The sequence below is a fragment of the Nasonia vitripennis genome, chromosome 2, assembly GCF_009193385.2.
Source record: "Nasonia vitripennis strain AsymCx chromosome 2, Nvit_psr_1.1, whole genome shotgun sequence".
Taxonomy (NCBI): Eukaryota; Metazoa; Arthropoda; class Insecta; order Hymenoptera; family Pteromalidae; genus Nasonia; species Nasonia vitripennis.
The window spans coordinates 8360936-8501460 of NC_045758.1; the positions used below are offsets into that span (position 1 = coordinate 8360936).

General features: G+C 45.7%; 7 protein-coding genes across 12 annotated transcripts in view; 3 read left to right on the plus strand and 4 right to left on the minus strand.

Moving 5' to 3' along the window:
• The window catches only part of LOC100119453 (zwei Ig domain protein zig-8), a 236268-nt gene extending 229011 nt beyond the window's left edge, over positions 1-7257 (minus strand). The window contains exon 1 of the mRNA XM_016982255.2: positions 6385-7257. Coding sequence (XP_016837744.1) covers positions 6385-6442 — 58 coding nt within the window. The 5' untranslated portion in view covers positions 6443-7257. The remainder of the gene's footprint in view (positions 1-6384) is intronic.
• Positions 7258-15005: 7748 nt separating this feature from the next.
• Positions 15006-94914, minus strand: LOC100119414 (nicotinic acetylcholine receptor alpha 7 subunit). 2 transcript variants are annotated; one of them, XM_001603148.6, is made up of 12 exons: positions 93564-94914; positions 79778-79920; positions 51192-51236; positions 48441-48550; positions 27601-27781; positions 27303-27378; positions 26605-26799; positions 26426-26512; positions 26238-26347; positions 26052-26160; positions 24658-25064; positions 15006-22290 (listed from the first exon to the last, which is right to left on the minus strand). In XM_001603148.6, exons 1-12 carry the CDS (start codon positions 93610-93612, stop codon positions 22123-22125), a joined length of 1680 nt encoding a protein of 559 aa, XP_001603198.2. In that variant the 5' UTR covers positions 93613-94914; the 3' UTR covers positions 15006-22122. The 2 variants fall into 2 exon arrangements, with proteins under 2 accessions (XP_001603198.2, XP_031778428.1); XM_031922568.2 differs by lacking the exon at positions 79778-79920.
• Positions 94915-104807: 9893 nt separating this feature from the next.
• Positions 104808-106798, plus strand: LOC100115023 (26S proteasome regulatory subunit 6A-B). Its single transcript, XM_001604836.6, has 3 exons — positions 104808-105017; positions 105302-106435; positions 106583-106798. The coding sequence occupies exons 1-3, from the start codon at positions 104976-104978 to the stop codon at positions 106691-106693; spliced, it is 1287 nt and encodes a 428-aa protein (XP_001604886.1). The 5' UTR covers positions 104808-104975; the 3' UTR covers positions 106694-106798.
• On the minus strand, positions 106799-107998 carry LOC100115053 (RNA-binding protein 8A). The gene is made up of 4 exons (XM_001604813.6): positions 107726-107998; positions 107448-107591; positions 107099-107360; positions 106799-107019 (listed from the first exon to the last, which is right to left on the minus strand). The coding sequence occupies exons 1-4, from the start codon at positions 107784-107786 to the stop codon at positions 106989-106991; spliced, it is 498 nt and encodes a 165-aa protein (XP_001604863.1). The 5' UTR covers positions 107787-107998; the 3' UTR covers positions 106799-106988.
• Positions 107999-108306: 308 nt separating this feature from the next.
• On the plus strand, positions 108307-110930 carry LOC100119379 (testis-specific serine/threonine-protein kinase 4-like). Its single transcript, XM_001603116.6, has 7 exons — positions 108307-108755; positions 108827-108983; positions 109165-109334; positions 109411-109560; positions 109631-109904; positions 110341-110520; positions 110693-110930. Exons 2-7 carry the CDS (start codon positions 108828-108830, stop codon positions 110804-110806), a joined length of 1044 nt encoding a protein of 347 aa, XP_001603166.1. The 5' UTR covers positions 108307-108755; position 108827; the 3' UTR covers positions 110807-110930.
• LOC100119344 (glycerol kinase-like) lies at positions 110693-114715 on the minus strand. Of its 3 annotated transcripts, none has more exons than XM_001603084.6 (10): positions 114381-114715; positions 113954-114212; positions 113662-113879; positions 113372-113584; positions 113172-113282; positions 112840-113096; positions 112453-112658; positions 112051-112188; positions 111887-111961; positions 110693-111819 (listed from the first exon to the last, which is right to left on the minus strand). In XM_001603084.6, the coding sequence occupies exons 1-10, from the start codon at positions 114471-114473 to the stop codon at positions 111728-111730; spliced, it is 1662 nt and encodes a 553-aa protein (XP_001603134.1). In that variant the 5' UTR covers positions 114474-114715; the 3' UTR covers positions 110693-111727. The 3 variants fall into 3 exon arrangements, with proteins under 3 accessions (XP_001603134.1, XP_032452536.1, XP_031779656.1); XM_032596645.1 differs by having other exon boundaries at positions 110923-111819; positions 114299-114441; XM_031923796.2 differs by lacking the exon at positions 114381-114715 and adding an exon at positions 114305-114321 and having other exon boundaries at positions 110923-111819.
• Positions 114716-114836: 121 nt separating this feature from the next.
• Positions 114837-119424, plus strand: LOC100119315 (zinc finger protein 502). Of its 3 annotated transcripts, XM_001603054.6 has the most exons (12): positions 114837-114875; positions 115038-115408; positions 116121-116353; positions 116432-116665; positions 116736-116963; positions 117039-117609; positions 117697-117877; positions 117958-118195; positions 118281-118421; positions 118510-118620; positions 118694-118834; positions 118918-119424. In XM_001603054.6, exons 3-12 carry the CDS (start codon positions 116132-116134, stop codon positions 119173-119175), a joined length of 2325 nt encoding a protein of 774 aa, XP_001603104.1. In that variant the 5' UTR covers positions 114837-114875; positions 115038-115408; positions 116121-116131; the 3' UTR covers positions 119176-119424. The 3 variants fall into 3 exon arrangements, with proteins under 3 accessions (XP_001603104.1, XP_016838347.1, XP_032452535.1); XM_016982858.3 differs by lacking the exons at positions 114837-114875; positions 115038-115408 and adding an exon at positions 115450-115765; XM_032596644.1 differs by lacking the exons at positions 114837-114875; positions 115038-115408 and adding an exon at positions 115457-115539.
• The last annotated feature ends 21101 nt before the right edge of the window (positions 119425-140525 follow it).

Consider the following 140525-nt stretch of genomic DNA (forward strand, 5'->3'; position numbering starts at 1 on the left):
GTACCATCATAATCATGATAATGGAGTTTACTAGCTCGTTTCCTAATTGCGTTCTATCACACAAAGTCCGTGACGGATTCACAATTATGACTTAAACAATTGTAGTCGCACTACAGTACACGCGGTGCCGAATAGAGGTTAATGACTATTTTAGTGCACAAAAGCAATGCATCATTAGATCTTAGTAAACACCGTATATGCCATTATCCGTATTTCCAAAGCTAATCAATAGCGCGAGTCGTCTCCTACGGATGCAAAATGCGTTTTTCAATTCCCAGAAGCTCAACGTGTAGGAGATATGAAAGGCTACGTGTAATACTCGCGCACAGCGCAGGGGTATGGATGCGCTCAGGCGAGCCCCGATTATCGGAAAAGCCGGACACGCGATTGCGCTAATTGAAACGTAATAACGACCTATTCAGTATTCGTATTCCGTTGTACACTCGCGGAATAACAATAATTATAGTTCGAGAGCTTGAGCGCGCGCGGAAAATGTCCGGGCCGGAAATCATCCTGGTTGTCCGGCGAGCTAGCGCTGCCGCCAAGATCGTTAAGTGAAATTCAAAATGAAGAATGGGATTTGCACGATTGGTTCGCGGCGCGTTGCGCTCTCTGTGCGTATATACCAGGCTCATCTAGCTCGATGTGCAGTTTTTTTTCGAGAGAGCTGAGAGAGCGAAAATAATTAGTTACGTGCGCGATCGATTGAAAAAAAGGAAGCGTAATCGTTTTGCGTGATTTGAGGGATGAATTATTGGTTGCTGATGCTGCGGCGCGGTAAAGCCGATTTTGAAACATTGGTTTATCAAACGTTTATTATTGTTGCTGTTCTTTTTCGGAGTAATGGCGTTATCCCGCGAGAAAATGGATCAGGATGAAACGTTTTTCTACGTAACAATGCTGCATTGTCATTTGAAGAAATAATCAGCTTTATTTTGCAAAACACAAAAATTTCTTTTTTATAATTCTAATTATTTCTATCACCATCCAGAGCACAATAATGGAGCGCAATTCGATTAGGCGATCGATATGCACAATACAAACACTTCGCTCGGACCAGGAGTGCCAATCAGCGATCGCCACAAAGCTAAAAACCCAACATGCATACAACTGGTACCTCCAACGATCGTGTGCAGAGCATGATAACGAGGAGAAGTCGCACGCGAGAGAGAAAGAGAAGGAGTAGTTCGAGAGGTGCGCACGACTGTCTGCGAATAAAAAAGCACCATGAAATCGAGACGATGGCAAACCGCGACTTAAAGAGGAAGGCGGAAAGAGATGCTCTTTCTAATTAATACAAATCCTCGGCATTTTGGTCGCGTAAAACGAGCCTAAGAGGATTACACATGGCAATGTAAACGTAAGCCAGGTACACTTGCTGCCGTCGCTGCATCGCGCCCCTGCGCTGCTGCCGTCGCCGTTGGGTAATTTCTCGACTCTCTCTCTCTCTCTCTCTCTCTCTCTCTCTCTCTCTCTCACTCTCTCTCTCTCTCTTTCTTTCTACTTCTATTACATGAGCGTATACAGAAAGCAATTACTCGCGCCGTTTGAATCAATTTTCTGTTTACGTTAACTTCGATCGTTACCACTTTATAGAGCCATAAAAAATTATTCAGAAGCCACGGTACTTTTACCCCCTCCCCTGAACGGGGACAGCAGCTATATTATGCATGTGATAGCCCTCGCGGTGTTATGAGGGGGTAGAATTGAATTTATCGGCGTCAACGCGGGCACTAATTTATTCGGGCCCTGTAATGCAGACGTTATGTTCCGGGCGCAATTATTGCGTTATAAATGTGCGCGAGCGCAGAGTTGATGGTAGCGGCGGTCGGGATAAGTGCGCGCCTGATTATTGTCATGTAAATTAAGAGCTCGAGCGCGAGGGTTCATCGGGGGCGACGAGTAGACGAGTTTCGAGCCTGTAGAGAGTTTACCTCGATTAATTTTATCTTGCTGTGCATACTTATCGATTTTTACCAAAATTGTTCGATGGAGTAGCAGGGCTACTGAACATTCCTCGTGTACGTCAATATGTTAAAAAAATTATTCTGTGCAGCTTTACTCTCTCCCAGACTTCGATTCGCTCGCTAGTTTGTCTCGACGAGTGTGGATGTATATGCACTAGGCGGTAGTATCTAACTTTCGTATGATAAACTAAAAACTTCGTAGTAGTTAAAGTACCGCGAGTAGATAAAGTACCGCGTATGCAAGAAACATTGCAATAACTACTTTCTGCGTACAATATTTTCCGTGCAAATATTCATCTCTCTCTCTCGCACTCTCTCTTATTCGCTTCTCTGCATCCACCCTCGAAGGCAAACACAGTGCGAAATCCCAAAGAAAAGCGCGATAAATCAAACTTGCCGTGCGTGTGCACTTCTGCCACTTTCATTTTTTACTCTTTTGTTTCGACTAAGTACACACATGCGCGCGCAGAGATCCGCTATTTCCACAACGAAAAAGTAAGTAATGCCGCCGAGTGTACACGCACGCGCGTATATGCACAGGAGGATGCATGCGGGCAGAAAAAGCTTATTAAAAGGTAAAAGCTTGCTCTAGCAAACAGTCGGGTAAAATGGCGCCATAATGACGCTGTGGCTGTTCTTTTGTAAAAAAATAAAGATTCAGGAATTGTAATTTTTTTTTAGAATTTAATGACTCACTTGACGGCTTAACTAAAAGCTTTTTTATCCTGTGTGAAATATCAGGAAGTTAACAAAATATTAAAACGTCTATACAGTTAAACCAAACGTTTCTCCAGAATTCAAGCATAAACAAACGAATAAGTAAATAAATAAATACAAATACACCCTCGAAATTCAACCGCTCGAAATTTCTCATTTTCACTTCATTATTCAGAATCCTAATTCCCTCCCATCCTTCTCTCGGCACTGGCGGCAGCTCGGGTATAGCCCCCTGAATACATCCAATTCCATCTCCCCCCTTTGTCCTTCCATCGGCTCGTTTTATCGAGCCTCGAACTCGGCGCGCTTCTATTCGTCGTCGTCGTCGTCGTTCTTTTTTCTCGTACCGTGTTGTCGCTCTGCAAGAGAGCTTGCGGTAACTAATTGCTTCGGCGCGCGCTCGGATTCTCTCTCCCTCCCTCCCAGGCTCGGTTTTATACGAAATCCTCGGGCTTCGAGAATCGCATCGGGTTACCATCGAGGCGTGTCGAGGCGCTCGACTCTCTCTCTCTCTCTCTCTCTCTCTCTCTCTCTCTCTCTCTCTCTCTCCCTGCGCCAGCTCTGTGTTTGCGTGTTGCGTAATCGCAGGAACGCAACGATGTAATATAGCAGCCCTTCTACGCTTCCCCTCCGCAGATTCGACGGTGCAAGCAGTGAGCGTGTCAACGATGAATTCATAAAACGTCTTAAAAGCTCGCCGGATCCGCCCGGATAAATCGGTAGCCGTGGTTCTACGGCAGAAGCGGTGAAACGAGAGAGAGCGAGAGAGAGAGAGAGAGAGAGAGAGAGAGAGAGAGAGAGAGAGAGTGTGTTTTATGGGTTGCGCGGACGGTAGTGGCGGCAGTGGTGGTGGTCGCGGAAATAACGGAGCGGCGATAGACACAGCTAATGGAGTGCTTTAATTATTATTGTGCGGAAGCACGCGACGAATTTATTCGTCTTTTTTCAAGGGGGGATGTACGATTGCTCCGTGCTTTTTCCACCCTCGGAGGGAGCTTCTTTGTTTTTATCTCAGAGGGGAGGATGGCGTGCGCTACTTTTTTTTACTACGACTGAATTTAAATTGTTCTCGTTCCCGTGAAATTGCAGCGTTTGTTGTTTTTTACTTTTAGCCGTTTTTCTCGGGCTTATAAGCAAAATTTCGTGATTTTATGATAAGTTTCTAAAAATATATTACGTGATAATGTGCGTTAAAGTGGCGTTTTATTAAAATTTTATTTTTAGAAACAGGCTATACTTCCTGAGAATTTCACGAATAGTTTCGACGACGACGATGAGTTTATTTACACAAAATATTTGCTCTGATAATAGTCTTAGCACGGAATCTGAATTTTATTCAAGGATAATAATTATTCAAACACGACGGCGTTTATTTAAAAAAATTATGAGATGAACATATTATCTGGATTTCGTCCCATTTTCAGTATGACGAAATGATATTTATTTTATTTCATATCTCTGTACTTCGCGAGATGATTTATTATTATTTATGCAATTACGACAGAGATTAACGTGAATGCGAATGTAATATAATAAAATTATAACTTATAATTATATAAAATATGGATTCCGGACTAATTAGTCAATTAATATGTATCACATATTTACTCGTTAAAAATATTATTTTAGTAGCAAAAAATAAAAACACTTATTTTTTGAAATACAAAGCCACTATGTTATCACTCTCTACGAAATACCCACGTTTCTCTCGGAGAAAATAAGGATAGACTATACCGTTGATGCGGCATCTTCGGTTGAAACGAAATGCTCGCCTTGACAAGTCATGCATTTGTGTCAGCGCATGGGTACGTATACGATTCTCATATACCTAAGTATCAGCAGGTCGTCTCTTTTCAAAGTCTTCTGATTCTTGTTCTCCGTCTCGTTGTGTTCCGGCGCAATTTCAAAGTGTGTACGCCTTTGTATGTGTTTGTTTGTTTTTCCCTTTATGACGCGTCCACAGAGTCGCTTCAACGCGCCGCGCGACGCTTTATTTTCTCCCCGACTCTTTTTGTTTATACGCCCCTCATAACCACGTTTCATTTTCGGGGACAATGACATTCGCTGCTCCGAGGACATGACGGACGTGACATTTTTTCGCATTTAAACGGCCGAGCGGTAGCCGCGGGGGCAATTAATTTTAAATTACCGCCACTCCTTTTTCAGGTCAATTTGCTTAATTTATGGTCACAGAGAAAGAGGGTATTGTCGAGCGGCGCGCGATGCTGCAGCGGCAGACTAGACATGCGAGGCGATGCTGGGAAAAATCGCCCAGCATCGCGTATTAATGGAAATATTATCTTTTCATTAAATAAAAATGCCACTCTTTTCCCTGTTGGCGCTGAAAAATTCAGAGCTAGCAGGCGTCTGTGTCGGTTTAACCTACTTTTTCACGACTGCATTATGAAGAGCTGATTTATGCAGGGAATTATTTATTTTGAAAATTTCGTGCCTGCTCTCTTCCTCTTTTTAACATGGGATTTTTGGATACGAAATTTAATTAGCATCTTTTGTCTCCGCGTTGCAAATTTTTGAAAGCAGGTAATTCGACTCTTGTACGATCAAAAAATTACAACGTACACGTTTTACATGTTGCGAAAAGAATCCGAGATATGATTTTGAAATAATTCCGATTACGGATGTAGAAGCTTATTTCCATTTTCGCTGCGATGTTTTTTTGTTCCAAGACTCGAACAAAGGGAAAACTTCATTTTCTCTTCGGTGTCTCCCCGAAATGTTCTCTATGCATACAAAGCTGACCGAAGGATCTCAAATTGGGTCAACATGTCGGGGGTACATCCACTGTTGTAAAGCAGCCCCCCTCAACCCTCGATATTACCATATAATAGTTTACCAAACATTGTAGAACAATAATGCTCAAGATTACTTGCTACAATTAGTGTTGTCTTGCTGCCAAGACGTAACAACATTAAATCATTTACAGCACTATCCGAAAGTGATAATTGATCCGAGACAGTCGGCACAACGGCTTTGTATATATATATATATATATATATATATATATATATATATATATATATATATGTCAACGGGTTGAAATCGCAGACGAGCGAGACTCGACAAAGTAAAATGGCTGAAATATAGACAAAGCGGCAGTGATTTTTCCAAATTGCGCACTTAACAAGAATAATAGAGACCGCGTGCTGCGCTAAAGCTCCACTTAGCAGGAGTGCGAGATAGGGAGACCATAAAATTTTAACGCCCTTGTCTCTTACCGAGATTAAAACTTTCGCTCTTTCTCGGAAAAATTCCGAGCGACTCGCGCAATTCGTCGAATTCGTTACATAGGTACATACAAATATACAAGGATAACGCGCGAAGAGGGCTAGTCGATCCGGCGCGTCGAGAATTCCGAAAAAAGCAGCGGCGGAAATCGCATTGAAATGGAAATCCCCGGTAATACATCTCAATCAGTATAGGCCATAAAAAAGGCCCGCCCCGCGAGCAGAAAGCGCTCGAAAAGCCCCGAGAATCCAAAGGGGCTCAATAATAATTCAGCCGCGTCGAATTCGCCGACCGAATAGCCCTCTCCCTCGGTTACAAAGCCCCGGCCAGCAGCATCGCTCGCACCCAACACGCAGAGGACGAGAGAGAGAGAGAGAGAGAGAGAGAGAGAGAGAGAGAGAGAGAGAGAGAGAGAGAGAGCAGCGGCGCGGCATGTATAATGCAGAAAATTCACCTTGAGCCGAGCTGTTATCGAGGAGCGTCAGGAGGGCGACGAACAATTGAACCAGCATTGTCTCTCTCTGGATCTGCGACTATCACAATCGGCGCACACTTTGTTCACAGTTGCGAAAATTCCATCACTCGCCCCGGCGCGCGCGTATGCGTGTGTGTATATGCGTGTATATACGTGTTCTCTCACTCACTCTCCAACACTGCTGCTATACTGCACAAAGAAAATCAGCACTCCTCGGGGCTGGCGCGTCCCGCGATCAACATAATCGCTATTAATACTCGGCGGCGCGTGTGTCCGCGGGCTCGGGTTCGTTATCGGTTCTGACTTTGCTCTGCGAATCGTCGTATATAGCTATATCTCGTTGGGCGCGCTTTCACGGCCGTTGGCTACTGAGGCGAGGCCGCGCTGCGGTAGAATTCGAGCGCATGATGCGGCCCCCTCTCTCGCGGGCCCTCTGACTTCTCGGAACTGGCGGCGCGCGAGTTCGCACAGGTCACTGGCGGTTGGCCAGCCTTGTTGACGTTTTCTCGTTCGTCGCGTTCATGCAGCGCCGCCTCATGGCTGAGCTTGTTTTCTATGTATTCGTTTTTTCTTCACAAAACTTGTTTATACACACTCGATTTTATGCAAGTCACTCGCTGCTGGCACGCACTAATAGGTGTCACTCGTGCACACCCGATTTCAACGTCACTGAACCAACTAACCAATTCACTCTGCTGCTGCTGCTGTAAGTACGACGAGACGAGTATATCCGTTGTCGAACGATATACGGAAGAACGTGGTGGACCGTTGACCGGTGCGACGGCGGCGGCGGCGGCGGCTCCCGAGAGGAACGAACGAGCGCTGACTCGGCGCGGCGCGAAGTGACACACTGCGGCTGCCGCTGGCTTGCCGCGCGCGTGCAGGAGCCTGCGCAGCAACGCGGGAGGGATGGAGCGCGAGCTGCTGCTTCTCTCCGGCAGCGCCACCATCTCCCCTTCCCTCCTCCTCCTGCCCGACGATCTCTCTCTTTCTGCGCGCGGGCATAACGTCGTGTAAACGGCTCCATTCACGTGCCGCGCTCTCTTTTTGCCCGTGCAGTGCAGCGCAGAGATATTTCGAGGCACTTGACACGTTTTTTCGCAGGTGCGATGCTCTGTGACGAGCTTTGGCTCTGCGCTGTGTCGGGGGCCGCTGAATGAAATGCTACTTCTGCCAATGGCTTTTTGAGTCGCCTCGAGAGGGAGAGAAGAGAGTCGAGAGCGGAAGGTGCGGTATACGACGGTGTATCCTATTGCGGAGAGAGGAAGGCTTTTTATAGCTGTGTTACGCGCAGGTGGCAGCTATGACACTGCGTACTATATGTGTTTACGCACAACGGGCCGGCTTCGACTGATGTATAGATAGCATTTGATTTCTGCTAAGCTGGCTGATCGGCTACGACGCTGGTGTATATCGTATACTCCTGATGGCGGCCAGTAATGTTGCAGGTTATGCGTCGCGTGAATCGAGCAATTAGACGGGTATGTACGTGTACATACAGGTATATTGTCGCCATTAGTAATATTGCTATTAGAGAATTCCGTTAAAAAAAAGGTTATAAAAGTTAATAAAATTCGAACCTGTAAGAACAATGGAATGGCATTTATGAGATTTCTTTCTCCCATATCGCGCGGAGTGTACCGAATACGACAACGTAAAAAGAGCCGTTAAAGGGTCTGCTATTCCGGGTATCGCTTTGTGTTTACATTACAACGCGCTGATCAAATTTTCTCGTTATATGTGCGCGGCGCACGAGTACATTCGATTGATGTGTATACAAAACGACTTACGTTAATTCTTAGTACCGAGCACAGTTCGTTATACTCGGAAATCTATAACACCGCATATGAAAGTTAGTATCATTTTTATCCATCAGTTCAATAAATCGAAGTAATTTTATTTTCAATACCCATTTCCAGTCAATTTTCATTACGATCGCTCAATATAACGTCGCTTTTTAATTCATACGCCCTTTTTTAGTAGAAAGCAATTAAATGTTTTTGTTCGAAGACATCCAATTAGAAAGCAATTAATTTTCATATCGAAATCAATTTTCAAACAGAGCACACGGAAAAATCCTATAAAGAATATTATACATTTTTTCAATTAAATCCCATCGCACTTCGGAAATCAGATCGCTTCGCGCGCGTTCTGGATGACATTGATAAAATGAATTAATTTTATGCAACGAGAATATTGGCGCAGCGCGATATGAGTTATTCATACATGGATTTTAATGACGTCCACGCATATTTTATGTATTACACGCTGAAAGAGTGTTATCAAAAATGGATAAGCGAATTATCTTTACAATGTTAATTCCGCAGTAGAGAAAGCTCCCTTTCGCGTGTCGTTGATGGTAGGGAGGATTAGCGTTTGAAAAATTCTACCGATGACGCGTTATTCCAAGTGAATTTCATACAATAATCATCACTTGGCGATGATGAACTTTTCCCCTCATATCCATTATTTTTAAAAACGATCGAATTTTTCTTGACTACACGGAAATTTGTTCAACATACAAGGCAGACCGCATATCAGATGCCATTAAAACATAGAAACGCGCATCTACATCCACGCGAAATTCTGACAAATGCGGTGGCTAGAGCCGTATGTACAGAATTCCACGCGATAAACCGAAAAAGAATCAGACCGAAAAAGCGCCGCTATCTCGAAAGCAACGTCTGCGCTCGCATACCGCACGTATACACGGCATCTGCTAAACCTCAAAACTAAGATCTCCCCTTACCCGCTTTGCTATCGCAACATTCCCTTCTTTCCCTCTCTCTCTCTCTCTCTCTCTCTCTCTCTCTTCTCGACCTTCCCTCCGTAATTTCGTTCGCGTTATCTGCGTTTTCTCGCCTCCTTCCCACGCAACCTCTACACATAGCACTGTATACGCACGTATAAAGCGCGCAACGATGTCGCGGAATCGGCTCTGCTTATGTAGCTTGAGGTGCAACCTATACTTTGCTCACAACACGCGCTTTCGAGGAAGTACACGGAATGCGCTCTCGACAATTATCGTCGCGTGTCGCGTACCTATGTATGCTCGGCGATCTTGTTGTCGGTGCAAGCGGCTCGAAACTTTGTGCCGGGAGCTAGCGCGAGGTTGGAATTTTTATTGCGCGAATTATGGAAATGATGTATACGTAGTGCCAGATGCAGTAGATTCCTCGAGACTGCTTACGCGATGTAGGTGCGCGTTTTTCATTTCTCTATCTTTTCTTCGCTGGAGCTACGTCTTTTTGGCCGGTTGTATACGAAGCTGCTACTGCTGCACTTCTCCACTTTGGAAGTGCAGTTCCAGCCGATAAAATCTATTCAAGGGGCCAAGTTTCTTTTTTGCCGGCCCGCCCCGAGTTATGCCCGCTGTCGTGTATCGTGAAAATCTCTGCGTTATGACGGGTTCTTTGATCTTATTTTTGCTTTAGCGCCAAGGCTAGCAGTGGGTATAATTTTGGAGTATTTTCGCCACGTTGATTTCACTCAGCGTATTTCACTCTCGTGTGTGCGACAGCTTATTTGCATAATAAAATACCGGACACGGAGGATATTTTTCCCGAAATTTAATTTTCTTGCGAAATAAATAAATTTTTTTTAAACAGTTAGGCTTCGGCAACGCAGTAAGCCCAACCTTCCTTAATACACGTAACACTGCAGCAATAGTAGCCTGTGCCGCACCGACGACGCCATTATTTCCCATCCGAACTAATATTGAGCCGGCTTTGTTTCGAAACTGTAAGTTGTGTGGAGAGTACGAGAGCAAGAGGAAGACTGCAAAAAAATCAAATTTACCGAACAAAGGACTTTTTCATAGAGACCAAATTGGACTTGTTCTCGTTTATAGATTTGAAATACCATTCGAACAAGGGCGCGCGCGTATACGAAATACTCTCAAAAGGATTGCAAGCATTGTCTTGCCGACTGCGTATTTTTTAACCAACGACCACACGTAGATTTCAATTCGAGAACAATGAGAGAGGTAGTAGGTATTGAAAAATACGCAACAAACAGGTAAATTGAATATTTTTCAGCGATAGAAAATGAAATCCAACAGACAACAGGACTTGAGCTTAACAACAAAACAAGAGACTAACGAGTCGGACAAGATAGACAAATTAGCAAACGGAAACGCGCGCAATTGCATAAGAGGGGAAGTAGTAGTAGCTCGCGCGATTTTCCCCTTCGTATGATTTCATTTGACTCTCGGGCCTACGCTCTCGACTATACACTTATAGCCGCTGCATTCGCGAACTTGAAAGCTTCGCGCTCTAATTCAATACGACTGGCTTATATATATTATAAACAGCTCGAGCTCGTTATACACACGCACAGCTACTTTACCTAATACCGATTTGCATTGCCAATCCGTTGAGCTGCGCCGAAGCTTGGCTGGGCGTGAAGTTTGCTTTATTAAGAAAGCCGCGGCATAAAGTATTTGAATTTGAATGTTATGTGGCTCATGGTGTGCTGCAGAGAGCAGCGCTTCTTAGGCGCGGCAGAAGTTGGACCTTATTATTCTAAAAGTTTGCGGCAAACGAGATTTCTCGAGGCAAATTAAGGCTTGTGCAGAGATGTGTGACACGCTCGTTTTCGGAGAGAACCGTGGCGCTCTCCCCCCCCCCCCCCCCTCCTTCTGACTCTACTCTGCGAACGAGAGGAGACGACGACGAGGATGAAGACGAGAGAAGAATGAAGTTTCCTCGAATTAAACTTTCGCGCGCTAGCTGCAGCGGGGCAAAGTCAGGAGGCGCGGCTGACGACTCGTTGCTGGCGCTTATAATCCGAGAGAGCTGCGCGTGCTAAGTACAGCCGCCCCGAAATATGCATGCATATCTCGCGCGCGTCGGGCTCTATTCGAATTTCAAACGGCAGTCGCCCGAGATTGCGGCAAGAATTCTTCAATAATTAATAACTTGTTCTCCGCCCGCGACTCTTTTGCCTTCGTAATTTAGCGACCCCACCACCGCCAGCACCACCTCGCGGCTGCTTGATAATGATTGTTGACCGCGGAGAGAACTACTTCGGCCCTGGTAGTAAACTTCCTTAATGGCCAGACTTGACCCATTTGCATTTGCGGATGGAGCTACGCCTGCTACTGCACTCGTTTTACCCCTCGTCGCTCGCAAAATTATACCGAGAGTGAGCCGCTTATACGTGTATAAGTTCTCTCCAACTTTCTCTCTCTCTCTCTCTCCAACTTTCTCTCTCTCTCTCTCTCCAACTTTCTCTCTCTCTCTCTCTCTCTCTCTCTCTCTCTCTCTCTCTCTCTCTCTCTCTCTCTCTCTCTCTCTCTCTCTCTCTCTACTTCTTTCTCCTCGCTGAATTTCCCTTCTTCGCTTTTTTTCGACCTTTTCGCCTGCGGATCTCCCGCTGGCTGCGCAGCTCTCATTTTCGCTCTTAATTTTCAGCGATTACACGGGGCAAGGCTAACTATGAGCGACTGACTGCTCTCTCTCTCTCTCTCTCTCTCTCTCTCTCTCTCTCTCTCTCTCTCTCTCTCTCTCTCGTTTTCTTGCTTGACCTGTCATTCGAGTGCGAGGCGTATGGGTATAGCTATATCGTTGCGCGTGATTGATCGAGTGTACGCAGCGAGATTGGTCATTTGAACTCGGACAATGCGTATACGAGTCGTTGACTTTTACTCCCTGAAGATCGTTTATGGGCGGCTTGTGCGGTTGCCGTATGCACACACTGAATTTCCGAAATTCCTCAACATTTTCGCTTATTGGATTGTATTATAGCTTATTATTTAAAAATAATATTAATATTCGATAGAATTATCCGAACTGAATTTAGTTCACCAGTAAAACAAAATCAAAGTTTTGTTTCCCATTCTGAGAAAAATGAATCGTCTCATGCGATTCGTTCTTCCTGATTGGCCACAAACGGTCAGCAGTTCCATCGATTTTTGTAAACTGGCAAATTGCGTACATACCCGAGAGTTTCCGCTCTGCTGACGAAAGTAAAAAGATTTCCACCCATAGCAAACAATACTTTCGCATATCTGTACGAACAAAGATTAGATTAACTATTTGTACGTTACAACGATCTGATTCGCTAGAATCCACGACTATCCGGAAACTATTCAGTTCCCGGTAAAGGTCGAGCAAAGTTTTTCGAAGACAGCCGCAGCCCTGATTTCTACTCGTCCGAGCTTATCCTATAGCAATAACCAACCTCTCCAACTATACCTAATTAAAGTTCTCCTTAAACGCCCCATTTGGCATCGATAGCGAATACGATTCCTGCGACGAAAGTCAAACCTAATCCCAACTTTGCAGCTCTCGTTCTCGCGCACACGTACATATATAGTGTGCAGCGAAAGAGCTCTATTTGCCCTCTTGTCTGTTTTGAGGCATGAGAGGCTGATTTGCGCTTGCGCAACGTAGTTAGCGGAAAAATTTAAGGGTATACAGAAAAGCTCGGGCCGAGAGAATAAGAAAATTAACTACAGCCAGAGCGAGAAAGGTAAAACCTATCAGGGGTCGCGCTTCTTTATTGGCCGCACGGAAGAGACGGCCGAGAAAGAATTAGGTGGACAAGCGTTTTCCGTCGATAACAAAGTTTTAACCAACAAAGCCGTATCGTCGACGAAGCAATGATTAAAAGAGGTGCCAGAAGTAATTAGCTGAAAGACTCGCCTCGCGACCGTCGCGCAGTCTGCTTTATCGCTGCCCATATACCGTGTTCTCTCTCTCTCTCTCTTTCTCTCTCTCTCTCTCTCTCTCTCTCTCCCTCTCTCGCTGTATACTATACGCGCAGCTCGACGACGTTATTTTTCCCGTTGCTATACCGCCGCGCTCTTTATTTATCAAGCAGCCTCGCGTGTCGGGGATATTTGAACTATTTCCCTATGTACGCGCGACGAAACTTTTCGCCGGTGCGCTGCTTTCTCCGAGGAAGAAAACACTTGCGCTTCGATAGAAACTTCCTCCCCGACTCATACGCGGACTGTTATTTGATTTGAATCTTGACTCCTTCGGCTCTTTTTTTTATCATTATTTGCTTTGCACCGAAGGCGATCGTAGACGAGCTTCTGATCGCTATGTGTGTATGTGTGTGTACGAAGTCGAGCTGCAGATTACCGCACACCGGCAGCGGAGCTTTCGAGAGTGAGAATTCCAGGATCGTCGCGCGTTTCTTGTTTATTAGACTGAGCGATAATTGAATTTTATCGGACGCGAGGAACTGCGCGAGAAAAGTTTTTGCCCGGGGGCCGGGTTATGGTAGAGAACGCGGGGCTGAAAGTTGGCGGCGATGATGAGTCTTGAAAGTGCATTTAAACTGGCGTGGATTACCGTTATTATGACGCGCAGCTCTTCTTCTCGCGCGAGCGGGATTGAAAATGAGAACGTACTTCTCTCGCTCTCGCTGCAGCGCACGCTGTAGTGGCCGATTATCTCGCGGATGATTCGATTGTGAAAGAGCGATTATTTTGCGTGGCGGCGCTATTGCTTTGCTCGAGAGTCATTCGGTATTCCGCCGCGCTGTTAAAAAGTTTGATGGCTTTTGTTATAGATTTAATAGGCATGAGATAACTGAGAGTTGGTATGGACTCTGACGAAGCAATGACATTGCAGTCTGATGACGCGCGGATTGATTTCTGAATAGTTTTAGAAAGGTTTAGAAAGGCAATGTCTGTTGTCAGTATTGACTTGTAGCTTGTGGTGAGGAACTGAAAAGTTTATTAATGCAATTTTAACACCACTTGGGAAAAGTCAAGTGGAAGTGTACTCTACGATATTCGAGTGGAAATATCCGTGTATGGTCAGACACCTGCAGTCGGTAACTCCTTATCATAGAAAAATAAAACTGATATCACAATTCGCAAAAGAAGATTTATGCTGGTAAAAGGTAATTCGTATTTCCTCGGAAGAAACTGCTTTATTTACAACCGATTTCAAAATACCGACGATATTGATTTTTTCCCCGACTCTTGGACTGTACCCCAGTTGTTCCAGCTTCCAACCCTCCGTAACAGATAGTAGCACACGTTAGGCTCTTGAGCTTGACAAATCCTTGTCAATCTCAATTTAACATATCAAGGCAGAACTTTAAGAATCGCCTACACCACGTATTAATCGATTAATTACCAATTTAATCAACAAGGCAATACACGTCTCGAAATGATTACGAGGAATTAGTAAGGTCAACGTAAACACGGAATTAACGAAGCAGCATTAATTTGAATGTTAACTTTGTACTCTACGAATTTAGTGTACAGACAAAACTATATTGATACTGCTGAGCAAGTATCATAACAAATTTACCCTCTGCAAAGCAATGTATCCGTACACACACTTCCACCACGCGAATAGCTCCCAAGAGCGCGCATGATGTAGCTTGACCCACTTTCATCCCGGCTAATCGATTGTAACATAAAACTTTTATACATTATATATAAACAAACAATGTCTCTGCCACGACTCGTTAAGGTACACTTTGTACGTAAATGTATATTCTTTCACTTTTTTCCCGATAAATACATTGTACGTTACGTTGAACCTTCTTTTTTTTTGTCAGTCATTTCAATATGTTTACGATGTAGAAACTAAAAATAATAAAATAAAGGGGAATAATCAACACAGTACACAATTTTTGTCGTTCCGTTTATTTCAACAATTTCATAATAACGTAATAATTGTTTAATAATAATATAATAATAATAATAATATTACAATGCGGCGATTGTGTTCTCACCAGTTATAACAGGGGATCATCATTCTCGTATATCAATCAACACGCTTTTATTATATGATAATGCCTCGAACAAGAGCCCAGCGTAGAAATATAACAAACGTGCTTTTTAATTATTTATTTTATTTCCTTTCCTTCAATATGAATTTACTATTATTAAACTAGGCTGTTCATCGAGGCGCTACGATTTTTTTATTAATGTTATTTTTTTATTATTATTTTCATCATCATTTAAAAGTCAAGTGAGATCGTGGCCCGCAGTCGACGAAAATCGCCGTCGTTTCCTTCAAACAGCGTCGACCAATAAGAGTTATACGAAAACGAAAAGGACAGTATTAACTGACGAACTCAACGTGCATACCGATATTATCGCCTAATAATGCAAACGAAATTTTGGCACTATATGTATTTATTTATATATATATAATATATATATATATATATATATATTTTTATATATTTATATTTCTCATCATTGTTTCCGCTCTTTTGTTTTTTGTTTATTTTTCTTTTCAGCTTGCTTTTTTTCTTCGTTTAATCGCTATCAAGTGACGAGTCGCATACTTGAAAAATTATCTTCCCTATTCACGTACACGCTATAAGACTACTATCATCAATGTATACAATATCTACCTTGACGATGAATTGACGCAATCTGCCGATACGACGCTCGATATTTCGTCGTCCGAAGGTGATTTTTTGTTTGTTTGTTTGTTCTTGCATTATCTTTAGGAAATAGAAGTTTTGGAAGAGTTTATTGTTTATTATATATTTTCATGTACAGCAGAAACTAGCATTTCCCATTTGCCTCACTCATCCCCTGACCTTCTCTCCCTCGTACGTATTAATTCGCTATTATTCCTGTTTCTCGAAATTCGTAGGTAAGTTCGGAGATATTACACACGGGTTCAGCGTTATTATTATTATTTGTTTTTCTTCCGAGATTAGGAGACAGAGAAAGAGAGTGAGAATGTGTGTCTGTAATACAAGTTGGGGCTCATTGTTTTTTTTTTGGTTCGCCTTTATCACACCGTTTTCTTGCAAATCTGAATTCTGCGAGTGGGTGTATGGATGTAAGATGTATCGTGTGTTCTGTCGATTATGGAGGATCAGCATTGCTTTATTTCCGGCACGAAAAAGTTGTCAATCCTTGCTTACAACTATATTTATGCATAAGGAAAAATATGAAGTCGATCAAAGAACTCGGAAACGCATATATCGTATTATTATGAAAAAATCTCTTAGGCTTGCTTCGCTAAAGTCTACTTTGAAAAATGATACATTAAAAAAGACACCAATACATAATATTATCGTTTTAAAGCTATTTTGAGATTTACACTGTTCCGAGCACGCGCTGTTCTCTCTCTCTATCTCTCTCCATTTGCTCGAATACAATGCTCCCATGGAATCGATCATTTGTCGAAATAATCTTTGACTGTGTGCGTGTAGTGTACGTGTGTTCCTTTGTGTTGTAAGTGTGTAGATATCTTTGTATCCGTGTCAGTGTGTGTGCATTGCCATTATCTTTCTCCACTCTGCGTCTGTCTCCGTCTCGTCTCTTCGTCGCTTCATCATCTCATCAATCAACTACGTGACTAATTCGATTATTACGTGATTTTGGTTTATACTGCTTGTTTTACCCTTTTTTGTATCTCGTTAAATACCTACTCGATATACACAACTCTTTTACACTCTGGGCGAGCCTCCGCCGACGAATCGTAAGTTGCTTTCTCTATGCGTTGATCGCTGAACGTGAAATTTCACTCCGGCGTGTCTCTGACTAATGCCTCCGGTATAGGATAGAATTCGATTTAAAAAAATGTAAAGCTCCACCGCGTGCACTACGTCGCTGTCGTTAGCGTGCGAGTGAAACTTATTTCTCTTTGGTATACATTGAAAAGAGAAAGCTAGTTACGATGGATCGGCGGAGAGCCAAACTTTTGTTTCCCTTCATACGAGTTTCGATCCCACTTCACATTTTACAACTTCGTCGCCACGTCTCTCACACGATTTTATATTCATTTAACTCAGAGTGTGTTCTGCACGCATTTTTAAATAATTTTTTTTTTTATCGTTTAGTGTTTATTTCTTTTTTATTACTTCATTAGTTTAGTTTAGTGTTTATACGAGTACGAGTTTAGCGTTCAATAGTTTAAATATGTATAGATTATGTTTAGCGGTACACGTTTAATAGTTTCGTTTTTTTTCTTTAAATAACGCTTTATAAGCTTCCGTCGAAAGAGAGTTTAGCTTTAGTTTATGCTTTATTTTCGCTAGAGAATATCATCGCTAAGTCGATAATAAAGGGCAACGCGGAGCTCACGATGGTTTTTCTCGATGACGCGTTATTCTTTTTATTTTTATTTCCTTTTTTATTATTTCTGCTGCTTCTTTTTTCCGCTCACTCTGGTTATTATACAGATCGACACAGCTTTCTCTGCGAGGAAGAAAAAGGGAAAGAAAAGAGAGACGCTTATGCTCGGGGGAATGTGTGTCAACTAATTTTCGCAAGCTCGGAAACACCACTGGAGTTCGGTAAAAATTTCGGCGAATCAAAAATAGCCTTATCTCAACTGTCGTTTATGTAATAGTATTTTTATAATTACGCAAATGCGTATATACGATCGCTGAAACCAACGAGCACCGTTTCGCGCAATTTGTCTTCTGTCTTTTTTTTTACTTGAGACTCGTTGTGCAAGGGTTTTCTGATGGCTTCTGAAAATTAGCGTTGTCAGGTGAAGAAATGTACTATGCGATGCACAAAATCGATCAATCAATCAAGCAATCAGTCGGCTGTTGGAAATTATGCAAAAATTTGGCACACGAACATATACACTTTGTCATTAGAATGCGGTCCCCTCTACGGTTCGCTGGTGAAGACTTGACTGATATACAAAAATTCGCACGTCACGGAAAAATCAAACATCTCCGCTTGCTCCCTTAAGTATATAATTATTTATTATTTTTATTTATCGTGTATCAACAATGTATTTTCGGTGTATTTGCGTCCGTGTAGCAATGTGTTTATTTATTTATTTTTATTTTTTTTTATATAGTGTAATTTATTTCCATTCTTTTAATTCTTCTTCCCAAATCAGTGAAAAAACTATGAATCCTTGCAGATTTTAAGACGCTTAAAAAATGCAATTTAACACAGACTGTACAAAAATCGTTAATTTACCGTTAAAAATGTTTTTACGGAGGGCGTTAGGGTGGCGATAATGGGGAGAGTTACAGTTGCGGGTTACAATTCTTAAACGTGTATTTCACTTGTAAAATAGTCGAAGTAAAAAGTAGTAAGATCTTTATACGCTTTTCCACTGATTTTGGAGCGACTAAATAGCTTTCCTCATTGAAAAAATTTGAAAAATTCGCATGGGAATCGTAAACCTAGCTAGGCAACCTTTTTTTTCTACCGACCTTCATCACCTCGTCTCGCTTTTTTTACGTACTGCTTAAACGTTACTTCTTATTTCTGTAGTACAGTATTTAATCGTATTAATAGTAATAATAATCATCGTTATCTCGTCTGTCCTTTCGCAAGTGTTACACTCTTCGCCTTATATATTTGGAGATCGAAATTCAAAATTCGTATTTTTCGTCACGCAATACATCATCTACTTGATTCATTTCTTTTATTTATTTAATTCATTCCTCTTTAGTTAATTAATTATATAATTAATAATAATTTTATTTATTATTTATCGTAGTTATTTTTCATTTATCCCTTTAACATCATTAACAACATTTTTTTTCATCGCTTTAATTAGCTCGCAACTTTAATACTTATTTAAGAGTTAACGTGATTGGTTGTCGCGTCTGCAAATTGCTGAAGTCGCGCAAGCGCGCGCCACGAAAAGTCTCTCTGTCATTGTTTTCTTTTTTATTTTTTTTTTTATATCGATAAATAAGTTAAAAATTTTCTCCGCGATCTCTTTTTCTCTCGTTAAATATGTCTCATCTGCGAAATCGACGAGGCGACTCGAAGATACCCAGGTAGGTACACGCGTTGTTTGCCGCGCGAGGCTCTCGTGTTTGAACTTCGTCTTTTTTTTATAAGTAACGCGCAGCGCGCGCTCCGGCGAGCCTCGTCCGACAGATCTTCGAGCCTTGCTGGTTATTATTTTCTCTCCACGTCTCAGCAATTATTACATTAAAATTTAGAAAAAAGCCTCTTATAACGTAGATTTTGATTCTTTTACGGTTATAAAATTGTCCTTACTTTAAAATACACTTAGACAATTCAACGAGTACAATTATAGAAGATTCGAATAGGTAACATAACCTTTTTTATAACTCACTTATAACCGATAGTTAATTCCAATAGTTTCTCCGAAAAAAGGACTGTTTCTTTCATAAACGAGAAATTATCGTCTTCAGATACATGCGCGCGTACTTGACGCAGATCCTCAACGTTATTCATACTTATTTTGTTCGGCCTAAACGATCACGACGAGAGCTACACGCGCGCCTCGTCACTTAAATCTGACGTTTTTTTACTCAATAATCTTCGTCGCTTCTATACTTCCGTAATAAGAAAGTCAATAGCGCGAGTCGCAAAAATGTATTTAAAATTTATACTCGAAACTCACGATTTCCCTGTTTTTTTTTTAATTTTCTACAGCATCAGCTCCGCACATAATCTTCCGTCGCTCTTTCTCTCTCCCTCGAATCACTCCCTACACGAGTGTTATGAAATTTGCCATTCTTCCTTCTTACAAATGGACTTTACTTGTGAAGAGGAAGAGGAGGAAGAAACTCTGAATTTTCGCGCGCGCGATGTTAATTTATACACAGTACAAATGTATTTATATATAATATATATGTTTCGACTCGGCTGAGAAACAAACGTGTGTATAATGTGTGCAGTGTATGTGTGCGCGTGTGGGGATGATGAAATTCTCGTAAAGAGGTATTAACAATGGTTACCCTTGTATGTAGCGATTAACAAATAGTTTTATAGACATGTGGAAAATCAACACGATTACATATGAGTCGGCTTATCATAGGGGCAATTCTACGTTTATGCGTATAACAATGAACAATATATGTAACAACGCAAAAAGCATTGATATACTATATAACAATACATAAAATGTGAGGTCGAGAATAATTATTGCGAATTGCAGTGTATTTTCGATCGGGGATAATACTGATTAATTCATTATCGACGACCTCCTCAATACTCTCTCGGAAGTTTTTCTTTGCTTTATACTCGATAATTACGTATGATCATAAAAACTCCGCCTCTAAGGGACGATTGTTCGCTTAGCCTATTTAAAGAGAGAATCGTGATTCATAATACGCGCTATGTTATGTACCTGTGTATGTATAATATGTATAGTTTTTTTCTGTTTATATTAATTATTTATATTATTTATATGTATATTATGTATATCGTTATCATCATCACCATCGTCAACACCATCTTCATCATCATCATCATCGTCATCATTATCATCACCAACATTATCATTGTAGCTGCACTTTGACAACGCACCACGTTTATATAATCGTAGTATAAATCTGATTCTCTTTTTCGCTCGCTGTGGTGATTTCCTCTCTCTCCCTCTCTTCGTCTCTCCGGTTATCCTCTCTCGTTTTTCCTCTCTCGCATTAAGTATAGCTCAAATAATCCTCCGATTCGTCCCGATTGTTATCTTTGAGATTCTCGTTATTTTTTTTTCTCAACTCGATCTTCCCTCTATACTTTATAATGTATATATGGATATACTAATGATATTGTAATATGTACGGATTAATAAAATTCACTGGCATATTTGAATCACCTTGGCAGTTCATATTTTGTGTTAATCGAGAAAGTTTACATATTTCATGTGTGCGCTTTGATGCTCCTTCCAGTTTGCGTGTCGTTCTTTTCTCCATTTTTTTGTGGCTTTTATCTTTTTTTTCGTCTATTTCGTTTCAACCTGTGTCAGTTTGTGTCAATGTGCTGCGCGCATTTTTTTCCCGTATTGTTTCAACTTCTTTTTTTTGCGAGTTTTCAAATTTTTCTGTTTCAGCAAATTACACGCCAGTAGTATACTAACGGAAGAACCGAAATCTGTGTGAGCGTGTATGGTCCGAATTTTGGCTCCTTCTTTCGAATCACGCGATCAACGCCGAGTGGAATTTTGTGTGTCCGATTGCATCGAACCAAATATTGAGATTGTCGACACGGTTTCCAGTCGCGTCGGATCGTCGTGATGATTCGATAAACGTTCGTGTACAGACTCTTGAAACTTGAACTGTCGTCGAATGAAACGTACGTATTTTTCTCTCTCGCACAAGTCGCTAAGGCGTTGTCGTCTGTTTTTGTGTTTTTCTCCGTTTCTGATGCGAGATGAAAGTCGCGCGGCTCGTCGTTACATAATCTCCGTCGCACAACGAGGAAACGGTGAAACGCAATTGTCAAGTCCTTCCGTCTTCTCTCCTCTCTCTCTCTCTCTCTCTCTCTCTCTCTCTCTCTCTCTCTCTCTCTCTCTCTCTCTCTCTCTCGTATTGCTTAGTTTTCTCTGTGGCTCCGCACTGGGATGTCGTCCGCGAAGAATCGATGGATCTTGCCTCTTCGTCTTCGACGTCGCGGTTCGCTCGCTTGTCCCGCGTGCGACTACATACATACGTGTGTGCTGTGATTCTTTGATTTTTTTGTTCATCATCGCTCAACGATCAATTTTCATGTTTTTTTCTTCTTCTCCGTTTTTCTGCGTCGTTAATCATGTGTATGTGTGAATGTGTGTAGCTTTAAAACGCGACCCGCGGCTGCGCAAGCGTCATCCTTAAAAAACCCAAAGCAATCGATCGAGGTATAACAAAAAGCGACATTAGTTTGCCTTTCCTAATTGAACAACAGCGGCGGCGGCGGCAGCAGCAGCAACAGCAGCAGCAGCGGCAACAACAGCGGCGGCGGCGGTGGTGGTGGCAGCGACAACGGCGCTCGTCATCATGGCAGATAGCTGTGGTGCACTTTCTGCGCTTGCGTCTTCGTCTTCTTCCTCGTGAGGGGCTCGAAAATCACGTGACAATGATGTGTGGCGCCGAGAAGAGGACGGTGATGGTGGCGATTATCGTGAACAGAGTAAAAACGATTAGGCACAATCTGTCAATCACCATCGCAGCGAATTTCCAGTCGTTGGTAATCTTCGTCTGAACCTCGTTGTCCTTCAGTTGATCCGTGATTATCTGGAATGACGACAGAGTCAGCAATGAGAACATATTACAGAGAGAGAGAGAGAGAGAGAGAGAGAGAGAGAGAGAGAGAGAGAGAGAGAGAGAGAGAGAGACAATTATAAAATACACAAGACGAAGCAGCTCTTTCAGCGCGCGCGCCTCGGTGCCAGGAATCAGTTGATAAAGGAGACTCTTTGATCCAGGCGTGCGCGCGAGCAATGACCCAGTTACGCGCGCAGCGTCGCTAAAGCTCAATAGAATTTCGTTGATTAAAAAGCGAATACAATTTCCAGGCTATGTACAATGTATAAATTGCATTGCTGGAAAGAACCCAAAAACAATATTCGCGTGCTCCTCCGCCCGCTTCGGTTCGCGATAAATTGGATCGAATCCAAAGAGATATTACGATAAATTAAATATTAACAGGCCAACGAGAAATCTAAACACGAGCCAGAGCTGCTGCTGCTAGCCCAGCCAATCGCCGACTAATTTTTCCCGACAAGCGCACACGTCGGCGAACTTTGTGCCGGAAATTTTTCCAGCTATCCGCAGCAGCAGCAGCGAGGATGAAAAAACAAAAAGTAGGTAGACGAGTAGCCTAACGGGCACGGAACACACAAGTGCATCGCAAACCGAAAACTTTGCTCTTTGTTTTCTGCTGACTCGCGCGGAAAATGACGAGCGCGCGCGCACGCTCATCGCCTTGCGTTCAATGTTTGTGCAGGATTATTAGCCTCGCATTCGCCAAGTCAAACACACTTGAAAAAGCCCGTATCCGCAAAGCTCGTATTAAAGCCCTCCGGCGCGGCCTCCCTTTCTCATCTGCGCCGACTCCTCTCCCCCCCCCCTCTCTCTCTCTCTCTCTCTCTCTCTCTGCCTTCCTCCGTGCCTTTCTCTTATTGCCATTATAAGGAAGCAACGGGTGCGAGCGAGAGAGAATTGAGTGAATTTGAACATTTTTCGTCCAGCCGGAAGTTGCTGCATGCACACCGAGAGGGAATCCGCAGCAGTTTCGACAGTAGGTCAACGAATTCTATAGAGCGACTCTTCGAATGGGAATCGGTAATCGCCCGCTGAATGAGCCGATTGTGTAGTTTGTACAAGGATGGTATTGTTTGCCATGGCCGGAGAGTAACAAGGTTTTTCGGCGCAGAAAAACGATCTCGAGATGGCTATTGCGCGGAGAGTGGAAAGCGCCGATAAACGCGTTACAACATTTACAGTTTCTACGCTCCTGGTACGTGTATAACTCTCGGTTTGAATGGGATCCAAAACCAACCGTACGAAATCATTAGCGCTGAGCAAATTACACGCGTTCTTTCGAATATCCCGCGTGTGTATTTACTTAAATTCTCGCGTCTCCACTGCCGGCGACGAGCCTGCGCGCCCAGGTCACATTTTAATAATTAAGAGATCTCGCGCGCAAACACCGAGAAAATCTACAATTGAGGCTGCAGCAGCAGCAGCTGATTATGTAAACTGGCTGCTGTCCCCGCAGCAGCAGCTGCTCCGAGCTGGGTCGTGCGCGCATTTATATGCGAGCAGGAATCGAGGTCCGAGTCTATATCTCTCTCACTCGCTGTGTATACTATATACGTGTATCGGATTATAAAATTATGAGGGAACGAGGATCGGGCCGTTACATTTAGATTGGGTAATTGGCCAGAAAGTGGACGACCTCGGGATTGCGTCGGGGATTACATTCTGCCGGACTTGTCAAACGCAAGCCGGCGATTGTCCGGGCCGGAAATGTACGTGGCGTGCGAGAGACGTGTGGTTTTTTGGGAGGATATCATCCGAGGATTCGAAAAACGTGCTTGGCTATGAATAGCCAAATCAGGCGCGTATACAGTGACTAAACGAATGAGAAGGAGGTAATCTGGCGCTTTATTGCGATAGTTTTTACGAGAGCGACGCGATAACTTTTTCTCATCGGCTATACTACAGTATAACTTGGAACGGCAGTCGCGCGTTTTCAACAAAATTCTTCTCGCATTGGATGCACGAGAGAGAGAGAGAGAGAGAGAGAGAGAGAGAGAGAGAGAGTCCGCGAGGAAAAAGAAGAGGAAGTAGGTTTATCGAGTATAAGGATCCCTTTAAAAATTCAAATTGCGGAGAGAAAGGCACACGTGGGAGATGGTGCAGTAAAAAAGCCGTCGTAAATTCCAGCATATAAATCCCCCCCAGACATTGTGTGTGTGTGTGCGATCTGTGAATTTCATAAATGTCTCCGCGTTGAATAAGGTCAGTTTGTTATACACCGGCGTGTGTAACGGCGTTTTTTCCCGCGCAGTATTGTTCTCCCGCATCAGCGATCGCGACGAGTTAACCGAGCGTTCTCGAGCGGAATGAAATTGCAAAAAAACGAAGAATAATCACCTTTATTTCTTTGAGGATAAGAATGAGCTCGTAGCGCGCGCAGAAGCAGGCGCTCTGCAGGATGGTCTCGACCTGCGGACCGGCCGTGCCATCCTGGGGATGCGGATGATGGTGGGGCGTGTGGCCGAGCTGGTGTCCCGGCGTGTGCGGCGGCGGCGGGTAGGACGAGTGTGCCAGCGGCGTCTGGTGCTGATGATGGGGCGTCGTCGTGGCCGTGTGCGGATGATGATGGTGGTGGGGCGTCACGTGCACGTGGCCGTGGTGATGCGGCCCGGGCGTGCTGTACACGTTGTTCAGCAGATTGTTGTGCGACGCAAGCGCGTTGTCCTCGAGGTCCAGCACGTTAGCCAGCAACGACTTGCTCGAGCGCTGGTGCAGCTCCAGGTCGCCGTACGCCTTGCTCGTGCCTGCGGGCAAATCATCCGTTTTTCTCTCTCGTTGTAGAAAAATACAATACACGGGATTACTCCCCTATACAGACATCCGCCGCGAATTTGCATCGCGAGCGCGGCCGGAGCGCCATCTGTCGGTTAAGTTGTACTTTTGTAATGCAGATCTATTGATTTACATCCGCTACCTTGCAGTCTCCGCGCGTGTATATATAGATATATACATGAAGGCCTGTATATCAATTAGCATTTAGAGAGAGAGAGAGAGAGAGAGAGCTTTCGGAAAAAAGGCGCTAGCTCCGATAGCCCGATAGTTATTTCGAAATTCGAATTCTTTCGCTGCCGAGCGACCTACATCCAATTTCCGAGCGCACTTGCCAATTATTTGCGAATCGCTTTCTATTAAAGCGGCGATTTGGAATCCCGATTAAATTTGAACAATCGTCCCAAAGCGCTGGGAAATGGATTTCCAATGACATGCTCGCGAAAAATTCGATCGAGGCGCGGACGTATACCCGGGATTAATTAAAAATTTTCACGCGCGCTATGGCTAACCGATCGTTCCGAAAACTTATATACGAGAACCGCTTCCCGAACGGACTGCGCTGCACTTGAAAAGCTGAGACTGTAGCAGTGTATACCCGTTCCTTTCACGAGAAAACGAACTCTTTCATCCTCCCGATTGAGAATGTACTGAAGATTAAATACCGCTTTGATCTTCGAGCTTAAGCTATTGAGAGGAATTTTGCTGAAAGATATATAGGGGTCCGTGAACGAGGAGAATCCATGATCGGTCCCTTTTCATCGTTCACCAGCAGATGCGGGATGTGTTTCATGCCGGAAGAAAGGTTATTCAGTGATTCGAGAAATCCATTAGAGACTCGCCGTTCTCGTTCATCGCGTTCGCTGACTTAAAATAAGCCATTGATGGAACGGGAACACGCAGTATCGACGCTGGCGAATGTAGTTTGAAGAAATAATTTAAAATTCCACGCCGATACGTACCAGTCACTGGAGAAGGCTTCTGAGACTTTTGCGTAGCCTCATCATCATCTTGAACCGGCCTTGACATTCGCAGTATGCAAGGCAGCCAATCTAGGAAGACGACTCTCACCTACGACAGAAAGCAAGCTTTAGTATCCGCTGTGAAAAAAAGGTGATCGATTTGAATTAGAGGCCACTCGATCATACCCAGTCGGACATCTCGTGGGTGTCAGAGTTCCGATGGTGATAATTCAATATAAGAATTGTACTGACCACACTGCTGGCCACCATGAACATTATACAATTGAAGTACGTCCCTTTGAAAACGCATCGGATTCGTCAGTTGTAATTAGTGATATACGATAAGTGCAAGCGATATGATCATTCTTTCTTACCTAAAAGCGGTACGGCATCGGAGGTCGCAGGCATCGTTTCCGCCACCATATTAAGGAACACCGTGAGAGACAAAAGGATTGTTACTCCTGTGAATGAATAGCGCAACGATGTATCATACGAGCTATGTAGTTTTACCGAGTATATATAGCAAGATAAGAGAAAGAAACGCATGGCTCACCAAGAGAGAGTTTTTCGCCGGAATCCGGTGGCAATGTGAAGCCCAAAACGGCCATACTGGCGATCAAAACGCACGGCACGATGAGATTAAAGAAATAATAAAGCGTTCGCCTTCTTATTATAACGACGAACGTAATATCAATATACGGCTCCGGGCAACAATTGTAATAAATTTCATTCCTCTTCCCCGGCACACCTGCAAAGATAATGGGACACTTATTTAGGATTTACTTGCGGCGGCGCGTGAGTGTATATATAAGTAGCTTTTATTGTTATCATAAGCCGGAGTCAGATGCCGGGCTCTGATAGCTGAAAAACTCACGACGTGAAGAACCTGATGCTTCTGCTTTATGGCCTCGTAAAGTAGGCTGAATAAAAACATGAAAATTCACTATCTCCCGGAGGGACGTGTGTATACGTATACGGCTTCCTGCTCGCGAGCGCATTAAAATAGAGCAAACGGAGTGTTAAGAAAAAGGTACAGCGTCGAAGCGAAGGGGAAACGACTGCGGATATTGGCCGATCGAACGAGAGTACGAGATTAAAAGATCATCGATGCGGAATATTATATATTCTATATTGAAAATTTCATGTACATCAAATGCAATGAAATCGATTGTTTGTTAAATAAATTAAACGAGTTAAAAATAAGAGTAGAGTATACAGTGAAAAAGTATATTATGAAAGTAGAAACATTACCTAAAAGATCCCACTCGCCGTTCGTAATAAAGCTGCTAATATCGCCACCGGACTCGTCCTGCAGCTGGAGATCCAACTACAATGGCCAGCCAAAACATAAAGGAGAATCATATACACTTAATTAAAAAACTCGGACTCGCTATATTTCGCCGGGCACACACACAACAGACGTCTTTTCCTCGCCCGAAATTTCTCGAAATGAAAGTGCAGTTTTCATTTTTCATTAAAATCGTATATAAAAATAAATGCGAAAAACTTGTTTTGCCGTTAAATGAATAAGCAATAGCGTTTGACGTACCTGAAAGCCGTCGTAGGTCCAAGAGCCGAACTTCATCTCGCAGCGCTGGTCGTCGAACGGAAACCAGGTGATGTCGATCTTGCAGGTGCTCTTGAAAATACCCGGCGGCACGTACAGACACGTGCCGTTCTCTTTGACCACGACGTTCGTCGGGTATGTGCCGTCGAAGCCCTCGTCCGCGCTGTGCAGCAAAGTAAAAACAACATGGCACCGTCAAACTATCTTACTGATTGGATATCCTTGATTGCGCTCTACTTCCTCTCTACCCCTTCATACATATATACCTATATACGAGCTACCGGCGCGAGAGCAAACACTGCGGTAAAAGAGGACGAGAGATAGACGCGCAACTACTCCACGTTCGCCTGATTTATTTTCGCGGAGCTTTGATTCCCGCCGCCGCAGAGCTTTTTCTCCTCGAGCCGCAGCTTGTTTATACCTTTTACTCTGATTAGTATCAAAGCCTCTACAGCGCTCTCTTTCTCCTTCCAGCCAATCAACGCCGTATTATTATTTTTCCCTCATCCGCCCCGAGCTCCCTATACAGCTATAGTAAATTTTTAAAATGCGACGACTCTCGCTTCATTACGAGAGCGCGAGCCAAACCAAAGGAGCCGAACCGTCGCCTTCGTACACAAGGCTATATAGCGAATCGCACGAGATATACGTTCGAAGAATAAATCGACCAAGCGGCCGCAAGCGCCTCAGCGCTGGGAAAGGAATCGCCGCGATTTGTAATAATAATCGCGCGAGGATGCAATAAAGCCCCGAGCTTTATTAAAGCGTTGCGGCGCGCGGCCGAGATAACCGTAAAGTCATTTAGAAGCTCGCCGCGCGCCGGCGTAATTAATCGGGCCCAGCAGCAGCAGCGACGGCGGCGAAAACTCTTTATTAAACTTTTCCAGACAATTACGCGTTTCTCGTCGTCTCGCGGCTGCGCGTCTGGATGGAAAGTGATTTCTCTTACTCCGGGGGCCCGTGTAATTTTTCTCCTCAACTTTCCTCCATCAGCCCGACCCCGGGAAATCTACTTAAAGTCGCGGTAAGGGGAGAAGGATACTTCCCTCCTCGTCGCGTGAGCGGCTTTTCTTTTCGCGAATATGCGCTGAAAGGAGACATCGCCAGAGCTACCGCAGGAGATGGCTTCGATGAAGTTTTGTCGGGATTATTTTCTTCGAGAGCTGCTGTACGACAGCTTGTTTCGCGTAGATTTCGGGCTGAAACTACTTTTAATCGTCGCCGCATCTATATTACGCAGTCGAAAATTCTGTAATTATACGTTACTCGAGTGCTCAAAGTACACATAACTAACGGGGAGAAAAAAAATTTCGAAAAAATCTCCAAGAGACGAAGTAATTAAATTCCGAGCGCAAACTCACTCACTCCGAATTAGACTCGCTCCGCGTGCGAGACTACATGAGCTCTCGCAGTGGCGCAGCAAGTAGCTATCAGAGAAAAGCTGTTTGCTCGCGGTCTCGACATACGTCGCCAACGACGACGACGACACATACGTATACGATTGTGGACATCTAAATAGCTATACACATCCCCCGAGCGCACTTTCATCTTGTTCGCGCGTCGCGCGGTGGATATAAATCGGATGAAGGGTCGCGCCCAAAGTCAGCGGAGAGACTTTTTACTGGAATTCCGCACACGTACTCGCTCTCTTTCTCTACTACAGTGCGCTAGTCGCGCGTTTTGCGTATATGCCCGCGCTGCCATAAAGCCGGGGACCGTAAAACAATTTCGCGCTTCGGATGAAGGAGATCCTACAGCGCTGCAAAGTGTCCAGCATAGCCGCACAGTTTTCCGTTGAGAGCGATTCGCGACGATTCTTTTACTGCCGCGAAGGGGGCTCTCGCCAGGCAATTTTCTCTCTTCTTCTCTTCTTTTTTAAGCGAGTTTGCAATTTTTCAACATTGAGATTCCGCTGTCGCGCGAACATAAAGTGCAATTATTCTCGGCCGCGGTTTGCGCAAGCTGCGTCTGACAGAAGCCGGACATTAACTACTGGGAAGTACATGAGTTATTCAGCGCGTGCAGCCTGTTGCCGAAAAGATAAGAAAGTTGAACGTTTGTGTTAAGTTCGCCGCGCGCGCTAAAACTTGGAGTGTATTTTTCTCGTGCACCGACGACTTTCCTCCACTCGAACGTAAAAAAAGAGAAGGAAGGGAAAGCGCGGTGGAATCGAATCCGCCAAAGTGGCAATTAGCGAATTGAAACCGAATTAATTCCACCTAATCTCCATTGTAAAACGAAGCGAGATAAATCGCGCGTGCGTAAAAGAAACTAACGACGTCTCCCCCCGCGCTTTCTCGTTCCCAATAACTGCACACAGCGAAACAATCGAGCCGTCCATAAAGCGATTAATACTCCAACGCACACGTCTTTCTCCCACGCGCCGCGCTATAAGTGCACAAATGCCCCGATTCGGTGCCATCAATTTTTTTCTCTCTTCCTCCTCCTGTTTTCTCTTCCAAGAAGGAGAAGAAAAACAGTCACGATTGTGGAGGGAAAGGGCAGAGAGCAGCAAAAAAAAGAGAGACAAGGCAGCTCGTAAAAAGCCAACGAGAAAGCTCTCCCGTTCTAATAAATAAAGTACTAAATTCCGGGGCGAATAATTACGAGATCGGCTCTGGCAATTGCGCCGTTCGAGAGTGTACAAACTGTATACCGGGCCATTCGATTCGTCGTAAAAAGAAAAAGCAACGAAGTAGCTAGTGAGAGAGTGAGAGAAAAAGGCCATCAAGAGAGAAAGGGCATTAGAGAGCGAGCGAGAGCCGTGTTCGTTCATCTTGAAATTTACAACTATTTGCGCGGTCGCCTTAATAATGGCCCCGAAGTCTCGGCGGAGCTTGCGCGGGCACATTTGCGCCGGGGCGGCTTAATTAATGGCGTCCCGCGAGTGGAAGCACGACCGCGAGCTTGCGGAAATCAGGACACGCTACTGGTGGGAAGAAAACTCCTCGACGCTTCGGGGAATTGCCGGCCGTTATACAACTGCGACTCTCGAAAAGCTCGCCGAAAAATTTTAAGCCAGTTGCTCTGGCCTAGTCACCGCCGTTAAATCATTCCCCCATCCGCGTGCAGCTTTACCTACAGTATAGTTGGGGACCGCGCGAGCTTTACACACACACTCACGTGCTATGTATGTATAGCGCGAGAGGGCGGCAAATCCGCGGGAGGCGAAATTAAGGGCTCCGCAATTCCCAGAAGTGTTGCCGCTCTCTCTCTCTCTCTCTCTCTCTCTCTCTCTCTCTCTCTCTCTCTCTCTCTCTCTCTCTCTCTCTGTGGGTGTAACCATTCCGGCCCCCGCGATTATTATATACATCTTGTATGTGCTCTCCGCCTGTGCCTCGGATGCATCATGCATACGTATACACATACCCTTTTCCATTAGGTACATACGTTTCTCAAAGTATACACACTGTGTACGGAGGAATCGCGCCTGCTTTATTATTTTTTTTTTTTATTTCATACGGAATATTAATGGGGCACGTGCGCGTGCGTGTATTTGTCATTAATTTTTTTCCTCCCCTGTACATACCAGGGCTTCGTCATTCTTCTCGAGCCCTTTTGTCGCTTCAGCTAGACTGTGTGTGTAGGTACACGCACGCTTGCAGGGTCGAAAAAAATTCAGAACAGCGCGGCGCTGCATCATTTCGTAAAACAAACAGAAAGGATGATAATGAAGCAGGGAGTAGTGCGAGGGGGGAGAGACGCAAAAAATAGTGGAGAAAGAGAGAGACGTGCTGTTGGAGCTGGTGTTCCGGCTTTGCGTAGGACTGAATATATAGTGTGCATAGGGGGAGGAGAGAGAAGCGAGCTATACTCCCTAACGCACGAGTTTTCTACGTATGTATACAATCTCCACCCCTGCAGCTTTCGTTCGGATGAAATTAAGGGGGCTACGCATATAATCATGACGAATTAGGTCTGACCTCTAAATCAGCGCAAACTCGCAGTCGTAATGCGCGACGGCTGATCCGAATCATCGGCCGGGGATACACATTTTTATGCGTTTCTTATATGCGCCGCATAATACAACAATACAACTGGATTTATACATCCATATCGCGGATTCAATTTATATACGAATACGACGCAATGCGACGCAACCGGTCACGAACTTAATATCGAGATAACCGCGCGGGCGGCATCAGCTGCGAGGGAAGAACCCGGAAATATACACGTCGTCGGCCAATTTTCACTGCGCGCGCACGTGTGCGCAGACAACACCGCGACGTGAAATATGTCCCTCTGAAAGGTTTTTGTCTGGTCCGGATAAAAGTATTTTCTCGCCCCGCGGACATCTAACTCGGATGCATTAGCGCTATACACACGCCCCCCCGCGAGAACTTTGCTGACCGCACCGCTTATATAGCCGCAAGCGCGCGGACGGTCAAGTTTTAACAGCCCCGCATTCGTTTCAATTATACGTATACACATCCGCGCGTTTATACGAAACTATATCGCATTAGAGCTCGTAATGCGAATTCTTGTCTCTCTCTAGACCGGAGAAATATGAAATCGCGTCAATGAACCGTAGGGATCAATCGATCTATAAAGGCGAGCCCTTCGAAATCTCCCCGAATTTCCGACCGTCCGGGAAAATTCTCGCGGATTAGCGGCCTTTTCACGAGCGCGATGACGTCACCCGCCGAATATACTATATCCCGCACGTACAAACCGAATGAAAGAAAGAGGCATCAGAGGTCCGTCTGGCGGCAGCAAGCGCCACCGCACAGCCACTACGGCGATCGATCCGTCTCGGTCCATTCGTCCTTTTTACGTGTCTATACACACTCCCTCGACGTTCCTCTTCTCTCTCTCTCTCTCTCTCTCTCTCTCTCTCTCTCTCTCTCTCTCTCTCTCTCTCTCTCTTGCTCTTACACACACGCGGATGATGCCAGAAGAGCGTGATTTTGAATGGGAGCTACATCGCGCGGCTGCAGCTGCAAGTTTTTCGAGCTCGAATTTCAAGCTCTTACTCGCGCGCGAAAAAGTTTTCGCGATGCGAGGCACGCGCAGAGAGAGGATATCACGTGTGAGGGCGTCGCTGAAAGATGCGCGCGTGTCCCTGGGATTTTTCGAAAATTCGATTAGCGCTTTGATTGAGAGGCCGCGAGCAGCCGGACTCGAATCGAGATCGGATAGAATACTTACTGATTCCGCTTGCGGCTGCGCGAGCGAGCTTATACATACGTCCCGCGACATTTGAATTTATCGTCCGCGCGTGTGCTATCGAACTTTGATGCCTCGAGCTTTGATCCGAGTCGCGTCTTGCGGTGATCCTTTTTCTCACGGGAGAAAATTCCTTGAATATAAATCATCATCAGAAACGAAGCTGCTCGAATTTTCACAAAATACCGCGAGTCCCCGCGCGTTAGTTCTCCATTTAGCGCGCGAACGGCAAAATTCATCGAGTCGAAAAGGGCTCGTAGGATTTAATTCAAATCGAAACCTCTCGCGCTTGTCATCCCGTAATACCAAGCATAATTCATTGCGCGCGAACTCTATATAGCTAGCGTATCGACGGCGAGATGAAATATCGGCGAGAAATAACCGGCGCACGCACTACTTGATTATGAAAATATGCAAAACAATGCGCGTCGACCGGTGGCTAATATCCCGAGAGTCCCAACGTATACAAAACTGCCACGCGCGAAAAGCAATTTCAAAGCAGCCAAAACTTTTTCAATTTCGAAGCTAATAAAAAAAAGCTCCGAAAGAAAAACAGCGCGCAATAAAATTTAGCGCGCCACGGCTTTATCAAAAGAGCCGAAGATATAAGCGAGGTATAGAGGAAAAAAATCATGGGTGTCAAAGCTCGAATAATAATTAATCACACGCCGTGGATTCTGGGTCAGGCCGAAAAATTTCGAACGGATGGGGGAGAGAAAAAAGATCCGCAGGCGTGTTCCGCCCGAGCGAAGCGCAACAATTAAATTCGAGCGCGCGGGGAGAAGAAGTTCGGAGAGCATCACACAAAACTAAGACGACGCTGCGGAGTGTGCACAGGATCTCTCCCTCTGCTCGCTGCATGTGTATGATGCGAGGCAAGTGTGTGCGGGGGAGGGAGCGTATACGTAGAGGGATGAGGACGAGTGTACGCGGCGTGTGCCACTGCACATCTCGCGCGGGGAGCTAGCGGCGGATTGGTTGGAAGTCGGCCAGTTGGCCGCGACCCAATCCGTTATTTCATTCTTTTTGAATCCGACGTCCTCCTCCTCCTCCCTTTTTGCTCGCGCCATGTGCCACGGCCTCCTTCGGCCTTTTCTTTATTTCCCTCTCTCTCTCTCTCTCTCTCTTTCTCCGCGTTCTCCATTTAACCGAATGTCTTGGACTCTATACTCCGGCGAAGTTTTCTCTCTCTTTCCCTCGATTTCTCCGGCCGCCTTTGAGAAAGGGAGACAGGCGCGGCGAGAAATACACACACACACACATGCTCGGAGTTTCGTTCCAAATCGCGTGTTTTTTCTTCGTTCGCTCGCATGAAAAACGGGATTTTAAAACTTTATCTTTGAAGTTAGGGCCAGATGCGACCCTCCGCAGAGCAGAGGCAGCTGCGCAATTTCACCGGCTAAATTGTCAATTTCGGATGCGTTGATGCGGCCGAGCATTTGTCTTCGTTTCCGAGGGCGCGCCTGGCTTGTGTATACACCCGCGCACTATATATACGCGACGCTCTGGCTCGTCGAGCTATACAATCGCTCCGTGTTATATGTGTATGTGCAGCGCTGCAGTGTCGCGTCGTCTTTGTTTTATAATGATTGTGTATGGAAATGGGATGGTTCGCGCGTGTTTGTTTACGATAAAGAGGCCGCCGATCCCGTAAAAATGCGGGATATCGCTTTGGACGTTTATACTTGGGGAAGAAGAGCGCTTGGTTATGGGCACGATGGTTTTACGCCGGGAACTACCCTGTTTACGGCCTTTCCATTTCAGATTCTCCGCGGGGATGCTGTGTGTATAGAGGGCACTTGATTTCAGCCGCAACTCGTTGCGCATCTTCAAGGAGAGGCTGCAATCGAAAAGAAAATTTTACCGCAGAGGCAACGGGACGACTGCTATCCGTATACACATCAGCGTTTAAATATTAACTCGTCATGGAAATGCAGCTTCAACGCGTTTCGTTAAACTTTAGCCGAACTGCTATACCCCGTTTTAAGGAGTTATTAAACAAATTTCCCAAGCGAGCGTCTCAAAGCCCTTTCCATCCCCGAAGTTTAAAACGCCGAATCCGGTCAACTACCACAGCTGCTATACACGTCTACTTTCGCTCTCTTGGCCCGCGCCCTACATACACACACACACACTCTCTCTCTCTCTCTCTCTCTCTCTCTCTCTCTCTCTCTCTCTGAGCTAATACTTCTTGTCCCTATATACCCCGGAGGGGCAACTTCCCAGCGAACTTCCGTCTAAAATCCATAAAACTAATTCCCGCGCAAAGCAGCCGACTATACACCCTCGACGGTCCCCATCCACGTCCTGAAGGAGACAAATGGACCGACAAAGCCAGAGCGTGTACACGCTATAGCTATACACTCACAGCGGCTCGATATCGCGCAGTGTATAGTATTCGTCTCTCTCCTCTCGTTTTTATAGCACGTCGAGCGACCATTTTCCCGCGACTTTTCAAATCAAATCTGCGCGAGCAGCTACTGTACGTCGTGAATCACACACGGCAGCCTTTTTTGCTTCCTTCTTTTCGGACAACTACCAAGAGACCGTAATATACGTGTAAATGCCGCCGTGTCCGGCCGCGAGAGTATCGCGAAGCTCAAAGACCCCGGGAATCTAATTTTTTCTACTCCGCTATATTTCGAAGGCCCGAGAGTCGTTTCTCTTTTGTCGGAAGGAGAGAAAGCTACACTCGGCTCTTTTTGCGGCGGCGGCCGACTGGAAAAGCTGTAGCGACGCGGGAAGTCGATTATCTTCAAAGACGTCGCGCGCGTCAAACTCCTCTTTTTCTCTTTCTTTCTCCGGCGCTGTTAATGAAGTTGGAGACGTGATAGGCGGCGTTTCGATTTTTTTATTTTTTTGCTCTGGCACGAGGTGTATCGAGTTTTTTTAAATAAAATTAGATTTATCGAGGCGAGGACTTCGAGGCGACTATTGGTCAGCTGTATTAATGGGAGCTGACAACTGTTCGGGATCGATATTGGAGAAATTAAATTGTAGAAGCGTAGGAAAAACCATAAATAACTCAGCTCGGAGAGAGCAAATGTTTGGGAAACCCAAAGTATAGATTATGCAAGTTACGAGTAGTCCACCCTCGTCTATCAGCTAAGTGGTTTTTCCCGTCGTGCTCGTGTAAGATCCAGAGTCACTGGGATACCCCGTCGCGTTTGTATGTTAATCCTTCGAGTGAAATTCTCGGAATTTGATAAGCGGTTATGCGGCACTTTTTCTCTTTCTCTCTTGGAAAAAAAACTCTTACGTAAAAACGTTTCTGAAGCGCTGGAACGTAAAGCTCGGCATCCATCCCCTATAAATGACTTTTTTTATACGTCCGACAGAGTGTGATAAAATTCACACACACTAGAGCCTGAAAAGTGACGTTTCGAAAAATCCATGTCTAACCCAGTTTCGAAGGAGCGCACGTGTCTCATCTCGCGCCTCGGCGAATAGACTGTACAGCTATATAGGCGGCAGTTTTCCAAAGAGTCAAACCATAATCAGGCCGAACACGGTGTGCCGTGGCAGCATCAGAAGCTCAATAGCAGAGAACCCGCGTCGCCGCGAATTAATCACGTCCCCTACTGCTCGGCTGCATCGCTTACACCGTGTGATGCACCTCCATATTCCCGCGCAGCAGCAGCGGAATATCTCGCTCGCGGGCACATCGTACATCACCACGGCAGCTTGCTCTCCCTCCCCCCTCTCGGCCCTGCTTTACACAGCGCTATGCGCGTATACAACAATATAACCAGCCGATTTTCAATAATACGCGCGCGTATAGTCTGTGACGGCGGGCTCCCGTCATTTATTTACGCCCCGTGGACTTTCCGCGCCGTCGAGCGCACCGCCGAGCAATGATCCACTTATCCGGCCCTGTCATCGTGGCGTTCGGCGAGCAAGAGAGAGAGAGAGAGAGAGAGAGAGAGGGAGAGAGAGAGAGAGAGAGAGAGAGAGAGAGAGAGAGAGAGAGAGAGATAGAGAGGTCCTCCTCCTTTGTGTCCCGCCATCCCCTTCCTTCGGCGAACCGTCGTCGACAACAACTTTGCAAATTCCCCCGGGGCAGATCCTGCGCTCGAGATTCGACGAGAGCGAGTTTGCTGCTATACACGCGCGCGATTCAAATAGCCCGGCTCTCCGTCACCGCGGGTACAGAGTACATACGCGCGTAAATATACGTCGAGTCGAGAGTGCGAGTGAGAGGAACAGAGAGAGTCGCTCATAGCCGAGTCCCTTTATCTCCGCTACTGCGCCGCGGTGGCGGTGTGGAAGCGCAGCATAGTCTCATCAATAGCCATAAAGGCGTCAAAGCCGCCGCCGCCGCCATCGCTGAAACTATACGACGAGACGAGAGCGAGAGAGAGAGAGAGAGAGAGAGAGAGAGAGAGAGAGAGCATTTCCATTGGGCCGACGATGACGAGGTCGGTGCTATAACGCGCTTATTCCACGAGATTTACTGCAGCCACTTGGCCCGGCTGCCGATCGGGCGAAATTGAAGATACACACAAATTGATGGAAATTACGAGACAAAGCCCTATCCTCTGCGAAGACGCTCCAATTAGGCCGCCGCCGGCTGTGTTCCGGAGAGCTTGCGCGCATACGTATACGTAGGGGTAGGTGGGGGTGAAATCGGAGTGAACGAATATGGGAGAACGAAGGCGCGCGCTTCTCGGATTTAATGCATGACGAGAACGAGTTTGCATTGCACTGGGAGAGGGGGGAGTAGCGCGCGTGCCTCGCGGGGGCTGTCGAATACGGCGCGGACTTGGATCCGGGCCAAAGTAGGCAATATGCATTAGCCCTCTCTCTCCCTCCCAGCCTCTCTCTCTCTTCTTCTCTCGTGTCACACAGGCCACTTGGCGCGTTTGAAACTCGAGGCCCGGCTGCAGATTAAATTCGCGTTTGCGAATCGCCGATACTCCGCCCCTCTCTCCTCTCATCTATATGTAATCGGCAGCGCGACGACATTCCCCCGCGAAAATTATACGCGACCTGGCGTCTATTGGCCATCTAAATCACGCGAGAGGTGCTGCGGAGCTTTGGTCAAGAGCTGCCGGCGACTGTGTACTTTGCAGCTGCAAAAGCGAGGATGCAGCTCGTGTATATTTATATAGAGAGGGAGAGAGGGCAGCGATGACAGATTGCAGGAATTATTACCCGGGATAGAGAGAGAGAGAGAGAGAGAGAGAGAGAGAGAGAGAGAGAGAGAGAGGAAGGGGGAGCGATGGATGCCGTGGCTAAGTGAGCTGTGCCGAGGGCTTTTTCATTCTGATTTCAATTTCCGCGCGGTCGATGGGGGAGCATTATTTTTTTTTCTCTATACCCCGTGTCTCCGACTGCGTGGGACGGGGGGAGGGGGAGGGAATCGATGACTGCGGCTTTCTCTCTTTTTCCGAGACTTATTCTTCGCCGAGATTTGGCCGTTTAGCTTATGATTTCTCGCTATCCTAAATTTAAAGTTTACGACTCGCTTTCCGGCAGCGCGGGGCGGACGGTCTCGAGGCCGTAAATTTTTCTCGCCAGCGCGTGTGAGGAGCCAACTTAACTTCGGATGCCATTTTTCAGTTTTCCCAGAGAAGCCGCGCGCAGCCGAGGCCCCCGACGCCATGTGTAATGGGATACCGCTGCGATTCTTTCGACTGCTGTGTGGATGTATTATTGCTGGAGAAGCTATTCAGAGTGGGTGTATAGGATTCAAAGATGGAATTTTGTTTTGGAGCTTTGATATATTATATTTTTTAAAGTACTCGTTTTTTAAAGTACTGCAGACGTTGAACTTTCAAAAAATACATTATCCGAGGAACCAAATGCTTTAAAGCTAATAGTAGTATGAAAACATAATGCCACACGCGGCGCATGAAACGTTTATTCGAACTACTTAAAATCTCTGACCTCTCCTAGAAAAGCTGTGCAAGGAACGATTAACAAATGAGAAAAATTACACTAATTTCCCAACCACGCCCACGCACTCATTCACTGCAGCAGCCAGCTCTTTGCGGTAGCAATATAAAGCGCAAGACGAAAAAGCGCAAAGAGCCGTGCCACCGCAGCGATCGCATAATCTTTTTATTTTAAACGCTGACTAGCTTCCACGCAAATTGCGCTCGTAAATCCACTTGTGCATACTGGGACGAGCTCGCGCCCGGAATTTTTATACTCGAAAGGAGCGAGCTTCCCTTATCTCGGCGTCTTTAAATATGCATCTTTCGAAAAAAGCGTGTGCTCTTGACTACGTGCTTGCGGAGATCAAAACGGTCAGTCGTAGAGTCCGTTGTCAAGCGTATCGTACAAAGGGGGCATTTGTCGGAGCTTTGATCGCGCGCGCGAGGCGGTAGCTAAAGGGCAGAGGAAATGAAGGCGAGGACACGCCTTAATGCGATTAAGGGTTGCAGTGGCACTGAATCTGCTCCCGGGGTTGCTGACCAATTGGTTAGAGGAAATCGCGAGTTGAGGCTTGTTTTGGGGATGTTGAAATAATTGCGGATTGAAGGAACGTATAATGAGAAAAGAATGATATTCTTGAATCTTCTCAGTTATTGCTTTTTTAGGTCGATAAACTTATGAGGAATCCAGTCGATTTCTTTAAAATGTCGTAGTTTATTAGTTTGATCTTGCTCGCTCTTTTTAACGACATTATTACTTCCTTATTGGATGTTTTTTAATAAGGAATAATACTCTGGTATCGTAATTAACTTCGCGAACTCTTATTTATCACGCAGCGAGAAACTTTTTTCTCTCTCGAGAAAAGTTTTTTTTTATGATTAATAAAGATGGCACAATAGGACAGCTTGTATATAATGAAATTCCTCATCACAAACTTGGAGAATTTAATCTTCTCTGACTAGAGTCTATTTGTTTACTCTGGTACCCGCTAAAAAAATGTGCTCTGAGATAAATTTAGAGCACAGAAAGCGTTTAATACGCGACACTCGATATCGTTCACTCGACTTTGCTCGAATTAAGCATAAAAAAAATTTTAACAAAAAGAGCTTTAAATTCGCGAAAATACAATGCGTATTTTCAAAGCTTCTCAACGCTACAGTGTCTAACGAACTAGCGGAGATAACGAGTATTCAAAATAAAAGTCGAATCCGGTACGAATTTCCGTGTGCTTTTGCAAAATTTTTAAATCTATTTATCCGTTGCAGTGAAAAGCCGCTTAAAGAATGCATGACTGTTACTACTGAGATAACCGAATCATTCTCAACTCAAGAGCTGCCGACTAATTGAATTTCCCCGGAGCGCGCCTGCCTAAAATTACTTTTCCTTCCACCTCTGCGTATATGCGTGCTCCGACGCCGTGAGCTTGCGGAGAAAAAAAAATAATTATAAATCACGCCGGGCTGCGCACTCGGCCTCGAAACTCAAAATAAATGCGCGATAAATCAGTGCCAAAGAGTGTGCTCAAAATATATATAATATCTATGTGTGCATTTCGAAGCGAAAGTTTTTATCGATCCCCGCGCACTGTCGTCGTACTTTGTGCCCCGCGCCGCCATGCCTTGGGAACAAGAAGAGCGGAAAAGAGTTACTAAGTGCTCGGGGCACTTAGTAACTTAGTAACGCGCGTACATCTCTGGCGCGCGCGCTCGCGAGGAAAAAGAAAACCGCGAACTTCTCGTTTGTTTTACGTAGTTTTAATCCGGCAATCTTTCACGAGCCGGAAGAAATGACATAAGCCCGATCTTTTTCCTCGTCGCGGCTATACTTATTATTCGTGGCTCGACGTGTATACGAATTCAATATTTGAAGAAAATTAGACGCTCGCGCGTGTATACGTGAGCTTTGTTGTGTTTCGGAATTATTTCGTTATCCCCGCTCGACCGCGCGGATGCTTTTAATTAAGGCAAGACATTGAATTTAAAGGCTAGCTCGCGATTTGCATGGAAAATAAAGAAACCGCCGCCAAAATATGCATATTGCGTATAACTGGATGGAAATTCAAATTTTTCTTATATGCGTCTCGAGGATAATTTCGTTCGTTTATCTTTGCGCTAAGAGCTTCCTTAGGTAACTACCGTCGAAGTTCCCAATTAAGCTCGCATGAGTTAGCCTGTGCAAGTTTTTCTAGCGGATCAGCTGTCACAGAGGGTCGTGAATTCTAAACGTCGCGTGCGGACAAGAGACAAAACGGCACACGAGCAACAGTTTAACGGATTAATCCCCAGTTGTAACTACACGCGGCTTCATTAAAATACAAGCTTCCTAACTACCCTCGAGATGCAAATTTCACTATTTTAGCAGAACCGAATTTCCAAACCTCTTCATCCTCTCTCCTCCGGCCGCGTAAAATATGCAAGATTCCTTAAATCCCCATCAAGCTCGAACGAGAAAGGCCGCGCTGCATCTTGCCGCACGAATTCCTCATCAGCCCTCGCTAAATCCGGCAATCTTTTTTCTCGACTACTTACTGTACCACAGAACCAGCAGTGCTTCCGACATCGCAAAGCGCGAAATTCATTTCCGATACTCGAGCCACGGCGCTGCTCTCGTTTCTTTGTCCCTCGCGCGCATCCGGTCGCCGGTAATTCCGTTAATCTGTCTCCTGTACGTATACCTCTCTGCTTACAGCCTAGACTATAGGCTGCTTTAATTACAATCAATTTTAGCTTCATCGCGCGAGTAAGAAGAAGAGGCTGCAGGAGCGGCCGCAGAAGTGCTTCGGAAGAGAGACATTGAAAAGAAGGAGGAAAGTGAGCGCGAGAGTACGCGCCAGCAGCAGTTGCGGGAGTAGAAGAAGAGGAGGAGGAGAGGATAAGACTGGAGGAAACGCCCAGGCGGAGCCGGTCTGAATATTCATTCGCGAGCTCGAGAACCCGGTACCGAACGAGAGAGAAAGAGACACGGCCCAGATGAGACGTGCGCGAGACGACGCCAGGCTGAATTTCCCATAGCAGCCCGAATGACTTTTCGAAAAATTTCGTTAGACTAGAGAGACGAGAGCGCGCGAGAGGCTTACGGTCATTTTCTTTAGGGCCATTAATTATAAGTAGTAGTCTCTAGCTCCGCGGCAAGTCAAATGGAAGTCTGCCGCGAGCGTATAGATTCCGCGTATAGCCTGTTCAGGATTTATTCAGTACAACTGCGAGAGCTTGCTTCATTTTCGAAGCGCTTCAATTTTAATGGGCTATTAAAGCGAGAGGAAGAGAGAGAAGACGCGCTACTTTAATTCAAACGGGAAATTTTCGGCAGGCCGATCGTTATCTCATCGCTATTTCACACAGCGGCTTCTCCTCTCTCCGAGAAGATTTCGCTTGTTGAATTAAATCGTAATTGCTCGATTACCATTTGCACGAAGCTTTCGCGTGCACTGCATGCGTTTATAGATAGGCGAAAGCTCGGGAGAGCTCGAGCGAGTTGCCGGAGTATAAGAAGCGAGCAGGTATACAGTTGGAGAACTGTCGGATAAGTGTTGGAATTTCCAGCGAAGATTATCGGCAGTAACATCAAAATAGAGCGTAATACCCGCGAGAGAGCTTCGCGCGGATAGACGCGCAGCAGTGCCAAGAGGCTTATGCACCTTAGCGCCTCTCTTGAAAAACGGGCCGCGTACGTATTCTTCCGCGTAACGCGCGCGAGGAAATGCACGCGTATAAAGCGGAGAGAAAAGTCGTTCGTTGAACCGTGTTCGATAATACCTGACAAGTGAAGTGATGAACATCGGTTCGTGCTGTCATATTTATAGTGCTCGTCAAATATTCAAGCTTGACAAGACGCGAGCGTTATGTATTTATACTTCGATCTCTCGGGATAGATTTAAACTAACGCGTTCTATTACCGCATTTTTAGCGAGGAACAAATATACTCTGGGAGATCAGTATAGTAACAAAAACCCAATTGCCAAGGCAGCCAATTTGTTCCAGCGGCAACGATACACACACGCGCGCAGAGCCAAAGCTCCATCATGAAAAATTCATGCGAAACGAAAACTCAGAAGCCCCGGCGTCTCTCAAAAGAACTTTTTCTTGTTCCACCGAAAAGCTCTCTCTCTCTCTCTCTCTCCGAGAATCTCTCTCAAGACGTGCCAGAGCTTTCTCTGCGCTATACGAGCAAACTACGCAGACAGCCTTTAAAAAACTGCATAGCAGCAAGGAGAACAACCATGTACATGCGCACCGGCGGCTACATCATCTCCGAAAATTCCCTCTCAAAGCTTGCGCGCAAAATTCCGGCGGTGAGTACATAGGAGAGGAGACACGCGGCCAAAGGAGTCGACCTCGATATAATGCAGTCACGGCTAAAAGGCGTCGTCGTCGTCGTCGGCTCATACTTCGCCGAAATCCAAATAACGCCACTACGAGGAGAAATCGCGCAGTCGAAAAGGAGAGAAATATCGAGGTCGACTCGCGTGTGTGTATGTATGGCTGTAGTGTGGGAGGAGCTCCTCGCGCTCTCTTTCTCCGCTGATCCCTTTCATCCCTAAATCGCGTCGGTCGCGCGCTTTATTTTTACTTCCTCTTCCTTATACTCTCTCTCTCTTTCTCTGTTTCCTTCAGTGGCTTCGCGCTCGCCTTTTTTTCAACTCTATATACATTTTATGCCTTTCTTGTATTTGCGCCGCGAAGCGCGCACAGCGGTGCGATCGCGCGACACGCGCTGACTCCGCCTTCTCTCTCTCTCTCTCTCTCTCTCGCTTCGTGTCCCGCGAGGCGGAAACGTGCCCGCGTTACCGATACCCGCAGCGGGATCTCTCTTCTCTGCCCCCGCTCTCGAGCCCGTCCATCCCTTACTGCTGCTTGGAGCCGCGCTTCTTATTTCCCGGCACGTTTCGTCCGTAGCGTGCAAATAGATACGCCTCGAAGAGAGAGAGAGAGAGAGAGAGAGAGAGAGAGAGAGAGAGAGAGAGAGAGAGCAGAGGAGAGGACAGTCCCGTAAATCTCATGTAGGTGAGCGCGTCCGCGAGCGCAAGAGAGAGAGAGAGAGAGAGAAAGAAGCGCTGAAAGCTGCTCGAGATGCCGCGAAGCGCGGATTTCCGCGTGCGTTTTATAGCCCCGGCTGGCTATGCAGAACTTTCGGTGCTCCTCTCCCTGAATCTATTTTTCTCCCTCTCTCGCACTCTACGTTTCTTTTTATTCCCGCTTAAATAAATTGCTCGAGCGCGCGCGGTATCTCGTCGCGGAGCAGCGCCGAGCTCTGTCTTATGCCCTTTTCTTCACGAGTAGCAGCGCGGAAAGGCTGTGTTTCTCTTTTTAAGAATCTCTATAGCGCGGCTCATTACTATTCCGTCTCTCCGCGAAAAACAGATATACATTCGCGCGCTCTTCTTTCCCGCGGACTGTTGTATACAGCGAAGGGGGGAGGATTCACCGTGGCAATCTGATTTTCAATTTGTTCTTTTTCTTCGCGAGATACGCCTGTTAATTGAAACGTGGAAATCGAGTGGAAAAATCAGAGTTTAGCCAGACCCGCCGCAATGGGTTATTTTTCACAAAGTCAATCGACGTGATCAACGGCATTCAATCGCCTCCCGCATTAAATAAAATACACGCGGCATTTACTTTGTCACGTTCGATTTGCAAACGCTCGAACGAAATCACATACGCATATATACACATCGGAAAAGCGCGTAAAGCTGCGCACAAAACGTATAAATACATGACAACGACGCACATTTAAGTTGATTGATGCATGTCAGAAACGAGGAGGAAGTCGTGATAAACTGTCACGCCAATTGGTGAAAACCCTGGCTGCGGCGCTATACGTCGTCGCGTTAATATTTTACGCATAACTCGCTCGCTTCGACATTTAAAGGGGAGCCAAGTGAGCGAACTCGCCACGTGCAGCTGTGCGGCGAGGAGCGACCCGCATAATACCCTGGCTCACAACTCCTGTAAGCTCTCCCATGGTTTTGCTTATGTTTCCATTTGCAGCTCGTGAACGATGCGCAGAAGGGAAGCTTAATTTTAGACTTCGATATAACTCTCGGCTCTGCGCGCCTCGACCGCGAGATCGTTAATTTCGCGATCGAAATGTAAGTTTATCGGAAAATGCGGCCGAGACGAAGGAAGCCGTCGAAAATGAGGAAAGCTAATAAGCGACGGTGCGGAGTGCAATGTATCGGTAAATTTTTAGCACGAGTCATCGATCGGAAAAATCGAGGGGTTTGGACGGAATGCGAGTATAAAGCTGATATTAAAATTAGCCCAAGATCCGTACGACTTTAGCCGCTGCCTCGATCGGGGGGATAGATCGCTATATTCCGGGGATGTTTTTAGCTCGGCCGCCAAAAATATTTTTCCGGGCCGAGGATACAGTTTCTCGCGGCTAATGGTTTTAAATCCGTCGCTAATTGACGCTATTAATTATGGAGACTCCGTATATCTGGCGATGAGAGAGTGCTTTGACTCCGCAGATCGATGGTGCTAATGTCAACGTTAACGTTGAAGTACTTTGAATGAAGATTCTCTGTCTGCGAATTATTCAAATTAATTAACGGTGAAGTGAAAGGAGTTATTATTACATTCGTGTGTTAAGCTAGATTTCCCGCGGTATTCTTGCAATTGAAAAGATCTTCTATGCTTGTAGTAAGTCAATTAATTCCGATAACGTATGCGTAGGTTTCTCAGAAAATTGAACTAGCAATTAGTTCATCCCGTTCAATTATCTTGAAACACAGTTTCATCCGTACATTCGAAGCGCAATCCTCGAGCAGGATGAAATGCAGTGGCACGTAAACAAGTTGCGCTTTTAAACGACTCGGGATTAGATGTACAGCTAGAAAAATGTCCCGCTATATATGAATAGATAAAGGTTACACACTGCCGTGGAAAGAGCGTACAAGATTTTTCACACACTGTCTTGGGAGAAGAATCCCCTAAAGCTCCGGAGAGAGAAAAGCCGACATAACTCGTCCAAAACACGCACACAGAGTCCTTCGTCGCCCGTATAGCAGGCAATTCAAACACGTCGCGAGACTTAAAGAAGAATTTTTGTTTCAGGCTTACACCACACGCAGACACAGAGATGGAAGCTCCAAGGTATTCGTTGGAAAAACGTACGAAATATTTCAACGGAAAACTCAGTCTGCGAGAGGGAAAAATTTCTCATTTCCACAAAACCATCGGCGTTTCCCTCCGAAATTCCTGGTCAGATATACCCGCAATATATATACACACACACACACACACACATATATATATATATATATATATATATATATATATATATATATACGGCGGGGCGGAGAAAAAAGCGCGCGCGGCTGAAACGGATCACAATGAACCTTTCCGAGCGTCGCTTTTCCAGCGAGCCAAAAACCTTCCTCTCCCTATTTCCCGCGAGGAAAAGAAATTGATACCCCCCGAAATTCGCACGTGCGCTCGGGCGTCTCTTTTTCGCGCATTGTCCGGCACTTTTCCCATTCGGCATCGATCCTTCGACGTGTCCGCGCGCACACTCAGCGCTCCGAGCTCCAAAAGGACCAGAGATGACTTGGCTACACAGCACAGCGTATACACGAGGGAGTAATGACATTCCCTCTCTTTCCCGAGCTAAGAGAGAGGGAGAGAGAGGGCTGAGTTTATGCAGCCGCCGAGTCGCCCTGGGGTGTTATTATACTATACGTGAGAGCTGCTCTACACTGCGGCGAGAGAGGAAGGAATTTCCCAAGATTTTCCGCCGGTCGCGACACACGATTCTGCGGTTCGCTCGGAAAATTCATCGGATTCAGTCGCTCTCCTTCTCTCGCTCTCTCTCTCTCTCTCTCTCTCTCTCTCTCTCTCTCTCTCTCTCTCTCTCTCTCTCTCTCTCTCTCTCTCTGGCGGGGGAGATGTTTTTGACGCGTGTTTTAGAGGCGCGCGCGCACTACTACACGGACTCGGATGGAACTACGAAAAACCGTCGCGGCGTGAAATTTATTCGCCGAAAGTTTGGCTAAGGAGTCCACTCGGCATAAGTACCGTCTCTCTCTCTCTCTCTCTCTCTCTCTCTCTCTCTCTCGCCGTCGTCGTCGCTGTTCCTTCGATTACACTGAATAAGACGACGAGGGAGAGAGAGAAAGCGAAAAGTTGCCTATCTCAGGGCTGTGCGCGACCTTCTACGCGCGCGGGGACTTTGAGACTCGAGTGCTAGCTTGCTAGAAGAGGAGAAGGAGGCGTGAAAACAATAAATTCTAACTGCGTCGTGGATGTCGAGAGATTACACTTTGGGGAATTCGATCGGCAATTTTTTTCCCGCCTTGAAAATCGTCGATAACTCGTTAGAGCCCTCCTGCGAAGCTCGCCTCAGCGCGGGAAAATAGTTTCGAAAAATCAGCGAAATTACTCGATAAACGATGCAGGCACATGCTGCGCCAACTATTTTCCGTTAGCGAAATAACGCAACACCCCGTGTGTGTAATTTATTATGCGAAAAAAAGGCGCTACGCCGTAGAAGTATACCACGGATTGATCGAACGTCGCTTACAGGCGCAAACGATTCGGAAAGTTTACTCCCTTCGCTGCAGTATGTTACACGGCGCGTCATGCCGAGTGACTTAGCTTAATGTGCTAAGCTAAGGGTCTTTCGAGCTGACGCGGCGTCATCAGCAGAAGGCAACTCGCAGCGATTTTTACGTGATTTCGGTGTATAATCGACGATTATGTATATAAGAGGAACGGGCCAAGCGCGAATCAAGTCACACACGGGCTATAGAAAGAAAACAGCGCAACTTATGCGCGCGACGGTACAGTAAACTACACGAGCTTGCCGCGTATATATAAACATTCGTGCCAGCTCTCTGCATCATCGTAAATCACGCGCGCGTACCGAGAAATGCATGTATACGCCGCAGCGCGTCATGAATATACTACGCAAGACGTCGCGTCAGTCCTTTCAGATCAAGAAAAACAAACAACGATAGTTCGGAGTTTGTGCGACACAGCTCGTACAGCTCTACTCCGTCTAATAATTAAAAACAGCTTCCCAAAAGCTCTATCCGAACTCGCTCTAGCTTCGAAGCCCGGAGGCCTACATTATTACTGGGACACGCTCGCGCGTGCTGCCGCGGATCTCGTGAAAAAGAAACGGGCGGCTCTTATTGGATGAGAAAGCGATGATTCTTGCATCGCCGTGTACGCTATGCTAGGCATTGTGTATCTCTCTCTCCCGCGAATAAAAGAAATCCCCAGCGACATTAGCCTCGAGCGACGAGACTGCGGGGATGAGAGCACACCGCCAGAGCGCTCGATTATATACATACATACACACAGAGCGGGTTTTTCCTCCTCTTACTTCCTTTTTCCCGGCGCTCTCGTCGATCGAGCCGACTAATTCCCCGTATATCATCGTTTGATAAAGTGAACGCGGCGCCCCTTTGTAACATGCAAATCCCGCGATGCGTAAATATATACGGTATATCATATCTCCGCTACACACACAGACACGTGGCAAAGTTTCATAAATATTAAAAAGGCCCGCAGCCGGCGCCTCTCCTTTCTTTGGCGCCTGTGTGTGCGCGCGTGCGACTCTTCGACTTTAAGGTGTAAGTGTATGCGCGCAGTGTACGACGCCATGAATATTCAGCGAGGGACTTTCTCTCAATTTTTCGCCTCCAAGCTCGTAATGCGCTTGCGGTCTATGATAATCCGAAGTGAGGTAGGTATATACGTGTATGTATATATATATATATATATATATATAGGTGCCGTAGAAGAGAGGAAAAGATGAAACAAGAGACTCACCTATTGTACATGAGGACGTCGGGCTTCCAGAGCCGGTGCGGTGGTATCCTCAAGTCCCGAACGTTGCCGTACTTGGAAGGATCCCACATCATGTTAACGTCGTTCCATTCCTGCGCAGGAAATGTCGATTATGCATTATACGAGTGTTCGTCACTGCATTGCGGGGGATTGGGACAACTACTTGAGTGCGAACATACATCGCGTCGTTCCTGTCTCCTACGCGACCGCTCAAAATACGCCGCGAGCATCATCGACCTGCATACCTTGAGCGTCACTGATCTCGGACAATATTAGTGCTCGAGGAATGAAAATTACGAGACGCGGACATGATTAATCGCTGGCTCTGTGTAATCGGATATGTTTTATTCAGTGCTTGCAAATCGCCTTTGGATGCTAATTTTTTAAGAAGATTAGCGCCCTCATAGTAGCTTCTTAATGCAGTGTGTTTGCCGCGGCGCGCGCGATATCCAGCGTAATTAATATACGCTCTGAATTTTAACGATGTACACACACACTTATAAACCACGCGATTAATCGCCCTCTCTTATCGCGTCTCTTAGCGCAGGGATTTTTATACTCAAGCCGTTAATTACCACAGCGGGAATTTCGAAAAGTCGAGCTAGCCAAAACAAGAAAAAAAAAGAAACTCGACGCACAAAAGACTCATCATCACGTCTCGCGCGGAAAAAGTAATTCGCGAAATCCCGACGAGCGCGTTTCAATTTTGGTCTTTAATTAGGCCAGCGAACGTACGTCGGCGAAATTTTTCCTCTCTCTCTCTCTCTCTCTCTCGGCCTTCGCCAAAACGAAAAGGAATCCCTCTCTCTCTCTCTCTCTCTTTATCTCGGCAGTGGAGAGAGCGAGTCGCTCGTCCCGGTTTTTCGGTTCAGAGATAGATATATAGAAAAAGCGGCGTCGCGTCGGGTGGCACGTTTTAAGCAGTTGCCGCACTTCCGGCAGCAGTGCAGCGCTCCGGAGATATATAGCGGCGACGGCGCGGCCAATCGGGAATCCCAGCGATTTCGATTACATCGCCAGTGGCTCTACTGCAGCGCGCGCTGGGGATCTGCGGAGCAGCTGCTACGGAGAACTCGAGGAATCCTAATCGCGGCCGGGAAGCTAGCGCATACTCGCGTACGCCCCCACACACGGCCGGCTGCTATATACACATGCAGCAGTAGCAGCGCGAGTTCTCCGCGTCGCCGCATTCCCGCGCGCAGTTTTACGCCCGCGCGACATCGTAAACGTGCCTGGGACACACCGATATCTACTCTCGACTATCTACCCTCGGTGCTTCGGACGCCTGAAATTTGATAAAATACGTTTGCGGCTATTTCACCCTCTTTCGCACTTACTCTCTCTGCACTTCTTCGTTTTGCCGAGAGAGAGAGAGAGAGAGAGAGAGAGAGAGAGAGAGAGAGAGAGAGAAAGTTTCGTTTGTCTTTCTCACGCGGAGCTGATGATTGGATTCTTTTTCGGCGCTTTTTTAATTAGCCGGACCCAGCGATGTAACCGCGAGATCGAGGACAAGACCGAAGGTCGTCAGCTCGCTTGGCTGTAATCGAAAGCTGATTGTTTTTAATTAAAAATTTATCGTCCCCGTATACGCTGTACAGATCGCGCAGCCGATTAAATTTCATCTAATCGTATAAGTACACAAGCTCCACATCGAATACACAAAAGACGAAACGAGATGAAAATCGTAGCCTCCGCACGCTTTAATCGCCGATCGATAAATACCAGCAGCGCTCGCGGCGCATCATAATGAAACAATGACGAAGTTTAGCCGCGCTGATGACGCCGCCGCAGTATATACACCTGCGCGCGCTCTATATATGCGCTTCGCCGCATTTTCCAAATACGCGTGAAATAAGCGACGTCTATAAAGCTCTGCACGAGCGCCGCGACAACAACACGTAAGAACTTTATACATAGTGCAACATACACACCCAGCGCGCTATACTGAAAGTTCCGCTTCAACCACGAGCGCGCACAATACTGCAGCGGTATAGCGACGGGTCCACGAACTCCGGACTATTATTATATATACTTGCGGGTGATATTTCACGTGCCGTTCGCGGAAAATGTCCAGAGTCGAGCGCAGCGTATCAGAGAGCCAGAGGGAGCTCTGGACATCATTATAGAGACTTATCGGCGCTGCAGATCGAAGGCTGCTTTGTGCGCGATATATACTCGAAATTGATTATATTTGCAATATGTGATATGGCTAATTTGTCGGAACGCACGCGAGATGAAGCGGTTGTGCAGATTGTCGCTTTTGTTTCGAATTTTTTTTTCTGAGTTAAGGCTTGTATTCAGTACCCTGCGAATTTGATTTTGAACAAAAGGATTCATTTTGGAGCGTAATTAAGTTTCAAACGAGTTGTTTAATAACTTATGATTGTTGAATTTTAATTAATCAAGGCAAATTGTAATAATTCATAAAGCTATCAGATACTGCTTCTCGTTTACACTCTTATCGTAGTGTGTTTAATTAATGTACAGGTGAGACTGTATTCATTTTTCGCCAGCACTTCCTCGTCGTTCTTTCTTTGATGCTTTGTATTTTTTATGTTTTTCTTGCAATGAATTAGAGTATGCTTCAAAGAATTCTCGCAAAGCGTGACTTTTACGCGAAAAGAAAAACAAGAATAACACCGGCGCTGACCTAATCGAGTTCGTACTACCTGATCGCGAATGAGTGGACGATTTCTATGGGAGGACATCGAATGCTAACCAAATCAAACTCACCAACTTCAGCCAAAGATTCGTGATGAGTAGCTGATTTTTCTCGTCCTGAAAAAATAATCACAAACTGTATAAAAGATGCTCGTTTTCTCGGTTCGTGTATACGTCATGCAAAGACCAGATTTACAAGTATTATGAGTATTATAATATAATAGCTGTATCTACATAGTTCTACGAATGTTTACTCTACATATCTATGTACATCAACTAACACCTAATGTGACAATATCGACAGAATGAATGAACGCTCGCGTCTAATAAGCTATATATACCACATGCAGCGTTTTCTCGTCATGCATTATCAAAACATTCAAGAGAAACTCACTTGTTCGTCATACTCGTTATACTCATGACGCAACGATATTTAAGCTGTACCTTTGAGCTACATTGTTATTGCATTCGGATTGATTACACTGATGCATTTCTCTCTTTCTCCCGTCTCTCATCGAACAAAGCTGGAACTTTTATTTCGCCAACGAATAAACAAGAACGAATGCGACGATTTCCCCGCGTGATTTTCATTCGGAATAATGTACGAATAAAAATTAATCGTTTATACACACACACGGCCAAATCGTGTATACGTAAACGATCTCTCATTGTACCTCCGCGAACGTCGAGATTCATCAACGTTAATTCACGTTGCGAACTGATTTCTCGACCGAAAGCGATTACCTCGCAAACAATGCAGCGCACAACAGAAAAATATTCAAGAGCATGAACCGTTCGACGGCACACTTTATAGCGACGCTTCTTCTTTTTCTCCTTTGTTCGCGTAATTAACGGCGCGCAACGACATCGCCGAAGAATCGTCCCCGCGAGTGGATCCGAGAAGAGGGAAAAAAAAGCATCAGCGGCCAGAACCGAGAGCTGTAAGGAGTAAGACAGCGCTTATCCGGAGAAAAAGACTCGGCGCCGCCCACGCGCCGAAAGAAAGAGAGATCGCGAGTGTAAGGAAAAGACGACGGCACATACACACTCGCTGTATACTTATAGCGACAGAGGGGAAGGGGGTGGGGCTGGAACCGCAAGGCCGCGTTCCGGAGGCTAAGTTTCAAGAAGCCACTGCTCGAGCCCTGCTTTAAAGCCGAAAATACGAAATCTCGAGCTCCGCTCCGCGGTAATCCGCGCGCGGTGCAGTGAAATTTTCGGACTGAATCATTCTCGCTCTATCTCGCGGGGGGGGCGACCAGTGGAACCGGGAATTCCGCAGTTTTTTCTCTCTCCTTCTCTCTTTCTTATCTATACACGCGGACTAGCCCGCCGAGATGAAAGTTTTTCCAAGGGCTTTTCCGGATATTGCGGATGACGCGTCGTCGAGCGTTTTTGCGGTCATCTGCGCCAAAGTGATTTATCCCTCCGGAAGCGACTCGGACTATATATCGTACAGACTGTATAACCGGCGTCGAGTCAAACGTCGAACTTTCGTCTCGCTTTGAAAAACACAGTCGCGAGTGAATTGGGCGAACGATGTGTTCTCTGCCAAAAAACGAATATCCTCCCCCCGGAAGAGCCAAGCCGGAAATCCCGAAAACAATTTTCGTTATCCAGCTGTTTACGAATTTCGGCCTGTATATCTATGTACACACCCGAGCGAGAACTCAAAGGCGTACACATATACAGACTGCGGATGCACTCGCGGTACCGCTTTGGGCTCGTTTCCTCGGAATTCTAAACTCGAGGGCATTGTTAATCCATAAAAACTGAACTGCACTCGGGGAGGGAGCTGGTGCTTCTTGGAAGCCGAAGAGTCTCTCTCTCTCTCTCTCTCTCTCTCTCTCTTAATCCTTTGCCGGATCAGTAGCTAGTACACGTCTAGTTAGTTTCTTTACACCGCTTTGCCGGCTCCAAAGCCCCCGGCTTAAGCCCGCAAGATAAGTGTATCTCAAAAACCTGCCTGACAAAATAAAACTCTCGTTTGTATGAAGCTTCAGAAACGCGAACACTACACACAGACAGGAAACGGAGACACTCTTTTAGCCGGTAATTACTCACCGACGGAGAGTGTGTGTGTGTAATGTTTCACGTGCGCGCGCGATTAATGCAAACAAATGAGCGGAAAGCGTTTGCCCCGATTATTTATGGCTCTCTCTCTCTCTCTCTCTCTCTCGGTGCGCAGTTCGCGCGAGTCGGGTATACAGCAGCGCTTTAGCTCTCTCTCTCTCTCTCTCTCTCTCTCTCTAATTCGAGTGTGAAACGATAAAGGCGTATAATAATCTATTAAGAAACAATTAATCGAAGCTAACGCGGCGACGGCGTTTTTACCTCCGGCGATAAATTTAATATGCAGACCTTGAACCCGCCGTACACGCGCTTGTATACACCGCCCCGACGTGTATCGATGTTTACTTTATGCGCTGCGGAACGAAATCGTATAGCGCATGAGCATACGCAGGTGTAAGAGCAGCGGATCGTTCTTTTCGGCAGCGAGAGAGCGGCCCATCGCGTGATACTTAATCCAGCATAATTATTCTTCCTGAAAAGTGATAAGGCTCCCAGCGTCCGTCGGCGAACCGCAGCAGCCTTTTGCAGTCGCGCTCTTTTTCTCCTTTACACGTATCCCCCCACTACGGCAACTCTCTCTCTCTCTCTCTTTCTCTCTCTTTTCCTCGATAGGTGAAAAAACCGGCGTCACACGGCCTCATCGGCGCGCGTGTGCGGGTATATACGACGCAGTCCATATTTCTCTCTCTCTTCTCCTTGTCTGCGCGCGCGCTCGTTCGCTCGCAAGGGGAAAATTGGGTCAGCGCTGCCAGCGGTGGCAAGGAAGGAAGGAACGAAGAGAGGGAGAGAGAGAGAGAGAGAGAGAGAGAGAGAGAGAGAGCAGCGGCTGCTGGGGATAAGGAGAAAATGATCAACAAGGGCCGAGCGAACGAGCGAGCGAGCGAGCGCTGGTTTAAAAATAAATTTCTAAAGGCTTCGAGACTTCGATGTTATTGTTATAATTATTAATAAGCTCTCTTTCTCTCTCTTTCTCGCGAGAAAGTGTGTGTGTGTGGATTGTGTATCTCGCATATACAGAGAGCGAGAGCCAGCGCCAAAAGTGAGCGTCACAGCTGTTACGTATAATTAGCTTTATTTATCCCTAACAATAATTATCTCTCTTTCTCTCTATTATGCGTTCGGTTCCTTTTTTTCACGCGCACGCCCGATGATGGCTTTTTCCTGTTTAGCTCTGTCTTTTTCGCCCATGAGCTTCTATTTTCCATTCATCCATCCGCGCGCATATATCGGCTAATCGCTCGGCAGAGATGATCCTCTGGCGAATAGAGTGCGAATGATCGTTCGAGTTCCGGCATATATACAACACTGGCCGAGTCGTTGTTTTGCGCGCGCGTGTGTTTCTCTCTCTCTCTCTCTCTCCCTCTCTCTCTCTCTCTCTCTCTCTCTCTCTCGGCTGCAGTCTCTGCATCATCAGCGGCCGATCGGAAAAACGCGATTCACCGCGATCGGGTTTATTTAAGGCCGGGCGTAAATGATGAAATTGGCACTTTTCGACGCGACGACCTCGTTTGATTTATGCATGAGACCGGCGAGCTAAGCGCTAGTTTTTTTCCCAACCGCGCGCGTGGGAAAAAGTCGTCTATCAATTCGATGGAAAATTAAGCGGGTATGATTTCGCGCGGGTAAACGACTCGTGCTTTATGCATCGCTCGAGGAATAAGGACGGGTGTTAATTATCGGGTCATCATTAGCGGGTGAATATGGCCGCATCGTGTTTACGCCGAGTTTAATTTCGAAACAGCTAGCCATTAAAATGTCTCGATGAACCGATCCATCAAGCCGGTGTAATACGTAACCCCTATCCGGATAACAGGTACACACGCATTCGAATGAGAAGCCAAGAGCGCCGAAAGTTCTATAGGATCGAAAAGCTGCAATTAAAAAGTTGGAGGATGGAAGATCACGCGAGCTCGTATAGAAATCAGCGTTGAAAAATCGCGCTAACGAGACTCAGTGTAATTTACAACTCGCATATCCGATTGTAATTTCCGACGCATCAGAGCCGCCTCGAAAAAAACTCGAAGATTGGGCTAGTATATACGAGCTATACACAGGGGGAGGACGCTCCGGCAGCGCAGGAGGAGATGCAAAATGTCAGGCCATCAATCAGCACGCGCGTTTCATTTCCCGCGAGCGCAGAGCTAACGGGCGGAAAAACTCGCCAACGACGCTCTTATGATTTTTCATTGTCTCGTTAAGGACAGATGAGGCTCGTTAAAGCCGCCTAGTGAGAGAGAAAGAGGAACCCGCGCGCGATAGGATCGATCGGCATCTTTTCGCCGCAGCGGTCTGTGTATAATCCGGCGGCTGTGTGTATGTGCATAGGCACACACTACAGTAGCGCAGCGTTGTGTACCGCGCCTTTGTCTCGGGGGCCTCGAGTGCACTTTATCAAGTACAATTTATCGACGTCCCGCCGCGCGCGCAGTTCCGTCTCTCTTTCTCGCGCGCCCGCACCGAGTACAAGTAAACGAGCTGCTGCTGCGACGGCGTGTGGGTGCGATGCCTGAAGTCGTCCCCGCAAGGGTGCGGTTTGTGTGTGTGTGTGCGATGCTCGATAGGCTTGCTCTCTCTCTCTCTCACTCACTCTCTTGCGAAGAGTGTAGAGAAGAGAGTATACGGTTAACGACACGTTAGGACCATTGATTGCTGACGATCGCAGAAACAGAGAGAGTCGAGGGAAAGAGGCTAGCAGAGAGTAGCAGATGCAGACGAGAGCTCTATAACCCGAGAGGACGCGGTTTTACGAGGCACTTGCCGAGTAGCGCTCACCTTTTTTTATTGTTTCGACTCGTCGAGCGTGATTCAGAGCCGCTAAGTGAAGAGCCCGCAGAGATCCTCTCTCTCTCTCTCTCTCTCTCTCTCTCTCTCTCTCTCTCGCTCTCTCTCTCTCTCTCTCTCTCTCTCTCTCTCTCTCTCTCTTTGCCACTGTTGTCGGCTAATCGTGCCTATATCGCTCCTCTCTTCCCGCCTGCTAACTTTCCTAATGAAAAAGTCAGACGCCTCGTTTTTCCCTAACAGCTTTCGCTATCCGTTCGATTGAATTAGTCGCTTCGATTCTGTCTCTCGTGAGCCCGCATTACTCCTCAATGGAATTCCATCGCTCGTCTCTCGGCTGAATCTTCCCCTCCGGAGTATACGAACGGCTCCGGCGCTGCGCGGGGAATAAAAAGCGCATATAACTCCCGCGTCTATCTCGGCGACGGTATATTTCTGCAAGAGTTATCCGCCGCGAAAAATTGCAGTCCCGCGCGCCGGGTGATTAGGCCGACTTCGATAATTAATACTTCCAGCCCGTCTACTCCCGCCAGCCACACACACGCGCGAGCGACTGTATACGGCGATGAAAGTTCAGCCGTCGTCGTTGGCTTTTTCCCGGTCGCCTCGCGCGCATAAACTCTCCGGGGAAATATTGTATCCTTCGTCGCACACCCGGAGAGGGGAGAAAGAGAGAAAAAGTTGCCTCCGCGTATACCTATACACACTGTTACCACTGCTATACCGTGTGTGTGTGTGTGCGACAATAATTTTTCTCCGCTGGCTGAGCCGCGTACGTTGAACTCGTCACGTCGGCGCTGAACGATTGGAAAGCGATTTTTTTTTCATCCAGCGCATACACACGTGAGAGCTGGCTTGAAATGAAAAGAGGGGAAAAAAGTCGTTACAGCACGCGCGTCTATGTATAGCAGGTCTCTTTAAACTACTCTCGATTTGTTTATACCTTCTTGGCCGACGCTGATTTGTTTGTAAATATAGGCCGCGAGCGAACGAGGAAGGGGGGAGGCGAGTTGTTGTTGTTGTTGTTGTTATTGTGGGCCGTGCGCGCGGGGAAAAAATTATCGGAAAAAGTGTCGCTCTCTCTCTCTCTCTCTCTCTCTCTCTCTCTCTCTCTCTCTCTTTGTTCTTTCTGCACTGTATAGTACGCTCTCGCTACTCTGCTGTATACACACGCACAGCTCGGGCTTTTGCACTGCGAGTTTTCTCCGACTACTATTCGCGACTGTATACGCGAAACGAAGCGCCGCTGCAGAGAAGGAAAAAAATATTCACCCCCCCTATGAGTGAGTGTGTGTGTGTGTAGGCAAGGATATACGTATGTAGGAAGCCGTTTGAAGAAGACGAGTAGTATATAGTCGAGCAGCTTCCGTTATATGTATGGCTGTTTTCGTGCTTCTGGGCGTGTGTTTCTATACTTCTGTGCAGTGTGTCGCGACATGCGGGCATAGAGGCACGGTATTTTCGCGTAAACAGAGAGAGAGATTGTTTTTTCTTTTTGTTTGCATAGGATTCGAAAGAATATTTTACGCTTGTATCGAGAAGTATGGTGAATCGACGATATTCTTTTCATCTTTGAGAAAGAACTGTTTATATTCCTCTGAATGACACGTGAGCTTTATTAATTTATTGCTCCACTTTCGTAATTCCTATATCCGGTTTTACGTGAAATTCAGTTCGAAAATTCTTCTACACATAAAAACAAGTCAACTGGCAACGCGCAATAAAAGCGTCGGAAAATCGAAAACTGTCAGCCAGTAATTTCCCTTTAACGAAATAATTCTCGAATCGCGCGTGAAAAATTGACGAGCAGTAACAAACGTACATATAACTTCAACGAATCCACCGCATCCTATCGCAGAGTGCTTTTGATAGCCGCAGATAAACACTGAATTCCTCGCTGGTCCAACCTCTTATAAAAAACTTACTCTCTCACTCGACGAGTTCCATTTCGCGACGCGCATTTATGCAAAAACGCGGAACGCCGAAGAGGATAAAAACGCCGCGGAGCGAAGAAGATCCATTTGAAAACACTCGCGATTTCTAAAAGCCTGCGTTATATTCGTCAATGCCCCAGATATAGTCAGTCCAAGCGTATAGGTATACCGCTAAAATATTTTGCGACAAAAAGAGCGAGGAGATACGTTTCATCGCGCCGCGCGTACGTGTACACATCGATCGACATCGACGAGTATAGATGGAACCGCAATAACATAGCACAGCTGTAGCTCGAAAAGTCCATCCCTTTTTTTCAACCGCGCTCATCCACAACACGATTTCAATCATCGCCGGATGGCATTTCCGTTCCTCGTCGATCGAGCCGGCCTATACTGCTCTGGCTCTCGATTTGATTCTTGCGGCTGCGGTCGATTTACCCGCGGCAGGATAAGATAAACCGTTGTTTCGTTTCAATTAAGAGGATGGTGTATGCGACGGATTTGCCTTTTTTTACGTGTTTGTATAGCGTGTGATGTAACAGTAACGGGCTTAATTTGTTAAATAAAAAGAAATTCAACCCTACAAACATTTTGAAGTACACACACACAGCCGGTGGAGCTATCGCTTATCGCGCTATACTCCCTCGAAATCCCCGAACAAGAAAAATCAGTCTTATCCCGTCACGTACATCCGACGTACAGCCAATAAAAAGCTCACGCGCGCCTGAGCTTTCGCTACAAGCTACACGTCTCACGAGTAAATTTTCCAGCGCTGCGCACAGCTCTCTGATGTGCCACATCAAGTGTCCGTCGCAACTCAATCACCGAACGCAGACAGCGCTTTTTTCGCCGCTGAAATAAATCATCACTCACTTTTTTAGTATACATACGGTGTCTCGTCTTATAGCTTATAGGAGGAGGCTTTCAACCGAGTAAAAGTTATCCGTACGTGTGTTCTTTGACAATCAAACGACAGCCGTTAAGGAAAAAGCGTTCACGAGACAGATGAGAGAGAGCGAGATCTCGTCGCATTTTGTCTCAAGTGCAAATTGAAAACGTTATACACTCGCACGGCTTGTCTCTGCCCTGCGCGCGTTTCAGTAGTTGAGGGCTGTTATTGCCGTTCTATTATTGACCTCCGATATGCGGCGCATTCGGGTCGCGCGACGTTGCCTGCTACGTATACTGGGGGATATTATATACTAGACGCGGAAATCGAGCAAGAGAGCAGACGCTGGCGCCCGCACACAATTTCCTGCGAAACGCGCGACGAAAAAAAGCGCGAGAGAAGCGGGGCAAATAAAGGGAAGCGCAAATACTTCGCTCGCTGTGGTTTCGAATCTTGCATGACAACGCCAGTACTATAGCGTCAAAGGTTTTTTGCGACTGTAGCGCATCTTTCTCCCTTTTTTTTTCAGCCGCGCGGACATGGCGATATAGTGGCGCGTTGCGATGGAAATTCGACGTTTGTTCGAGTAACTATGCCCCGTGGCGGCATGTACGCGGGGCAAAAATGAATAGCGATTCGATATTTGGATGACGGATTGTCCACGCCTCGTTTGGAATATCGATGACTTGCGTTCGGATGCGAATTCTTGCGCTGATGCGTCGAGAGGTTGAGAGAGCTCGATTAGCCGATGATTTTCGCGAGGTCTTGAATCGAAACCTTTTAAGTCCATTAATTTAGAAAATATCTCCTGTCCTGTGACTAACATTAAAAAAAAATCGTTACAAAAAAGATGAATTGTATAAAGTATTTACTATATATACTGCGAAAAGAACAATAATAAAAGAATTTCAGTTGCGTGCACAAAATACTTCAGACGACTTTTATAATGGAGGAAAGTTATTGGACACGGTAATAAATAACGAAACTTTTTATGAGACCATACTTTTAAGCGCCTGATTTTTCCTTACAGCTCTTTTGCTTCGATCGTAAAAAGTGTAATCTTTTTTAACCAGAGTAGGATTTGACAAATATTTTCCCACGCGATTTATATCCCCGCGCGCTCGCGCGCTTCGGATGAACTTTTTTACACAGAAAAAAGAGTAATCGCACGCGAAAAATAAAGCCGCTTATTATGCGCTTGATTAAATTTGCATAATCGCATTTTAGAGCTCTCGAAATCATTCCACTCTACGTCGTACGTAAACCGCAAAACTACCTCGGCTTGAATATGAGTATATTAAATATTCGTCGTCGGCAAACTGTCATCTATATTTTTCTATATACCCAGGGTGGGACGTGCATATTTTATGCATATGCCTCGATGTCGCGTATAAATAGAGCTGTATAAAATTTCCATGAAAAATTCTTCGTTTGCTTGACACGAAACTGTCCGAGTGAAAAAGATTGCGCTTCCCTACAGTATCTCGTAGATATGCTGTATCAGAGTCGGGTAGTGCGATAAGAGCACATATTACGACACAAAAGATCAGCTATGTTCACATTAATAACACAACACAGACTCATTTTTCATCGACCTTTCAATACACGTACAACGCTCGCATTAACGAAGCAAATCCGCTCATAAATATTACCTCGTTCGCGGCATATATCCATCCGATTCACGTACTTCGTTTTCCGCGCCGACATCGCGGTAGTTTGTTCGCCGAGAGAGCCATATAAAATATTCGACGCGTTCGACGAATGCCGCTCGCTCGTTCGCTTGCTATGCACTTTGCCAAGGTTTTTAATACCCCCTCTCTCTCTCTCTCTCTCTCCTTGCTCCCCGCGCAGCCATATTTACGTGTATTTCATCGCGTTCGCGAAAAAACGGGAGCTAGAACGCATTGTGTTGATGGAAAATGTCGCCGTCGTTCGCGTAGACTGCGCACGTCGTTAAATATGCTCAGCGAATATAACTTTCCTCTCCTACTCCCCCCACTTTTTTACGTTTTAATAACGACCGAACAATAAAGACCGAAATCGCTCGTGCTATTCGGCAAAACTGCACAGCGCCCGGAACAATAGCTTTCGGGCCTATAGCGAGTGAGAGACGAAGAAAAAAATGCCTCTGTCTGTCCATGAGCGCCGAGCAGCGAGCAATGATAATCGTAATCGTTATTACAACTTTTCTCTCTCGAGCTTGACGATCTCGTGTTTTTATTATTGCCATTGTCGCGCGCGCGGGTTTTCTCCTTTTTCCGAAAACGAGGCCAAAAAAATTCACGGCAGGGGTGTGAGCTATCCTCTTTTTGCGTGAAATGGGCTGCGCAAAAACACAGGATCCAATTTGCATAATTAGCGCGTAGAAACAATGGCGAATCATCTGTTATAAGCCTGACTTGGCGTGCGAGGGAGTGATAGAATGAAAGAAATGGGTCGTGGACGTAATTCGAAATAATTGAAGAATTTATTAACTTTAATTTGAAGAAGTCATTAAACGGCCCGCTTCTCTCGGCATTGCAACAATAGGGGCTTGAATTCGAGGAAAAACTATTTCTTTCCTGCAGCGAGAACGGACTGCAGCTGCATCCGAGAGAATTTTCCCGCTCGGAAAACGCGGAGAGGGTCGTTCGTGTTCAGCGCTGTTTTTTTTCCTTTCGCGCAGCCTTATAATAATCCATTAATTGGGTCGGAATTAATGTTTCCATTCGATTATGAATATGCGCTGCCGCTGCTGCTGTGACGGTTAATTTGATCGTTTCGACTTCGTTTTTGCCGCTGGATAACGTATGCATAGATGAATTATACGTCGGAGCCTCACTGAAATAGCTCAGACGATTCGCTCTTATTCGCCTATAATATAAAAGAGTATAAACCCGCGTCGATAAAAAATGTAACCTATTAAATAAAAGTCGATCGTTCGCGTCGGCGCGGTATAAGTAGACGACGGCCATCAAGTCGATGTGCTCTCGACTGTCACAATAAAACTCCGACAGCATTTGTGTTCATTAAGCTTCCGTCCCAAGCTAATCAGCATCGGAATCAATCGCTCTGCGCAGCTCTTTACACCTCCGTATATAAACAACCCTCTTTTCAATCCAGCGGATAAATAATTCCGCCGCTAATAACATTGGCGCCCTTCCATGTCTCTCTACCATGAAAAATTCAATGAGAGCCGGTCTGTGCGCGCGCGATGCAAGTTAATTTTCCCCGCTTGAAAAACCATCGGGGAAGAAACGCGGCGCATAGAATATTCCGCTCACACACGCGCGACGAAGCGCACACACTTGACCTCCGCCTCCTCCTTTTTCTCATCGGGAATAATCCAATATACATTAACTTTTTCTCGAGCCGCAGCTCTTATATACCTCCTCTCGCTCGCGACGTATACTCGCATGAAGAGGGGGTGGAAGCGAAAAGCCCATGCCGATAATTTAGAAGGAGAGAGCCCCCCTTCTCGTCTACGCTCACGACCTTCGGAAATACCAAACTGCCCGTTAGAGGGAGAGACGTCGGAAGGAGAGAGCGCGGAGAAAAGGTCGATACTCTGATTATCGGACGGCTTTTGTATACCAATCGAGTGAATAAGTGAAAATCCGGTTCCGGGCTCGGACGAAATATATTTTTCCTGACACCCCCCACACACATATACGTATATAGTCGAGTACACACACATACAACTTTGCCGCCGCAGCGACCGAGATGTGAAGCTCTACAGAAGTAAGGAGCGAGACCTAAATAACTAGTTGAGCGTGCATTAAAGTGCATCGAATTTCCTTCTTTGTCGCGCACAGCCGTGTACTATAGTCGGCACGACGTTCGGCTCTCTGTATTATACGCGCGTGTCTATCGAGACTTCTCATGGTGTGCTTTTTCTTTTTTGCGAGTCTCCCGCTTTATCTTTTATGTCCTATCTAAATGCAGAAGGACCCGGCTCGGTCCGCTTGTCAGCGGGACGACACCCGGCGCGTGTACCCTCTTCAAAGACGCCGACACCCGGCAGTTGTTAAAGAAAGAAAGAACATCGGCGAGCTGACTCAGTTTCCCCCTGATCGCCGTGTGTTTTAGATTCTTCGAATTCCTTCGTCGCGATATCCGGACTAGTGGATGAGGTCCGGGTACGGTCGGACACGCCGTCGAACTTTCAGCTCGACGATCCACGTCGTTAAACGGATACATAATAGGGCAGATCGAGATGAAATCCCGCGAAAGTTCTGTAAAACCTTATGGAACTTGTGATTATTTTTGTCCCCTCCTGCCGACGAGTGTGTAGCGAATCGTTACAACTTGGTCTGGGTCATCATTCGCCAGGCGCGTGTAATACAGCCCGCGATAGCAGCGCAGTCTCTCGAAAGCCAGCCAAGAGAGCTAGGGATTGGAAAAAATCCTCGACGCGCCTATACGATCCGCTGTAGGGCAGTAGCAGCAACCACAGCAGCAGTCGAGGGGGGATGGAGAGGCGCAGAACGGGGGATTGGTGGCAGTGTGCAAAAAGAGGGACAATCATGCGGAAGCAAAATGCCAGCCAGAGAGAGAGAGAGAGAGAGAGAGAGAGAGAGAGAGAGAGAGAGAGAGCAGGCCTGGCGCCATTGTCTACAAAAATTCCTGCCTGCCTGCGCTCTCGTAGACCGAACTTTTTTCCGTTAAGTAGGGCGTGAACGGGCAAGTTTCCCTTGCCGCCTCCAGCCTATGCTGCCTCCCTCACCCTCTCCGTTCAGCCATCCCGACCCCCACCCCTCTCCCCATTACTCTCCCACCAGAGCAGCAGCGTGGTGGCAGCAGCAGCAGCAGCAGCCAGCAGTTAATTAAAAGTTCGCGATTCCGGTCACTCGCTCCGGATTGTGAACCGCGGCGCGGGCCAGGAGCCGCGGGGGGAAAGAACGGACTCCGAAGCCAAAGAAAGAAAAAAGAAGAAAGAAAGCGAGCGAGGCTAAAGAAAAGGACGTCGGTGTGCCGCTACTGCTGCTGCTAGTCGTGGTGGTGGAGCGAAAAAGCGAGAAACGCTGGATGAAAAAAAGAAGGAGAGGGAGAGAGACAGAAATTGCACGAGCGAGCGGCGCGTCTAATTAGGATTTTCGGGCGGAGGGTGGCGTTTGACGAAGGGGAGTAATGGCGAGGGGTAGAGAAAGAGAGAGTAGCTGCTGCGAGACGAGGAAGGAGATTAGGATGCGCGGTAGACCGTAGTTGCGGAAGCGCACCCTCTCGCTTTTTCGCGTCGCGCGCAAGGGTGGAGCTTGCAGCGTCGAGTCTCGCGTACTCGTATTCAAGGTTACTCACTCTCTCCCTCTCTCTCTCTCTCTCTCTCTCTCTCTCTCTCTCTCTCTCCCTTTCGAGGTAGAGCTATCCTTTTCTCTGCGCACGCGCTGTACTCGTGGCCTAGATAAGTAAAAAATGCTCGGCAGTATAAACACGTGGACGAGCATTTTTGCGGCTCGCTAACGCGTCGTCTTTCTCCGGAGCTTTTTTGTTTCTCGTACTTTGGTAATTAGCAGGCTGCGCCGGCGCTGCTCGGATCGTCCTCGTCGTAGCGGTATACAGTCGCTAAATAGAGGAGGGATGCTCGAGCCTTTTTTTTCAAAGGCTATGGACCCAGATTTCCCCGTTTTCGAATGTTATCTCTATTTCGAGCTTTTATGATCATTCAATCTATTCGAAGGGTCGAACATTCGCTTCCGTTTATCTCCTCGCCATTTATACCGCGACATTTTTTTCGAAAAGCCAAGCTCGCAATTCAGGTCGAAACTGACTGTCCCGCGCGTGTTCACCGTGCTCGCGAAGCGCATTCGCCCGAGCTTTATTAAACCTTTAGTCGGTTTAACGGCCCGTTTTCGCGCGCGCGGATCCCTCTTTATTAAGGCGAAACAGAGCTTTTTTTCGCGCTACACCAGTCAACTGGGCGCTGTTAGTTAAAAATATAGCCAATTCGACGCGGAGATACGACGTCCGTGTCCGACAAATTACGGGCGTTTTTTACGCGAAGTAGCTCTCATGTATTGTTTACAGTGGAGCTTTTGTTTCGAGGGAAAAATACGGGGAGAATATTGTGCAACTGAGACGCGATTAAGCGCTCGAAGAAGCTTGCAAGTATATCAAGTTACAAGTGCATCGCTCTGTGATACCGGAAGCTTCTTTTTGGACGTGGAAATTATACTGCATTCCCGCAGCCACAGGATTTTTCAAAACGAGTTCACACTCCACAAAGTTAGGGCTGTGATTCGCCGGGATTTTAATATCCATCGCGGAACGTCGAGAATTTAAGAGCAAAGTAAAGCCAAGTATCGCGACGTGCGTATACGCTGTAGACTAATCAAACAGCCGATAGCCATAGTCGGCGGCAAAAAAGCGCCCTCGAAACTTGTCCAATATTTACGCAAGCTTGCGGGGATAAAAGCTTTGTATCTCTTGCATTAGCAACGCGAGCGCATACGTCTCAAGATGAAGGAATCAAACATCAGCCGCATTGTTCGGGCGAAGTTGGCTTCGAAAACACGAAGCGTAGCGCAGACACAAAGCTCTCGCGTGTATATAACGCTCGAATGTTTATTCAGTTCGAGATCGCTATACACTCGCTCTCGCCTCCCCCTCGCGCGTCTGCAAATATTTAAGAGACGAAAGACTGAAAGATGTATACACTCGCGCGTATCAGAGCTACTAGAGAGACACAGTGATACGGCGAGAAAATCCGAGGAACAATGGCCAAAGCCGCGAGCATCGGTGCATAATAAAGCCAGCTAGTCGAGCTTGCAGGGCCTCTAAGGTAAAAGCGCAGCCAAAGAGTGGGCTGCACGGGGGGTCGCTTAGCTACGAAAACAGAGAAGTCTCTCTTTCTCTCTCTCTCTCTCTCTCTCTCTCTCTCTCTCTCTCTCGAAAAACGCGAGTAGCTGCATCAGGTAGGAGGCGGAAAAAAACTCGCGCGCACACAGCCCAGAGCTGCATAACAATGCCGCCCCCGACGACAGTCGCGACACTCGGCATGCAGCGTTATCTCTCTCTCTCTCTCTCACTCTCTCTCTCTCTCTCTCTCTCTCTCTCTCTCTCTCTCTCTCTCTCTCTCTCTCTCTGTGTTTAGCTGGCGAGCTCGCTACGCCCGCAGGGCCTACAGCAGGCTGTGTCTAAACCGCCATTTTTCCTCGCGCTCGCTCCGAGAAATTTCACGACGAGAGAGAGAGAGAGAGAGAGAGAGAGAGAGAGAGAGAGAATCTACTACCACTAGCACTATACCACTACTGTTCCCGGCAAAAGAGAAGCTGGCAGCGCCCACTCGTTAACCTCTGGGCGCGAGCGCCGCGAGACAGACTGCGTCAGGTGATGCGGCCCCGAGTCGGAAAGCACAGAGATAAAGAGCGACTGGCTGCCGCACAAAGGACGGCCCGCGCGCTGATGACTGAGGGGGCGATATGCATGTGTACGTGTACACACACACACACACACATACATATAAATCGCTCGAGGGGTGGGGACGAGCGCGCCTGTGCGTAATTATACTCCTACTGCTCCGCCGCCGCGGATTCTCTCTCGGCACACACACGCGCCCACAACTTTTTGCTCCTTCTTTCTAAGCGGATTCCTCTTTGACTCTCTCGTCGAGCGGCCGGCTATTTCAACTCGCTTGTTTACTCGATGTAACTCTTTTTTCTTTGCTCGCCCGCCGAGAATCAGCGCGAGCCGAGAGAGAGAAAAGAAAGTCGTCTTGAATTATACAAGTATAAACATAAGGATGCAGGAATAAGCGTTAAATCCCCGCTCGCGTTTTAGATTCGTGCGTTGTATCGCGTACACACGGTGCAGAACGGCGGCAGGGGCTAATAGAGTAGCGCGGTCGGCTGATGCTCTTCCGGCTTAACGAGGGAAAAGAGACTGCGAATATAAGCGAAGGCTGTCTCTCTCTCTCTCTCTCTCTCTCTCTCTCTCTCTCTCTCTCTCTCTCTCTCTCTCTCTCTCTCTCTCGTGCCTCTGCGCAATTCCACGGCACTTCTCTCTGCGGCTCTGCCCTTCCTCGACTCTCCAGTAGCGCTCGAGAGCGCCGGCCGAGCTTTCGGTCATCCCGGCCTCTGTGCGAGAGTACGAACACGAGTGTATAGGTATATATCTATGTTTCACGGCCGGCGGTAAAGTGAGCGGTCGGCCGGGCGTAATCGCCGAGGGGAGAGAGATTGTTTTTATACGATCGGCGATTCGTTTAATTACGTTTGACTTTCTCTCTCTAGCGGCCGCCTGATACCGGCACGCCAGAGAGGGATTTATTCGGCCTCGGATATATACAGATCCATCTCGTCGGCGCTTATATTTACGGCTTTTTTTGCCCGGCGATCGCCGGGCTTTGATATAAGCGTTATTTATGTGCCGCGCCGATAAGGGATAAGTGGCCGCGCTTATACTTCGCCGACTATACGCTCTCTCTCTCTCTCTCTCTCTCTCTCTCTCTCTCTCTCTCTCTCTCTCTCTCTCTCTCGAGTACTGCTTAATCACTGTACGGCAGCACCGGTCCGGAATGTGCTGCGAGAGAGAGGGAGGGAAAAATCAATTTATTGGAGGCGGTATAGCTGTATACGTAAGCTAAGTGGATTGTTTCTTTTTTTCTACACTGCAGATTCGGATTTAATGACGATAATTGAAGAATCTACTCTCCTCAGAACTTTTATCGCGGTAGTCTACTCGGTGCGCATACACTCGACTGAATCTTCTCCCCTCGCGTGCGGGGACTCTGCGATAATTATACGAGTTTCGATAAGAGAAGAGCCGAGAGCTCGATAATCAGCGACTCGTCCACTCGTGGAAAGATGTTTTCTCTCTCGTCTCCCCCTTCGCGTTACGCGCGTGGATGTACTACTGCGGAAGCATCCTCTCGAGCATATCAGAGATTATACGAGCTTCGCGGCGCCCCGCGGGCTATTGGGCACGAATCGAAAGAGAGAGAAAGAAACTACAGCGGAGTATTGACAAAATACCGGCGGGGAAATATTATACGGAACAGCAGATGTATGCAGCCTTACATACGTATACAGTATGCACATTGTCGAGGGTTGAACTCGAGATGCAAGGCCGCGTTACGCGGTTATTTTAATGACCCGCACACACACACGTGTACACTGCTGTCGCCGCCGTCGCCGCACACGAGTATATAGACTATAGCGCGGGAAAACGGGCACTTGAACACGCACTCTCCCGTAGCACCCCCTTGTGTTCGCGCTCGTTTTTGCACGTGCTTCGCGCGCGAGAGAGAGAGAGAGAGAGTCGAGCTCCGGCGCGACGCGCGTTTTCGGCCTTGACTTTTCCGAGCTCTGTGGGAGAAACGCACGTTGCTATGGAAATGCACACACAGGAGACGAGATGCACTCTGGTGTAGGAGTTCGACTCGCGTTCCAGCTCGGAAAGCGATCGCGAACAATCGGACGACTCCCATCTGCCGTGTACCGAACAACAACGGAGTAACTCCACACAGGGAACATTCGTCGTCGACATTAGGCGGAGAAAGAGACAAAGCGGCAGAAAATTTCGCCGCAGCGCCATTACGGGACGCTGAACCAGGAAGAAGAGGAAGAAAATCCCTTGCTCTACCGCAGCTGATAGAGCCTGCACTACACGAGCGGGAAAAAAGTCACGGGTGGAGGTGTATGTAGGAGAGCTAAAAAGTGCATAAAATGTGCGCGGCTTTGTTCCTCGCGCGTATATCATTTCCGGCCTACGCTACACCACAGCTGGATACACTCCCTCTACTCTCGACTTTTTTTTCATTACTCGGACGCTGACGCTTGACACTCGCGAATTTTTCGGGGACGACGCTATTTTGCCCCCGCTCTCGCCCACGGCTTTTGTGCGTCGTAGCTTATGCCCGGCGAACGCGCAGCCCTAATTCTCCTCCCCGCTGTATGCATATATAGACTCCGGCTCCTGGGGGTATATGCTAAATCAGCCGACGCCGAGTGAAAGCTACTCGCGCGGGCGAAAAAAAGAAGAAGTGACCTCCTAATTGGGCATGAAGAGAGCTTTTCTTTCTCGAGCGCCAGGGGTACGACCCTGGCCGTATACTTTTGTGCGGATGCGAGAGCTGCGCGCATCGCGATGTTTAATGTAGTATACGCGCTGTGTATAGTGGGCCTTTGTGGAGGTCTTCGCTTAGGAGGAAATACTTTGGACAATTTGAGCATACAGTCGATCCGATTTTAGTGCACGCTTTAAATGAGAGAGATACCATAAAAAAAGAATTACGCTCAAAGCTTTAATATTCGATTGTAGGTGGTGTAAAGCGAATTTTTTATCAAAGTCTAAGTACAAAATGTGAAACGTGCTTTTAGGTGCTGAGTTCGGTGAATGTTTGATGTGGAATATAGAGAGAGAACTGCGTGTGTTAGATGCACCAGTGTCAAAATGTGCCAAGTTAATTGTGCTGTATAGGAATATAATCTGTGAATGTGCGCTTGCTTGATTCGAAACGGGCAGATCGAGAGAGTTTTCGAAAAATCGCTTTAATGTCGTCCGATCGATCGAGCGTTACCTTCTCTCCCATATTACAGTAAGCTTTATATCTTATCAATATATGTATAAAGTGTGCTCTTGAATAAATTTTGCATATAATTATCGTCGAGGATTCCGAATTCACGGCGCTGCAAAAGAATGTATACATCGTTAATTAAAAATTCATGAAAATTTACACTTCACCATGTGTAACATCACAATGTACAGAACCGTATGTAATATGTACATTATTCGTTTGAGAATAATAATATAAAAGGTATAAACATGTAAGACGTGTATGTACAATGGAGCATTGCAGGCGTCAGTTCCATCAACGCTCAACAAAACCTGAAAGAAAGTAGCACATTAAAAATATAATACACATCAGAACAATAACAATAGCATAAAGATATGGTACAGTATTTGTATAATAGACCATCTTATTATCTATAAATATATATGTACATGTGTGTATAGACTATTGAGAGCAGATCTATTCTATATAATCATCTCGTTTATAATATAACAAGTGAAACTGTATAATCGCAAAATTCATATTCAATCGGTTTCTCTTTCTCTCGAATGTTTTGATATCGCATACTGACAAGAGTATGCAGACAACATTAACAACAACAACGGAAAAATTACTTTAAAGAACGTCGGCAACAAAAACAACACATACGATTAGATGTTGTGTCATATATAATATACGAACAAAATTCCAAACTATGAATGGCGAGCGCGCGGCATGCGAATCAAGAGAGCCAGAAACAAAAGAGAGCGACCGCGGGGGAGAGAGCCACTACACAGAGTCCGCGCGATGCCGTCACCGACTGCACGAGAACGTTCATTTTACGTTTTTCTCTCTCTCTATCTCTCGCGGATATTCGGATTAACAGCGTTCCTCTCTCTCCCTCGCTTTTCCCTTTGTTTGCCCCTCTCCTCTCCTTTTTTTTTTTGTTTTCGGCGCTCGCTTGCGCCCGATGCACCGATGTTGCCGCTGACCCTTCGCGCATCTCATAAATCGGATATACAGTCGAGAATCGCGGCGAGCTTTCGCTCGATATTCCATCGTCGATACGCCATACGGCGCTCCGAAGCGCGTCTTGTGTGCGCTGCTCTTTTTTCATTTTAAGCGGCGAACATAAGGCGTCGGCGATTTTACAGGCCGTCGGACGGAAGGTTTTAAAGAGAGAAAGACGCGTACGCATTGAATCCGAGGGAAATTTCGTATTCCGTTGTTTGCCGCTGGAATAATGTGAGCTCGAGGGATTTTTCCAAGTGAAGCGTGAAAATCAATCTTTTCGCGCGCGAGAGCTTACGTTTTGCTCGTTGTTATTGGCTTTTTTCGCGTTTTTTACAGACGGCGCCGTTTCGCTCGGTTCTTGCGAAACGGCGATGGACGATGCTTTATGGGTGTAAGCAGAGGAAAATTGCGCTTGGCTGATCGTACGCGGGTTTGATCTACTTAGAAACGTCCGTTAAATAAAATGGACACAGTTATACGTGAGCATCGTTTTTTTTTTAGATTTTTGCGCTATTCGAATGACCGCGCGCACCTGTTACGAAAAAAAGCTTGTATCGCGGTCGGATGGCAACGCCGGTGCAACTGCGCGCAGCTGCGCGTATAAAGGTCTATGACTACGGACACCAAAAATCAGCATGCAGAGCGGATCGTTTATAAAGAATGATTTATTCGATTGTTTTAGGAACAGTGGTTTTACCATACGAGGAGCAAGTATAGAGCTATATATATATATATATATATATATATATATATATATACATGAACCGTGGTGAAATTCGTACATCTCGCTTTTCCTTCATACTAGTACATCGTTAGACCATCGAAAGCAGTGTGTTTCTACACGGTTTCATCCGATTCAACGAAATATAGTAAAAAAAAGGGTCAAAGCACAAGAGATACGAAATTTCAGCACGAGTTGAAGTATAATATATACATATACACGGACACTCAAAGACGCCCGTCAATGGGCGCGGAAAAGTAGTACATGTGTCTCGTGATGTTCTTTTCTCTCTTTTTGTCCCTTCTCTTACGAGGCTCTTTCCTCGAGAAAAAAAGCGTGTCCGCCCCCCTTCGCAGCAGTCTGTTTCCCCTCCACCGTCAGCGTCCTCATCATCGTCATCACCATCCTCTCGCCCTATACACGATCTCTAAATGTTTCCGTGTGACGTCCGTTTCTTTTTTCTTTCTCTCTTTTTCCCTACTACCTATCTCAGTTGTGTATAGAATGATGTACATGTGCGTGTGTGGGTGCGTGATTATGTATATATATGTATGTGCGCGTGTGACGAGAGATTACGTCGCAGCATCGGCGCGTCACCTGATCACCGGATCTTGTTGCCGCGACATGTCTCTCTCTCTCCACAGACGCGTATATCTTTCTCTTATTCTGGCGTGGATCGATCGACCGTCTGTGTGTTATGTATGGCAGTGTCGTGTGTGTGTGTGTGTGTGTGTTATTGTATTTATTTTTATCTCTTGCTCATAAGGTTTGTAACTTTATTATTCTTTCTTTTTTTGCGTCGTCGTTCGTCTCTGTCTCTTTAATTGTTTCGATTCCGCTTCGTGTTATATTTTAGTTTTTGCAGTTATCTTGCCTAACAGCCTAACTCCGAGAATCGAATGTCGTTATGTTGTTATTCTGGTGTGTTGATGATTCTGCTATTTTTTAAAAAAATCTTGGTTCCGTTCGCTTCAATTTTTTTTTATTCTTGCCTTGGTAATTTTGCGCGGATATATAATGCTCGCGAGGAAGAGCGCGAGAAAAATATTTCTATGTCACCTTTGGATGCCAGGGAATCTCATGCTACTTTGACACGGAATACGTATACATAACTTTGATTTTCGCAGTTTACTTGCGCGACAAAAGAGAGAAGATTTATCTACCGAGTTCTTTTTTACTACCCTTCCAGAGCGATTGAAAAAAGTTGAAACCTACTATGGATACATACATCGTGTGCAGAAAAAGTGGTGGAAGGCTTCAAGTTTCGTCAACCGCGCGAGGCAATAAAAATGAACTGACTCGTAAATATATTGTTATACATGAGCACAATTTTTGATGGAAAGATTTACTGTGAGATATACATGTAGATCGCCGGAGCTCGCTGATATCGCTATGTCAGCGAGCTCCAGGCGCGGAGAAGTAAAAAGCAAAAATTAAAGTGGCTGGGCTCCGGATTAGCACTTATCAGCAGCTATTGGATGTAATTTTGCAACTGAATCCAGGCGACAAATCTCATATTTCTCTGGCGATTCGCATTTATCATATCATATGAAAAACATACATTCACCAATGATATATAATGTATAACAAAGAGAAATAATCTTTATATATAGCGGTGCATCAGCGTTATAATATAATAATATATGGTATACGTATATATAATAGCTATTATACAGGTGTTCAAAGAATAATATATGTCAAAAAATAGCATCAAAGAATCAACATCAGAATCACTACGCTGAGAGTCGTGGGCGATTGTGTGTCTATGTCTATCGTATCAATACAATAAATATAATATATATATATATATATATATATATATATATATATATATATATATATATATATATATGTGATAATATTCAATAATATGTAATTTATATAAAAATATGCTTGTACAGGGACAATGCAAATGCATAATGGCTACAAAGAGCAGCAGTGTGTATGTACTGTAAATACGAAATATATAATATATCAGCAAAGAAAGATATCGTCCTCTCGACATAAGCGCCAGACAATAATTATTTTCATTTCTCATCCTGCACGAGCGCACCACGAGCCAAAATGAAAGTTTAGAGTAGGAGGAGGAGGAGGAGGAGGAGCACAGCGTATACGAGTAGGATATCAGTAGCGTTGCGGTGCACAAGGCATACACGCGGCGGTCGTATCGCTTCTCTCTCTCTCTCTCTCTCTCTCTCTCTCTCTCTCTCTCTCTCTCTCTCTCTCTCTCTGCCTCGCGAACTTTGCTTCATCGAGGCTACATCCGCCGCCGCCACGACCCAAAATTCTTCGGTCAAAGGCTTCTCTCTCCCTCTCTCCATACGCCATATATTCCAATGTACAAGTCGCGCGTACGTGGGTGTGCATGTGTCGCGCGGCTGTCGGCCGTACTTTCTAATGTAAAAGTCGCTGTTGCCGCCGTGAGAGCTCGCCCCGAGAGTCGTGTCTGCTGCCATAATTCAAAGTGCAGCAGCTGCGCGCCGAGAGATGAAGATCGCGCTGCTCGAGCGTACCCGCACGTACATACGTAATACGCGCAGCGAGCCACGCCCCTATCTGCACTTGAGTTATTCGCGCGGTCAGTTATCGCGCGACGAGCTGGATTGAAAGCTATCGGCTATGATCATGTATGGTTTTCGATATTTTTTTGCGCTGAAAATTCGACGTCGGCGGTCAATCGGTAATTGTACGATTATGCCGGGTTATTCTTTTGTCGCGCGCGGGTATACAAAAAGCTATTTATTTCATTCTTCCTGGAAAATATCCGCCGATCGGAGCTGTATACACGCGTCGAGAGGACAATAGATAATGTCCAGTTCGAAATCGGCCGCACGCGTGTGTTTTTCAATAATTCCAAAACCATTGTTCGGGAAAATATTCAGAAGCCGAGCGCTAAATCGACTAGTTCATTATACATATCGTGTGTCGCGCACAAAAGCGTCCCGCGCGCTCACGTATACGTATGTATAAATTCCAACTACGTTGCCCAGCTCTCGCGAGAAATTACCCGAGGGCTAAGCAAGTGAACAGTTCCTATAATGCAATATCAATGGCTAAATCCAACTACGGGACTTTCTCCAAGTGCAGGCGAGGGCGAAGCCAGCGAGACAGAGAGAGAGAGAGAGAGAGAGAGAGAGAGAGAGAGAGAGAGAAGAGGAGAGGAGACGGTTCCGCGCACTGCTGGCCCACGTCCTATTAGATTTCCGGGCTCCGCAGCGTAAGGTCGCAGTGTGCATTCGGAGCACGAATTTCGTGTATCAGGTTCATGTAAATTTCCTTAATTTGCAACGTGATCCTCCCGGAGCGCCGGAGACTATATACATGTATACATATGTATATAGGCAGGTACAAGACGCGCGCGCCGCGGCGTTTCGACCCTGCATATAACGCGTTATTCGGCCGCGCGAAAAGACTGTCTCGCTTTGTCTCTTGTTCTATAATAAACGTAGAGGGTGGGAGAGAGAAAAAAGAATCAAGGATCGCGAAAGTCCATTATCCGGGAAAATTATGGCAGGAGCGTGTGCTCCGAAAAATCGAGAATGATAGCGAGGAGAGTGTCGTCGTGAGGAAAAAGTGAGAGCCAGAACTTTCCGCGAAGCTGGCATGAAGCGAAGTGACATCAAGGAGAGAGAATGAAAAGTACAGCGCATGTTTTAGTACTTTCCCCCAGTCCTCCGTGTTTTTGTGTCGTGTATCAACTTGTGCTATATTTTGCTCATATATATTGTTGTAATAGTCATGCGTGTGTTATGGTATACGTTTCGAAGTTTCTCCTGCCGAATGGGAGATGGCTTGTTTTCGGCGTAAATATCCATCGTGAAAATCAAACTTTATCGCTGTATAGGACGTTTGGCGCGAAACGCGCGGCTCTTTGATAGTTGCCTCGAAGAAACGTGAGAAACTCGTGTGCAGTGTCGTTTACGCGAGAAAAAACTTAACGCCAGCTGTTTGTCCAAACTTTTAACACATACACACTCGGTGTAAATCAGCGCAAGTATACAGTTCTCAAGATTGGAAAACACGCTCCTCTGAAAAATCTCGTCGCGCAAGTACACGGAGAAGTATTTTCAGCGATAAATTTGACGAAAAAAAAAGAAAACTCTCGCAACGAGCCTCCTCGCGACAAACGCTCCCGCGCAAAGCTCCTATCCATGCAGCCGTGCGCTTTTCCGCCCACATGCGGAAATCAACGTCGAACTAGCGAGCGCTGCAGTTTGGATGTATTCGCAGCGATTTTTTTTCGCCTTATTCCCTCCTCGAAAAGGCACATGGAAAGAGAGAAAAAACGAGAAGATGGCAGCTCTCGTAGCAAAGCGAGGAATCCGCTTCAGTCTGCGGATATTTCGGCGGGTCGATGCACCAGAAGCAGCGGCATCAGCAACGGCGGCGTATTGCGGTCGCGCCAGGAATGCTGCTATGAGCAGAAGGAGGAGAGAGAGAGAGAGAGAGATGATGTTATATCTGTGGCTCGACCTCTCCGACTGTGTGCCGTTGAGTGGAGAGGGGGAGGCCTGCTCCGCTCGTGGGCGAGAATGTGCGCGCGTCCCTCCCAGTGCTAATTGCGAGGTTGCGCGACTAGCAGCGTCATTACTCAGATTATGGCCTCTCTCTCTCTTTCTCTCTCCCTACGCCAGCCAGAAGCTCGCGAGTCGACTCGTATACATCAGCCGAAAGAATGGACAGCCCTGTGCTTTTGAAAAAGGTGGGCGTATACGCGCGGCGGTCTTATTACCGGATTGTGTATCGGCTCTGTCTCTCGGCTAATTATCGCGAGGCTTTTCAAAGGCCTGTATCGGTACCGAGCTCGTCCGTCGTATCGGAAGCGGCTTTCTCTCTCTCTCTCTTTCTCTCTTCGCTTTTACTCTGCTCCGCAGCTGTAGGTACTTCATGAGGATCTTACGACGGGAAGAGACTTTTGTGAAGCGGCGCGCAACTAAGGGATTTATAGTTTAAAAATGACGACTGCGATTCCACGAGCAGGGCAAAGGGCCGACTCGACAAAGAGAGAGAGAGAGAGAGAGAGAGAGAGAGAGAGAGAGAGAGAGAGAGAGAGAGAGAGGAGTGCACGACGTATAGAAAATTTCTTAAAGTTTCAGAGAGAACAAGGGGAGATCCGTCTCTACTCGCGAATGCCGCCGCGATTGCGATAGCGCGGGACTTTCAAAAAAGGCTCATAAGTAGCATCCCAATTTCATGCGAAAGGGATTACCGTGTATTTTACAAAAGAGAGTGAGCGAGAGAAAAGTTGAAACAAATAAATCGATAGCTATCGTCAGATCTCGAGAGAAGAGATGCCTCATTCCGCGAGCTGGAAGCCAAGTCTTTCAAAAGCAATTGCTCCTCCGAGAGTTAAGAGGATGCCAAATGTCGAATGCAGTGCCAATAACCCTAGAGCAGTATCTATACACAACAGCGCATCTTTCCCCGTTCGGCTACCTCGACTGTGTTGTTCATCTTGCCACTCGGAATTTTTAATAATTTACACGCGGAGATGTCTGACGTGAGCTCGAGCGCGACTACTCGCGTGGAACTTCCGACTCCGTAACTTTGCCCTAAGAAGGAAATAATTAAGTAGCTCGAGTTTCTCCCGATCGAAAGATCTTCGAAACGTATAAACAAAGCTCGCAGTACATCGTTTGAAAAATACGAATATCATAAGTCCGTTAGCGCGAGTATCAACACTGATCCACACACACACACACACAGAGGATGAGGGGCATATTCGCGCGAGACGAAACGCGTTATTTTTTACTGGGCATCGGCGCGTTATATCTCGTGTCCAATATCGGCCGAGCAGCGAGTACAAATCTGTAAATTTTCGTCTGCGCCAAGCGGGGGGCGAGAGCAAAATACGACGACGCAGGATCGGAGGGGGGAGTACACAGTGGCGCCGGAAAGGAAGAGGAGAATTGAAAAGCTTCATCCGCGGCCGGGATTTCATACACATTTTTACGGCGATTTTGCAGGAAACGGGTTGGTGCGATCGGCTATAATACTCTTGGCCTCGCAGGAGATCATTATATCTTTCAAGATGCTCGTGTGGCGCGCATTGAGCACGTTTACACTGTTTCTTTCAAATATTCCTCGAGATTTTTCTCCTTATACCCTTTTGTTTGTTTCCTTTATTATTGTTATAACTTGTCGTATTCATCGTGAGTGTATCGAGTGTATATATAAGTCCGTCATATTAGATATACTGGAAGAGTAGTGCTACGTTTTGAAATTCAAATCGATATATGGAAATTTTTTATATAATTGTTAGACAACGTCGCAAAAATGTCTCTAAGATCAAAACAGGGTTGTTACAAGGGTATATAGTCACAAGACACAAAAGAAACGCGCAAATACAAGATATATAATATATAATATAAGAATATCAAAGTTCGATATACACAGATATAGATATGTAATACGTTAGCAAGTCGAAAGTATACTCCTGTGTTAAGGATGTTTACAGTATAATATATAATAATAGTGCAAACGTAATCAATGAAAATAACCATGTAGCTCAAAGAGAACTCTCAAATGAAATAAAGGTGCAGTAGTAAAAAAAAGTGCAAATGCAGACACGGGGCGATACTAGAGCTGGGCGAACAAATAAAAGCTCGCTTATCATATCGCGTGGGCGCAACGTCAATTAATTCGAATTATAATTTACTCCCGCTGCAATAACTCTCGACACGCGTGATTCCCGATCCCGATTATATTTATAAATTATTCACGGGCGGCCGATCAAAGTATTTGCACAATCGAACGCAATAACCTTATACGCCACGCGCGACACGTGTTTACACGCGCGCATGCGCGCAAACACACACGGCGACGACGAAAAGAAAAAATCAAACGGCAACTTTGTCCCGCATGTGCACATGAGGGCAAATATTTGAATGAGAAAAAAGCACACTCGCTTCTCTCCGCGCTCCAGTCTACCGTCGCCCCGTCGAATCCTACTGGCACAGCTTCAGATCGAGACAAAAATATAAGGAGAAGAAGAAAAGAAAAACAAACTTTTCACTCAATCGAAACGCAACAAGGGAGCTTTCGTATAGTACAAATCAATGCTTCTACAGTACGTAAGATACAGATAAAAAAGACATGGCCGGGATGCCCGCTGATGTTTACTGTAATAATAAATAAAAAGCAACTGATGGCATGAGTTCATAGAGTGTGAGATGGGAATCGAAAGGAGCCGTGCGGATTCGCGCGCGGGGGCGGAGGAGAAAATTAAAAGAAGTGCGCGAGAGGTATTCGAAATCGATTAGGTCGAATCGAGATTAAATTGCAATAACGGCTTTTGTATAGCACCGAATGAAAAATCGTCCGGGTTTAATAGGGGAGGCAAATTGATAAAAAATTAAAACGAACGACGCGAAAATAAGAGTCCCCGTACCGACGAAAGAATGTCGTAGACTCGAGTGACGAATGGATCGTGTTTTGATGAGTGTAATATCAAGCGAGCTGCAGCGACGCTGAAACAAAGCTGCAACGACGAAAATCACCGGGAGGGAGAAATCAAATTGCCACGTGTCGCGCGGCTGTGTGTGTGCTGTCGTCACCGAATCAATACGTTGTACGTGTGCGCGTATGGTAGTTTTGTTTATTTTCTTACTCGCCTGTCGAACGGAGCGTTATGTATTTTTTAATCGCGTGTGATACAAATTTCAAAATTTGGGGCACAATGAATCCTCTGGCAATGTTGTATACACATACTAGCGCATCTTTATTTGTGTAGAACGAGAGCGACTGATTAGAATAAAACGACGGAATATGGAAGCTCATTTGGTTGGACTAGCGCATCTTTATTTGTGTAGAACGAGAGCGACTGATTAGAATAAAACGACGGAATATGGAAGCTCATTTGGTTGGCGCGTAAACAAGTTGGAAAATATTTACCCTCGTAAATAACGAGGCCAAAAGAAACTTTCGTACCCCGTTTACCTTCGAACGCGTAGCTCCTTTCGTAACTACTCGCTCGATTTATCTCGAGTACCGAAAGCAGAGCTAATTAATCGCGGTCACTGCCCGTCCGCGAACGTTATACAGCCGACATTTATTATTTACTCTCTCGCGAAAACTTCGCTCGATTGCAGCGACCGATCGAGATATAGCGACATGATGCTGCAATCTGCTGCATTTCATTAAAAATTCTCGCAACTCGTCCGAAGCCGCGCCGCGCAACTGTCAATGAATTCAAAGCTTCCCAGCTTTCCAGTCTATAACAACAACAACTGCTTATACTAGTGAAGAAAACGCGGTTCGAACTTCTCCGAAGAAATATACTTTTGTTTTCGCGCGAGCTTTTTTCCCCGCGACTATACTGCATCGGAATAATTGCGCGCGGCGACGGCTGCTATGGGGAAGGGCGAGAGGTGTATACACGCTGGTGGTGCCAGGGCAATGCAGGAGTCATATTTATATATAGTACATAAGAAGAAAAAAAAGTAGTTTGAAAACACGATAGAAACAAGCAGAGAAAAGAACAACACGCAAATAAAGGATCAATGCCGCCTGTGCGTCTGTGTGTCTCTCTTGTTGTGTAGTATGTGTATATAAAAATGTGAATAAAATGTAATGCGCATATAATAAAGACGCTGATGAATCGTGGATAGTGTGTGTATTGCGGCGGATGAGTGGTGAGTCAGCAAATAAAGGCATAAAAAAGTATAGGTACTCCACACGAAAACAATGTAATAAGGATAATAATAATAATAATAATAATAATAATAATACTGTTTGTAACAAAAATGATCTTTTGGTTGGTTCTGTTCGTGTCAAACTTACAACGTCAATAATTTGCATAAGCGTAAGGCCGAAGCTCAGCTGTAGGGGATCGGACTCATTTTGGACCGGGCGCTCCAGCACGTTGTACGAATCCAGCAGGTCGTTTAGCAGCTTCTTCTCGTGAAAGCCGCCACTTACCAGCCCTGACCGAATTCACATTCACAATCTCAATATTTTTCTTTTATCCCTAGCCCCTCTCGTCGTTGTCGTTTTCTTATCTCTTATAGTTTGTTTGTTTGTTTGTTGTGGTTTTTTTTTCGTTTTGTCACAAGTATAGTGTATCGCCAAGTCCCAGTCTCCCACCCACTCGAGAGTATAATGACCGAGTGTGTGTGGTATTCGCGCTTATATCTGGTGTATACACATACACCTATGCACAGTGGGCAGCGATGGCGTCGTTTCCTCTTGGCAGCATCGCTCTCTCCAGTCGTTTATTTCTCGCGAGAGAAAGATGAGAGCGAGAGAGCGAGAGAGAGGCATAAAAACAACGGCGAAAAAATAACGACTCTAGAGCTGTAGCGGTAGTGGTGGCGGTGGTGGGGTAGCGTAACGAGGCCGCCACCGCCCCGCACGTGTGTTATACGCTCTCTCTTGCGCGCGCGGAGCGCATTGTCGCGAGCTCGAGCGACTCTTATCTTATCTGTCGGTCCTCTCTCTCTCTCTCTCTCTCTCTCTCTCTCTCTCTCTCTCTCACTCACTCTCTCTTGCGTTTTTTCAGCGACTCCTCTCTCGGCTTTTAATGGACTCTAAACGGCCCTCTCTCCCACCCTCTCCCTCATTGTCATGGCTTCGAAAACTTTGCACTACCCTTTTTCACTCTCTCTCTCTCTCTCTCTCTCTCTCTCTCTCTCTCTCTCTCTCTCTCTCTCTCTCTCTCAGCAAAATACTGATGCGAGCTCGAGCTGTATACGCGCGAGTGTATGTACAGCTAAATGCGCCGCAAAATAATTGTTGTTGCGACAGCAGCAGCGGTAGCAGTAGCACTACTCCCTTTTCTGAGCGAGAGAGCGCGAAGAATAAGTAACTCGCGCCCGCAGCGTGTGTATACAGCAGCGATAGCGCGAAATTTATGGAACGCACCAAGAGAGCGCGTCCGCAGCGAACTAATGTTTCGCCCGCGCTTTTGTGCATAGCTTTTATTTAATTGCTGCGGAGTCGTACACGCGAGTGAAGTTTTTCCAGTATACCGCCGCGACTACGCTATACCGTTATTTACTGCTGATGCTCTGTGTGGCACGCGCTTTTTGTCCGACGTCTGCTTTCCGCACACCCTTCTTCGGAATACAAATGGGGCTTTTAGGTTAAATAATGGCTGATTGTTTTAATTGATACTGGATCGCGGCTTCGGCTTGCGTTTATTGTGCATCGAGGGAGATGCTTTCTTCGCGAGATTTACGAGACGTTTTAGCGATCTGTTTAATTTTCAAACAATGCGAACGTCTAATATAATATCACTGTACCTAAAGTGCACTCGCCGGCTGCAGCGTAATCGCATTGCGCGAATAACAAGCTCTTTGCAAGTTTTTCCCTTCCTATATACCCCTAACTAGCCTCTCAAAAAGCATCATTGTACATTCCGCAGGCCGCATTCCAATTGACCACTTCTATGACCCAGTTTCACGCGGCTAGTTACGGAGCGAATTGCATTTGGCGCGCACCGCCGCCATGATCCTAAGCAGTCAAGAATAACCGCTCGCTGTGTGGATATCTTTTTTCGAGGCGATCTGCATGTACAAGAGACGCGCGAGCTTTACCGAATCAACCGCAGTTGCGTTTCCAGTCTAACTCTCTTTAGCAAATTTTCAGCGTCAATCATTAACGGTAAAAAAGGCAGCGGCGTATAAAAGTAATTTCAATTGAACCATACAACTCCCCCGCACTACCAGGTGCAGCCTACACGTAATTTCGCGTAAAATCTACCTGAATCAGCCTCCCTCGCGATTCAAAGGAGCGACGCCAGCAAACAGCAAACCCCGGTGGCTCCTCTCGAAAAATTGAAAATCCCCATTAACATTCACGCCGTGCCCACGCGTATAAGCAGTCGTCCTCCAGAATACCAAATCGGTTTAATCTCTCTCTCTCTCTCTCTCTCTCTCTCTCTCTCTCTCTCTCTCTCTCTCTCTCTCTCTCTCTCTCTCTCTCTCTCTCTCTCTCTCTCTCTTATTATCGTCATTATATGTGACGATATTTGTATATATTGTATTTTATAATTTTGTTAGACTGTAGCGACATAGTCTATGTGACCTTAATTGTATTATTTTTTTTTGCCTTAGCAAATAAAGACCTATCTATCTATCTATCTCTCTCTTTCACCCTTCGCCCTACATATCTGTCCATCCGAGCCTTATCCTTATACTTTCCCATGTCTCCTGACGAAATGCAATTGCTCGGCCGGCCATTCAGCGGCGCGCTCAAACGGATGCTCGGGTCTGGCAATTTTCGGCGGCGCGTTCACCTCGTCCGTCCGTCCGTCAGTTTTAGCCCAGCAGCGACACAGAGTCGTCCTCTATGCTGCAGCGGCCTATCCCTCGACTATACGCTTCTACACTGTGTGAAGCTCTCGCGCGCGGAAGTAATTAAAGCTCGCGCGCTGCACTCTCGAAGTGCGCGCACGTGTCTATGTGTGCGGCATTCTTCGCGCTGCCGAGTCTGGCCCTGGAGAGACTTTATATACTTTTGTCGTGTTTGACGTAGTGTGGCGTTTTTATTTTTCGACTCTCGCCGCTCTTGTTTTCGAATACAGCGCGGTACACGTTGCACGCGAGAATTCGGGGATTGCATGTGGGTTAAAAGGCTTTGCTGAATTTGGAAATTTTATAGTAAACAACGGCGGCCGCTCGCGGCTAAACGTCGAAATCGTTCGATACACCCGTCGGCGCGCTTTGATCTTGATTTAAGGACATTTAAGTTAAAGCAATTAAAAATCGATAATCACTGACCGAGCGCGCGAGTGTATAACACACAGAGCCGAGAGAGATTTCTTTCTCCTTCTCTTCGAATCTCGGTCGTCGACTAAAAAAATTTTAATTACTTATTTCGAGTCAGCCAAAGCGTACTCGCGGGGACCGGCAAAGCTCGGCCGAGCCGAGATTTATACAAAATTCAAACACACATAGCTAACTCTTATTCCAATTACGAATTATTCCGCATTTGATCCAATAATTAGCGCGCTCAGCACAAATCTTTAACTCGTTAACGCGAGCCAGCGGCCGAGTGCCTATATAAACACGTTCTCTATTTATATTTCCCAAGCTGCAAAGTTGGAGGATTTTCCGGCAAAAAGCGACGGCAGCAGTGGACTGCGCAAAAAGCCCGCTCGGCGAAAAAAGCCGCGGACTATAAGCTGTCTGCTGTCTGCTGCGACTGCAGAAATACGCGGCCGCGGTGCAGCGCAATTAAAAATCAATCTCTACGGGCCGGGCTAATAACTGCACATAAATAATTGCACTAGACTCTTGCGAGTGCTCGTGTATGCGCGACGTATGTATAGCTATATCGGCTCTGTAATAAGACTCGTCCTGCATTTTTTCTTGTACATGGCGAGAAGAAGGAAAAAGAAAAGAACACATCGGCGGAAGTAGAAAAGGTCGAAGTGCAAACACGTAGTTCGAAGAGCGCGAAACTCCTTGATAAGCTCGCGCTCTAATTTCGGAAAGGAAGCTGATCGACGAGCTCCGCAGTCGACGGAAAAAAAACGACGCTGCAGTGAAATAAGCTGTATATTCGCTCTAACGCGTTTTTATATATTTTTAGTCTCGGCTGCTGCTGCTGCTGCTGCGGACTCGTCGTGCTTTTTTCCCGCTACGCTTGGCGCGACGTATACACATGCTTTGACGCATAGAGTAGGTATATATATGCGGCTGGTCGGCCGACGGTTTTTCGCACCAGCAGGCGATATCGCGTCCGCGGCCTCGAGATGAAGAAGAAATTGGACCGGCTTTTTACGATGGACTTTGAGTAATTTGGACGCTTTACTTTACTTCTTATGTCGCGCAATGCGCCGAGCGATGCAGGCTGCAGGTACTTCGTTTTTCGCCCGGGATATACTCTGTATTAGGTGTAAGCTTTAATTAGCTCTTAAAGTTTGAGGTGCAGTCGTGTGAGAGACGAAGATTTGCCGGCGAATACTTATCGACTTATCTTAAAATTTATTCAACTGTATAGGAATTGCTTAATTGAAGAGCAAAATTTACTTTATAAAATGTTCATTTATTGCTGATTCCATAACATCTGCCAAACGCCAGTCAATATAGCCAAAGCTGACTCCCAAATATAAAAAGCACTACGAAATTCTCGCCTTTAAACTCTAAATAACTCTCCACAGCCTCCGTATCACACGCGCACGGGAAATTAGCAAAACGAGAAGATTGAAAAAGGCGCGGAGGCGCGCGCACGACGCACGGCGCACTGTACACAGAGGGATATAGGAGGGGAGAGGGGGAAGAGCGGAAGATCCTTGGCGAATGCGAGAAAAGCGGTGGCGGGGGACTTTGGCACAGTTTCATGTCAGGGCCTGACCTACTGCGATTATCGATTTGCATCGCGACGCTTAGCTTTTGGCAGCGCGACGCCGTAGCGCGCCGCGCGGTTTTCTCAATTTCCAAATTGGCATTACTCAAATGTTGCTCTGGCTCTGGCTTTAAGGCCAGCTCTTGGCCGCCGCACAGACATACCAGACGGATGGACGGACCGAGGCTAAATTGAAAAAATACGTCCGATGCGCGCACGTGTATTTACACGTCGATGTAATCTCCGAGTCTCTCTTTTTTCGCGATGCCAATGCACACACGCCCCCGAGAGTGATATTAGCTGCGCGTTGATTTCTATCTTGGCGCGCTGTATACACGCATTATCGCTGATGCGGAACGCGTGTGTCAGAGGAGAATTTTTTTTTTTTAAGAAAATCCACGTACGTGCCGTGGCTGTGTGCTTTGATATTTCGCAAAACGCGTCGCTCGGTTAATATGCGCGCGATGCTGTGTAGGACTTTTATTGCATGTGTAATCACGATGTGTATATTGCTGGCTTGACGATTCATTTTTTTTCTCTTTTATTCGGCAATATTTGCGATGCGCGACGAGCGTGTACGCAAACAGAATTTTTCGTGAGAATTCTGAAGCCGATTGGATCGTGCGCACGGAAGTGTATTTTTATAATTTCACTGCACTTATGCGTCACAGTCATGATTCTCGAATGCAGGCAGTGTATAGTTTATTAGTTCAATTCGCCGAAATGAGCTTTCGCCCGTCTCCCCTCGTTATAATGGATCGTCATTATCGCAAAGAGCTCACGTTACGTTGACAAACTTGTAGCAAGCAGCCTCTTGCGCGATGAATTTCATCGGAAATCGATACGACGTGTACCGCCCACGAATGTGTGTACAAAGTTCCTTCCGTGCCTCCGAGATAGTCAAGAATCAAGAAAAATTCAAAATTCCATCGTTCTTTTCCCCGGATTCATAAATCTCGTTCTGGCCGTCTGACGTAACTCGGAGATAACTACTTAAAACCGATAGGTCGCGAGGAAACGAATCAAAGTAAATCTCACATTCTCTCTACCCTCAATGTGGCAAACGCTTCATTCACTCCCCCGAAGAAAAACCGCCCATGAATCGGTCCCTAATGCAAGGCATCAACGTTTTCCCAACACGCCATAGAACACGGTTATAGAGCTCGAGTTTCCCGGATGAAAGGCGTAGCCCCGACCAAACGCGTATATCCTGGAGCTAGCTCTCTCTCTCCCTCGCGAAACACGCGGAGAGGGTCGCTGAACTGTGAACTCCGTTCTTGACTCGGTGTGCGGCTGGTCTCTTGCGAATTCATGTCCCTGACACACGGGTCGATCGATCCACCAGCAGTAGCAGCCGCCACCGCTGCCGCCACTGCTGCTCGACGTGTAACGATGTGCATCAGCAGACACATGCGCGCGCGGCTAGACTCAAAACAACGCGCGCTCGAGCTTTTACCGAAAAACGTATAGGCGAGTATACGCGCGGTAATTCTTTATATAGGAAAGTTTGCGCGCGGCAACGCGCGACATTAGCGCGTGATTTACGAATCCGCTATACCGCGGAAATTTTGCGAATATGCATTTATTACGCTTGACGAAATTTTATGACTCGCGGCTATATAGCAGAAGAGCTCGACTCGAGGATTTATTCTAATTTATGCGTTTCAGACCCTCGTGTTTCGACTATCTCTCGCTTTCGCCTCTGTTTTCTTCTTTTTTTTCCTCTTGCGCGTCGCCGACTTCTGCACTGCATTGCATCCTCGCGATGCTTTACGATAACGATGTTTGTATCCCTTTGGATTCGCGCGCGCGCGCGCAGCTTTTTATACAGTAGACGCGCTGGCTGTTATTGCAGAATTTTTGACGTTGTTTTATCGCGAGCGCGTTTATAATGACGATATTTTTCTCGGCGGCCGCGCGAATCAAAGAACGTGATTTACGACCGGACGAATTTTCCCCCCTCTCTCTCTCTCTCTCTTTCTCTCTCTCTCTCTCCTCGCGCTAGAGAGTGCTTTTCAATTTTCGTCACTACGCTATGATATCAAGGTCAGCCGGAACTCCACAGCGTCTTCACTTTGTTCCCGCATTCCCACCCGAGAATTATACAAGCTCGAAAATATTTTTCCCCGCAGCTTATAAAAACACTTGCGCGAGTAAGCAGAGAGCGCGGTGGGTATATATAAGTACGCTGCACCGTCTTTCTCGCGCGCGCACAAAGAGGTTAATAGGAAAAAAATGTAATGTGTAATGGTGCGCGTCATATGGAAGGATGCCATCTGTGCCAGAGTTTTCCTAACTTTTGCGAACTGCGAGAGGCCCTCGTGTTTTTCGCGCCGGTGTGTGTACGTGTGTGTCATATGCCCCGACGGCAGTATAGCAGTGGTAGTGGTAGTAGTCGTCGGGCCGATAACACGTCGTCTACGCTGAACGTTAAAGTTTTACTGGCGAACAAACTTTTTTACGAATATGTGTGTACATCATGCGCGTTATATATACTCTCTCCTGCGCACGAATTTCCGAGAGTGCGCCTCGCGCGAGAACGAGTCAAAATTCATTTTTTCAAGACATATTTCAGCGAGCGCTCTACTGCCACGGAGTAGACTAGGTCAGCCTCAAACTTTCGGGGAATTGATTATTTTTTCCGCATCCATTGTAGGTACTTTTTCATTAGGTACGTTTCAAGCTTTTTTTCACCGACCGCGATCCCGGAGCGAGAATTATTATTATTATTCGCGGCTGCTTTTTGCAGGGAAAAGTAGCTTTTATATCTTGTAACGCGTTCGCACGGCGTTAACAATTATCGACAAAGCCATTACGACCGGTACGTTCAATATTTCGGTACACGATTGCACTGCAGCTGCTGCTTACCAGCCGATAATCCTACTATATTTTATTTCCCCATCGTACACGCGCACACACCTGATCGATCACTCGCAAAAAGCATCATAATTTCTCATTACGTATATCCTATCGCGATTTTCGAGTCGGCTATACGGCGCATTACTTCCGAATCGCTGATCGCACTCGGCTGCGCACTCAGCCCTCGGAAATTCCAATCGTCGATCGCGTCTCTAACTATAACGAACACTGCACACACGCGTATACGAGAGCGCGCGACGTGATCGACAAATAGAGTGGGAGAGCAAAGATTATGACGATAATGGATTGGGCCACTTCAAAGTATAGGCGGTGGCGCGCGTTAATTGCGCCGCAGCAGCAGCGCAGGCGGCGAGTGGCAAAGCTCTCGACTGGGGCGTATAGCGTTCGCGCGCGTGAACACGAGTGTCATCGATTTCGCCGATTGACAAACGCTTCGGCAATGCGATGAGTGGCTAAATTGGAAAAGACAGGCGGCTATAGCTCCTGCTCGTTCTCTCTCTCTCTCTCTCTCTCTCTCTCTCTCTCTCTCTCTCTCTCTCTCGGGTCTGCAGTCATTAACCTTGCGCGCGCTCGATCTCTCGCGGTATGGATCTTGAAACACACACTGCCGGATATTGGCCTTTAGGAAAGCAATCGTTTGCGGACCCTCGATTTCCTTTCTTCTATCTCGTTCGTTCGTCTGACGGATCGAGTGGAGAAGAGCGCGGCTATCAAGCCGGTTACGCTGGATAATTGAGTCGTCGCGCTGCGGATTATGGAGGTTTACGGCCGTGACGAATCGTGGCCGGCTGTAATTGTAATGGAAGAGGAGAGAGACTTTTCGGAGCACTTCTCTTTCCAGCCTACGATGATAAAATCGCGATCGGACCGACTGATCAATTTGTCCGGCCTTTGATGCCTTACAAATTTCATCCGCGGATACACACGCCAAGAGAGAGGAGAGAATTGATTACGTTTGCTTATAACGCGGGGATGTATTTCGGCGAAACGGATTACACCCTGACCGATCGATTCGATCTTGCAAAGAGCTTGTATCTTCCCTGGACTCATCGATTACGTTTCGATTATGAAATTCGTCCGCATCAGCTGTCGATTCCCACAGTCGGGCACAATAATACACGCCTCTCGCCGCCGCAACAAACCTCGAGAGGCTCGAGAAATTCAAGGTGCTAGACGGAGAAGCTAATAGCCGGATACTGCTAAATCGACAATTTCTTCGGCATATCGCGATATTGCATTACGCTCGATCTGCCGCATCGCGCGCGCGCTCTCATCAGCGGCCTGCATAATGAGCATTTAGTGCGGCTGCCAGCAGCGGGGTATGTATAGCGCTCAGGCAGGCAGTCTCTCTGCTCATTTTGTGCCGGTGATTCCGGCCCGATAAACAACGACATCGATTAATGTACACCGCGCCCGTTTTCTTCTTGTTAGCGGGCCTTTGGGAAAATTCCGAGATCGTTTTTCGTATACTACTCCTTTCGTCGAGCAAAATTTATGAACTTTAATATCGCGCGACGAAAACTAAATGCACTTTTTGCACTACGTGATTTACCCGAGTTCGTTCCCGACACTCAAGCATCAAGCGCGAGTCTGACCGCAGCCAGACTCGTTCTACTGCTCGCAGTGAATGCCAGAAGCGCTTTATATGTAAACCTACTTGATCGTTATGCGACCCAGTTGTCACATTATATTTACACTATATACACTACTTGGAGCCAGCCTCCGCCTACGACGCATCATACACACGTTTCTCTCTCGTCTTTCAAATCTTTTACAACATATACATATGCATACGCTCGCACATGCATATACACAGACTTTCTACGTCTCTCTACGCTCGAACGACGAAGCTCGCGCGCGGTATTGCAAAGTTTTCGAAGCTCGTGACATAGCGTTGAGCGCGCGCAAAGAACAAACACCCAACGCGCGCAGTCGAATAGTCGAAGAAGCTCTCCATTGGAAACGAGGCCATCTCTCGCCATCGATGCGGTACCTCGCCCAGTTTTATGTGCATGTGTATACATCTCTATTATATATATATATATATATATATATGTGTGTGTGTGTGCGTGCGTGTATGCACGTGTGTGTAGACCCAGGAATAAGTCAAACAGTCGTATTTTTTTTCGCATATGGAAAACAGGGTGTCAATTTGTGTCTCCCTCTCGTATACACGTCTCGCGTGTCGGTTTACTGTGCGCGGCTGGTGTTTCGCGTGTCTCTCTCGGTACATATATGCGCTATCGTATCAGTTACACGTCGGCGGTATATATCACGCGCGCGCGCGTGCGACGAAGGGATGAGGAAAAGACGGCCGCGACAAGACTCGAGCTGCTTGTCTCGTATAGCCGAGAGCTGCCATTGCCTCGTCCTCATCAACGCGCGCACGTGCTCGTGTGTACACAGAGTCATGTGTATGGTGTGTATAACGTGTGTCCGTCAACCCTTTGTGTTTTCCATTTTTCGTGCTTTCTTTCGTTAATTTGCGTCTTATTATATAGTTATATGGTATAGTGTATTCTCCTTTTCCTTGCATCATGGATAGTTTTCTGTTTCTCGTTATTTTATTGCACGTTTACGACTAATCATTGCTTTTCGTAATTGCATACTCTTTTTTTCGTTTTGTTTTCATTTCTTTTAGTTGGTCAGATTTAGCTCTTGTCATTTAAAACGCCGAGCACAATATAGTGGTATAGCGTATGTTGTTACACACGAATACATGTTGGATATGTCATATTATTTTTATGTATTCCTTGCATTATATCTAAATCTGTATGTGTGGGTGTGTGTGTGTGTGTGTGTGCGTGGGTCTCGCAGCGGAAGGATGGTGCATCCGACACAATTCTTGAGGAAAAATCTCGGCCTAAATAAGCCGGTAAACACGCACACGTGCGCTGACTTATATTTACACTCCGTCCACTCGCTATACTTCATCGGAAAAATAAACAGAGCGAATCGATGAGTAAGAAAATCAAGCGTGTGCGAATGCGCTCTCGTTTTAGCAGCGGTATAGTTGCGCGACAAACGGCACACGTGACCGCATCTCGTCGCCACCGCAGCTGCAGCGCGACGCTGGACTGTGTGGACGAAAATTCAATCGAACGCGATTATTTCTCGCCGCGCCAACGATCACGCATTTATTATTCAAATAGCATCGCTGCCCACATTCGCGTTTATAATAACGATGACTTAACGTAGCAAACGAAGTTTCGACGGATTCTCCCTTTGATTTTTCTGTCCTGGAATATTTTTAGTTTCCTCGAAGGAAATTCATATCATATCTCGAATTTAACGAAGCGCGCGGGATATTTACATCGGGAGCGCGAGGCGCGCATCGATAATTCAAGCCACTCTCGGTTAACGACTCGCGGACGTAGTCGATTATTCTCAAATGATCAAACGAATCCGCGCGCGCGCTCGCTCGCTCGCAAAAAAGCACTTTCCCTCCCTTTGAAGCGCGGGCCGAGCTTGCATCGAAGTGATTTGAAATTCCACGGTGGGAAATCTCAATTTAGCATGAAAATTTCCCCTCGCGCGGTAACTACATCGGCGCAAAATTTCATATTCAAATCAGAGACAGAGAGAGAGTAAGGGAGAAAGAGCAGACGCGCTATAATTGCACGTGCGAGTGTTGTACACGCGGAGCTTTATATTCAATAACTTGGCAGCGCGAGTCGCCCCGACGATAATTACCGAGTCATAAGGGTATAATAACATCTCTCCGACGACGACGACTCCTCAGTGTGTATAAAAAGCAGCGGACCGCGCACTTGATAATCATTCCGCGAAACGGAACCGCTCGCTCTGTGTGTATACTCGACTCGCGAGCTTTTCTTCTTCGCCAGAGGTGAAATAATAAAGTGTACACGAGAAACAGAGTATAGAGCGAAGGACGCGCACTGCTGCCGAGGAACAGCGCGAAAAAGCTGAATCTCATTAGCATGCGAATTCGCAATTTTCAAAGCGCGCTTGCGTCATAATACTCCTCTGGCTAATTTACACGGCCCCGCGAGCAATTGAATTTGCGCGCGCGCGGACGAGTGTCACTGCTGCTTCGCGCTGCAGGAGACCAGCGCCCCGGGGCCAGGCAGCTCCGTCTGCTTACACTGCTCTTGCCAAGTCCTCGAGACGCGACAGCGACAAAGCAGCCAGGAGCGTTTAATTCTTTCGCTGCGGACTCGAGAGAAAGTGTTGCGAGCCTTCGGCTGTTATACATATCCTCGAAACGACGATCTCTCGATCGGTCGACGACACTCGCGCCTCCGAATCCGCGGGCTGTATGCGCTGATACGTGTTGTCGCACCGTCTGTGTGTACCTCTATTTTTTTTTTTTCGTTCTTCAACGCTTTGTCGCTATATGCCCGGATATAAAACAGAGGGGTGCGTTTTACCGTTTTACAAGATGCCCCGCGGGATCCACGGAACAGAGTTTACCTTCTCTCTCTCTCTCTCTCTCTCTCTCTCTCTCTCTCTCTCTCTCTCTCTCTCTATCTATCTGATGTCGCCTCTCTGACGCGAGCCGCGGGCTAATTAAATCCAGCGATAAAATACGCGCTGTAGCAGTGTGAATTTAAACCGACGACTCTCTTGAATACGACGAGGTGTATATATTTATGCTCGCAGAGAGTGAACGGCAGACTCAAAAGGAGCAACTTTTTCCGATAATTCCGCGGAACAAATTTCCCTCCCCTCGCGCTCGTCCACTGTACACTATATATATAAACGCGCGGCAACAACGACTCCATTAGCCCGAGAGAGAGAGAGAGAGAGAGAGAGAGAGAGACATATAGCGGAGAATAAGAAGCGGGAGAAAAGTGCAGCGTCCGCGAAAGAAAACGAGCTATGATTATTATAAAATAATAATAAAGAAAGAGGGGCACGGAGAAAAAGCTTGCAGGAGTGCGATATAAGAAGAGCGATGAGTCAAAAGCCGATATCCTCTATGCCAGTCTGCAGTGAGCGACGGCCTGTGTGTATACGTACGGATAACCACATGTGCGTGAGGTACGCGTGTGTATACAAGGCCACGCGCCGCGCTGGAAACGTGTTTCCGCGTTAACCCTGTTCAGCTGCAGCTGCAACAGCTTTGGATTTTCGGACCTTTCGAGAATTTTCGCGGTTACTTTTATTCCGATATTAATTTAGGCGTATGTTTGTATTATACGCTAAGCGACAAATATTGGCTCTGTAAATGCCTCGGGAGTAGGCGGAGAAATTTCAATATTCATCAAGTTAGAAAGCAAGTTTGAGAAAGGCTCTGCCTTGTGACAAGCTCGAAGCATAGTGAAAAAAACGGTGAAGCGAGAGCCAACTTTCCAACGACGCGCACACTTCGAGGTTAGATCCGTGTGTTTCTCTACTCTCGCGTTTCAAGGTCGGTTATATATTCTAACCGATCGAACTGAGCAACACAGAGCAGCAGAGAACGACGCACAGCTTTGTACAGGCATAATCTACCCCCGGAAATATTTCACCAGCGCCAGAACCAATAACAATTAGGTACAGCGAATTAAAACTGACAGCGGCAACGAAGCGCGCGCGCAAACATTGACACTGATCAAAATCGAGGGAAAAAGTATCTCGAGTGGACAGGGTATATCCCCGGAACAAACTTTTCCCTCCTCCCGCAGCCCAGATCGTCTCATACGCACAGATCCGATGCATCATCCTTACGCCGACGACGGGGGGTGTCTTCGACGTATCTCTCCTCCCTTCGTGTATACACGATTGTGTCAGTGTCACAGCGCCGCAGTGTGCCGGCACATATACGTATATAACGTAATATCGGACGGACGAGAGAGAGAGAGAGCTCGTACTTTCCTTACTTTGAAATACGCGCGGGCAGCTGCTTCCGGCGCGTCATAGCTATATGTTAGTGAATTTCGCGCGCGCGCGCGCGCGTGCACAGGAGACTCTATGGCGACGAAGGTCTAGGTCGAGCGACTCTATAATACACATACGCGCACTGCACCTTCCGGAAGCCCCTTGCATCGGAGCCGAGGTATAACGCGTGCGAAGCAGCAGCTGCTGCAGCTCTCCGCCGAATAAGCCCCGCAACGATCGAGCGCGACCTTAAGTCTCGTTTTTCAAGATCCCGAGAGCACAGCGCGTGCACTCTGCACGCACAGGGACGTTTTATGCCCTCGAAAAATCGCAGGCTCCGCGCGCAGCTGTTCAAGCTCGTATGTCTCTCTCGTCCGGCAGCAGGTATACGTATGTGTGCCAGGCCGCGCGTGTGCGTGTGTGAAAGTGGCGCAGCTCTCGACGCAGGAGAGAGAGCGCGCGCGTGCTATATCGAGTCGATATAGACGCGCGAGTGTGTGTGTGCGTGTGCGTGTGTGAGAGCGAGTGTAGGTATATATATATATATATAGTGCGTGTGCGTGGATCGACTCACCCGACGCAGCCAGGGCGATCGCCGCCATGAGAGTCCAGCCTCCTCTCATGTTCCCGTCGTCTGGCTCGAACGAGAGCTGAACCGCTGCTGCTGCTGCTGCTACTGCAGGCCTTCTGCAGGACTCCTCGTGCCGGCTCGGGCAGCTCGGCCGCGCGAGCTCTCGGTGAGTCTATGTGCGGCTGAGGCTCCTCGCTCTCAGCTCTCTTCTCTCTGTCAGCCTACGTAGAACAGGTTACTGTCGCGCGCGACTCAGTAGCTCGTCGAGCAGTAAAGTCTCTCTGTCTCAGTGCCTCGGGGGGTGGGCTTGGGCCCTGGGCTGCTGCGATGAGCGGCCCTTTGCTCGTCCGCTGCTGCTTTTGGCGCTGCTGCAGTGGATCTGCATGATCGTCCTCGTGTCTTTGTCCCTCTCCCTGCCCCCGGAGAAGTCAGTTAGCCCGTGCGTGCGCCGGAGTAGCTGCTGCTGCGGGCCGCGTGCTACTGTTGCTGCTGCTGACGCAGCTGCTGCTCGTGCGAGACGACACGGCGGCGGAGCAGCTGCTCGACGACGACGACAACGACAACAACAACGGCGAGGCTGCTGATGCTGACGGTCCAGCGGAATAGCACTGCTGCCAGAGCTCGAACTCGTCATCCTCTGCGGGCGAAGCTCGCCTCGACATCCTTGAACTTCGCGACTCCCTCGCTCTCTCTGTCGCGCACTCGTCGGCCGGGCGCGAGCGCGCGCGCGCGCAATCGATCGGGCTCTCTCTCTCTCTCTCTCTCTCTCTCTCTCTCTCTCTCTCTCTCTGCAGGCGGAGATCTCCCGTGCTCTCACTGAATAAAAACACACGCGGACTGCTGCCTCCTCCTCCTCGTCGCCGTGGCGATCATCCCGCTCGGCTCTGCTGCTCCGGTGCTGCTGGTGCCGCACTCGCGAACGTCACGCGCCGCGGTTCATCCCGGAGAGCCGTGTGCGCTGCAGCGCTCGAGAGAGCGGCAGCGTTGCAGTAGAAATCAATCGAGCTTTGCGCGTGTATCGCACCGCGCCGCGGACGAGATAACGGGCGCGTGCGTTCCCTCCACCTCCTCCTCCTGCTGCTGCTCCCTCAGTGATGGCAGTGGCTCTGCGCGCGAAGCACTGTTGCGTCCTCGCAAGCTCCGACGACGGCTGCGGGACAGAGCGCTGTCAGCGGTTGTCGCATCGGCCACCCCAGCTCTCTCTCTCTCTCTCTCTCTCTCTCTCTCTCTCTCTCTCTCTCTCTCTCTCTGCGTTTCGCTCTCTCGATCCGTGCGTCTCTCCGCGACTGGCTGTGCGTCGACGACTGTTGGGCCGTCGACGAAGACGGCGCCGCGCGCGCCAGAGTGCGCTCTCCGGAGAGGGGCGAGACCGAGTCTGCGCGGCTGCTGCCGATGCGCGGAGAGAGAGAGAGAGAGAGAGAGAGGACAGGCTGCAGCGCGAGGGAGAACATAAAAAGTATACACGGCGCGCGGGAGAGAGAGGGAGCGATCCTCGTAACGCCAGAGCAGTGCCAGACTGAGCTCTCTCGCGGAGAGCTGCGCAGCCTCTCTCCGGATCGCCCCTCGTCCGCGCTCGCGAGAGGGGAGCCCAGCCAAGCGGGAAGGTTCCAGCCACACGCACATACACACGCGCGCGCGCGCACACAGCAGCCTCCTCCACGACTTTTATCTCGCTCCGACACTCTCTGACCTACACGCGGGCGCGCGCTCGCAGCTGTGTGTGGGTGCACCTTATTACGCGACTCTCTCTCTCTCTCTCTCTCCCCCTCATTAATATATCTCGCTCGAGCTTTTTACTTTGCGCCGCCGCCGCCGTCATGTGGGTGGCGCACACCAGCGGCGGCGGCTGCTGCCTTCCCCTGGCCAGTGTGCCGCCGTGTGCGCGGCTCCCGCTCTAAAATTCAGCCTCTCTCGCTCGTTCTGCAGTTCGCCCCCCTATCGCGGCTGCAACCCCCCGCCACTGCACCCCTCCCCATATCTCTCTCGCTCCCTCTCCGGCTCTCTATATCTCCGATGCTTCCTCCGCTCCCTCGTCTCTCTCTCTCTCTCTCTCTCTCTCTCTCTCTCTCTCTCTCTTTCTCTCGCCCCGTCTTTTTGCTTTTTCCTGCGCGCCTTACGCGCCAGCAGCGTGCGAGCTCATTTTCTCCCTTCGGCTTATCGTAACGGCGCGACTGCGTTTAACGCAGCTCCGATAAGGTCGCGAAACCGCTGTTTTTTCGCTCGCGGAGCCGTTGGAGAGCGCTCGGTGCGTGGGATGCAAACGCGCGGCTCTTGAACGCAGCTCTGAGAGAGAGAGAGAGAGAGAGAGAGAGAGAGAGAGAGAGCGCGCGCGTGTTGACTTGGCGCGCAAAGTTCGACGAGCCGTGGGCTTTACGCGCGTGTTTGCTCGTGGACGTCTTGTCTTTTTTCCTCCTGCTCTGTTTTCGTTTCGAAGATGAAGGAATCGTTTGTCTTTGATTATTGAACGTGTAAAAAATGTGGTTTGCGAGCTATAGATACTTCGGCAAAGAAGCTGCGCACAAACAAGCTTGTATAGGTGTACAAGCGATGTGTGTGCGCTGTGAATTTGAAATTCCGGAGCCTCGAGGAGTAATGCGCCGCGAGACAGGGGCCAAATCCTTCCTTCCGTACCCGCGCGCCGTTTTTATCTCGAGTATCGTCCGTCTTCTCGGCTCCTCAAGACGGATACCGACTGTATAGGCTGTTTTGAATGGAACACGCGCCGTATGTCTTGTCGACGCGAATACGTCTGTGTACGTGTGTGTGTGAACGCGGAATTTTCGTTCGCGAGCGAGTAATACTCGGATGGTATTTGGGTTACTTATTTCCTAACGCAAATGTTTCTGGGACGTGAAGATTTCCTTTAGCTAAATTGCGCTTCGGTGTTGGATTCGCCCTGTCTTTTGTAAAACTTATTGGTTCGCGGTATCGTTTGTCTTTGCCGCTCAATAATCTCAAGCAAGCGGTAGTTTTGATGAAAATACAGGTTTTCTCAAGGATTTCCCGTACTCACAAGCGTCCTTCGCTCCGAATTCGCCGATCACCGAGTCTGACCGCACACTGATATTTCTACTTGGAGAGTTTCGCGCATTAGGAGCCAAAAGTGGATTTTCTACGCATCGAGCCCATCAGCACCATTGTTATTCAGATTCAGCCGTCTGACAGCTATACTGACAAGGCGAGAATTTTCAGAAAATCCCGAGGAGGAGCTCTCGAATCACGGCGTGAAAAATGAAGCGCTCAATGATTCTCAAGATTGAACAATAGCAGCTGCAGTCGGCCGCATCAACGCCGGCATCCGAATCCGTCGATCCGGCGATTCTCCGTGAATAATCCAGTAGCGTTTGTCTCGCGACTGCTGCTATATAGAACTCGGCGGAATGATTTACGAAGGGCGCGTTGTTTTTTTTTTTTTTTAATTTCCAGGCAGATCTCCGAGAACTTTCTAGGGATTTTCAAGAATTTCCCAGTAACATAAAAAAAAAGAAAACAATTCTACGGATTCCAGCAGCAGCGCAGCAGCCGCGCGAGAAGCGAGAATCTCTGCTATGGCGAGATCAATATGATAGGAGTGCGCATGCCTCGATCTATGCGCGTGTGTAACACACACACACACCCACATCCTTGGCTTCGAGCGCAACGAGTATACATCCATGACTTTCGCTACTCCGGCTTCGGCTATCCGTTCTCACCATGGGATACGTACACGACCTATATAGGTGAGCTGTCGGCGGCGGCTGCGTCGGAGGAGACCTTAGCTCGTTTAGCGGCAGCCGCCTACTTGTGCCCGTACACACCGTTGACGAGCGTCGATTACACTTCTTGACTCCGATGCTGTTCACGTATAACCTCGAGTGGGTACCGTACACCGCACATTCAAAGAAAGCAGAAGCTTACGCTGTAGTACGCGGGATAGATACAAGTCCCATACGCTGCTGATTTGATTTACAGCGTCAGATTGGCCTCGATCTCGGCTATCTATAGGTGTGTAAGCACTCGTAGAGAGATTGAAGTGCATCGACGTTGAATCGCGCGGCGGAGAAAGCTAAAACGAAGAATAGAAAGAGACAACGTAATTGAGCGACGCGAGGGATACGGTTTGCGCGCGTATTTTCCTCCCGTTGAATCCTCGCCGTCTTCGCTATGTACCGGCGGCGGAAACCCAATATATCGTAATATCGTAGAGCAGCAGAGCTGACGAAGAAGAATCGTGTGCCGCGCGCGCGCTGCGCACAGATTGGATTTTCTTCTCATCGCTCTGACGTTTCGCGTTTCTTTACTTTTCGTGCCGCGCCGGAAAGCTGTACAACGTAGCTGCTGATGCACCGCCGAGAATCGGCATAAACCGATGACGGCCGCGACGTTTTTCTTTTCATTTCGTTTTCACTCCGGAAATTCGATCCTTTGGTGGAAAAAAAAATATATACCATCAGGACTAGATTAGACTGGATATTAAATTTTCGAATTCGCGCGGGAAATGCGAATAGCGCCGCAGAGCAAAGTTCGAGAATTTACACGGCTAGTTTGACTCGCTCGCGCGTATATATGTAAAGTAGGCGTCCGCCGCGAGTGGGCCGACGGAATATTTCTACTCCAGGGATGCATATAGGTATATATTTACCATGTAAATTAATGACATTTAACGTGCTCCCCACTCAAAGCCGGAAGAATGTTAAACTTCAGGAATTCGCGCATGGAGCAAATAAAACTTTACTCTCGGCAGCGGCGAGAGAGCCTGACCGTATATACACCCAGTTATTTCTACTTCAGCGTATATATGTGTGTGTGTGTGTGCGTGTGTGTGTATACAGCCAACTCTCGGTCGCGTAAATTAGCCCAGCCTCCATCGCACATCCGGAGCTTTTCTCCAGTGCTATCGCGCGTAAAGGCTGGAATGTTGCCGTGTAATGCGGGTAAAAATTCATTCGAACGCGAGCGATGCGCTGAGAGAGAGAGAGAGAGAGAGAGAGAGAGAGAGAGAGAGAGAGAGAGAGAGAGAGAGAGAGCGAGAAAGATAGACGGCGAGTTTTTTTTCGAATAGTTTGAAATTTCAGTACGATAACTCGTTGTAGCTTCGAATGAGAGAAAAACAGGCGTGTTTCGAAGCTGGCAATGATTTATTAATGCATTCTCGTCGTCTAAAAACGAGCAGAGACTTTCAAGAAGCGCGAAAGCGATCCATTTTTATCAGTTACACTCGCACCGACGAAATGCCTCGCGGAATATTCGTGAATATTTGAAATCCTTGGCGCGCTCGTGCAAAACCGCAATAAAGCTCCTTTTCCAAAGTATCGGATGTTTCATAAATTAAAAAGTTCACTACAAAGTAGCACATATCTTTGCAAAAGAATTTATATCCGCGCACTCCTTTAATAATAGATCAAAGCTACTTCTCCCTCCCTCTCTCTCTCTCTCTCTCTCTCTCTCTCTCTCTCTCTCTCTCTCTCTCTCTCTCTAACGTAAATATAGGAAATTTAGTCTTTTGTAGACCTCGACGAGAATTTCAATCGCACTTGCCCTGAATCCTTTGAGTGGTGGGTCAAAAAGAAGCTGATGCTCATATCAGGAGCGAAGCTGATTCTTTCGTGTGTATACGGATTGATTCAAAATTGATTTATCCAGCCAAGAGCCTACTGTATACAGAAACGTTATATTGGCAACGAACTATAACGGAACGAAATTCAATTAAAATATATTCAAAAATAAGACGCGCCCCGCCGGAGTGGGCGCTGTTAATTAATTCGAATTGAAGACAATCGATATGTAGGGTTGGGCAATTAGCGCGTAATTACGCACATTCATGTAAATATAGACGCGGCGGCGGCAATTTCGCGTTTCTTGAAAAATAATGCGCGCTCAATATGTATACCCACGCGATTACCCTGTGTGTGTGTGTGTGAAATAATTACACACAGAGAGGCGAATTTGTCACTAATTACGCTTTGCTCTCGAGACGAAATTGATTGCACGGTCTACATGGTGTACCAGCAAAAGTTGGCACAGTAAAATTTTACTCTCGTTACATAAGTTACTAGATTGAAACATCGGTTAGATTTACTGCGAGATATCCGTACACACGCGGTGTTTCTCCCTGCGGGAAGGAAAATTCCATTTGATTCGTGTAACGGATGGCAATAAAAAGAACGAATTACGTTCCGTTGCGCGAACGCCAAAAAAAAAAAGAAAAGAATTCCTGCAACAAATATCAAAATCGCATCAACTTTCAAACATCCCCACGCACAGCGGCACCACTTAGTTTCCACGCGACATCGCAATTATACTCTCCTATTTTAGCGGCCGTATGAAAAGCGAAAAAAGGTGTCGGGCAGTAGTAGCTTTGCCAGTATTATATAATACGCGCTCGTGGCTCACGAGCTCGACGAGAGTAAGGAAGTAGCAAAGGGTCGGACACGTCCAGACGAGTGTCGACTAATGACGCCGTCATGCGGTGTGAGTGCAAAAAATCTGTCCGTAGCACACATACACATACACACACGTCGTTCCCCAGTCTTACAGCCGTCCGTCACTTTTTTGCTCGGCTTTTTCTCAGCCGGCGACACAGTGGCATTCTCGTTGTCGTCGCTGGTAAAAAGCCCGGCGTCGGTCACAAAGTCAAAATGGAGCTGATCAATCACAGCCGCCGTCGACCCCCTCGGAACTGAATGTTCTTGCCGCGCACTTGTGTTGCAGCAGCGGCTCGACGCGAGTTTTTTGCTGCTGCTGCTGCTGCTGCAGGCGCAAGAGAATGGAATAACTCGGTTTTGCGCTCGCATAGTCATGTGGCTATTTTTTTCTTCCTTTTCGTATCCTGGATAGGAGTAATTTTTAGTTTTGAATCATATATGATTCGAAATTCATGCATCGCTGCACGTCGGCGGAAGGAAGATTGATTTATTCAAGCCGACGCGGTCTGTCCGACCAATCTCGGCGCTATCTACTTGAGGAGAGCAGCGCATACATCAGCGGAGTTCTCCAACGAGCTTAGCAAATCTCGAGCTATAGCGGCTGCGGGCACTTGGAAAATTCTCCCGCTAATATTTCCTCTCTAACGATCTAGCTCTCTTTCTCCTCCTGGCGATCGGCAAAGTTGGACAGTCGCGCGGCGCGTAACTAGCTTAAAAACGACCTGATTATATAAGCTGCGGGCTCCGAAAACTTTCTTTCCCTCGCCCCGATCGGAATGACGCACTGGACTTCTTTGAGGAGGGGAGCTTAATTAAACTGGCGAAATCGGCTGCTTCCCGATTCCTCGTCCCTTTTACTTCTTCAATATAGATACCGCAGCTCCGCAAGGATCGAGTCAAAGCGTCGCGCAGTAGCCCACAAAGCTGTAAAGTGATTGAGGGAGCTAGCCCGGATTAACATCGCGCCGCATCGCCGTCTTCGGCGTCTACCTATACGTCCTGGTGGTGGTCCCGTCGGAATATCCGACGACGTATATCACCGCACAGATAGAGAGCTCGGTTTATTATGCAACGAGAACGCGCGCATAAATTCGTCTTTAATCGCGCGCTCGACTGTGTGGGAGGGAGGCTGAACTCGATCTCGAATTTTCGGATATGGCGCGCGATCATGACACACAGACACAAACTTCCGACTCGATTACCATCTTGATTCCTTCATGAAAATGTATAAGCAGAGAGAGAGAGAGAGAGAGAGAGAGAGAGAGATTCGCGGCGGAGATAAAAGGGAGCTCACATTATTTTCCATCCCTTTTTCTCTTTAGAACTTGCGCACAGCTCGCTTTTGACATTCAAGTTTCGAAAATACGAGACGAGCGACGCGGATGCATTTTTAAATCAGTACAGAGAGCCCCGACGCGTATCGTCGATGCATTTCCCATGAGGCGCCGAACTAGTGAACCGATCTCGCCGAAGAGGAGGGTTGCAAACTCGCGCAATCGGTGAAAAAGACGAAATGGAGCAGACGAATCGCTGCAGCTGCTCCGACAAATTCTTTTGGCCGAGCTGCAGCTCCCGCCGGTTTTTTGTTTCTCGTTTTTTTTTATTTTCCTTTTGGAACTGTCCGTTCGCTGCGCGCACAGCTCGACCGGCTTTTCGACGTTTGTGTATAGAGAGAGAGAGAGAGAGAGAGAGAGAGGGGGGGGGGGCGAAGCAGCTGCAGCCCTGCGCCGAGACGCATAATGTTTCGTTAGCGGTGCGTGCTGCAAGCTGTGCTGCAGAGCCCCGAGATGCTTGGCCTGATAGAATATTGAACACTTGGCGCCGGACTGTGGAGATGCGGTCGCGTCGTATCTTTTATACCGATCCCGCGTTACTGTAAACTGTAGGATTGATACGACGGAATTCGAGAGAAGCTTATATACTTCTCTCGTGAGTTCATTTTGGTCCTCAAACTATATTATACCCTTGCATCCAATCCGAATCATCGCTTACACAAACGCAACGTCACATCCTGGCATCCGCGTGATTTACAATTTTCCAAGCAACAACACCGCAGCCGCAGCCCCGTATCCGCTCTACATCGGATACACAGCCCCGACGAACGCATTTTAATCGCTGGACGCCGCATATTGCCTTTCAAATCGATGCACCGTCCTCTCACTCTCTCGCTCTTAACGCCTGCACTCGTTAAAGCCCCCGCGTTAAATTCAATTTCTCGCGGTGTGTACACACGCGGACGTACATACGGAATGCAGTACAAGGGGAGCGATGGTTCGCGCGACTTTTCCTCGAGCGCGAGAGAGGGGCTATTTGGATTTTCTTGCCGCTGTTGCGGAGCGGAAAGCAAGGAGGGAGGAAGGGAGAGATTCTATTGAATTTTTATTGGATTCCGGTAAAGTGGGACACGTATTCCGCTCTTTTTCTCACGTCGTCCCGGCCCGGCCCGCTTCTTTTTTATCCAAATCGAACGGCCGCGCACAGCAGCAGCGGTGGCGATTCTATCAGCTGCTGCACCGCTGCAATTGACGGAACTGCAATAACGGACACCGCAATTACGCTCACTCGTGAGTTTTCTTGTTTTGTTTTCTTTCTTTCTTTTTTACTCCCCCCCCCCCCACACACACACACACACACACATACACACACAGCTTTCCCGAGAGGTATTATGTATGCATATAGCCACACCAGAAAGCATGAAAGGACACCGGACGCGTTTTTCTGACATCGGCTCGGCTCTTATCATTTAATTCCCTTATTCGCGTTTTCATAGCTTTTTCGGGGGAGGAGAATCTGCTGATGTTGGCTTTTCTTTGTGGAGCCGGCAGTTTTAATAACCGCCCGACGGCCGCAGAACTTTTCTCTCATTTCTCTATATAGGCGAATATTTTTGCTTCCCACTTTGGATTAGAGAGTTAGGCGGAGGAATTATTGACGATTATCTAGTGAGACATTCACCGGGCCATAATTGACGAACTATTTTCGTCATGCACGACGATGCGGCAAAAACCCCACTGTCGATGTGGGCCTACAGACGAGTTCGAATAATGTATTTAATCGTATCAATCTGTTATCTCGTTCTTGCCGCAGGTAATATACGGTAAGAAAAAACGCTGCGGTTTCGCAAGAGTCTAATGAATTTCTAACCACGTCAGTAGGTCTTGTATAATTCATAGTGTGATCCAAATGGAATCACGAAGCGTAAAATTAGACACTTAACGTTCCTTCTGATCAGCGATTTTTTCGCCAGCTCTCATCGCTCACCTAAATCATGCAAAGTCCTGATTCGTTAAAAAATCGCAAAAAAGGAAGCATGAAATAAAGGGAATACTGCAGGTATACTATAGAGACAGGCCGTGAACGAGTCACGTCGTATAGCGCATAGTCGGGCGCGCGCGTAAAATCGATGACTTCGATTTTAGCGTTAAAATAATTAAAATAGTTTCCCCCCTGCCTATATACATGGGATGTATGTATAGGCATCCTTAGACTGCACTATAACGGAGGGTAATTTGAAACTTTAGAAATTCAAAGAATTCTCATCTAACTTTGGCAATGTTATCTATGCGCCGTGAGAGAGCTGCAGTTTTGCGCGAAAAATACCTCTTCCCCCGGCCGCACGCGAGCGACAAAAAAAAATAATAAAATTTATTTACTTAACCGGCGCTAATAAATCAAGAAGATCGAGAGGCTTGCCTATACGTATACTCTCTCGCGCACGCGGAATTCAATTCCGCAGCGCCCGCTCAATCCGACACATCTCGCGTGTATACGCGTATACATTTATTTACTCGGGCTAACGCGTTCTCGCGTGTATGGGTGTATATAAAAGTGAAACGTAACGCTCAATCTAATTTCAGCCAAAGAAGTGGAAGATAATTACGAGTTCTCGGGAAAATTCCAGCAAAGTTTCCCGGCACTTTATCCCTTCGCCCCCCTCTATCTCTCCTCTTCGCCTTTCTGCGTATTCCAGCGCGTGTCATTTGAGTTTGCAATTTTCAACTATATAGAGAAATTTATGAAGAAGTTGTCGTTCTCAAAGAGTTACGCCGCGAAAAAGAAATGTTCGACGTTCGCCACTTTGCAGCTGATATGCTTTCCCGTTCGCTCGGTTTCTTTATAGGGACTTGCATCCCCTTTTACAAATAAATACATACTTTTTGTAATGGTGTTATTATCCTTATATGATACTTCCATTTATGGCCACGTCAAATACTTATATTTATATTTAATATATTTAAAATAATCAGTCCCAAATCAGTACATATTTTTAACAGGCTCGGGATATTAGACTACTACTACTTGTAGTTGAAATGCTTTCTGTAACGTTTATTTATGCACAGAGGGTAAAACGAATGGCTTTATTGTGTAAGTATTGAAAGGAGAAAGGGAACTGCTTTGTTGTTGCGAAATTTGAAGGTTAACCCAAAATGGCCATTTATATTTCAATTATTGTTAGTTTCTTTATATTATCAGGTACTCGCCATCTAAGATTCGAGGTTAATCCATCAAAGGGCGTCGATTCCAAAAAACTTGTGTCCTCGCGATGTTTGCCATCTTCCTCACGTTTAACGTTTTTGTAAAAGTATAGTTTTATTGTCCAAGTTTAGTCTCTGGAACGATAGTTCACAAATATACTTAATTGATATACACAAAGAACAACTGTATAACTAACGCAATTACTGTAAGTAACGTACTAATACAAAAATGTAAACATCAAACGTGGTAAAAAGGTGCACTGATGGATATCAGAACGGACTGCGTTCAAATATGCAATTTTGACGAAAAAACGTCATGATCTCATGATTTTCCGCCACCTACTGGCACGCTTGGGAAGCGCCAGTTTCCACTGCTGACCGCAGTGGCAGTGCCAGTGAGGAAAAGGGGCCGCCGAGGAGAGATTGAGAGACTACAAAATCGTTCGCTAATAAGTAATAAGAATAATCTTTCACGGCTCCGTTTCTCGTAAATTTTATCATATCGTATTCGGCTTAGGAAAAGCCTCGATCTCAACATGACAACGTTGGAGGACAAATCGATTTGGGAAGATGGAGAGGTAAAGTACACCATATTTAGCTGTTTGAGGTTAGGTATCTTATGGATGACAAGCATTTCTTTCAATATAAACAATGTAACCAACATAAGCCAGTTGGATAGCGTAAAATTAACTAAACCAATTCAATTCGTCTACTTTGTGACAAAACCAATGTAAAATGCACCAATTTGTACATTTTTGTTTAACTTTGAGTTTTTCTTGTAAAAGTCTACAATGTCATTAAGCGTTCAATTTCAAAAACAATGCTCAAGAGATATTTAATTTAACAATGATGATTTTTACAGGAAACGCTTCGCGAAGAAGTTTTGCGTATGTCAACAGATGAAATAGTATCTCGTACCAGATTACTAGACAATGAAATCAAAATAATGAAGAGCGAGGTGATGCGTATCTCCCATGAACTGCAGGCTCAGAATGACAAGATCAAGGAGAATACTGAAAAGATCAAAGTCAACAAAACTCTACCTTACCTAGTATCCAATGTTATCGAGTTACTTGATGTTGACCCGCAAGATATGGGAGAAGAAGATGGAGCTGTTGTTGATCTGGATGCTCAACGTAAAGGAAAATGTGCTGTGATAAAAACGTCAACGAGACAAACGTACTTCCTTCCTGTAATAGGGCTTGTTGATGCAGAATCACTAAAACCAGGTGATCTTGTTGGAGTCAATAAGGACAGTTATTTAGTTCTGGAAACTCTCCCAGCTGAATATGATGCTAGAGTAAAGGCTATGGAAGTTGACGAGCGCCCCACAGAGCAATATTCAGACATCGGTGGTCTGGATAAGCAAATTCAAGAGCTTATAGAAGCTGTAGTTCTTCCAATGACCCACAAAGAAAAGTTTGAAAATCTTGGTATCCAGCCACCAAAAGGTGTTCTATTGTATGGACCTCCTGGAACTGGTAAAACACTGCTAGCAAGAGCGTGTGCAGCCCAGACTAAATCTACATTCTTGAAATTGGCTGGACCACAACTGGTGCAGATGTTCATTGGTGATGGTGCCAAACTTGTAAGAGATGCATTCAGTCTTGCAAAAGAGAAAGCTCCAGCAATCATTTTCATTGATGAGCTTGATGCTATTGGTACCAAGAGATTTGATTCTGAAAAAGCTGGAGATCGTGAAGTGCAAAGAACCATGTTGGAGCTCCTCAATCAACTCGATGGTTTCAGTTCTACAGCCGACATTAAAGTAATTGCTGCTACAAACCGAGTTGATATTTTGGATCCTGCTCTGCTCAGATCTGGTAGATTAGACAGGAAAATCGAATTTCCTCATCCAAATGAAGAAGCAAGAGCAAGAATCATGCAAATTCACTCAAGGAAAATGAACATGTCCCCGGATGTCAACTTTGAAGAACTTGCCAGGAGTACAGATGATTTCAATGGAGCTCAGTGCAAGGCTGTCTGTGTTGAGGCGGTGAGTTTTAATTATTTCTTGAAATATTTTATTTGTTATTGATAGTAGAATTCTTGACATTATATTTTATATATTTATCACTTGAATGTATGAAAAAGTAAAAATTCACACATTTCATTATTCTAATTAGAAATTTTTATTTTCCAGGGTATGATTGCTTTAAGGCGTAATGCTACAGCTGTGACGCATGAAGATTTAATGGAAGCCATTAATGAAGTGCAAGCCAAGAAGAAGGCAAACCTTAATTATTATGCCTAATCTAATATGTTGATAATTGTATTTATTAAAAATAAGAAATTTTTTAACTCGCTATTATGTAAAAAAAAAGGAGTAAAATAAAAGTATTTGTGGAGAAAACAGTGATTCGTGAACAAAATATCTTTAATTGCTGAATAGGGCTACAATCTTTTGGTCATCAATTGAAACCAGAGTTCCAAAGTGAAAAATCTTAAAGGTAAAATAAAATATTACATTACTTAATCTGAATGTTTACAATAGTGAAAAATAGATAAAGAACGTAGTTATTTATTCATAAAGTCTCGGAAAATGTTTTCTATCGCCTTCTGCCACTCCTCTTTTTTAATCTGAAAAAAAAAATTAAGAAGCATTAGACAAAACTCAACAAATAATTTAATAATTGCATAGTAGTAAAAAATATCATACTTCTTTGGTCCCTTAACGAAACACCAGTCAACTCCTACTGCTTGGCCAAGAATTTCTGATCCGTTTAACGCATCCTTAGCAGCTTGTGCTTCTTTAAAGGTTTCATATTCTACAAGTGCATAGCCTTTCAAAAAGCCTGTCCTTCTGTCCAAATTGAGATGCAAATTTTTGATCTGGCCAAATTCGGAAAACTTGTCGTGAATATCATCTTCCTGAGCTTCTTCATGGACGGATGTGATGAATAAAATCCAGCCTTCTACAGCTATTAAACATTACAATTTGAGTTATTAGAAATGAACTCTCCCATCAAAGTAATAACTGCACTCTTAAACATCAATATTATACTTACATCTTTGTGGGCCAGGTTCATTATCATCTTCAACTACATGCATGGACTCATAATGACCAACATCGTCTCTTGTGGAAACAAGCTCTGCTCCATGTCCACGTCCTTTCCTCTTCTTCGCCTTCTCCTTTAGTCTTGCGATTCCCTCTGAAAGCAATAGTGGTAACAATTAATTTTTATTCTTCGTTCAGCAATTATTTCGAGTACGTGTAGACGAAATATAGAATAGTTTATAGGTTATTTCAAGAATTTCACAAAATAAACAGCCAACAAGTACTCACGGTCTCCTTCTTCATCGACCTCGAACTCTTCCGCATTGTCAATATCCAGAACATCAGCCATTGCAACAATTAACACTTATCTCTTATACGGAATTCGATTAAATAGATCTATTTATTTTCTTGATTCCCAAACTCCGCATCAGCAACAACGGGAATCCGGCGAGTGCGTTATTTGCAAAATGACGGACGCGATGCTTCGGCACAGATGTCGCAACGACTGTTCAAGATGGCGCGTGGCGCGAGATTTCGAACGTCAACAATAGTCCAGTAAAATTAGCTTTGAAATCGAAATGCGATAGAAATGGCTGCATTTTGGTTATTAGGTAAATCGAGGTTGAAAAAGACGATTCTGAAATTTGCAGCTTCCTAGGTCAACGGGTTCTATGCGAAAACAGTGTGCAAAAATTAATTTTGCTTATATCTCGAAAACGGCTTAACGTACAGTAAAATGACCTGCACCAGTCGAAAGAGCGTTCAATTTTGCATTGGAATCGATTTTTTAATCGTTTTCGATGAGTGCAAAGTTCCGAGATAATAAATAAAAGAGAAATTACCTAAATGTAGAAGGAGGGGGAGGCGTCTGGTACAGGGCTTGGTACGCGTCGCGCCTCCTCCTCCTTCTACATTTAACTAATTTCGTTTTATAGTACGTTAAACCGTTTTCGAGATATAAGCAAAATTAATTTTTGCACACTGTTTTCGCATAGAACCCGTTGACCTAGGAAGCTGCAAATTTCAGAATCGTCTTTTTCAACCTCGATTTACCTAATAACCAAAATGCAGCCATTTCTATCGCATTTCGATTTCAAAGCTAATTTTACTGGACTACAACTTCGACATCTATAGCGCGAAATCGAGGTAGACGTTCATTTATTGGCGTCTGATTTTTTTCGAGTACGACACAGGAAATAACCAATCCATCAAAATTTTTCGTGCAAAATTCAACATGTTTAGGCTATCACACACATACTTCTGGAAGAAATTCTTCTGAAATTCAATTTTAAAATGTTTCGGCATAACGCTAGACAAAGTGAGTTCAGATCAAATTGATTTAAGTGTTCTCGTTGAAATATCATTTTAATTAACCTCGACGACATTCAGAATGGCAACAGACCCTTTGAGCAAAGGAAAGCAAAGTAATCAAAATTCTGGTAAAAAAGACGAAGATGGAGAGAGCGAGAGTAGACTCACTGTTCTGGAGAATCATGGATACACGCTTGGCAAAACCATCGGCGTCGGAACTTTTGCCACTGTCAAAGTGAGTATACATTTACATTTTGAACGTGATAACGTTTATACAGCGAAGAGGCGCACTTTCCCACAAATATCGGGGTCAATCTTAAAGTAGACAGGAGAGGAACGCTTTTATTTTCGCCATAATGCAATTTTGCCATTAGAGCCGTCCCTTGACATTTATTGTAATAGCTTTCGATTTTCAGATCGCCAAGTCTGAGAGACACGGCTATCAAGTAGCTGTGAAAATCGTGTCAAAATTTCAAGCACCGAGTGCTAATCTGAATAAGTTTCTGCCGAGCGAAATTGAGGTCGTGAAAGGACTGCGACATCCCCATCTAATTCGGTTTTTACAGGCGATAGAAACCTCTCACAGGTTCTCGACACAATGCCTTGCATAATTTTCGAAAATCCATTGGAAAACTACAGTACGTTCTTCCCATCGATTTCAGAATTTACATTATCATGGAATTCGCAGAAAATGGTAGCTTATTCGACATACTTCGACGCGACAAATTTATCGACGAAATTCGCAGTCGCCGTTGGTATCGACAGTTGCTCGACGCTCTTAATTACTGTCACGAAAGAGGAGTCGTGCACAGGTATGCTTAGCGAATTGTGATCGTCACATTCAATGAGAAAAAACAACTGCATAATAAATGAACTCCTTAGAGACGTAAAGTGCGAGAACTTGCTGATGGATAGGCACTACAATCTCAAACTGTCGGATTTCGGATTCGCCCGAGGGCACATGAAGTCGGCGAATGGAGTAGCGCCGCTTTGCGAAACAATGTGCGGCAGCTTCGCATACTCTTCACCGGAGATTCTTCGCGGCATACCGTACCAGCCTCAGCTCTCGGACATCTGGTCTTCTGGTGTCGTGCTTTATACGATGGTCTTCGGTAGGATGCCCTTCGACGAGGACAACTGGTCGCGACTCCTCAAGGTATTCGAGGAGTCTGTGAAATTGATTACATCCTTGATTGTGATCATGCATATCAAACATAATCAATAATTTTACGACGCATTTTTTTCAACGATGACTTAAGTTTGCTATTGATTAGACGGACTCAATTTGATCAAGTATCGGAGAGCTTTCGTAAAGTTTCTCGTTAAATTCTCGATCGCATGAGAAACTTTTTTGACCTACATACCTTAGAAAGCATAGCATTCGAATTGAAACGACCTCTTTTGCGCTATTAAATATTTGTATCATCAACAATTCAGGCACCGAGTCGCTCGGACAGTTTTCGCATTTACTACACTGATCGTCATTAAATGACAAACATACGATCCGAGAAAGCCTCTAACAAAACAGTCAATAATAAACGCATTCTCACATCAACGAATTCCGCGATAAATTCGTAACATTGAAATTCCAGCAAGTACAGAGCAAAATCGTCTTTCCGGAATCGCCAAAGGTGTCGCAGGAATGTCGCAATCTCATTCTGCGGATTCTCGTACCCCAGAGGTCGCGTCCAAGGATTTGCGAAATTCAGAACGACGTTTGGCTCGCCATCCCGACCGCCACAGCTCAGACTTCTACCGATGATGTCTTTCTTGTAATTTATATCATTGCGTGCGCGCGCATAAATTATTCTCAGCTTCGCAGAGTGTTCGCTGAAACTCTATATACATAAAAATAACAAACAACGAGTTTCGAAGGATCATGCGCAAGCGTGTATTTTTTTTTTTTTTTTTTTTTGCTATTTTAATGACATTTCATTTTTGCAGGGAGAATCATCGAACAGCGCAAAATCGCAGCAAAAATCAGTATCGAAAAAATCATCACAAAAATCAAGAAAAAGCAACAGCAGTGACGAAAATGAACAAAAAAATAGCAAATAAAAATAACAGTGAATTTGAAAATTTTGATCACAAAGCAGCGTGATTAACAAAAAAAAAAATAGCAAACTTTATATGAAATTAAATTTTGTAACTAATAAATAAGCACTTATTTTTTGAAAAAAAGTCTTTTTTATTTATAAACAAAACACGGAATCTACCTGGCACTTTAGAGTTTACACAACGCTTTGCAAGATACAAAAATTGGTCTTGAGCGTTAAGCTGTATTACTACAGTTTATCATTATATACATTACACCTACACGTGGTATACTTAAAATTGCAGGAATAGTTGTCCAAGGTCATTTGTATTGTACAATTCTAATATATACTCTAAAAGAAAAATACCGTCATATCTAGTCATATTCATGTGTGCATAGTTTAGCACTACTTGACTAATTGAGCACATGAACTAGCAAACTGATATCTAATCAAACGCCAGCTCACGTACCATGTGCACATAAAATATTTTATAGAACAGTGTGGCTAAAATCCGCTGTTAAGTCACGCCTATCTGTGACTAAATCAGTCCTTTTTTAAACCGTGTTTATCACACTCGCTGCGCTCGGGTGCTAACTGCGCCGTGTAAAAAAGAACCATTTAAGTCACACGTATCGTAATGTACTATTGTTTAAGTACTGCATAGGAAGCTGTATAGTGATTTTATGACTAACGATGTTCTTAAGAATACGCAACTATAAAAAAATCGTAATACATAAATAATTTGCACAGAAATTGAGGTCTCGTGAAACTCAGATGAATTAACAGCTGTATATTTACACCGTGTGCGGATTGGTTTTTTCGGTACCCGTAAGATTTTTGCTTTTATATGACTAAATGCAATGGTTATCAGCAAAACTATCAAAGTCCCGCATAGTTTGGAATATTTTCTTGCCTAAATCTTCTATATAGTAGCTTGAAGAGTTCACGATCGATACCTCGCGAACATAAGTAGTAGTAAAGTGCCAAACACAAACAAACCGGATGCTGTCATCTTATTGATGTCCTCCTCTTCCTCTAGAAATAAAGCTGTTATTTTGTAAACTGAAATAAACATTGATTTACTACTTTTTCAGATACATACCAGAAGCAGCATCAGTTTCCCAATCGAGACTTCGTTCAATGCCCTTCTTCCACTCTGAATATAACATATCTCGTTCTGAAAAATGATATCAAATTGTTGCAATTAGTTGCAAAAATTAGATGAGTCGAAAAGAAAAAATCACTAGTTGATTATGCAATACATACCATTTTCTGTAATTGACGGAGTAAAAGTATCACTTGGGACATTGGTACCAACAGTTATATCCCACTTTTTTATACCTTCTGCGCAGCCAGCTGCAATTGCTACTCCAAGTGCTGTTATTTCACACATTACTGGTCGAACTATGTAAATGGAAAAAAGAAAAATGTCGTTTTTAATGCTTATAGATTAGATAACTAATCTTAACATATCTTAAGTATTGCCAAAGTTTTTTTTTTCTCAAGGATAAAAAGTTCAAACTGCATATTAATTACGAAGTTTAATTTGATTGAAACATTGGCAATAGTAAGACAGTGTATAGATGCAGTCTGGATTCTTGCCAGCTGTTTCATCTCTATATTTTGCTGCTTTAAGCATACAAGTTTGAGTTTTGAATTTGATCTTACCTACTGGAACACCACAGATATCCGCTTGCATTTGCATAAGTAGATTATTACTAGTCATAGCTCCATCAACTAATAATTTTGTCAAGGTCATTCCTGTATCTTCTCTCATAGCTTCCAAAATATCTCTAGTTTGGAAACAGACAGATTGAAGTGCAGCTTTCACTATGTGTCGATAATTGATGTCCTCCGTAATACCGCAAATCACACTAAAATTGTATTTAAAGGATAAATTAATATTGATGCTGGTAAAATAACTTTCCTGAGTTAGGATTCGCTGAAGAAGTCGACATATTTGTCAAAATATTTGTGAAAAACGTCTTTTTTTACCTTAATCTTATATCGTGTTTTAATAAAGGATAATATTACAAAATGAATGTGTATAATCACCTTCTGGCATCTTTTCGCCAATAAGGCGCATACAGTCCAGAAAACGCAGGAACAAAAATAATTCGATTATCACATGTGAGTTTCTCAGCAATAGCTTCTGTTTCAGATACGTCGTCAATAACTTGTAGATTGTCTTTTAACCATTTAACAATAGCACCAGCCATAGCAATCGAACCTTCTAAGGCATAGACTGGATCAGCCTTTGGACCAAATTGATATCCAACTGTTGTCAACAAACCATGGGCTGAATCAACAATCTATAAACAAAAATTGACTGATTAAAACTTTAGCACCTTCAAATCGTTCTAATCATAATTAATAAAATAATTTGCCTTCGTTCCTGTATTGTATAAAAGGAAACATCCAGTTCCATAAGTACTTTTGGCTTGGCCATGTTGGAAGCACATTTGACCAACAAGAGCAGCTTGTTGATCTCCTAAACACTGAAATTTGATGAAATATAAATCTCATATATCAAAATTTAAGTAGCTGTAGCAATTAAAAACGATTGGCAAATTATATATTAACTCACACCAGATATTGGAACCCCCTGTAAAACACCATCAACGATATTGCCGTAAATCTCTGAAGAGCTACGGATTTGTGGCAGAATATCTTCTGGGATTTGGAAGAAAGATAAAAGATATGGATCCCATTTTAAATTTACAATGTTCATTAACATAGTTCTGGAAGCATTAGTTACATCTGTACAATGAACCCCACCATTTGAGCCACCTGTTAAATTCTGCAAGAAATTTGCTCAATTGAATTCAGTTTTAGTTCTACACAGTTTGTCATCAATGTTTCAAATAAAAATATTACCCATATGAGCCATGAATCAACAGTCCCAAACATACATCTATTTTCTTTGATAGCTTCTTGGACCTCGCTTACGTTGTCCATAAGCCACTTCATTTTCAGAGCACTAAAATAGGGGCTTATTGGTAAACCACAGAGTGATTTGAGATAATTTTTATTCTGATTACGGACTTTCTTAAGAAGTTCATCTATGATAGAGGTAGTTCGCATATCCATCCACACTGTAGAAAGAGTAATTATTTAAGAAAAATACATATGACTAATAAATACACATTTTTATTTGAGCCTATCCTACCAATAGCATTGTATAATGGTTTTCCAGTCTTGGTATCCCAGACTATCGTCGTTTCTCTTTGATTTGTAATTCCAATAGCAACAATGTCAGCTGGATTAATTGTTAGTTGTTTTAAATTTTCTACAGTCTGATTCAAACATTCGTGAACTGCTTCGAGTATTTCCATCGGGTCTTGTTCCACCCATCCTTCTTGTGGATAAGAGACTTTGAGCTCTTTTTGATGATACGTTAAGACCTCGGCAGTATTGGCTGCAAAGACCTGAAAAATCGATTTTGACATTCCATCACTATGTAAATTATGTAACGAAATCCTTATCTTTGCTATCTTATGTAATTTGTTAATACACAAACTCTACAAGAGGATCCTTAAAATCAACTTGGATTTAACGATCAAGTAATGTTATCGGTATTCTCGATGATTAGGTACCAAAAATCTGACGCTGCTCGTGCCCTCGTCGATAGCTCCGATGAGCGGGCCATATCTGTTTGCACTGCTCGTCGTCTTTGCATTTTCAGTCATTTGCGCCGAAATGTTGAATGACTACTTTTGCTTATGCAGGGCGGTCTCCTCGTACGCGATCTCGGCTGAACACTAAACGAAACGACACATAGCAGGCAAAAACATCTAGTCACTCGTGAACTTTGCTCCCACTTATGTGACTCTTCGGGCACCAATACAACTATGTTATCAATGCGGGTATTTTTTGATATCTCCTTCCGAGAAACTCGCTATATACATGTGCCCGAGGCCGAGACTAGCCTCACCTGAGATCGACCGCAGAGTGTGGGTGTGGGGTTGTCTCGACTGTTGGTAAGGAAAAGAAAACTGGAACCTTCTATTATCGACTTCAAGTTTCGTTGAAAACTACTTTACCAGCATTGTACTAAATATAAAAGCGCAGAACAACTGGATTATTCAAGTGTTTGTATTTATTTTGCAATCCAATTGTTAATTTTTTTATCTTACATTGGGATTAGTTTTGCGAATAATTATTTTATTGGCAGACCAATCTAGAGACATATAAGCGAGTTTCATATACATCAAAACGAAATATTTATGCGTATGTTATTGAATTTCTCGCAGAAAAAAGTCACATTTTCGTGACGCTGATGACTACATACAATACGCCACACGTCGCATTCCAGAGCAACAAAGACGGCAGTGCTACACGTCTACGCTTCCGAGAAAGACAACACAGTAGTGTATGAGAGAAAATCAAACGGCCACCAAGCAGCGGCAGCACTGACGAATCGAACGAGAACCAGCATGAGTGGGATCAGGGAGAGGGATACTTATACTAGTCACACGTAGCGTGGCTTCGGTGCAGCTGTAGCAACATAGCAAAGGACAGAAAACAAGGAGAGGAAGAGGAGAACGATAAAAGCCCTGCTGTGGCCGAAGTGAATGGCGTCGCCGCCTTGCCAATCGCCCGGTCATCGAGACGAAAATTCCAAGTCAGTGCTGGCAACTTTCCTTCTCATTATCTTTTCTATTGCATTTGTTATTTCGCGGGGGTCGCGAACGCGTATGCGAGACTCGTATCCTGGACACCGCGATTATCGGGTCAGCTCGAAGCCGAACATGGGTATTGTGGCGTATATCGTGACCTACTCAACGGCCTCGTTGTCGTCGAGCATACTTTTGCGCCATCGCGGACTTGCTGCATCTGCTCTGCTCTTTCGCGCGCCTAATCAAATTGCGCGTCTGGCGTGTTGACGCCGGTGACGATGCGAGGCTGGCTCGTACAATTTCGGAGCGAGGCTCCGCTTCCTGGAGAATCGTGTCCTCGGAAGACGAGGACCTCGCCTTACGTAATATTGCCTTGCATTTCTCTTCGCGTAGTCAGTTGCAGGCATCGGACATAACCTAAAATTGAACGCGGCGTTCGAAAAATATTCGAGGATAGCGCGGGGATTGTTGTTATGTTTTAGGGTGGCACTTGTTGAATTGCAACTGACATTGACTTCTTATTATTTTTGAAGCGAAACGAGATAAACAACAGTTATGATTGCTCACAAATTGAATTTTTATTAAAAATTTTTAATTGCGCGTTTTTTAAAAATTTGCTTGAGTTGTATGAAAACACCAAATGTTTTAAGCTGTTTTACACAATAGCTACATATAAGCTCAATTAACTTATTCATATTTTTTTCTTAATTCATATAGGAGCATAAAAGATGACAGCGGACGGCGAGAAAGACATGTCTCATTGTTTACTTTGCAATAGCAAAGTGGGAGTATCAACAAGGAACAGTATTGGCATTTTTGGAGAAAATGCCACAACAAACCTAGATAAACCTATCATTAATATTCTCTGTTCTGCACTCAAAACCACTATTAACAAAGAAAATGCACATTCGACTATTGTTTGTAAAAAATGTTATAAGCTCATTAATGAGGTAGCCTTTTCTGAACATTTCTATTTCTTACCTAAGACAACTTGATGATTTACGTATAATTTATATATTTTTCAAAAGGCTGACGAATTGGAAAGTAAACTAGCAGAAGTCAGACAAGAAATTTGTAATTTGTATGAAAAAACTTCTGCTAACTTTGATGAAGCAAATTCAAATGGAGAAGACTATACTGACCACGATTATTTAGATAATGTAGAGAGTGTAGAAACAGTACCAATACTCAAGTCAGTCAGCAAGGAATCAAAAAGAAAAACTAAGAAAGTTACTATTGCAGATGTGCCAACTAAGATAGAAGTGTGTACATTTTAATTGACTATTTTTTAAATTTCTAATGAAATTACTTATGAACGTTTTTTAATTATAGCCTACAGAAATTAATTCAGAAAAAAGTATACAAATAGATGACACGATTATAGAGAAACTTGAAATACCTAAAGAAGGTGAACATGAAGATTCTATTAATAATGATGATATCCATAGTAATATGGACACAAACTCATTTGATGATGAATCACAAATTGAAGAAGTAATAATAGAAAAACTGGATTCTCCTAAGAAGCAAAAACCGAAAAAAGATGAACTACCTGAAGAAGTAAATTTTTATTCTCAACAATTTTTCTATACTTTACATACATGTTCAATCTGTAACAATTCTGATAATTTTTAGCTTACCACCAGGGTCGAGGATAATTATTTATGTAACTTGTGTGAAGGTGATGGCAATAATGAAAGTAAAGATGCTAAAGCAATAATTGCTCATATGAAAGAACAACACGATCTTCGATTGTACATTTGTGATATTTGTGGTGATCAATTTAGAAAAAGAACAGATCTGTCACATCATTTGGATGATCACGTAGCAAAGGAAGAAGGTGATTTCCAGTGTGAAGTATGCAATAGGATATTTAATAATTTGCGACTCTTTCGTATTCACAAACGAATTCATTATCCTCAAGCAAAGTCTTGGTCATGTGAAACTTGTGGCAAGCGATATAGTTCTAAGAATTTACTTGAAGAGCATACGAATACACATACTGGAAATCGACCTTATATATGCGAAGTATGTGGTAAAGATTTTGCTTCAAAATACACTCATAGAGCTCATGTTAAAACGCATGAAGTTAGACCAAGGCCCTTTGAGTGTACACAATGTAGCAAAACTTTCCTTAGCCAGCAAAATTTGACACAACATGTGAAAACCCATAACGGCGTGAAAGAACATGTTTGTCATCAATGTGGTAAGTTTTTATTTTATAAATAAAATAATGGTAGTAAGGAATATCGATAAAGAACATGATACATTATATTGATATTAAATTTATTAGGAAAAGCATTTGGTTCAGCTCACAATCTTGAAGTTCATAACATTGTTCACACTGGATACAAACCATATATTTGTCGTGTTTGTGGTAAAGCTTTCGCGAGAAAGGCTGAAATACGGGACCATGAAAGAACACATACAGGAGAGAAGCCTTATCAATGTGAATTTTGTGGAGCTACATTTAGGTAAAATTTCAAATTATCTATGTACAGTAATATTTGTTTATTGTCTTGATTATATACTAACAGTTAATAAATTTCCACAGTCAAAGATCAAATCTACAATCGCACAAGCGCGCGACGCACTACAACGACAAGAGATACAAATGCGATGAGTGTGGCAAAGGTTTCAAAAGAAGAAGATTGTTGGATTATCATATTAAAGCAGCTCATACTGGAGAGCGTCCTTATAAATGTGAAACATGTACAGCAACGTTTGTTTATCCAGAACATTTCAAAAAACACATGCGCATTCACACAGGAGAAAAGCCTTATTTATGCGAGGTACTTGAATCTGATTCCACTTACCTAGAGATCCAGTTAAGATTATATTCTTAAACTAGTACTCCTATTATACTTTTGTCTATAGGTCTGTGGTAAAGCTTTTAACAGCAGAGATAATCGAAATGCCCATCGATTTATTCACAGTGATAAAAAGCCTTATGAATGTTTGGTTTGTGGAATGGGATTCATGCGAAAGCCTTTACTTTACACACATATGCAAACACAGGTATGATTATCTATAAATGTGAAAAAATGTTATATTTCAAATTATATTGACAAGTCACAATTTAAATCAACTTCTTGCCTACTTCTAGGGTCATTTGAATGATACGATTGTTGTTAATCAACCAAGACTGACTACTGAGGATGATGTAATTATTCAAGATAATAGAGTCCACTTAGTCATGGATGACGGTTCTACCCAGGTATGAAACGATTTATCTAATTCTTTCACGTATATAAAACATTCTTTCAATTAATTTACTATTATATTTTCAGTTAAGTGATAATGCACAATTGATAGTTGCTGAACTCAAAGATCACGTAATAATTCAAGGTGGCGATCAGCAAAATGTTCTAAGTCTTGCAAACAGTAATATGAGCACCGAAGAAATAGATCAATTTGTTGTCGATGGGCAGGTTCGTGAAAACATTCTTCATTGTTCCTAGACTATTACGTAAAAGACAGAAATTAACGAATATGTTGTGGTATACTTTTTCAGGTGGCGTTTGAAGATGCATCTCAAATACAGTGCAAAGCAGAAGTAGCAGACAATATGGAAGAGGTCTATGGTTACCAAGACGCAGAAGGTAACACAATAGTTCTGCCACCAGGTGCCGATATAAAAGACATAGTTGGCGAAGACGAAAGCAAGACAATGCGATTGGTACAGATTCGCTTACCTAGCGGCACCGATGGTAAAAATTGGCTTAGCTTAGTACAAGAAGCGGAAGAAGAAGAAGAAGAACAAGAATCTTGATTGTAACATACAAATTTCGTGCTTTATTTTTCTGTGGTATTGCTTGTATAAATGTTACTTCATCATGGGAAACATCTGTGTACAACGTATATTTTTTGAACCATAATTATAATAAGATATTTGGGGGGGGAGGGTCGCTTTTAAAAGATAGGAAGCACAGAGAGTGCTTCGATTTTAATTTTATAAGAAACATTAAGTATGTACTAAAAACTTTGAGATCGTCAAATACATAATTGAATTTTCCAGAAACCTTCTGCTCTCGCACTCAGTGGACTTTTGATTTCCGCCCTCGGCGATTAAGTCATCTCTGCCAGGCGCTCCTTTTGTCTTTCCGAAGTTTTACGTCTTTCACCAATTATTTTTCGTCCCTTTATCATCGCTCGTTCGAGAGATCTTCGCGCAAAAGAAGAAAATCGAGAAAACGACGACGTATACGCCCGCTGAAGACAGAGGGAGAAGGAAGGAGAGAGAGTCGTCGAAACGATTAAAAGGCGAGCCCGGCATTCACGGGGCGCTTGCCTCGAATAAAGCCTCGCGCCTCGCCACATGGAAATTCCCTCGCGCGAATATTACTCACGCTCAATTAAACTTTTAGAGCCCGACGAACGCTTTCTCGCTTAACAATTAATCGTCGAATGGAGAGATAGGCTTTTCTCACTCGCGCGAGCTCTCTCTCTCTCTCTCTCTCTCTCTCTTTCCTTCGATTTCCCGTCATTTATCAGGCTCGCGCTGGCGCATTGTTCCGGAAATCCTCGACGCGCTCTTTCAAAATGACTGGCTCGCGCGCACGCCCTCGGCGTCTATATCGCCAGGCAGTCACCCTCTCCTGTCGACGGCGGTGACGCCGGCGCCAGCGAGAATTTCCCGGCGCGAGCCGTACGAGAAAGAAGAAATAATTAAGCCGCACGAAGAGAGCTCTCACTGATGGACTCGAGTGAGAGGAAGAGAGTCGGAAACAAAGGAATTTTCAAAGGGATTAAGCCTCTCGACGATGAGCGCAAGTGTACTTCGACGCAGCTGGCTTGCTGCAATGGACTTCTGATAGTTCTTTTTGTGCGAGATAATAGGCGTTTATTATCGGAAGACAATCAGTGAATAATATTTAAGCGCCCGTTTTGCGTTTGCGCTTGTGAAATCTATGAATAACGAAAATCCACTTGGTATGAAATAAAACATTTCGAATCGAGATTTTCAACATACATTTAAATAAAGGATTAATCTAAAAGCAAGCGTTTCTGTAATCGTATAATTATACGCAGGAGTATCAAATGTTCATATCATTAATTGCACATAATATTTTACGCGCTTTATGAATGCTATCTTGTGGCAGTTTGTGCAAGTTTATTCGCATTTGATGATTTAGAGAGATTTGTTTAATGAGTGGCAACGCGGCAATCCGAGAATTATTACCAACAGAATATATGATTATATGTGCTATAATTAATATTAAATCTATTTGATCAGTTAATCCTTTTCTCTATGCATTGCTATAGACTTTGTCAATGAACATGAATTATTCCGATTAAACTGTATAGAATTCAACGTACAACCGATTACAAAACAATATTCAAAACGTTATATACCGAGAAAAAGTTTTTTTATCAAATCTAGGTCACGATAAACAACCAAAGGTGATATTCAAGCCGCACCGGTCGAGATCGCGAAACTCGCCCGCGGATACAGTTAATGTCTCGGGTTATGCAAATCTAAGTTTAATGTGCCGGAGCGCACCGGAGTTCTATACACGTATACAGCTCCGAAAGCCGCGGCTGTAGAGATTTTGACTAGACTACATCCGATACGGAATTACGACTGTCTTGACCGCATCTCAGACCTATCACTGCGTCGAAGTAAGACGCTGCGATGCGGCAACTCGTCAGTTCTCTCACGACGATTAATTAATCGAGCATCTAATTGAATGGCTATGTATTCCAGTGGATCTCGATTTACCGGCGAAGTACTCGGAAACGATGTTACCGGATCTATCACTCGCTTCCCGGTGTGTTTCGCTGATGCATCGAGATTTTCGAGAGGGCTATAGATTTCAACTGCTTTATAAATTATTATGTACCGAGCTGCGCGATGCTTCTGCGCTGAACTAAATGATACTGTGTCTTTTAAAGAATGACAATATTGTATTTTCATAAGTGCACAAATTTTTTCCCATACATAATTTTAAAAAGATACGCAACGAAAAAGAGCTCACTAATCGAAAAACAGGATAGAAGAGAAATCGTTAATTAAAAGTGATCCGCAGCAAAAAGCCAAAGCTCAGTAGTGTGCAGCATTCTGATTATACGACGTAATACCTATGCGTACATACTCTTTCATTACACCCGTCGATGGATCGACGGTCCGACACGCGGCCGCATCAGAGGATTGCAAAATGCACGCGGACGAGAAAACGTCGACTCCATACACGCGCGCTAATTAAACGTGAAATTAAAGTTTCGACGTACCATGCGCCCAGTTTATATACAATATCATATGGTGACTCGATGAAATTCGCTGCCGGGCTGCTGCATTTTTATGAGGAAAAGTGGTTTTCCTTCGCCTAGATAGTGCGAAAGCTTGTTGCCCTGTTCCATAGTCGAGGGTCAAACTAATGATCCGCCGTACGGGAGCACGTCATCAACCCCCTCTTATGTCGCAAGCGGTGTACGACGATATTGTTGAGAGGGCGTTGAAAAAAGAGTCAGATACTGCAGGGCTATAGGGAGGCTGAGGAGGTGGTGCTTGGAATATTTTCGCCGGGAAGTTTCGGAGTGTGTTCTTGCGTGCTGCTAAAGTGGAAAGCTAAAATCGATATGATATAGCTTGATTACGTATACGGAGATTTTTCATTAATTTGCTGACAATATTCGCGTGCAGTAATGAGATGGCTAGGATGATCAGTAATTATTAAAGGTTGGTAATGCATTGATAATGCAATGTTATGCGCAGGGGTATCGATCAATTTTCGGAGTTTATGAAACGAGTGTGTAATAAGTTATTTAAATTTGCACGACGACGAGTAAATAGAGCAGATGTAGCTTACATAGATCTATTTCGAAAATCAAGACAGCTCGGAGACATTGGATAATGCATCGTGCCTTAAAAATGTTCGATAGATCTGCATCTGAATTTTAAAATTTAAAATCAAAGTCACTTGCCAAACGCGCGCAAGCTCTACGCCGGCTCACATTATAAAAGCTGGACGAGTTCCCTCTCGAAATAAATTTCATCCTCGTGATAATTATACCACACGAAGTCCTTCTCTTTCTCTCTCCCGAGAAAGACGCGGCTCTCTATGGAACATGACAGTTCAGCCAAGCCAACGGTATAACTCACGTGTCTTGAGCAGGCGCTCGGACGTTCCGCCGCGGTATCAAGTGCTTCCCCCTCCCCCCTTGTGTCAATGTATACGTAGGCATACAAAGGCGATCCGATCGTCGAGCGCCTATGTGTAGGCGTGTGGAGACTTTCGTTTAATTGGCCTCTATTAATTGTCTCCGCACGTAAGGCTCGTGCGCGGGATCGATTCGCACATACAGGCACATATATAGCTGCTTTCTCATTTTTAAATTGACTTTTGCTGTAGCAGAGCCGAGAGGCGACGAGAGAAAGAGCCGGGATCGACGAGGGGCAATTTGACCACTTTATCCCCGGGATTGAATCGTAGATTCCAATCGCAGGACAGGCTTGTCATCCGCAGACGACTCATTTGTTCTCGCTAATATAATGTCCTTTTAAAACCGACCGCCGCGCATATGGTGGATAAATCTCGGATTTTTTTTTCCTCGTCCATTATGTCGTCGTGATACGAGGCCTCGATGAATTTTATACTCATTTCCGCCAATTCAGAGCTTTCTGGACGTACACGTGGTTACCTACTCGATGGATATTTCTTTGTTAGCGACACGTGTGGGTTTTAAAAGCCAGGGCTTCCTTTTGTTTGTTCTTCAAGTGCAAAGCTGCTAACTACAGGGTACATAGTATACGGCCCTTTTCTAATGTTGAAAAACGTATTCAACGCGTAATTCATGGATTTGAAAACCCACTACTTTATTTTTTGAACAATTCATATGGGAGAATTTCCAGCTCTTAATACGGTCATTTAATGTTGTAGAACAAACACGTTGAAAAAATAACGAAAAATTACGGTGTATTGGACGTCAGAGATTCGCTAAATATTTATTCACCGCAGGAAGCATGTTTTTATTTCGGAAATTAATAATTGCACTGCAATACGTGGGCAACAAATTGGGCCAATATTTATACTACAGTCGACTGCAGTTTATGAAACAAATTGCAATTCAAATCATAAACTAAAATTTTCATATCTACAGTAAAAAGTTATGGCCAATATTGACTATAAAGGTAACCGCACTTGTATCATAAACAAAAACGTAAAATCTACGGTCGCAGCGCATTTAAAAGCGAATAGCACACAACGCGCGTGAAACCGCACGAGAGGAAAGCAAAAATCGATTCCAAAAGAAAAAAGTGAGACGCGTCAAGCCGCAGCGCGAGGTCCGATTTTTTGCGTGCGGCGCACACACAAAAGCACCACGGAAGAGAAAAGCGTTTAGCCAAGGGGTTCGAGCTTTTTTTGTGATCCCCAAGCCTCCGTAGAAGAAGAAAACGCGACGTTTGCAGAAGGACGCGACGCCGGGAAATCGAGAAAGACACGCGCTGATGCTGCCTGCTGAAGAGGGAAAAACGCGGCGAAGTAGAAAAATCTTAAATAAACGTTGCATAATTAAATAAGTTAGTGTAAAGTATACTTAGAAGTGCGGCTACCGCTGCAGCTCTTGCAATCGCCGACAACAGAGAAGCTATGTTTAAGGATTTCGTGCGAGAGGACGTATCGTGTGGTTTGTTATAACATTTTAATACGCTTGAAAATTGCGAAAGTTGGTGCAATGCGAGCTGGCAACTATACTGATGTGTTGGTTATGAATACGTTAACTCCTGTTCGGGTGTTTTGCAGCTTAATTTTTAGATTGTACGTCATCTCGTTGCTCAGAAAATGTTCACTTTTTATCATTTTGGGACCAATATAACCGTTGCAACTTGCGATCAGAGGAACTATAAAAATTATACATTCAACTGTACAAAATAGAAAAAACTTTCCGGGAACGCGCAAGAGTAGCGTGCTACATACCGACTCGCGGAGTTACCCATCGTCTTTTTTCGCGATATCGTAGTATCGAGGATTCCGTAAACTCGGCGACAGTTATCGCGTTGAATTCGCGGAAATACGCAAAAGTGCCGCGCAGCCCTAGAAGTTACCCGACCGCGGCTTTGCTTAGGGTAACAAGATCTGCTGCAGCTTCGGGAAAACGCGATATTGCACCGCCGGCACTCGCTTCTCTATACAGATACAGATATGGGTCAGTTTGCGTAAAATTGAGTGCAGCTATACGAAATTTGATTATTTCAACATAAATGGCTTCGTGAAATTTTTTAGTTCGTTGTTAACATGAGATCCATACATGCTTCGAGTAACGTGCACGCTGTTTTCGATTATTTTCCAGAAAATATTTCGTATCTGTTATCTGTTCTGAAATTAATTTAATATAACTTTATTGTATGAAATCTACAATAAGTGAAATAAACGTATTAGTACTTTGGCTAAAACATGTTGGCAAGAACTTCGGGCATCTGGGCATAGCCCCGAGTCCTACCCCGAAAATCGTGGATTTCTGGTGCTCACTTATCGGGCGGCTTTTGATACCTTTGCACGTTTTCTCGTCAATCTAACCTGCATAGGCTTAAAGAGGACGGAAAAATATACAAAACTAGGTAGGTCTGTACCATCGCCAGTTGCAGCTAAGGGACGAAACAAGGACTCGTATCGGACCGAAAAATCGCGAATTTCTGGCGTTCACTTATCGGGCGATTCGGGTGCCTTGGCACGTTTTTTCGGAAATCTTACCTACATAGTCTTAAAGAGGACGGAAAAATATGTAAAACTAGGTAGGGTAGAACCTCAGGCAGTTGCAGCTAAGGGACGAAACAAGGACTTGTATCGGAATTTTTGGCGTTCACTTTTCGGGCATTTTGGATACCTTTGCTCGTTTTCGCATCAATCTAATCTAGATAAGCTTAAAGAAGACATAAAAATACTTCATAAGAGGTAGGCTAGAAAATTGTTCTGCCTAACGGTGATCTTTCACTAAAAAACTTACCAAAACGTATTTTCTAGAAGTTCTGACGAATCTGATAATTGTACTATTTCAATGCTTTAAGAGGAAGCGAAAATCAAAGGTTGTAATAAATCATGCGCCGTAACCACTTTTGTTAACGAAAATTTTAACCAATATGTCTGGAAGCGTAGAGAGCGTCTAATCTTAGTCGCTATCGATTCTTTCCAATATCGATCGTGCGCGACGAAAGCCACATCGAGGAGCATCGTCCAAGGAGCGATCACTCGTGATTTCCACGAGCAATACCTCAGCCGTGGCGATTTTCTTCGATGATGCGATAAAATTGCTCATCGTCGTCATCCCAACAAGTTCGTGTACACTTACATACGGGCACACACACACATGCACGCCGAGAGGACTCACGCGCGCGGGCGAGTTAAGCTTCCGTCGGCTCTTCGTCCTCGCATCCGCCGGCCTTATCGCCAGGCTTCCTCTCGTACAAGCGTTATTATCTGCAGTATACCTCCGCGCGCAAGCATCATCGTAATGGCCTTAATTTCGGGAATTAGCTTGTCTCCTCTCGCGATTGCTCTTGTTGCCGAAGACATTACACGCGTGGACACAATGCGCCTGAAGTTTGAAAACGATCAGCGGAAGAGAAAAAAAACGGACATCAGTATAGTTTCTATAGTGCGTAATTGACAATAAATTTGCATAGCGAATCGTGCCAGGTTATATTAAAAAGGCTTAAAGAGTTGGGAAATATTTACATTCTTTTTAATCCTTCAAAAGCGAGCGAAACTCTACTCGGACGTACGAGTTAGATGCCTTTTTTATTTCAAATACTATACTTGCGCGCTATCCATCCGAATCGCTGCAGATTAGTCTAAATAGATTCCTATATTTTGCATGTTATGAAGCGTTGCATTCATACGGCTGTTGCAAGGTTCGTACGTTCTATCAGCGGCTTTTCGGAGTATTTTCCCGATCGCGATTAAGCGAGGCGCGCGTATGTAGAGGCGTATTTTATTTTCGAATTAGACTTCATTTCTGTATAGAAATTCGCCAAAACCTCTCGAAACAATGAAAACTTCAAATCGCATCGATCGTTGAGTCCAATATACCTCGACAAGAGATAAAAGTGACGGGCGAACGCGATGAGAAAAAAGGAGAGCAAAATCGAAGGGGTTCGCGGATTAGCATATTATTTACACCTCGTTCCCGCGGGACACTCGAAAGAAGAAGAAGAAGAAGACGAAGGTGGGGGACAACGGAGTATACGAACAGAGACCGAAAAACAGCGTCGCGGCCGAAGTTTAAATCTGCTTTCGAATAATACCCTGGCCTGTCTCATCTCATTAAAGCGCCATGTTCGCCGTGGAAAAAGTCCCTAGACAGTTTTTCCCCGGCCCGCTTCTTCTTTCTTCTTCCATACTTATTCTTCGTTGCCACGGCGAGAAAGAGTGAGAGAGAGAGAGAGAGAGAGAGAGAGAGAGAGAGAGTCGCCCCGAGCGACCGTATGAAAATCCGGCCTCCGTGTCCGGCGTCGCGTCTCGAGCGAAAAAAATAGAGAATCCGTACGGTAGGTGCGAATAATGTACGTTATACTTTTTTTTATCCTCGAAGAAAGAAAGAAAGAGAGAGAGAGAGAGAGAGAGAGAGAGAGAGAGAGAGAGAGAGAGAGAGAGAGAGGCTCTAGGGCATGTGTCCCGCATTGTATTGCTGTTGTAGTTCGCCGCTAAGTACACTTTTTTGTGCGTCGGCGCTTCGACATAATGGAAGCGTTTTTAAAATGCTCACTGGGTCAGAGTGCGATGAGTGGCAAGTTTTTATCCTACCGCGCATCGGATTCTATATTTCTGTCCTTTCAATGATGCAGCAGAAGAATGTCCAACTTTGTTTCGCCAAGTTTGGAATTTTGGTTTTTCGCGCGTCGTCTCCGCGCATCAGCGGATGTCATTCCTCGTCCGCAGCTGTTATACATACGTAGATAATTCATTTTTTATTTTTATCCTCACGTCAGCGTCAGAAACGGATAAATCTTGAAAGCTCGTGCGACATATGACACGATTAAGATTCTCTCTCGCGAATCGACGTTCACGTCGAGTAATTATTATCGGCAACCAAGTTTCCCTCTACAGATCCAAGGCAGATCAATACACTGGACGAATTTCTCCGCGGCATCAGCGTATTATAAAGCCGAATGCGGCGCGATCCTCGTGGTATTATCGATAGGTGTCTGTGTCCGGCAACGTAAGCGCCGATGAAAAGCGCGCAAAACAAAAAAAAAAAAACAGAAAAAACGAAAAAATAAAAATCGGAACAAAAAGGCGCGCGATTGACAGAATCGACGTTTTTCAATGCACGCAGCAGTAGGCGATTAAGAGAAGAGAGGATGAGCATAAAACTCTACGCGCGCTGGCGCGCCGTACTCAAAACGGCTTTCGGCTTTCACTCGATTTTTCATTCGAGCATTTCCTGCTGCTCCGCCGTCCTTTTTCTGTTGTAAACTCTGTAATATGCGCCTTTTTCGTCGCGGGTATACACATGCTGTGCATGCCGAGCGAGCCGCGTAATTTTCATCCTACACTGATTGAACGATTCTTTGACCCGACTGTATATTTTTTTCTATACGAAATAATTTGGGAAATCGTCTACCGGCTGAAAAGAGGGATTTCGTCGATACCGCATGCTTTTAATGATACTCGCGCGTACCGAATGCTCTGTTAAATACAATATGCATATAGTTGAATGCGCGTTGCAGTTTTCGAAGCTTTCGAATAAAAATCGTCGCGTCGATTTTGCGAAAGCTGCCAATCTCCATTTTCCATGCTCATACACACGCATACACCGAGTGTGTATACGCGCGGAGAGTGTATTCCCTTCGCGCGAAAACAAGTCCCTTGTCGCGCCGTATATTTTCCGTTTTCGCGCCTCCCCAAAGCCGCAAAGTTTTGGCAGTAGTCGCGAAAGTAAGTTTCCCCTCTCTCTCTCTCCCTTTCTCTATTTCTCGCTCTCGACGTCCTCTTTTTCGCCCGTATACGCGCACATATATATACACACATGCACATACACGTATATACGTATGCACAGATCGGAGAGATTTAAAGAGTGTGAGCGCTGTCGCGAGGCTTCCTTGCGGGCGACGACGTAGTATATTCTCGTGTAGCTTGCGGCCGCGAATGAAGAGTGCGATTTCTCGCCTAGCTCAGGGATAGAAAGAGAGAGACGCGCTGTGTAAGTAGGAGGCTGCAGCTATTCCACTCGAGGCGAATTCGCTGTACAGCCGAGTGGGCTTAGGGCTGTATGAATGGCTCTCGCTCGATGCGCATTCAGTACCGCATCGTTGCTTTTGCCATCGTATGAATTCGCAATACTCGTAATAAATTAGAAAAAACAAAAACGAACAAGAGGTTCGAATCAAATAAACATCATTTAATGGCCATCCGCGCGGCGCGGGTATTGAATCTTTATTACAGTAAATTTCCTTCCGATACTCACAGCGTATCATCGATTCACCGCAGCGATAATAGCCCGACCTTTTTCGGCCCCATAACTAACTCAAAATCAAAGCGAAAATCTAAGAAAGCTTTCAAGCCGTCTATTATGCACTAAGAGGCGTTTATCACGGCGTCCCTCTTCTCGGCGCGTGTATAGATCGAAATGAGGTCCGAAAAGTGCGCGCTCCGAAGAAAATCGACGTCTCACGGGGATATCGCCGTACACGCACGTGACTATATATATATATTATATTATATGGGTAGACACGCGGCGTAGTCGGGCGAAGCCAAGACAAAGGGAGAGAAAAAGCATCAGCGTCGCTGCGCGCGCGATGCGAGTTTCGGCAGCTCGTCGAAATTTACGAGCCCGAGGCTGATGGGGTTTCCGTGTGCTGGCTCGATCCTAATATCTTTACAAGCCTCTGTCTCTTTCGCACCTGTTTCCGTCTCTCACCCTCGCGCTATGGGTATAGCTCTCTGTGCTCGATCGTCGCTCTGTTGACGTCTGTCTCTCTGTTCTCTCCTGGTCTTTCCCTCAGGATCATGCTCGCGAGTGTCACGTAGAGCGCTAAACTGTATTAAAATAAAAAAGGGCCGCAACCCCGCCGCCACCGCAGGAGGAGGAAGGTGTGAAGGGACGAGGAGCGAAAGTTTCGTTGCGGGCGAGAACGAAAAGTTTCGGGGATGTGTCGCGCTATGCAGTGCGTGTATACATATACTAGTATGATGGGGATCGTCATGGGAAATCAATCTAAGATGGGTTTCCCGGGTCACTGAATTTTTTAACGAGGATCATAACGCACGAACGCCCCACTTCGGCGAGCAACCGCGGGAAAATCGAATTAGCCGCGAACAATCGAAATTCAAAACGCGAGAAGAAAGTCAAAGCCAGACGGAAGATCTGCGTATGAGAGCGATTTTTATCATCTGCCCGGCAAGCTTCTCAAACGTAATAAATGGAAATATAAGCGAATAGAGCTGCCGGCGCGGGAATGAAAATGTCGCGCGGGCTATTATTTGCGGAGAATGATATATAAAAAGGAAGTATAGAAAAGAGTCGCGTGCGCCGCCGCGCTTGAAGAATATCATTGGAGCTCGTCCCATTACCCGACGGAATTGCAGGCGTGAAATGCAAAAGGTCGCTCTCACACTATACTCCCTCATTCTACCTCGGCCCGAGCTAATATACACACACATACACTGCACTGCAGGCATCTTTGCCGAGCTTTTCACCTGCTTCCGTATAGCCCATACACACTCTCGGCTGGCACTTGTGTACTCGCGGGTATATACGTATGGACGAAAAAAGCCGGAGGAGAAAGGGAAATACAATAAACGCTGAAACGACAATTGCGCGCTTTTTTCCCGCGATGCGCCTGTGTACGAACGTTTTTCGACCAAATTTATCAGTTCGATATTTCTATACTACGAATTCATAATCCTTTTAGCGCGCGATTCGAAATTATTTCGCTTCTACTGCTACTTCACCTCGAGCCGTTTGCGCTGTCAATTTCAAAACAGCCTCTGGACGAGTATAATTCCCCTAATAACATCGCATCCATAAATCCCCATCAACCATATCCGCGCTTCTCATCAGCCTCGAAACAGTTTCCTCGTCGGCATCATCATACACTTGTGTGAATTTCTCGCGGATCATTTTTATCCCTCAGCCGCGGCAATCAGCCTGATTAGAAGTGCGCGAGGGCCCGGCCGTCGTCATCGATACACACACGCGACACGACGGCCCGCATAAGCGTCCGAGACGTGTATACTTAGCCTCGTCGCCGATTATGGTTAATAAGAGTTGCGCGTACCAGCTGTATACATCTATACACGTTATAGAGCTTCGTCGGAGAGGAGGGCAATCACTGTAAAAGCTCGAGCTCTATCAATCACGTGGACGAACGAGAGGAGGCCCCAGCTCTCTGCCAGGGGACAGCGGCGAAGAGCCGATAAGAGCGCGCGATAAGGCTCTATCTCCTCGAGGAGCCGCGCCTAAAGCGCACTCGAGGATATAACGTAAAAAAAGCGCGCTCTCTCGGCGCACTTAAGCGCACGTCGAGGGTCGGGTATATCGCTGCGGTGGCCCCCGCAAGCGCTCTCTCTCTCTCTCTCTCTCTCCCTCTCTCTCTCTCTCTCTCTGTTGTTTTTCTTCTTCCATTTTTTGGCCGGGAGAAAAAATTCACTCGACCCCCGCGTCCAGATTCGTTTCTTATGCGTGCGTGCGTATGCTATACTCGGAGATATATAATGTATGACGGCCCGGAGAGAGAAAAATTGTTTCGCCCGTGCGCGACGGATAACGCGACGGCGTATGTGTGTGTTTTTTTTCTCTGTACGTTCGAGCTGCGAGGCCGGGAAAGATTCATCGCTGGTTTACAGCGATGCTAGCTGTCGCCTTATTTTTCGCGGAGAGAGGGATTTAGGAAAGTTTTTTTTTGGACTGTACTTGCTACGCACTCGCGTAGGTGGACGATGCATGTTTTAGTATAACCGCGGGCTGTGTGTGGGCTGGCGGATGGAAAATCATTAGCGATGGTTTTTGTGTGGGTAGTACTCGTTAGTTGAGAGTTATATGCGCGCGTGCTATTGATTGCGCGATGTGAATGATGCAGTGAGAGAAAAATGGATATTTGGTGTATAATGGAGTACGCGGATCCTGGAAGGATTGTGTGCGTTTAGCATATGCATATTGAATTCGTTGAAGCTGATTTATGGTGTTGTTTTTGTATTTTTTTTTTTTTTTTGTGGCGACTCTTCCGAATTAAAAGTATATTTAAATCATCGCTTTTTTCAGTTATTTCGACCAGCAATGAATTTCACGAAGTTCAATCAACAAAGACGAGAGAATACATCATCATTCTTATATAAAGAAAAAGTCTTGTCAATTCAGTCAACTTCTCCAATGAAAAATCAACCGCGTCCGCCTTTCGATTCGATCCCCCCTCGAACGCGCGCCTCTTCCAACCTCCAACGCTCTATATTTCCACATCCTCTGTCATAAAATAATAAAGAAAGAAAAAAGAATCAAAACAAGCCAATCAAGACGAGAGCGGCGCGATAAATTCTCAGGCCTTTTGGGGATAGATTAGCAGTCGATAAACGCGCGGATGACAACCGCGAGAGATAGTCGTCCGCCAGCCAGAGTAGCAGCAACAACGCGTTCAACTATATACATATATATACAGCTATATAGACGAAGCGCGTCGCCGTGTACGGATACACTTCTCGCTCGCCTCGTCGCCCCGAGGCTCGTTCGAGATAAGCCCCCCGGTAGTCTATCTCGCTTTCGCCCGCCGCGCTGTGCAGCTCTGTTTCAGCCCTCTGTATATACCGTGATGGTGACGCCCGCACGCGGCGGTGGCGCAGACAGTGTAAGTGGCTCCGGAAAGCCCGGCGCGCGCGCCAGAGAGAGAGAGAGAGAGAGAGAGAGAGAGACGGCTCCTTCGACGCGATTCCTGTCGCGACGCGTTAGATGTTGCGAGATCCGAGCTTGCAGCGCCGGGATATATGCTCTCTGTTAAAGGGTTCCCGATAGTCGCTCGAGTGGCTCTTCTCGGCTGCGGATGGATTTTCTTCCTTTTCTCGAAAGGGGTTCTTTTTATTGTTATCAAATAATCAAGCTCTTATACTTTCGGCTCTCGATCTGACCTGACACCATATCGTGCGAGATCAATAGCTTGCACGCGTGCGTGTGTCCTCGACGCCTCCGACCTCACCGGCAGAAAGCACACTAGCCTGCACCTGTTGCACCTGATGGCTAGTTACGACGCCGGCTCCGCCTTCTTATGCTAAATGCACGAGTGCAGTCGAGTCGCTCCCCCGTCGATGCATGTAACACTTGCTATGCGCAGCATGGAGCATCACATATATACTGACTCTTCGAACGTCGCTGTTTGTTTATATTGGATTTGTTTAAGATTCTTATTTTGTCGACTGGAGTAGGTCCAGTTTTTTTTTTTTTTTTTTTGAAAATACGGTATTTCCGAGTGTTCCGGACAGGAATACGCCGAGGTAAGATAGCGGGCGAGGCAGGCAAACATAAGACCTTTTCTCGAGGTTTGGGGCGCAGGTAGAAGCCGGTACGCCGGAGATAGGAAGGGGGCGCAGGTAGCGGGAAGTGGGCCCGGGAAAGATGAACGCGACGGAGGGAGTGTATAAACGTTGCGCAGAGAACTATCGGATTTCGAAGGTTTACTCCATATACGGTTTATTTTATGTTCAAGTAGAAAAGCACGAGTTTGGGCAGACGGGAATACCCCCGCGACCATCCATACTAGTAATCGTCCGAAGGAATAATAACCGTGTATTAATACGTCTCGGAAGAATAAAAGCCTTCGCGGTATATAAGGCTCCGCAGAAGCGAGACGCGAGCTTCCTTTTTCGCGGCGCGCGGGGTAAACTCGAAATGTATCGCCGACCGTTAGAGTCGGATGTAGCCGCCTTCGCGGCCCGATTACGATGGCAAATGTTATCTATTTAATTTCCTCGCCTTTTTCCCCGCAGCCGAGTAATGTTTAGCGAAAAAATGCATTTCATTAGGATGATGCATCTCTTGATTACAACGCGGGTAAAAACGTGAAACAAAAGAGTCGTTCTTTTTGCTATATTTACATGAAAGTTCGTTGTTCGATCGTCGAATTTTATTCATGCGCTTGAATGTAGAAATTAAATAACGGCCGTTTCAGCGCTTTGTATCATTCTACGAATACATTTCTGTTTCAATACAACTCGCCGGTACATTACAAAATTCGAGCGCGAATGAGTGAACCTGCAGAGCAAAGGGAAACAAAAAAACTGAAATATTAAACAATCTCCGGCAATAAAAAGAAAGTATCATCGTTGGAGAGAGAGAGAGAGAGAGAGAGAGAGATAAACGAAGACAAAGTCGTGAAAAATTTTCGTGTAGCGGCCATCAGGCAAAGTTAAGGGGTATACGAGCTTTTTCCGTGCGCGAGAAGCTACGCCGGCTCTGAATTGACGTGCGGATGATATTTTTCCTGCTGGGCTGCTCTCGCGCGAGGTATTATTTAAATTGGAATTACTTTTCTCATTATAGTCCATCCAGCGGGAAAATCTCCTTTTTCTTTGCCCGCGCACTTTTCCTTTTTCTTTCGACTATTTTTCTTCGGGAGGGGTGGGAGGCTGCGAAGAAGTTAATCTTTGACAGCTGACAGTTAGCGGCGATACCGACGAGATGAACTCGGATTTAAGAAGTCCCTTTCGACATCAATTTTCTTCTCTTCATTCGACGCCGGAGTGGATGCTCCTTTTGCGCCGCGAACTTTTTTAATTATAAGCGCGCCAAACGGGAGCTTGCGGTGTTTTTGAATATGTTTTTTCTCGCAACTGGAAATCGAAAAAAAGCTTCGCCTGATTATTTATCCGCGCGCATAATAATACGCGTAAATACGTTGGCTGTCAGTTTTGCATTTTAAACGTCGAGCTGTCACGTAATTAGAGCAATTATATACGTGAAATTCGCTCGAATATACTTAAAAGACTGCAGGCTAACAAGCGCATTCGTTAGCTTGGCAACGACGAATTAAAACGTTGCAAAATAACCTACATACGATATGATTTCGGCACAGCAGAATCGAGTTCTGCTCCGGATGTCTCGATGAAAAGAACAATAGCGACAGGCGCGAGCTTTTTCTACGATGGGAAACAGCGTCGGCTCTTCCGGAGAGCAGCTTATTCCCTATCGAAATGCGCGGCGATGGAGAAAATGAAAACTCCTTTCGTCAGTTTTATATATGTCGCGTGGCGACACTTTAGCCCCATATTCCCTCTCGCCCGAGGCTGCAAAGTGTGGGAGCTTCCGTCCAAGCTTTTTCCCCGGCTTTCGTTCGCCGCTGTTCCGCGCGGAGCGGCCGCCGCGTATATTGTTTAGAAAGTTTTCTCCGCCGGCGCGCGTATAAATATAAATCGCGCCGCTGGCGTCAAATGAAAGACGGCCGACGACGCTTGCCGAATGCCGAATTTTTTAGCCGTTAGATTCGCGCGAGGAGAGATAGGAAAAACAAAAGTCTCTCTCCTCGGCGTTTCTCGGAAATCCGGGGGCTAGCGTCGTCCTCTTTCTTGCCGGCCTTTTCTTCGGCTTCATCGCGCGCTCTCGGACGTACAAATGTTTCTAGCGCTCTGCGGCCAACTCGTTTCTTCGCTAGTTTTGTGCAGATGCGCGCTTTTCTTGGTTTATTTTTTATTCGGCGGTGAAGCTGGGGGTATAGCGTAGCAGTGAAGTTTTGCGCGAAAAAAGGTTATCTGTATTGTATTTTCGTATTCTCGTTTGGATAGTGGTATTGCAAGAAATCGAACAAAAGTGGTTGAAACAGGATGCCTTGATCGCAAGAAAAAGTATTCTAGTCTAAATATAAGGCGTATAGAAAATCACATCGAAAATATAAATCGACTATAAGAAGCAGACGCATTGCGCAAATATCTTTTCTGGACTAATATTACCAATCGTGCGATAAAGGTATCACAATCGCTGCTTCCAAAAATATCTTAATGCACACATCGAGGTCACAATGACTTGCATAGAAGCCGCACGCGACATATCCCGAGAAACAGATTCGAATGTAAGTTCGGTAAATTTGCTCTAATTCGATAAAAGCAACCCTTCGATGTTTGAAATCAATCATCAGAGCATACCTCACAGTCCCTTCTTCATCGTTAAAAATAAAACTGGAATAGTACGTCGCTCGATTCGCGCGTATCACTTTGCATTAGCGTTTCGCGCAGGCTGCAAAGCTTCTCTCTCGTCCCTACTTCATTGTAAAAAATTTTCGGAACGCGCGCATTTAATTGACTGGCACGCGATACAGGCGCCAATTAAAAAGTCGACGCTTTCGCTGCAGTAGCCCCGGTTATAACGAGCTGCGGGGGAAAAAATGGAAAAACCGGAAGGTAAACTACAGTTTTATTTTCATTAACGCTCTCGCGACCGGTCGCTCATCTTTTTTTCCTCTCCCCCCCTCTCTCTTCTCGTTCGGCCCGTGCAGCGTTACAGCCGTGATTTTTCTTCTACTCCGCGTCGTGTATATAATATACGCGGCAGTGCAGCGCTCGTGCCGCCACTGTGATGAAAAAGGCTCATTATTGCGCGTAACAAATCCTTTAACGAGCGCGTCGGCAAACAGTTATCGCGTTTGAGTCTCAACGAGATCGTGTCTCACGTGTGCTGCGAGCTTTCCTCTTTTCGAGTCGTTTATTCACCCGCCGTGTGCGCTCTCTGCGATTTCTCGAGTAATTAAGATCCGAGTAATAATTTTTCCGCTTTTCACAAAAGATGAAATAAAGACAAATTTCACGCGACGCGAATTCGGCGCCGTTTAGCGCATTATCGTCCCCCTAATATACAACAGCGCACGGAGCAATTATCCCGAAAGAAAATGGGACGTTAATGCCTCCTCTGCACAGTCCGTAATATCAATTTCATTAAGTGTCGCTCGGCAAGATAAAACTCAAAGCCACGGGACTGTTCGCGCAAAACGACTCGACAAGCGGCAGCGATAAACAGCCCCTTGAGAGAGTCGACTCGCGGCGTCGCTGTAGCCCGTCATTAATGAATAATAATCGGGCGATTTAATTATGCCGCGCGCCGCGCGTCGGAGAAAGAAATCATTTTTACGGTCGCATCCGGGCTCATCGGCAGGCAAGCGCTGTGGCTCATTAACGCCGATAATCACCATGGCGAACGCGTGACTGCGCTCTCCCTCTCAAACGCGGAGACGATAAAGGGACGCGAGGCGGAGAAATTTCTTCGGAGTGCCATAGCGCATCGTCGCTCTAAAATGAAATTAGTGCTCCTCGTATAAATAAGGGATGATGCGCGCGTGCGGTAATTTCACCTTTCCCCCCTTCCCCTACAGTCCGAAAGCTCTCGCTCGAAACGCGGTACAACGGCTATTTTTATTATTTTTATTGTCAATCAACTTGTCGGCACTGGCTGTCTCGTAAATTTCGTATACTCGGCATTTATCATAAGTCATTCGCGCGAGAATACACTGGTTGAGTAATTCGAAAACGTGTACGCACACAGGCGTAAAGTCGTCAGGTATCGAACGAAATATCCCTCCAGCGAGTCGGGCAAAGAGTTCGAGCCCTAACTCATCGAGATTGGCCAAAATCGCAGCCTACAAAGATAACAGCTCTCCAGCGTCGTCGGACGACCATCGAGCAGAAGAGAACGACGATGAAAGCTCAGTCGGAGCGGAAGGGACTCGATTTTTGAAAAGCAGCGTCGAATTAAGAATTACAGCAGCGAGAAATACCTACATAGAGGCGAAAGGGGCGAGCCGATAAGAAGTGCAGCTCCTAATTCCAGGGAGTCGCGCGCCGCTCGAGCGGGAATTTTAAAGATATAAAGCCGCGCTCGCGCGATAAGAGAGGGGATGACATACGCGACGCGTCTTTTTCATTGTGCGCCAAAAGTCTGGCCGTGTGTGTGTGCGCGCGCTCGCAGAGAGTTCGCGAGTCAATGTAGCAGACGAAATCGCTGACTTATGACGTCGTACCTTTTTCGCTTTCTCTCACTCGTACTCCTCTCTCTTTTTTTCTCATAAAAGCGCGCGCGCAGGCGCTTCTCTCCGCATGCTGCAGCAGTGGCGCGCGCATGATATAACATCGCGCGGGTCGCGGATTCCGGGGCGATTAATTTTACCCCCTATTGTGCCAGAGAGGGAAAGAGAGAGAGGGAGAGCAGCGCGGAGTCGGCGCGTTGTCATCGGCAAACAGATCTCAATGCCGGTATTAAAAAGTATCCGGTCTAATGGAAAACGCGCTTTTATTGGCGCGCCGTCGTTATCTCGGCGACTGCTGCAGTCAGCTCGGGGCTGTGTATAGTTATATACGCGCGCATTTCTCCGCGTCATTTGAGCGTTGTTTGTTGGCTGAACGCTCGACGCGACTCTGTGCGGGTATTTATCGGGATACAGCGATGAGCCGCTGTATACACTCTGCTGACTGCTAGTCTCGACGCCGTTACGGGGGTGTATAACACGTGTGCGTCGTTTGGCACCCGCGGCTGACCACAGAGGGGTTTGCGCTACTTGCGATGATTTTTTTTGTTTGTTTTACTGTATAGAAGGATTGATCGACAACGTACTGCAGATCGCTATCGAAAGGCCGGTCTAATAATATCCGGAATGATCTATCGACTCGCAATCACCTGTCATTATATATCTGGAGCTTTCGAGTTCGTTCTATTTTAATGGCATAATATCGAATCGAGTAAAATTACGTATAGCGACTCGATTAATATTGACAGGCTGCAGAGGGGTATCATTTTGCAAGACGTTAGTAAAACTTGTAATTATAACGCTTATCGATTGTATCGACGGAATTAGAAACGCGCTCGCGCGCGCATATTGATCTCGTTAAAGAGCAGAGCTCGGCTGCCGGCAAAAAGTTTTTAACGCGCGTGAAAACAAAAACTCTTATAAAGCCCTTGCGCGCGCGGCGCGGAATGAACGATATAAACGGCGTAATTGCAGTTAGCTCGTCCGCCGTGTGTATAAAGAAAAGCGTCTCTCTCTCTCTCTCCATTGAGAAGTCGTCGATAGAGAGAGAGAGGGAGAGAGAGCAGTACGACGCGTAAACCGAAGCGCGGATGCGATGTACATTCTTTCCCTTCGCTCGTCGCTGTCTCTTCCCTTCTTTTTTTATATTCGTTGGAACGAGTCCTTCTCTCGCGGCGGCGACACGTCGGCAAACGCTTCAATATCCGGGTGAATAAGCCGGCGTAAAATGCAAAGATCTCTCCCCAGAGATTGAAATCGTAATGTCGTCGAGCGTATGGTCTGTCGACTTTTATGCGGCGGCGACATTTTCGCGCTCTTTCGCACCGCCGCAAGAGTCGAGTTATCTTTTAGAGACAGTCTATCGCGCTTCGCGGAGTTAGAGCGCTTTGAGTAATAAAATCGTGAGAGGAGAGAGTGAGTTCGAGGGGATTATACGTGGTGCCCTTTGCTGTGAGAAAGACGAAGAAATAAGGAGGTGTTGGGCGGTGTCAAAGCAGTTTTTTACCTTGAGCGTATGACGAAGGTGATTAATATTGTAATGCGATGCAAAATTACGGGTTATCGCGTTTGTTACAAAATGCTAATTACATTATCAAGCGATTCGAGTCGTTCGTGAAATTTCAAAATCAAATTCATCAACATACTATGGCATTTTGCTGTAACAATTACGCGGGTAGAAATTATCAAGTTAACCACGTTGTATATATGAACTAGATTACTCGGAGTGATTTGCTCTCGATTTGAAAACCCACGAATTGCTCAAAATCGATACGTCCCTGACTCCCCAAAACGGCCCGTTCAAACTCAATTTACCGCTTTTAACATGAACCGAATCAATACGAGAACAAGCAAAGAAAAAGGGACTTTCTCCCATCTATCAATATATAACAATTCCGAGTCGAATTAATCAACCGGCGGGTCGGCGCATGTAAAGTGCGCAACAGGGAAATAGCGGCGCGTCATCGTCGGAAAAATGAAAAGCAGAAGAGAGCCGCGAAACAAGTTCACCTCTTGCGGGCGCCGCACTGGTTTTTCTCATAAAGTCGGCGTGGACGCGCGCGCGCGGCGATGTCTGGCCCGGGCTGAACTTAAAATTCCACGAAAATAGGATTGCGCTGCTGCTGCTGCTGCTGCTGCTGCTGTCGGGGGAAGAGAGAGAAAGAGTAGAGAGCGGGGGGAGAATCTACTCGGACAGCAGCTGCGCGCGCGATTTCTTCCCGCGAGCTTTCACGATGATAAGAAGCGCCGGAAGTGCGAGGGGCGAAACTTTTTTCTTAAAACTTGCACGTGCCAGCCGCGCGAGCGAGCGAGTCCTGGGGATGAGGGTGAGAATAATGGACATTGATAAGTTTGACGTGTGTGTGCGTGTGTCTGTGTGCGTTGATCCGGGGAAATGTAAATATGATGCGCTGGAGAGTCTTTTGCTGGATGGACTTGTTCGCGTGGAGGGACTGTTGGCTGTGGCATCTGCTGTCTTTAAGTCTCGTTCTTCGTGATCGATCCGACGAAACACTTTTTTAATTCCTCGACTTCGAGTTTATTTTTTTTATCGTTTACCATTACGTCTGAACATGTGTTTCAAAGGGGAGGCGTCAAAAATCGGCATAATATAATTCGACTCCCTTCGCAGAGAGACAACCAGCGAATGTACTCTCCCCCATGGCACACGACCCGCATCAAGCTATACACTCTATATAAAAGCTACCATATACTGAAAGATCGAGGCGGCGATAGCGCGTAAAATAACACACAGCGTTGAACCGCGACCTTAGCGCTTTTTCCTCGCGCTTTCTCCGCACTGGCGCGTCCTACAAGATTGTTAAGTCTCTCTCTCTCTCTCTGTCGACTATAGCGCCATATATACTATGCTGAAACAGCTGGTGCGCGCGGACAGAAGGGGCGCGACAGCTCGCCCGTCACTAACTCAACCTGCACAGCTCGAGGGATATACGTACACGCGCAGCTTGCGCCATGTGCGCGAGATACAAACTTCATTGATGTTAGCAGACCGAGAGCAAGAGAGAGAGAGAGAGAGAGAGAGAGAGAGAGAGACGAAACGATCGAGTACTGCTAGCGCGCAGTAAAGAACCTAAGAATTTCGCGTTTAAAGAGCCGTCCTATACTGGCCGAACGATAAAACTCTTATATACATCCTTGTTTCTTTCCCCTCTTTCTCTCTCTCTCTCTCTCTCTCT

What these genes read in the sequence shown, in the direction of transcription:
- LOC100119414 (XM_001603148.6), bottom strand. Translation starts at nt 93,612, where the DNA reads ATGAGAGGAGGCTGGACTCTCATGGCGGCGATCGCCCTGGCTGCGTCG. An exon ending in GAAGCCTTCTCCAGTGACTG is followed by an intron (nt 25,065 to 26,051) that starts GTACGTATCGGC and finishes ATTTGCCCGCAG; the next exon opens with GCACGAGCAAGGCGTACGGC. An exon ending in TTATCCTCAAAGAAATAAAG is followed by an intron (nt 22,291 to 24,657) that starts GTGATTATTCTT and finishes TCGTCATTCCAG; the next exon opens with ATAATCACGGATCAACTGAA.
- LOC100115023 (XM_001604836.6), top strand. Translation starts at nt 104,976, where the DNA reads ATGACAACGTTGGAGGACAAATCGATTTGGGAAGATGGAGAG. An exon ending in CGATTTGGGAAGATGGAGAG is followed by an intron (nt 105,018 to 105,301) that starts GTAAAGTACACC and finishes TGATTTTTACAG; the next exon opens with GAAACGCTTCGCGAAGAAGT. An exon ending in AGGCTGTCTGTGTTGAGGCG is followed by an intron (nt 106,436 to 106,582) that starts GTGAGTTTTAAT and finishes TTTATTTTCCAG; the next exon opens with GGTATGATTGCTTTAAGGCG.
- LOC100119344 (XM_001603084.6), bottom strand. Translation starts at nt 114,473, where the DNA reads ATGACTGAAAATGCAAAGACGACGAGCAGTGCAAACAGATATGGCCCG. An exon ending in TATACAATACAGGAACGAAG is followed by an intron (nt 113,097 to 113,171) that starts GCAAATTATTTT and finishes TTTTGTTTATAG; the next exon opens with ATTGTTGATTCAGCCCATGG. An exon ending in TATCTGTGGTGTTCCAGTAG is followed by an intron (nt 112,189 to 112,452) that starts GTAAGATCAAAT and finishes CCATTTACATAG; the next exon opens with TTCGACCAGTAATGTGTGAA.
- LOC100115053 (XM_001604813.6), bottom strand. Translation starts at nt 107,786, where the DNA reads ATGGCTGATGTTCTGGATATTGACAATGCGGAAGAGTTCGAGGTCGAT. An exon ending in GGTCGATGAAGAAGGAGACC is followed by an intron (nt 107,592 to 107,725) that starts GTGAGTACTTGT and finishes TATTGCTTTCAG; the next exon opens with AGGGAATCGCAAGACTAAAG. An exon ending in TTCGTTAAGGGACCAAAGAA is followed by an intron (nt 107,020 to 107,098) that starts GTATGATATTTT and finishes TTTTTTTTTCAG; the next exon opens with ATTAAAAAAGAGGAGTGGCA.
- LOC100119315 (XM_001603054.6), top strand. Translation starts at nt 116,132, where the DNA reads ATGACAGCGGACGGCGAGAAAGACATGTCTCATTGTTTACTTTGCAAT. An exon ending in TTTTGTGGAGCTACATTTAG is followed by an intron (nt 117,878 to 117,957) that starts GTAAAATTTCAA and finishes AAATTTCCACAG; the next exon opens with TCAAAGATCAAATCTACAAT. An exon ending in AATTTGTTGTCGATGGGCAG is followed by an intron (nt 118,835 to 118,917) that starts GTTCGTGAAAAC and finishes ATACTTTTTCAG; the next exon opens with GTGGCGTTTGAAGATGCATC.
- LOC100119379 (XM_001603116.6), top strand. Translation starts at nt 108,828, where the DNA reads ATGGCAACAGACCCTTTGAGCAAAGGAAAGCAAAGTAATCAAAATTCT. An exon ending in GAAAGAGGAGTCGTGCACAG is followed by an intron (nt 109,561 to 109,630) that starts GTATGCTTAGCG and finishes TGAACTCCTTAG; the next exon opens with AGACGTAAAGTGCGAGAACT. An exon ending in CTACCGATGATGTCTTTCTT is followed by an intron (nt 110,521 to 110,692) that starts GTAATTTATATC and finishes TCATTTTTGCAG; the next exon opens with GGAGAATCATCGAACAGCGC.